This window comes from Rhinatrema bivittatum, chromosome 14, assembly GCF_901001135.1.
Source record: "Rhinatrema bivittatum chromosome 14, aRhiBiv1.1, whole genome shotgun sequence".
NCBI classification, from domain to species: Eukaryota; Metazoa; Chordata; class Amphibia; order Gymnophiona; family Rhinatrematidae; genus Rhinatrema; species Rhinatrema bivittatum.
The window spans coordinates 7424946-7541423 of NC_042628.1; the positions used below are offsets into that span (position 1 = coordinate 7424946).

General features: G+C 47.2%; 4 protein-coding genes across 6 annotated transcripts in view; 2 read left to right on the forward strand and 2 right to left on the reverse strand.

Moving 5' to 3' along the window:
- The window catches only part of RASD1 (ras related dexamethasone induced 1), a 1755-nt gene extending 1167 nt beyond the window's left edge, over positions 1-588 (forward strand). Inside the window, exon 2 of the mRNA XM_029577340.1 lies at positions 1-588. This exon is cut by the window's left edge and continues 379 nt beyond it. Within this exon, the coding sequence (XP_029433200.1) occupies positions 1-148 (148 nt within the window). The 3' untranslated portion in view covers positions 149-588.
- Positions 589-2465: 1877 nt separating this feature from the next.
- Positions 2466-11607, reverse strand: MED9 (mediator complex subunit 9). 2 transcript variants are annotated; one of them, XM_029577181.1, is made up of 3 exons: positions 11381-11496; positions 3627-3786; positions 2466-3131 (listed from the first exon to the last, which is right to left on the reverse strand). In XM_029577181.1, the coding sequence occupies exons 1-3, from the start codon at positions 11439-11441 to the stop codon at positions 2915-2917; spliced, it is 438 nt and encodes a 145-aa protein (XP_029433041.1). In that variant the 5' UTR covers positions 11442-11496; the 3' UTR covers positions 2466-2914. The 2 variants fall into 2 exon arrangements, with proteins under 2 accessions (XP_029433041.1, XP_029433042.1); XM_029577182.1 differs by lacking the exon at positions 3627-3786 and having other exon boundaries at positions 11381-11607.
- A 55666-nt stretch (positions 11608-67273) lies between these two features.
- On the reverse strand, positions 67274-81192 carry NT5M (5',3'-nucleotidase, mitochondrial). Its single transcript, XM_029576730.1, has 5 exons — positions 80320-81192; positions 74471-74571; positions 71889-71949; positions 71452-71566; positions 67274-70626 (listed from the first exon to the last, which is right to left on the reverse strand). The coding sequence occupies exons 1-5, from the start codon at positions 80596-80598 to the stop codon at positions 70457-70459; spliced, it is 726 nt and encodes a 241-aa protein (XP_029432590.1). The 5' UTR covers positions 80599-81192; the 3' UTR covers positions 67274-70456.
- Positions 81193-87064: 5872 nt separating this feature from the next.
- Positions 87065-115845, forward strand: COPS3 (COP9 signalosome subunit 3). 2 transcript variants are annotated; one of them, XM_029576735.1, is made up of 12 exons: positions 87065-87293; positions 90146-90275; positions 90732-90844; positions 90945-90994; positions 93096-93188; positions 96156-96335; positions 97060-97200; positions 98544-98717; positions 105065-105151; positions 110391-110504; positions 112550-112630; positions 115487-115845. In XM_029576735.1, the coding sequence occupies exons 1-12, from the start codon at positions 87239-87241 to the stop codon at positions 115538-115540; spliced, it is 1272 nt and encodes a 423-aa protein (XP_029432595.1). In that variant the 5' UTR covers positions 87065-87238; the 3' UTR covers positions 115541-115845. The 2 variants fall into 2 exon arrangements, with proteins under 2 accessions (XP_029432595.1, XP_029432596.1); XM_029576736.1 differs by having other exon boundaries at positions 87066-87293; positions 90151-90275.
- The last annotated feature ends 633 nt before the right edge of the window (positions 115846-116478 follow it).

Sequence of the window (116478 nt, forward strand, 5' to 3'; positions counted from 1 at the left end):
GCGCGGCAAGCGCCTCAAGGAGGACGCCTACGGCATCGTGGCCCCCTTCGCCCGCCGCCCCAGCGTGCACAGCGACCTCATGTACATCCGCGAGAAGGCGATCGGGGGCGGCCAGGCCAAGGACAAGGAGCGCTGCGTCATCAGCTAGGGGGGGGGGGGAGGGAAAGGGGGCCGCCGCAGCCTCCGCGCGCAGTCCGCAGGGGTGGGGCTGAGATCCGCGCCGGGCTCCCGTGGAGCCGGCTCGGGAGGAGCCGCAGGACCCGCTGCCGGGAGCTTCTTTACGCAGGAGACGGGACTTTCTGCGCCCTGCAGGGGAGCGAGGGGCGCCGCCAGCTGCTCCAGCTGTTTCCGCACACCTGGCAGGGACCAAACACTGGAGCTGCAGAATGAAAAAAAAAACAAAGACTTGTTTACAGTTCTTGTCAGTGCATAACTACAGCACCCACCACAAAGGCACTTTATAGTCATATTGTCATGAACTGAACAAATCCTTATCTCAGTGTTTTTATATATTGTGTTGCGCTAGCAATGTGATCATTTTTATGTTTTGTCTTTTTTTTACGCAATAAAATATTGAAATAACTCTTTCTTCGGATCTCCTTCCGTGCGGTGCCGGGCAGGGGGACTCTGCTTGGTATTTAAATACTCTCTAGGGTTAAAAATGAAAGGAAGCGAAAAGGCTTTCCCAGTCTGTGCCCGCGGAAATCGTAATTGCCTTATTAAAGAGAGAGAGAGAGCGAGCGCGTCTTTTTACTTAATAAAAGGACAGCGCCACAGCGCGATAGCATTAATGCATAAATAAATCCCTTCCCCCCCCCCTCCCTGAAGCTGCGTTATTTAATGAACATTCGCCCTAACCCTTAGCACCGAAGCTGCCCCGTTAGGCCCCAGGTCGGGGGCTTCTCACCTGCCTGTAACTGCCACTGCCCTCCATAGGAGGAAAGTGACAGCCCGGGCCCTGCTTCCCTTCCCCTGCACTTTAAGGGTGGATTTTGTTCTGCTGACTCCGTCTCCCCCTCCCAAAGTCCAAACTTCAGGGATGCGAAGCAGCGAGATAAAGACCAAATGGCAGGAAGGCAGGAGCCCTCGCTTACAGCGAGCAGCGTTATAGACAAAGCCGCTGTAGCGGGCAGGGAACAGCTGCTTCCCTCCCCAGCCCCTTTGCATTATAATTACCTTAGGGTGGGCACTTTACCTCCACACTGCTGCAGCCGGGGTGACCTCTGCCCACCCTGACCAGCAGCAGCCCCGTGTAAGAATGAAAGGTAGTGATCTCCTTCTATCGGGGCCCCTGCACCCGGAGCTGAGGGGGGAGGGGGAAGGCATGAGGGGGTAACCCGGGCGTGGAACAGTCACAGCGCCCCAAAAACCTGCGAGGTCTCGCTTCCCCCTGCCCGAGGCGAGCATCCCCGAGATAAGGTGAGCTGGGAAAACAACTCGGCCTGGTGCAAAGGCAGCCAGGACCCAGCGAAAGCAAGCAAGCGACCTAACACAACAGACCCTCCCCCAAATAGAGGGCAGGACCCGCAGCAGCAGAGCATCCGCACCAGCTCCAGCCTAGGCCTCCTGCAGGGGGCAGCTTGGGCATTCAAACCACCACCGCCCCCATGAATGCTTAGAACTCGCTTCCAGGAACAGGTCCCAGCCTGCGCTTTCTTCAGAAACCCCGGGCTCTGGCTTTTGGCTACAGCCCAGCTCCAAGTAGCGCACAAACTGCTAAGCCCCTAGCACTGCAATAGCCACCGCCACCCGAGTACAAAGGCGCACTCTGTGAAAGCCAGCGCATCCCAATCACTGCATTCACCTCTCCGGCATGATGGGATTGCAAAACACACAACACACAGAGGCTGCGCTGCAATACCCGAGCCTGGGACACTTTGGCACACAGAACACTCGCCTGCTCCAGGCTCTGCCCTGTGTGCCAGAAGGATCTGTTCAGAGGAAGAAAAGGGAGACCCACCGCGGGGTTTCATGCCTTTCTAGCTTGGAGCAGCTCACTAATAAACCTCGAGTTTAATAGAGCTGGGACTACTTCACGCAGCTTGGAAGTGTCACCGAGTCACGCCAGAGCCGGGTTCCGCCTAATCTACCTGACTCAGGCATGGATCCGGCTACAGGGAAACACCGGCAGCTCCGCAGGGCCTCTTCCCTTCCACCAATGGTTGAGGGCACAGACCCCATACGCCCAGTGCTGCCTCCTCCTCCTTGCCCCATATCCCTAGCATTTTCCATACCGTGCTTCTCCTCCCTTTTACTACATCCTCGAGAGCTGCGTTGTGCTGTTCTACCTGTGATACCTAAGCCCCGCTTCCGCACCTGCCATCGGCAAGTTCTCACTGCATCTGCAGTGATTTCTCACCAGTTCCAACACCCGTCTCGCCCATCGCTGCTGATTTCTCACCACTTCCAATACCCGTCTCGCCCATCGCTGCTCATGAAAACAAGTTTTTCAGTAACACTCATTTGTGGCAATTTTCTGTTTAGTTTATTACAGATATGAACATCTTTTAAGAGAAAAAAAACTGCATTTAAAAAAAAGATATAAATATAAAGCAACACGAGTAATTACAAATTGCACGCCAGTGGATTGTTTGTCAGTAAATAATGATTCCCAGGCATAAATGAAACTGAAAGATGGCAAAGAACATGTCCATGTCCATAGCTGCTGCTGCCGCCACTGCCCTCCCACCCTGGCTTGGGCCACGCGGCTCTCCGTCCGATCCCAGGGAGAAAATACGCCAGCCATGGAGGGCAAGTCTTGCAGGCATCCCCCCAGATGGCCGGGGTATGCAGAAAGTGAGGCTGACAGGTGGCTCTACTACAAAACATATGAAATTAGTTTAGTATCGCCAGTGCCTTGTGACACCATAGACGAGTAACGGGGAAAAGGTGGGGACTGGTTTCAGCCTGCCTTCTACTCCTTTGGGATCTCAAGCATGCACAGGCTCTTGTACTTCTGCAGTAGTTGGTTCTTGGTTCGGACTTGCTCCCGCAGGCTCTGAAGCTGCTGCTGCTGCTGCTCGGGGCTCCTGTCGATGCCGGGCATGGAGCTGATCAGCTTCCTCATCTCCTGGAACTTGTTCTTCAGTTCGCTTAGCTCCTGGTGGACATCCTGGCTGTCCTTGTCCATGCTGCACGGGGAGGAAAGCCAGGCATGACTGTCTGCACCATTTGCAACAATATGCTGCAACCTATTACCACTGGCAGCAAAAGCAAAGCAGATAAACAGTGATCCCAGCTGCCAATAACACAGAGTGGAGTTTACCAAACAGCTCCTCTGCACACTTAATATTATTTTGATGTTCCAGGTGCACTGATGTCACGTCCCATGTTGCCACTATAGTGTGGCATGTGCAATACGCCCGTCTGCTACTAACCACAGCAGTTAGGTAATGGCATGTGACGTCACCGAGGTCATGACCTGGGGGAATATGCTGTTCACTGCTACCTCTCCATTTGCTTACCTTCATTTTCTCTTAATAAAATGAAGCACTGCTGAAACGTGCCCATGACAAACAGCAATACGGAAAACATTCTGAAGATATTACTTCGTAATAACTCCTCCACTTTCCACCCCACCCACAAAGCTTTCAGAAGGATCCACAACCACAGGACTGCCAATTTACCTCAGGCTGACTGGGTTTAACTGGGCCATACTGGCAACGCCGATGTCACAAAGATCACACGCTGCATGACCCAACCAGATCCCAACCCGGGCGAGCTCATCAGAGGCCATGACTGAAACATGGCTCTTACCAGGGGCACAGAACCATCGCAGCAGCCCAGCTGGAAGAGATGACAAAGCCAGCTTATTAGGAACATAAAACATAACCATTCTGAGTCAGATCCTCGATTGATTGCTATGGAAAGTGATGTGTGGATTTTTACTTTCATTGCTCACCGCCTTACGCATCCATGGAAAGGAGGTGAAAAATAAATATCCTGCAGCACTGCAGCCTTAGCTCAGAACAGGAAGGGGGGCTGCTTACCCTCTTGCAAAACAAGGAATATTCTCTATTTGTAGTCACTCCCCAGGCTGTGCACCGCTCCCAGAAGAATCTTAATACAGAAATGGTATTTGTTTGATATTGGGGCTTTTTTTTTAACTTCATGTTTATCGATTTCAGTGCATTCAGGGTCAGATCTCCACTCCTGCTTCCCGGGCAGCCCTCACTGACCAGACACGGGGGCGCTGCAGCCTGTGGCCATTGACTAAAGGACTGTCACTGGGATATTGGGTCTAGACTAGAGGAGAGGTCATGGCTCTGGGGACCTATGACAGGGCCAGCTCTGATTGTGCTGGAAATCCAAAGGCACCGAAAGAAAATTCTTGGGCTTGCACTGTCCCCCTGTAACCTAACTCCTGAATATGATAGTAAGTATCTCAGGAAATATTTCCCTCACATCTTAGCACTTCTAAAACTATAGTCCCTTTGGGCTCAGTTAAGACCAGAGCAGTAGTTTCCAATATGGCCAAGCCCGAGTAAAACATTATTATATGAGTCAATGAGAACGAGCACCTGGGTAATTCTCCAGAACGCGGTATTAAAAGTCTGAACCCATCAGTTTTCATTTGTAATTAAATGACACTAATACCTTAGGGCTTTAAAGGTTATTTTGCAGCTTTGAAAACTCAGTGCTAACTCTTCCTTTAATTTCTTGCAAGAAATCTGGTTAAGGCACAATTTCATCCCTGCCCAGGCTCAGGGGGCTTGTGGAGCTTTGCTGGTAAGGAGACCACCACCCCCCCACCCCCCCCCCGCTCCCAGGAAACCTTTACCAGAGGATCTAGGTGCTCTTGACCACCAGGTCTTGCGAAGGCAGGAAGAGGTCAGAAGCATCCCCCCTCTCGCCATGACCTCCTATCCACATATGACCTGTCCTCATGCCGCCACCCTCTGGCACAGGAACTGAGTTTTCATCAGCAGGCAGGCGGGATTTTCTGCAGAAAAGCTCATGACTGCATGGAATATGAACATCTGACCCAGGCCGGCTCAGATTCCTCGCCAGGAATATATGACTCCCAAGTCTACGCAAGGTTGAACTTTGAATAACCATCACCAGGATTTCTTCATACACCTCATTCCGATCACCTGCAGCAACCTAGCTGTCCACGTGCCTGCCTGCCTGTGTGATGGAGGGGGGACTGGCCACACCGGGTCAGCCTGGGCAAGGGGTACTCCAGGAAGCAACGGCACACCCTGCTGGTCAGCCTTGGAAGTTACAGCCAACCTTATTTATAAGTAGAGCCCTTCGTAAAGAATATATGAAACGGCAATAAATAAATCTGGTTCCTAAACTAAATTCTGCTACGACACACCACCTTGCTGACAGATCTGCTGGCCATAAAGATGCACCTCTGTCATTGGCACCAGAAGGGATCATTGCTTTAGAGAAGGCAAAACAAACACACTCTCTCCTCATGCCCAGCCCTCTTAGACTTACAAAAACTTCTCTAATCTGGTTATGCGTAACTTGATTTTAGAACATTCACAAGTATGTGCCAGCCAGGAATGCCATCACTCCTCAGATACTGTGGCTTGTTCTTTGTCACCCTGCCAAACGTCAAAACAAGGTTTACTTCTGGCTTTTCCATCCTGGCAGAAGAAAGAGATGAAAAACACCACAAATCCAGATTCATCTAGCCACCTCTTGTTGGAGCTGGTTAGGCTGAAGTGCTTTTTGAATTCTGCATAACACTACACCCACCAGCTGTTTTGCTTTGTGTTACTACCACGTGTGTCAGATTTTTCTTCCATGCTCATATGTTTACATCTTGCCTGCATGATGTACCTTTAACAAAAAATTATTCATTATAAATAAAGATAACCTGTCTGGCAGAAAAAAAAATATGATTTTCACGTTAGCTGAAATGTTTTTCTATCACAAAGCAGCGAGTATAACTCTTGCCTTCTCATTAAGAGATCTGAATCTTTTATTTTCCTCTCAATTACTCTGATCACACACAACAAAGAGGAAAAGGGCATAAAATAAACCACGGAAACAGATTAAAGAGCCTGAAATTCAAGCCATGAGTCACCAAAATAGAAGGCGAGAAGCAGCTTCAGGCTTCTTGGAAATCAAGGTCCCCTGGTGGCATCCCCCTCATTCCAAGGAGCATGAGAAGAAGAGATATTGTTACAGTTTCTGCTAAATCCACCTTCTTGTCAGGACTTCTCCCTTACACAAGGAGAAAAAGGCCCACGTCCTGAAGCAGAATTCAACATAACAAGTATTTTAAGCTGTGCTAAACTTTGTTGCCACGGCTACTTAATACAACCTACATTTGTGAGGGAGAAAATCATTTATATTAAGCCAAATAGGATATCGGGGCCATGTCGCTCTCCTTTCCCAGACTTTGTTTTGCCTCTCTCATCACAGATTGCTAGAAAGGGGTGCATAACGGTTCCCCCCATGCAAAGGAAAGCAGATAACTGGAGGATAAGCAGAGCGGTCAGCATCAAAATGGGAGTCCTCACCCCAGGTTGCAGTATGCTGCTAGCAATTGTTATAGTCCTGTATTTGCCAACGCAGCACGGAGTCGCAGTCAGCCTCCCTTCACCGCGGCAGGGAGCCGCAGTCTACCTCCCTTCACCGCGGCAGGGAGCCGCAGTCAGCCTCCCTTCACCGCGGCAGGGAGCCGCAGTCAGCCTCCCTTCACCGCGGCAGGGAGCCGCAGTCAGCCTCCCTTCACCGCGGCAGGGAGCCGCAGTCAGCCTCCCTTCACCGCGGCAGGGAGCCGCAGTCAGCCTCCCTTCACCGCGGCAGGGAGCCGCAGTCAGCCTCCCTTCACCGCGGCAGGGAGCCGCAGTCAGCCTCCCTTCACCGCGGCAGGGAGCCGCAGTCAGCCTCCCTTCACCGCGGCAGGGAGCCGCAGTCAGCCTCCCTTCACCGCGGCAGGGAGCCGCAGTCAGCCTCCCTTCACCGCGGCAGGGAGCCGCAGTCAGCCTCCCTTCACCGCGGCAGGGAGCCGCAGACTTTGGTGCTTCCTGGAGTGGCACGAAGCCACTCTCATCGGGACCCTCTCGCAGCAGGGAGTGCCGCTGATGTCCTCGTATCCCAGAGGCCGCAGTCCCCAGCATCGCCTGCGGCAGGAAGCCGCATTCAGCTGCTTGTTCCATGGCCAGGACACCGCTGTCTCAGCTTCTGTGGCCTGGGCGCGGCCTGCTCGGCTTCCCTGCACTGCTCAGCGGCAGCATGGCCGCTGACCATGGTTCTGACTTCCTGTTTCCTGTCTCCTAAGGTGCAGGCTGTGCCTCCTCCTGTGATTTAAAGGGCCCGCGGCCAGATATGCCCCGAGCCCCACCTGGACTCCTCCCAGGGCGTTTCCTGAACTTCAGCCCTATTTAAGGGCCCAGCTTCTAGTCCTTAGTTGCCTTTGTAAGGAATTAGTTCCTCCCAAGGACTTCTTGTCTTTGCTCCTGCTGGTATTTCCTGTTCTTCATGGGATCCCTCATCGTTCTTCATGTTCCTGGTCTCTTCTGGATATCCCTCATCTTCTCCTGATGTTCCGTGGTCTTCCTGATGTTTTGTGGTCCTTCCTGGTGTTCCTTCCTGATGCCTCATCTCTGCTTCTGCTTCCTGGACCAGTGGTTCCTCATTGCTACCTCTTCTGGCGTGCTATGTCGTGTCTCGTCACCTCGTGGCATGAGCCTGTCTTCTTGTCTGCAGCGCAAGCCTCCGGAGGGTCTTCCTTGCCTGACGCCAAGTCTCGTCTTGGTCCTCTATCTCATGCCTGAAGCCAAGTCTCGTCTTGGTCCCTTACCCTGAATCTCATCTCGGCCCTCGGATGTTCTTGTGGCTGCTCCGTCCATGCCTAAGCCTCTGACCGAACCTGCTCCATTCCAGCGTGGTCCGTGACCAGCCATGGGCGGCTGTATAAGGTGCGTCTCGGTGAAGGCTTCTACTGAATCTTCGCCATGTTCTGGCTTCATCTTCTACGTATTCGTCTGGAGTCTGCTTCGCACTCAAGCGTGGTCCGCGACCAGTCCCGTGGGTCCACCCTGTGGTGGACTGTGTAGGGCGCGCTGCAATCGCAGCCTCAACTCAGTACTAGACTTTGCTCCTGAACCTTGATCCTGAGTCTTCGTGCTCAAGCCTCTCGTCTGAGTCTTCACGTCTCCTAGTTCCTCGTCTTGAGTCTTCATGTTCCAGAGCCTTTGTCTGCCCTCATCTCCTGTCCGGACTGCTGCCTTTGCCGTTCCCAGCGGCAGGTCCGAAAGGACTTGGAGTAGTCGGAGGACCACTCAGAGACCAACTGGTTGGTCTCACTGAGGCTGTGCAGGTCGGCAGGGGCCTGGCTTCCTGGTCTCAGCCCAGGCCCGGACATGTCTCACCAGCCTCGGTACCACCTTGGAACCCTCTGGGGTTGTGCCGTGGCCTAAGGGCACACAATCTCCTCAGAAATGGGACCGCTCTCCTAGCGCTCCCAAACAGATTGCGAAGGCCTCTGAGCTTTCCCATGCTCAAGGTCTACATCTTCCCTAACAGCAATAGCCCCTCTGGGCGATGAAAAAGGAAATCTGGTCACCTGGAACAGATATTCTAGAATCCAGAAGAGTACCCAAAATTCTAGGGAAAAAACTCAGCTACTGGATCAGAACCCGACAAAACAGTAACACTGAAACACAGAAATATGATGGCAGAAAAAAAATCCATATGGCCTATTGTGTCTGCGCCTCCACAAAAACCAATCAGCTGTACAATCCCTACCACTCCCTCAGAGATCCCCTATGCTTGTCCCTATGCCTTTTTAAACTTCATATACTGTCCTTGTCTGCAGCACCTTCACTGGGAAGCTGTTCCATATATCCATCACCCTCCCTGTAAAGAAGTATTTTCTTAGATTACCCCTTTCACCCTTGTCCCCTCACTACAGAGCCTCCTTTGAATTGATGCACCGAAGGTATTTAACTAATACATACACAGTACCCCAGCCTGGTTCAAATTTGATTGCAACCAATCACCTGTTGAACCAACTGCCAAGCCAGCAGGGAGCCAGGGGCTCAACCTTCCCCCCGTGCTTGTTTCTCCAGGTTATCAAAGGGAGGAAGTGCACATACACAAAAACATGAGGCAGAGATGCAGACTCTCCAAACCCAGACAGAGCCAGTGAGGCAGACAGACAAACACAGATACACCACACCAAGACAGAAAAACAAATGGTAAGGGGTGGAACATTTTTAAAAAAATAGGTGCCAGCCTACCCGCTTTTTATGCTTTTTTACCATTTTCACTTATTTTTCTATTTTTTCTTAGTCTGCTCATCTTTTTTATTTCGTCATGTTTTGTTTGGCTTATTTCTTTACTACACTTTTTCTTTTTTATTCCTCGTCCTTCTCTATGCCCATTCCGCTCCCCTCTCTTTCCACTTCTTTTCCCCAGGACGGACAGCTGCTGTGATGTCTCTCCCAGGATAAGGAGCCCTCCCAGGCAAGAGGCTGGTGGTGGCAGCTCTTCCTGGGTTGTGGAACACAGCAGTGGCTCCTCCCATGTGTAGACCTGTCACAGAGGAAGCAGTTCTCCAGGCCCCACTGAAAAAGATGCGTGGCTAAGCCATGGCATGCTTATGATTAAATCATTATACTCCCTCCCTCCTGAGCTTGCTGTGCCTCCGCTGTACCAAGATTGGACAGCACATCCATTTTTTAATTCCTTGATCAGCCAGGCGGCAAGTCCCATCTGTGCACCTCTGACTTAAGCATACATAACTGTACATTTGTACAGCCTGCAGGGAAATTTCACAGTGAGTGTGGGCTTGGGTTTACATCATTTTGCTTGATGTTTTTATGGATTAATAAGTATGCATGAATTTAAGATCCACTGTATTGACCTTTGTTGTGCAGATACCATGACAGGAATGAACCTCACTCTGTGTGATGCTGCATGTGTGTAGATGGTTTGCAGTGTGTGTGTGATGCTTTGTGGATGGTTTCTGTGGGCGACGTTCTACGTGCAATACCCCATGGGTGATGCTCCATGGGCGTTATCCTCTGAGCAATGCCTCCATAGCTACTGGTTAGGGTTGCCAACTGTCCAGTTTTGGACCGAATAGCTGGGTTTTCACGCATGCTGTGCAGAATCTCGTCAGAAATACTGACTGGATGCTAAAAGTCTGGTTTTGCAGGCAGCTACTCCTCTACCCCACAGAAGAGAGAGGCTGGGTCGGAGCCTCTCAGAGGAGAGTTTTATTGTATTCCTGCCTCCACCTCTTTTCTTATGCTGTGATTGGCCAGCATAGGAAGAGGAGGTGGGGCACAGCAAAGCCCTCAGCAACCTGTAGCTCCACAGATGTCTGTAGCAATGATCCTCTTGGTCCCACCCCTCCCACAGCATACTGGGCCAGGACCTGAGAGGGGCTGCAATGAGCCAGCCAAGACAGATACAGGCATGAAGGTGGAGAAACAGACCGACAGATGGAGGTATGGAGTGAGAAGAGGGGACAGAGACAAAAGGGGAGATAGACACATGGGGAGTATGGAAGGGTTCAGAACCAGAAAGTGGCATAGAGGGAAGGAATGGAGCACAGGGTCTCTTGCTCAGTCCAACCAACAGCTGCAGCTGTCTGGGAAATTGCTCTATAGACTTCCTCCCTCAGGTCTCACTCTGCCTTGTCCCTTAGCAACTTGGAATTTACCTGATGTTAAACAGAAATATATAGTATACTGCAGTGACCCCCTTCCCCTCTCTGCTCATGTCTGTACCCCTTTCCTGGCCCTTTCTCTGCCCAGCACCCCCCCCAAAAATTATCTCACTGCTCCCTTCAGGCTTATTGCAGGGCTGCCCAGTGTCCTGGGCAGTGCAGGTAGTATGGTGGGGGAGACAGTGCCTCCTTGGATGACATGACTGGCCAGCTGAGACAGCAGCCACACAGGTGCTAAGGAATGCTTGTTCCACTATATTGGTGGCCAGCCCCCTGATGAGGTGAGTTAGTGCCCCCTGGGCCTGCACAGTTGCTTGCCTCTTCTGACAGCCCTGGTTCTCCTCTTTCCCCACCCAGCATGGTTCTGACAATCATGTGTGAAAGAGAGAGGGCGCATGTATGAGTGAATGTTTGTGTGTGACAAAATGAATGTGTATGTATATGAGAGAGGGACGCGGAATAAAAGTCTGTGCTATGCACCATCACCCCCTAATAATCCACGAGATAATAGGAAACAGCTGAGTGGCGGGGAGGCCCCTTCATTGCCCCGAGAAGCTGGAAGAGAATTATTGCCTGTCAATTCATTATTGCTCTTTAATGCATACACAGATACAGTACTTAGATCTAAAATGTATGCAAATGAGGGACGCCAGTCCCGGTCTGCGGAAATGTTGGCAACACTACTTGACACCCCGTGACTCAGGACCCTCACCGCCCTGTGGCCCCCGATACCCTTACCACTTAATAATGTCGTGCACCAGCGGCAGGAAAGAATAGTCCTCCTCTTCTTCTTCCTCATCCTCCTGCCCCTCCGCCGGCCTCCCTCCCGTCGCCATGTTCCCGGCTCCCTTTCCTGTCTGTCCAACCCTTACGTCATCAAACGCCGCCGAGCGGCGCTGCGGAAACTGATGGGGCGGTTTCACGATGACGCTGCTCTGCACATACGTCATCGAGAAGCGACGGTCCGTTTGGCGTTATCTGGGGAAGGGCTCGGGCTCTTCCTAGCTCATGTCCTGCGCAATCAGGAAAGCTGAAACAATGCAACTTATAATGACAAACACTGGACACAAGTGACCCGGGCGGAGAGGGAGATCCCTGCCCTAAAACTTTATTTTACGTTCGTCAGATGCTAACTCCTGCTTCGCTTTTTCTTTTGAAAGGTGTTGGCGACATTAATTGCAAGGTGTCCCGTGCAGCCTGGGCTGTTTTATCCCGCTCATACTTTCACTAGTGAAATGGGCCCTGGCAGGCACAGAGCAGGCTGGAGGGTTTCATAATAACAAACATGATCAGGTTTTGCTCATCCCGGGGATGCATCTTCTCGGGCAATGATTATCGGCGGGGAAGGAACAGCTTGTCAATTTTAGCAGCTACACTACGATCTGTGATAATGGAGTGGGAGGAAATATTTAATCTAGATACCCATCTTTATTCTCCAGCGATTTAAGCTTATTAGACAAAGAGATCCTGTCAACTGTGGCAATACGGGGATTGAAGATACAGGGCAGCCCTTGAATTTTTAAACTGCATCCAAACTGAACAGGCTCTCTTGTTTAGTAATTTTATACCATTCTCCTGAAAACACATATTTGTTCCATTAAAATATATTTCTTTAATGCTAATGTTTTGACACCTTCAGCACCAATACTAGTCCTGTCTATTGATCAGGTGCAAGTAAAAGTCTTGCTTATGAGCCTGATGCTGGCAATCAGAGAACAGAACAGTCAGTGATATTAAGCAAGACACACACAATGCAAACAGTGTAATTACCAATAATGAATGGAAAGAATGAAGACAGACCAGAGGACACATTTCGTAGATTTAATGACTTCTATGCCAGTGTTACATCATCTTTGCTTGCTATAGAAAAAATTGTGCTAGATTTATCACATGAGTCATAAATACTCTTGGTAATTGTCATTCCACAAAGCTATTCTGTATAGTACCACAGAAGATTAATTGCATGCTGAATTCCCCCCACCCCTAAAAAGCTCATTTTCATTTAGTGCAGATATAAGAATGATATTAACGGGGCTTATGATAGTGCCCAACTAGGCTTCTCCAGATGATAGAGTCTAAACAGGAGCTGAAATAGAGCAATTCATCCAGCTAAGAATATTCAGTGCCTGTGCAATATGATACATTAAGGAAGATTTAAAGTGAAAAGAAAGGAAAATTAACTTATGATGGCAACAGTCATGTGAGCTTGGGGTCTCAGATCTGAGTACTGGTTCAGTGCCAATACAGGCACATTCTGAAATTAGTTTAGGGCAGGCTCTTGCTTGCCTGTAAAGCACTTTGGACAGAAGCTTTATAGGCATACATTTATTATAAGTATTATACTCCTTATGTTTAAAAGCAAGCTATATTTTCTGTGCCCAGGCATTATTTCAGAAGTAGTAACATCCACCTGCAACAATTACAGGCTTTACTGCTGAGTTACATCATAGAAGTGGAGGAGTACCCTAGTGGTTAGAGTAGTGGGCTGCAAACCAGGGAAACCAACATTCAAATCCCACTGCTGCTCCTTGTGACCTTGAGCAAGTCATTTCACCCCCCACTGCCTTAGATACAAACTTATATTGTGAGCCCTTTGGGCACAGAGAAACACAGTACATGTAAGATATTCCTTATCCAGGATAGTTTTTATCATCTACCTCTTCTCGGGTAGTTGAGCACATAAGATCCCCTCTTTAGTTCACATCCAGTCCAACTTTTTTTCCCATATGCAGCCATAAAGCTGTTAGTTTTAAAATTCTTTAAGTTGCTCCCTTGAACCTACGAGAGTCACACATTATCCGCTGGATTCAGTTGACCCATACAAATGATAACAGATCACAACATGCATTCTGCATGATCCAATCAGATTCCATTCCATTTGAGGTAATTTGTGTGTCCTAGGGAGTTTGGGTCTGCCTATATTTGGACGAAGGCAAGAAATCATGCACAGAGAGATTTTATGTATTTATTTAATAATTCATGTGCTGCCTAATATACATGGCCCTAAGCAGCTTACATGATACAACATATACTCAAAACAATAATAAAACAACAGAATTAAAACATACATGACAAACACTGCTGACATCAGACCAGCCTAACCCAACAATGAAGGATTGGATTCAGTGATCAACTTTCCTGTGCCATTATAAACAGATGTTAGCAAAAGCCTGCTGAACAAAAAAGTTTTCAACACGAAAGTCTTCAAATCAGAAACCAAATAAAGATCATGAGGTAAAGAGCTCCAGGCAGTAGTGGCAGTAACTGACAAGGATCTCTGGTCTCAGCTAGACAAGCCATCCACACCAAGGGCATTTGAAGGAGTCCTTGCTGTGAATGTGATGGGATCTCGAGAGTTTCATGTAGTTGAGCTTTCCTTGACTCCTACTCTTAAATTCTTGTCTCCCCTACTCACCCCTTCTAGAGTTGGCATTTCTTTTTCTCCTTCAACGAGAATCTGGTTAAAGAAAGAGGGAGATGCACACATTAAAAACATGAGTTATGGAATTTTTAGGAGGGCACAGTGCAAAAAGCCGAATTGTCCTTTCCAACAACACTCTCATGTAAATTTTCACACTATCACCGAGTGGAGAGGAGGACCATCATTTAGAACATAAGATACATCATATCGAGTCAGACCAAGGGACCATCAAGCCAGGTATCCTATTTCCAACAGTGGCCAATCCAAGTCACAAGTACATTCTAAAGATGCAGCTTATAGGAGGGAGACATAGTGAGAGTGGTAAAGGCAGTTAGCAGAGTTGGGCTTAAAAAAGGTTTGGACAAGTCCGTAAACTGCTCAGGTTGACTTAGGGGTTGATTTGAAGAAAAAAAAAGCGCAAGCATCCACGTGCGCAGCTATTTTATAACACGCATGGTGCACAGGTGTTATAAAATACGATACCCGTGTGCATGCTCGGACGGATGTCTGTTGCGCGCCATGGGAGGGGGCGGCAGCACAGGTAGGCCTTTCCAAGTTCCCTAACCCTATCCTTCCTCCCTCTTCCTCTCTCCTCCCCGACCCCAAAACTACCTAACCCCCCTTTTTTACTTCTGCTCTGGAGGAGCAGTATCTTCCGCACGCCAGGCACTTCGGCACGTAATGGAGGGTTACATGTGTGGCCGGGCCCTTCTGAAAATGCGCACGGCGCACACAAGGCCCAGCCACATGCGTAATCCCTGTTACTTACGCGCGTGGGCCTTTTAAAATCGGGCCGTTAGGAAATGGCCGTTGCTTCTTACCGGCATTAATAGCACAGGATTTACCCTCTGTCGCTTGATGTACAAACAGACTGTAGGCCCTCTGGGGATAGAGAAAAGCCTACAATACCTGAAGTGCTGAAAAGCAGAATATAAATTAAATAAATAACTATTTACTGTTTGGGTACTTGCCAAGTACTTGTATCCTGGATTGGCCACTGTTGAACACAGGATACTGAGCTTGATGGACCTTCGGTCTGACCCAGTATGGCAACTCCTTATTTTGCGGGGGACAAAATCAGAGGGAGTCTCCCTCAAAAAGAGAGAGCATTGCCAAGTACATTTGGTGAGAGAACGGAGGTTGACCAATGAGTGAACCCCAACTTCTGGTATTATGATAGAGGAAGGGCATGATGCCAAAAAGCCTGATTTGTATTTGAAAGAATTTTAGGGACCTTTTTATATTTCCACATGACACTTAGGTGTGTTAAGTCCCCCCCAAAAGCTACAGGATTCCAAGTGTCTTAAACGCACTCACACAACATCCCCAAGCTCCCACCAGGATGTTTCATTATTATTCAATTCCCTTTGTAGCCACATCTGTATCAGCCATTCTTCAGTTACATTTACATTTTTTAAACTAAAATCTCCAATGTATCCAGAAGTAATAATATTTATATTCCTGATGAAAACAATCGCAATTTTCAAAGAAACAAATAAATATTAGAAAACCAAGCATATGTAGACTCCCCATTTGAATCTCCGCTAGAATCTGGCCCTAGTTTAGGACCTGTAAGAGAAGTAGCAGTTGGAGGGCCCCCATGTGAAGCTGCTGCATTACTGACTCCTCTCCTGTTCAAGAGCAGGTGATGCTTGGGATCAGCCTGGGATTTTTGTTTGGAGTTTGAAGAGAGAGGATCTGTTTTCTCCGTTCCCCTGTTCCTGTGTTGGCTGCATAAGATAGGAAGTGACAAACACCTTGCTGGTCCATACTCTGCATTTTTAAGAACTTTTAGCCTGCTTTTTTCCCCCTTCTTCCCCTAGTGTTGCTCAGGGAGGGAAACATCCTCTGTTCTAGGAAAGACTAGGAAGAAAAAAACCCTCATTTTTTTCAATTCACATCCAGGGGTTGGAGTGTGGTACCTCTGCCTTTTGTGAAACATTCAGAGATTTTTGGGTAATTTTCTTCTGGGAGGACGTCTTTCTGCCTATCCTTCCTGCCCCTGTGTTTGAGTTTTGGGACTTTCATTCTGAAAGATCCAGCGTGCCATTGGAGAGAACTGGGTCATGAGAGGATTTCATCTGGAGAGACTGTAGATGCCCTCACAGGAGAATAAAGACTGAGAGGAGTGGAATTGGTGAAGACAAGTTGTAGAGATCAGGTGTTTTTGGAAAGGGAGAACCATTTAAGCTAGGAGATCCTTTTCTATCTCCTCGGGAGATACCTTTGGATCAGATACCATATACACAGATTAAGCTGAATTGAATTTCTCTATTGAACATGGACATTACAGAAATGTGTTTGGTGCCAACTATTTATTATTGAGCAAGTTTTACAGTAAAATACTTTACTTTTTTTCTCTGGAACACCCTACTCAAGTGTCTCATCTGATTTGTTGGCATATAAACTCACCAGAATTGCATACTGAGCTTGCATCCCTACAGACTTGTACAGCACCATGGGCCCTGGAGATATATCCTTACTCAACCCAATGTGGATTCTCTGAATGGCGGTAAGACCTTTGTCAGGACTCAGCCCTGGGACTGAGTGTGACCTCTACCTTCATAGCACACCCTAGAAAAGGAGTACATATAGTTTTATAAGTTGGATAAAGGCACTCAGGATTCCAGACAACTGCAGGCAGGACCTGCTCCCTCGTCATTCTCATCTCTGATGACTTCCCATGGCTTCCTCTCTTAAATTAAGGTATTATGGTATTTCCTCCATTGCATGTCTCCTTGTGTAAACCTTTCTTTAAAAATACTTTTTATTAAAACTGTTTTTTATAAGAGCTGTGTGTTGCTCTTGCTAAAGGTTAATGTCTTCAGCTTGTACATTACTCATTTGACTGAGCTGTGTAGCTTCCATTTCCAGATCAACACTATATTTAGTTATCTTTATTAAATTCTAGGCTGCATTGTGTCTTCCTTGCCTCTGCTCATTTTTCCTCTTCATATATTCCTATTTTTAACCTCATTCCATCATCTGCCCATTACACACATCTGTCTCTTACGCACATGTACCATCCCCTCACCATGCACCAATTCACTGGGGACACATATGCTTTTACTGTTTCTCCTCAGTGATTTGGTGGATTACATATCCGCCTACAGAATTTTGCTGAACTAAAGAATCATCTTCCTCCATTTTTGGAGATGTTGACCTGTTACTGTCAGGTTAGAGGGGGGGGGGGGGGGGAGGAGGTGTTGTCATGGTTAATGTCAAGAATTGGTGAGGGGAAAGGGCTGCCATAATAAGAAACTCTTATATCCCATTCCCTGCCGTGCTACAAAGGATCCTTAGTTGCAAAGGGGGAGATTGAGATCAGCTGGGAACCCAATGCAATATAAAGGGAGTGGACTGGGCAAAGAGTACTTGGGTCAGGTTCTATTACAACATAAGATTTGCCATAATGGGTCAGAGCAAAGGTCAGTCAAGCCCAGCATCCTGTTTCCAGCAGTGGCCAATCCAGGTCACAGATACCTGGCAGGATCCCAAGGGGTAGACAGATTATTTACCAATCACTGGATGTGAGCTGGAAACAAATCTCTTAATTTTCTAAGACTCCTCAACCAGGGCTTTAGATCTGTACCTTAAGGAAACTGAAAGGAATACCACCTATTCTCTCAAAATCCAAACTAAAAATCTACACAGACACTTGGAATCACTTTCTTCTATGCAAGCAAGAATAATCCATTGGTGTAACCTCTAGTACATTCTTCTCTGTGCCTGACATAGCTACTAGGTCATACACCTTACTAGGAATCCCAATGAGACCCTACATAGGTAACCCCCTGGTCCTCAAAAGAATTATTTGAGTACCAGGGGGAGGGGGAGAAGCTCCTACTCAAAAAATTTACTTATATAGGCTTGAGTTCATGGGTGGCCACATTTGAAATTAACAGTTGGCATACAGATGATCGTTGTTCCAAAGAAGTCTTTTTTTATTAGAACATAAAAGACAAATTCAATTGGGATAATCTTAGAAGTACGCTTTGCACATGCGGCATCCATGCTTCCCAGTTTCTCCTAATACACAGTCCAATTCCTTATTTAAATGGACACAGGCAGTGCCACTATGGATCTTCACTTCTCTGTCCTTACTGCCAGCCCTGAGCAGCTGGATATATTCACTCTGTGCCTGTGGGAAAGCTCCTAGCCCTCTGTATGATCCTGCAGTTCTCTCTGGGGCTTTATCTTTGCTTGCTGGCCTCACCCTGAAATGATCCCAATGAGTGGAGATCTTCACATCTAACCTGCAGACCTGCACACACCTGGCAACTTTAGAGTTGTGGTCACCCCGAGATTTCTGTTAATGAAGGGGAGAGGAGGAGGATGCATGCACATCAGCTTTCTTTCTTCCCCCACTCCCCAGGAATGACTCTTTCCTCCCTCCCCACTCCTTCCCTGCCATAAGTCACAGCTCCCTGATTTGTGCATAGGGAGGATATATGCGTGTATATGGGCGCACAGTAATTTACTACTGTATTTTATAACCTGCGCACAAATGATACGCACCAGTTATAAATTATGACCACATAGGCGCACATATACTCGTGTATGTAAAAACCATGAGCCATGCAAGTTCGAATTTATCTGGAAAAGTAGCATCGCTTAGCTGGATAAGTCTGAAGAGTGCTACTTGTCCATTTAAGTACCACTTTTCAGACTTATCAGGTATTGTATGTAAGATAGCTGGTAAAGTTAAAAAAAAAAAGGTGCTATTTATCCAGATAACTTCAAATTTCTCTGTCTAAGTAGTAGAAAAGGTTCTACTTAGCCAAATAAGTTTGAATTTAGCCAGATAAATGTGTGCAAACAATATACCCGTGTATTTGTACTTTAATTTTAAAGGGATAAACAAATAGATTTTACTTGCCTTATTAAGATGCACTTAACCTCCCATCCCCCGTAAGTCTGCTTTACATGCGTAAGTCAGGGGATTTTATAACATGCGCGTGGCAATGACATAACCAGTTTTACCAATTAGTCTACCAATTGAACAAGTCCATTGGCAGCTCATGAAGACCCTTCTGGCTTTTGAGCCTGAAGTACCCCCCATCACCCTGAGCCCCCACCCAGTCATGTTTTCACTTCTGAGATGTTTATGGTCGTTTTCACCAGATACCCTAGCAGGAGTAAACATGCGCAGGTAACAGATGTATTCGCTTCACTTTGGCACATTATAAAATAGCAACTTATGCGAGTAAATGTTTGCCCCTCCCTGGAACGCTCTGGCCCACCCATTTTTTAGGTGAGCAGATTTACCTGCGATCCCCGACGTATGCGCATATATTGCAGTTTTTAGAATACCATACACTCACGTATATGCCATTGTACGCATGGAAAAGCAATTTTTTATGTACTCATCTTGAAAATTGGCCACAAAGTGTATAAAGACGATGAATTTTGTTTGACACTTATGAACCTCTGCCTTAATTTGAAAGCAAAGAAGCACCTTGGGAACCTCAAGACTGTGCAAGGACTGTTTTGGTTTTGGTTTTTTTTTTGCGAGGCAGAGATTGGAACGGAGATTTTCCTCCTACACTAAAGAACTCTCAAGTCCATCTCAGGCCCCTGACAGCTACTGGGAGGTTAATGTCCTGCTGCCTGACCCCAGTGGGGACACCATCACCGAAGTAAAACATATTAAATCTCCTGCTTAGAAAAAAAGTTTAAGTTTAATCTCACCCAAAGCACACATCTGTCAGTTTACTCTTGCTGTGAGGGCGAGACCATTTCCTCCCCTCGAGAGACTTCAGAATAACTCCGTTATAACCTCTGGCCGTTGCATGACGTCAGTCATTAGTGAGTCTGCAGCTGGACGGACATTTGACAGAAGCATTCTTATTGTCCCCCACAAATTCCCCTCTATATGATGCTCACTGGGATGGTAACTTTTTAAACAGCCGCGCGGGCGCATGTGTACACGTATGCCGGCTCTTGCCAAATGACGCAGCCATATAATAACATACCCACATATACACGTGTACAAGTGTGCACTATTTTATACGGATGCGTGCAGCTGCATGCAAATGCCGCCTCTACGGCGTAAGTGGGGGTTTTAGTAGACACGCGTGCCCACGCAATAACCAGTTTTCACAATTAGTTCCCAGTTTGCCCGGGTAAAGTCCAGGACTTCCTAACTCTCCTAGTTACTTAGCCTACCTTTTACCCTGTTAGCTCCAATCCTTAAAACCCCACTAACCTTTTTAGTTTTTTTTGTTTCAGGACTTACAATTCATCCATAGCAGAAGTAAAGTTACACCGTAGGGACCCCGGCACACGCTTGTGCGCATAAATACTTTCACGTAGATTTCATTGAGAAATCTAGGAACACAGATGCTCCACCCAGACCACACACTGCCCCTTCTCTGCAAAATAATTTTTGTGTGCGTACGAGGAGATTCACACATACTCGCACGCTTTTTAAAATCCACGTGGTGCATGCCAGCCTGACTTCTGCGTGTATCTCCCAGCTTTGGCACGCATAGGGCTTTTAAAATTCACCTTTAAGGTGCATCTTCTGTGTTTTCCAGCTCTTTTCCCTGCACAGAAGGTACAGGACAGTCACTGCAACAAGCTCAAGCAGCTGCAAGTCAGGCACATTTCTCTCGCTAGCTACCTCTAAGGCTCTTTTCATTCTGAAGATTAGTTGAAAAGATTTGGTCTTGAATGTACTTATTCATTCACTTATTTATCTTTCGCCTATATCAAAATAGTGCGCGTGAAATACAGTAAATACAACAAATTAAATCAATTAAAACTTAACATTCAATTAAAATGAAAACATGCATGAGATGGAGGGAGGTAGAAACATTTAAAACAAATCAGAGAAAATTCTTTTTCACTCAACGCATAATTAAGCTCTGGAATTCATTGCCAGAGGATGTGGTTACGGCAGTTTGTGTAACCTGGTAAAGGTTTGGATAAGTTCCTAGAAGAGAAGTCCATAAAATGCTATTAATCAATAAGGAAAAGTAGCTTGGGATCTATTTAGTGTTTGGGTACTTGCCAGGTACTTATGGCCTGGATTGGCCACTGTTGGACACAGGATCCTGGATTTGATGGACCCTTGGTCTGTCCCAGTATGGCAATTTCTTATGTAAGAGTTGCTGGTCATTGACGAATTAGCTGATCTATTACTGGAGGTCCTGAAAGATAGCAAGAGGAACACAGAGAACCTGTTGGGGTGATGACATTAAAAATGGTCGAATCTGGAAACATGGGCCAATCAAAGAGTAAAGGTGAGCACGGAGAGCGCTGGCAAAGCCGTAGCTGTCGAAGACAACACTTGAAGCTGAGGAATACTGTCAGGCTGCTGGAAGACCGGTGTGAGCTCAGCGCACCTCCCGCCTAGCAAAGCCCTCTGTGCTGCTTTGTGGGCATCCCTCAGACTAGCCTGGGGAGTGTATGGCGCAGATCCCATCCGGAACAGAGGTCACCCAGCCACAAGATTCAGGAGTGCATTCAGACTACCAAATGTTCACCAGCCTTGGAAGGCATATTTCCTCTCTAATCCCCACTGCTGCTTTCCCTACTGATCCGAAGGGTGGCAGGCAATTGGCTTCCCTGGGTTAGGAATGAGGGAGGACTAAAAGAGTACGTTTAAGACCCAAATCACAATTCTCCTGGGGAACTCAGTACCAGCAGTAGCAGATACGACTGAATGATGACCTCAGGCAGAATCTGCGAGGGGGTGGTGATTCTTGGCTGTATTTTATTTCATGTTCTGTTTCAGGTAGGAAATGTCCCAGCATCTCTTGATAGCCCCGGCGTAAGCCTTGCATGCAGACCTAGTGAAGCAGTCCTTGTTTGTATCTTGGCTGACCTTGGCAATTACTGACCAAAGAGAACACAACTGTTAACAGCCATAGCCTCGGGTCACACCCAGTGGAGCTGGGGAGAGTCGTGAAAAACAAGAAACTGCCTGCTTTCAGCTCCCTTTCTCTACAGGACTTCATCAGACTGCCCCCTTCCAAGATCCCAAACACCGCACTAACGGGCCGATACAGTACAGTGCGCTCACTGTTACCCCGCGTTTGGACGCGCGTTTTCGATGCACTAGCTCTACCCCTTATTCAGAAAGGGGTAATAACGCGTCAAAACCGCGCGTCCAAACCCCCCCCCCCCAAACTAATAGCGCCCGCAACATGCAAATGCATGTTGCGGGCGCTATTAGTTATTCCCGTGCGATACAGAAAGTAAAATGTGCAGCCAAGCCGCACATTTTACTTTCAGAAATTAGCACCTACCCAAAGGTAGGCATTAATTTCTGCCAGCGCCGGGGAAGTGCATAAAAAAGCAGTAAAAACTGATTTTCTGTGCACCCTCCGACTTATTATCATGGCGATATTAAGTCGGAGGTCCTAAAAGTTTAAAATAATTTAAAAAAAAAAATTAAAATCGGCCCGCAGCTCGCGGGTTGAAAACCGGACGCTCAATTTTGCCAGCGTCCTGTTTCCGAATCCGTGGCTGTCAGCGGGTTTGAGAACCGACGCCGGCAAAATTGAGCGTCGGCTGTCAAACCCGCTGACAGCCACCGCTCCTGTCCAAAATGAGGCGCTAGGGGCGCGCTAGTGTCCCTAGCGCCTCTTTTTACCGCGGGCCCTCATTTGCATAGGCCACCCTCCTGAATCGCGCGCCCAGGAGAGTGGCCTGCGCGCACGCCGGGAGAGTGGGCGTTTTTCTGAATCAGCATGTAATTAATGATGTCCAACAGCAAAAAGAATCGATTGATCCGGGGGACACAGGAGCAGAATATTAGCACAGAATATTTTTTTTTTAAATCAAATTGCTCTGGAAGGAGCCTTGGCCAGGGGACTACTCCATGATGCCAAACTCTACCCTATATTGGAGAGGCAGATACTTTAACAGGGGTGAAATGTATATCAGCTGTGCCTGGAAGCTCAAAGCACCTCAGGCTGCATTCTCCCTATCCACCTATGGTAGCAGCATAAAGGCACCTATCGGGAGGTGATGGGGAGATAAAAGAACAGCAGAGTCCTGGAAATGGATGCGTTTATTCCTGCCATGTAGGACTGTGCCTGCACATACATTGTGTTTGCTCGCAGCAGGGGGATTCCACACAAGGACTGGGCATTATTTTCAGAGATATGCATTGGCACTGTTTTGCAATTTGTTCTAAGAGCTCCAAATCTGAGGTTACTTGTGAAAAGCACCCAGGCTGCAGAGTGCCAGCTGGGACAGCCTGTTCCTCCGTTGCCCGGCACCGAGAGCAACCTGGCACTGGCAGTGGAGGCCATGTACTGGCACCAAATGCTGTGACAAGAGTACTCGGCCAAAGGACCCTGCTCCGGACCTGACAGAACAGTTGGTTAAGCAGCTGTCGCACGTCCTCATGCTGGCACGGAAGATGGCGTGCGCAATCCCCATCCCTTCACGTCTGTTCTGCTGCATGCACCCAAAACTCAGCCAAACTGGCAGCAAAGCTGTCATGGGTTTTATTCATGATGGTTTGTTCTGCAAATAGGACAGCCTTGAGTTAAAGCTTTAGCCTAAATATACCACGCAACTTGTTATCTAACAACGCCTGGAGGACTTTTATTGCCGGTTCTCAAGGTTCAATCTGAGGGAAGCGAATATACTCCTATCAGGCTGTCTGTCACTGTTAGTAGACCTTCTGGTGTGGATTTAGGGAGATGATGGGGTCATTGTATTGTGTACGTATGTGTGGAAGAGGAGGTGTGAGTGTGTGTATGTGGCTGTGATTTTGGAGGGGAAACTATATGTGTGCATGGAAGTGTGGATGATTCTTTGAATGAATGTATATGTGTATGTATATATATATATATATATATATATATATATACACACATGGTCACCCCTTCACAAACACACTTAAGCCCATACACACATATATATATATCTAGGTGCACTTGTGCATGTTTGTGAAGGGGGTCACCATGTATTATGGGTGAGTAGCTGCATTTGTATGTGGGGAGGGGGGAAGGGAGCTGTGGGTGTGTATGTATGGGGGGGGGGGGGGGAGGGGGAGAGTCTGTCAGCAGACAAATTGCACAGAAGGCTATGACTGGCGGAAAGAAATGTCCCACACAGATGGTAGCTACAATTAACGTTCATAGAAAGCACGAAAACTGGTGCTCATCTGCAATCATGCATTCCTGGAGATTTGGCGTGGTTTTTAAAGATAACAGAAGCCAGTGAAAAGTAGTGGGTGGCAAGGGATATTTACATTGTTGATACTATAAGAAGACGCTGGCTAAGTTTGGATTCCTTAGGCCAGCCAGGACGTTTGAGTTGTGGATGCGCACGAGCTGTACAAAGGGTTGGTGCAAGGCTGTTAGGTGCCCTAGTCGAAACGTACAGCCTGGCACTCCTCGCCTCTCCCCCTGCCACCGGTCACATCCTCCCCACACATACAATTTAAAAATTTGGCATTTATAATAACAGATTTTACAAGAAAAAGGGCAAAGTACAGGAGGTAAAAATATCACGTACAGCAACATGTATGTTTATATTTACATACACTGCTGTGCGTCCAACAAAAAAACCCTGCAAGGAAGAGACATGTAACCCATATGATATTAGACCTATTGTAATGCTTGCTGGGTGAGTAAATGGAATTACAATTACAATTTAGTAAACCTCCCATACCAGAACAGCACTAACTGTCAGCATTCAAACAGTAACAATCCTACCTATGAAAAAGCAACACTGCAGATATTACATCAGGCCTTCAAATTACCTCCTATATTAGGAAAACAGAAAATCCAGGCTGCTAGAGAGCCCCACAGAGAAACAACACACTAGCAGAACACAGACAAACCCTTGACAAATATGAAACAAAGAGAACATTAAGTATATATATAAAAAAAACTGAACTGGAAACAGCAAGAAGTCAGACTCTGTAGGTAGTGTAACAGTGGAAAAACAGAAACATCTCCAGTCCTCGTAAAGCATCAAACAATAACATCAAGAAACATAAATCATTAATCATAATAGCAAAATCATATTAATAAAAAGAATAATTTTTTTGTGTTTTTCCGTTTTGCATGCAAAATAATCACTCAAAATGTCCACTCAAATTGGAATTGCCATAGTACAAATTGTTAGCAAAACTGAGGCAGAGCCTCTGTTTGCATGTCCTATTTAGTTCATGGTGACTTCTTATGAGAAGATGATAATCTGATTGGTTGAACTGCCCCAAGAGGGAGGAGTTGTGGCATTTACCCAGTCAATGCTGGGGTAATTGAAATCACTCATTATTCCCATGTTCTACTTTCTGTTAGCATTTCATCATTTGTCTGTTTAATCGGGCGAGCAGTATTATACTCCACTGCTAGACTCTTCCCCTTGTCATCACGTTGGAGTCCCGTGATGGCAAATGTGGGATAGACCATAGAGATAAAATTGGCTGAGGTGTGGCATGTGGATCCTTAAATATTTAATTCTGTCCACAGCATTTTATAAATGTTTATTATTAATACATGGAGTAAAGATAAAAAGAAGCAGATGGTATTCTTGCAACAGTACTGATTCAATGTACTCTACAGAGTGGATCTATTTTTATACAATGTCAAGGCTGCATGCAAACGTCCGACCCTTGCAAGCGCTCCTTACTTCTTCATTTTACTGTAATCTCCTTTTCTTTAACCAAAATTAAATGCTACTGCGGTAGTTTTACCTGATGTGCTACTTGTGATTACTATTGCCAGGCAGTCCTACCCCTTTCTGTCATTTGATTTGCTGCCTTTCAGTTTCCCCTTGTAAACTGCATTCCACTGAGAGCCAGATCTAAGCTGCCCTAGTTCCCCTTCTTGTTGACTGCAGGACCAGCTGCTCCCTGAAGCAGTCATTAACGAAGCTTTACCTCTCTTGCATGTCCTGATGAAACATTTACCCAGTCAGTACTGGGGTATTTACATCTCCCTTTATTATTGGGTTGCCAATTGTATTAGACATCTGCTAGCATTTCTCTTCAACTTGGCCAAGTAGGTGGTAGGGCATCTCCTACTCTTCTCCATCACACATGGAATTTAAGCCCATAAAAATTCCAGAGTGCAATTCATTTTCTGCAGAGCTTTTATCCCGCTTGGCTCTGTGCCATCATTAACTGTAGTGTCACCTTTCTACTAATTTGGGCTGCTTTATCACTTGCGTACAGTATGTACCCTGGATTTACAGTGTTTACCAGATCTCTGAGATAACTATGATGTCTATAATCTTCAGGATCATGCCCGCCACAATTAGAGTTGCTAGCACTGGCAATGCTTTCTGAAGAGGAAGTTACACCTTGACATCCCTGAGAAAATGCCTATTGGGATACACCCTGACAAGAAGGCTGCAGAATGCTGATCCTGAGGTTTACAAACAATCGGGCAGATACAGAAAACTTTGCGGGAGAGCGGGCAAGTGCCTGCTCTCCTGGGCATGCGATCCAGTAAATAAATTTATGTAAATTAGGGTCCGCGGTAAAAGGAGGCGCTAGGGATACTAGCGCGTCCCTAGCGCCTCCTTTTTGACAGAAGCGGCGGCTGTCAGCGGGTTTGACAGCCGATGCTCAATTTTACTGGCATTGGTTTTCGAACCTGCTGACAGCCACGGGTTCGGAAAATGGACGCCGGCTAAATTGAGCATCCGTCTTCCAACCCGCAGGCCATGGGCAGATTTCAATTTTTTTTACTTTTGGGGCCTTCGACTTAATATCGCCATGATATTAAGTCGGAGGGTGCACAGAAAAGCAGTTTTTTCTGCTTCTCTGTGCACTTCCCCAGCACCGGCAGAAATTAACGCCTACCTTTGGGCAGGCGTTAATTTCTGAAAGTAAAATGTGCGACTTCGCTGCACATTTTACTTTCTGTATCACGTGGGAATAACTAATAGGCTCATCAACGTGCATTTGCATGTTGCGGGCGCTATTAGTTTCGGGGGGGCCGTTAGGTGGCCTTGTGTTTTCGACGTGCTGTTACCCCTTACTGAATAAGGGGTAAAAATAGTGCATAGAAAACAGCCGGACAAACGCGGGCTAACATTGCGCTCCGCCAGAGCGCACTGTACTGTATCAGCCCGAATGTAACAAATACAGCCAGAATAAAAACAAAAAGCCCTTGCTATTTGCAACGTCTACTAAAATAAAAGGTAGGATATGTAACATCTATTCAGATGGCCTTCACTTTTCAAAATGTCCCTTATCCACACTTTCATCTATTAACTGTGTGGACTGGCATTCAGCTCTTCAATAACCTATATCAAACAGTATGCAAATGTGTGCTTGCATTTACCTACTGAAAAAAGTGCGAAAAGCGGAATATAAATCATTATCTAAATAAATAAATACATATAGACTGTTTGATCTGGGTTACTGAGGTTGTCTGTAGGAAACAGTAGGGGTGGTCTAGGGCGTTGTTTGATTCGGCTCTGCAAACCAGGGACTGAGATACATCTGGAGGAAAATGCTTCTGGGACTTTTCCTTTTTTTTTTTCTCTTTGCAGGCACAGTTCGGTTTTTTTTTTTTGCATAAAGCGGATCGAGGCAAGTTAGGAAGGAAACAAAAGTGCATGGGCCGTTTCGGAGCTGGGCTCCCCGCTGGCCGGCGATGGGAAGGGGTGTTCCGTCACTGCAGGCACAGCCCGAGTGGCTTCCATTGCCTGAGCTCTCTGCCTGCCCTAATTACACAAAAGAAATAATAAAATGCGAGCTAATTCCATGCGCTGCGCTGAGTGACTGAATTAGAGGATTTTTACAGTCAAGTCCCAGGGCATGTGACAAAGCAGAGATTTGTACCGAAGCAGGGGAGATCAGAAGCGTCTGGAACGGAAGGCGGTGTCGCCAGGATCCCAAACAGGGCCTACGTTCCAGGGTATCCATAATGAATATTTATCAGGTTATTTAAATACAGCAATTCTAATTCAAATAGAAAGGAAGTTAATTGGCATGGATCCTGCCAATCGAATAAAATAAAACATATAGGGCCGGATTTTAAAAAGGTTACGCGCTCCGGGACTATTTTCAAAAGGCCCAGCGACGCGCATAAAGCCCGGGACACGTGTAAGTCCCGGGACTTTACTAAAAGGGTGGGGGTCAGAGGATCCTGTCATTTGCCGCTGTGCCAGGGATCGCGTGCCAGCAGTTGGCCAGCGCACGCAACTTCAGTCCCTCGGCTGAAGTAAGTTTGGAAACAAAAACAAGAAATCGAAAAAGGTAGGGGGGAAAGGGCGAGGGAGGTTGGGGAAGGGAAGTGAAGGTGGGGTGGGGGGAGAAGGGAACGGGGGAAGGCAGTGCAGTTCGGCGCGCGCAAGGGGGTGCACAATTGTGCACCCCCTTGCGCGCGCCGACCCCAGATTTTATAACATGCGCACGCCTGCGCACACGTTAGAAAATCGGGCGTACATGTATGCGCGCCGGGTAGCGTGCGCACATGTACACCCGCGCCCAACCTTTTAAAATCTACCCCATATTGCAAAGCTTTAAAATTAATTCCTATGGAACTATTTTATTCTCTTAAAAAGCACTTGTGGGATGCTTCAGTTTATCTGTCTATCCAGAGGCTCGAAAACCTCCAGAGAAATTCCCTCATGGGGTGCAGTGGGGAGGGGGAGCAGGTGGCACCTGGGGGCTGGCACATGCTCTGTCAGAAGCGACCGTGATTGGCGATGCCGCGCTTTCATCTTGCTGCTCTGTGTGCTTGGCGTAGACTTCCTGAGTGGGTGGATGACGCTGCCTCTCTGGCCTCATTCAGTCCAGCCTGAAAAAAACACTGCTTTTAAATTTATTTATTTATTTATTTATTTTAAATCTTAACCCCAGGTTCTGCCGATCACAACCTGTTTGGTTTCAGCCATTTTTTTAAATAAATTAAATTTCAAAGTCTCTTGTATATTTGTCTTAACTAGACTGTAAGCTCTATTGAGAAGGGACTGTCTCGCGTGTATTTGTGCAGCCTAAGGATTACCAGTAAGGGTGAGGTCGTTTTCCAAAGCAAGGCTGAAAAGAACTAGAGCGGCCCGGCAGAGGCATCACTTCCACTTCCTGTGCTGTATCCTATGTCACCAGGGTGGCGGGGGTGCGAGCCCTTTCTGCTGCGGCGTAATTGTCGCAGCCTCGAGGGTGAATCCTATGCTGGCCCTTGGCTGGAGCTTCACCTTTGCCAGCCAGCCCCGTTGCTGAGCGAGGAACTGCTGCGGGACCTTAGCTTACATAGGCCAGGAAGCTGACGTCATCTGGGGGCGTCACTCCAGGTTTCCCCACCATGGCACATATATTATGGGCGCCTATGGGGAGGCAGTGGCCTAGCTGGGAGGGCGGCGTCAGCGATGGTCGGCGGCATTCGGCAACAGCAGGCAGGGGTGAGTGCGGCGGCTTGTGGGACCGTCCCGGGGGCCGCAAAATGTAATAATTGGTTTTCTTTGGGAAACCTCTGTCTTATTCCCTGGACACCGCCATTGTGTAAGGAAATATTTAGTTAGAATTCCAGCTGACTTGAGATTTTGCTCTCTACTGTTTGATAAGAGATGTGGTAGTTTTTCCCTATTCCATGTGTACTGCGCTGAGAAGGTGGCGAGTACCTGGATCAGACTTCCAGAGGAAGTGGCAGAATTCAAGCCTGCATGAGACAGACACGAGAAACCTTAGTGTCAGGAGGAGGGGGAGATCACAGATCAAACAAGACCTGTAGGGAGGCGCGTATGGGCAGTCTGTGCTGACACTGTCTGTGGTTCCCTGAGTAGGTGCAGAGTATGAGTGGCTTCTATTGACATCAGAAGAGTCTCATAAGTTTCTGTACTGCATCATCTGTTTGTTTGTTTTTTACCGGTCCTTTGAAAAGTATCGCAGCCTACAAAGACTCCCATGTATCTATCTCTGAGACACTATACCAGAATGAAGGACAAGCTTCCCGGATGCAGGGCAGTCTCGCGTAATGATCAGCCAAGGTCTCAGCTGTGAGCTACTGTGGGAGGACAGGTTTGCATGGATAAGATGCCATTGCACGAAAGATCCAGACAAACGGTGATAATCTACAAAATGCAAACCTAAATTAGGTGCCTAGTTCTGAAAATCAGTGCTGAGCTCCTGACTTTGTTTCCCCGCCCTAACTCCGCCCCGAAGCAACCCACCATTTAGGTCCCTAAATTTGAGCTCATAACGAAACTGGGAGCCGAAATTTCAGCACTCAGCCCTAGCAAATTTTCAAAAGGGCCAATTTAGGAGCCTAAACTCTGAAAATTGGTCCCTCAGTGATTACCAGAATTGTGGAAGTGACCCTTGAACACGGATGATAAGTTCCTGTCTCTTACATTTATGTTCACTGCTAGGGGCCAGATGGACTAAGATTCACTGCCTGAAGCAAGAATCTTAAATGTCCAATTCACTCTCCTCCCATCCCATGTAGTACAGCGCTTGCACTGAACGCTGGGAGCAGCTGTGCTGGTGCTGCCGCCAATAGGTAAGTTGGGAGAGAGAGCGCATGGTCAAAGGTCACCTCGGGCATCAAATACTCTTGCACCAGTCCTCTTTATCCTGCCTCACTCATGGGCTTGTACTTCTGCTGTTTTTCGAGATAGTGGACATACAAGTTTATGGATGCGACGGGGTGACACCATGACAGAATCTGCAGGTCCAGACAAAATGGGGCCAGTTGGTAATCCTTCTGGCAAGGGTCCCGTGCTGGAGTGACACCTTCCCCATTGGCCAAAATTGTTGCCTTTTTTCCCACTACCTCCATCATGAAATCTTCCTTCTAGTGGGCTTTAGTGGAGGTCAAGGTAAGAGCAGTGCACAGTGCTCCCTCAGCCAGAGATAAAGAAGATCCGGGAAGAAGCTTGCTCTTTTGCTGGGTATTTGCTTGCTGGGCCAGTGATGGAGGATTCTGGCTAGGAATGGGGATATGATGCAGATTATCTTTCACAGAGATTGCATCCACCATGCGGGGCTGCAGTGTAAATACCTTAACCCTCCCTCTTCAGCTTTGGAAAGTTTATATACTTACAAAACAGGGGGGGGGGCAGGGAGGGCTTTTCTTATTCTGAGGACTAGTCCAGCGCTTCCCCACCCAGCCAGCAGAGAAAAGCGAGTGATGGATCAGGGAGTATTTTGTAAAGATGTCATCCGACTATAGGCTGGTTACCGGCCAGTGCTGAATTAATAGCAATTTCCACCGAGCTGAAGGCTATGGGGCCTGCATCCTGCGCTGGATGGCAATCAGCAGGAGCGCTGGAAGGGCTGCAGCTTTTTGGCATTGCAAGTGCATACAAAGCATCCATCACCTGCAAGCATCCTTCCTCCTTCTCCCAACAAGAGGAAGAGAAAGCAGGGAAAGAAAGATCTAACAAGAGAGCTGGAGGGAAGAGCAATTATGGATGAAAGGGAGAAGAGCTGGAGGGAGGAGAAGTACAATGAGAGAAGCCAGGAAAGAAGGCAGAGAAATGACTGAAACCTCCTGCCCCTCTCTCCTGTGCAGGAGGAGGACTGCGTGGCTGATGTAACTTTTAGGGGGGACCGTGTGTGTTCCCAGGTTACATGCACAGGGCTGTCAGCCTGCCGCGGGCACCCCCTTCCCTCACCCCTCTGCAGTGCAGACAGCACCCTAACCCAAGCTCACACGCAGTGACATGCACCAGGTCTGAATATCCTCTGCAAACGTTTATTGTGAAAAGAGCCTGCTTCCCACCCTGACAGTGAGGGTCCTGCTGCTGCTGCTGGGGGCAGCCATGCGGTGATATCCTCTTATCCCAGCCCCTCCTAAGGTGAGCTGCTGCGGCTGCAATGGCTGTTCCCAGTCACGGTGATGTCAGATCACATCAATAGACTGTAAAGCGCTGTGCCATGGAAAGGTCAGCCCTGCCTGATGCTCAGATCCAGGCCAGCACCTGGAGTCTGCTCTCAGCACCTCACAGCCTTTCTGAGAACCTGTGTAATGGTGCCTGCCTCTTCCTAGCCGCAGCACCAGTGTGATAATTAATGGGCAGCACCCACAGCACCTCCTCCTCTTCCCATCCATTCCTTGTCCCCAGGCTGAGCGAGACGGGGATGGGGTGTGCCTGCTGGGAGCAGCGACCGAGCTGGCTGCCCCCATCACATGAACTGAAAGGAGATCCCCTCTATACAGAGGGAGCTGGCTCATCATGTTGGGTCCGTTCTTGCCTCTGCTCCTCCTCTCCCGCCCCTTTAACACGTGGAAGAGAAGCTGGCCGGGCTTTCAGTGCCTGTGAGACCTCTCCGTGTCTGCATTACCTGCCCCATGGAGACTGGTGTTAATGTAGGTGCACCTGGAGCTTGGGAAGCGCTGCTGTAAATCCTTCAGGGCAGGGTCCTACTCCCGTCTGGGCTTGCTTGCTCTTTCAGCATTGGGTTCTGGGGTACTTCACAGTTCACTTAGATGGTTCCAGGGCTCTGATGCTGTTCCCATCAGGCATCGCACTTCTCTGATCCTGGCTTCGGAGTTATGGCAATGACTGATCAGTGCTTCTGGCTCCTGGAGAGGCCCAGCGGACCTGGCCTGCTGCTGCTGCCGAAGAGGATTAAGTGAGCCCAGTCTGCGCTGGCTTCTCGCCGGCCCAATCCAGTTGCTCTGCAGTTTGGTGAGAGGTTAATTGATTGCTTGGCTCTTTGCAAGCGCTTTGCTTGTTTCTCAGGAGCTGAGAAAGATCTTTACCTAAGGGGATTGATTGTTCAGGTGCTGGAGCTGTGGGGCAAGTGCCGGTCATGCTGCTTTGGATTAGCAAAACTGAAAATAAGACTTTAATAATGTCAAAGTAAAAAAAAAAAAAGTGTGTGTACACCCGCTGGCTTTCTGCAGCTGAGTCCTTGGCGGGCCCTAGACGGTGGGCTCTCTTGCATCCTGATAAAGCAGAGTCAGTCTCCTATTTGAGCTGCCTGGGGGGGGGGGTCCTCTGGGCCCTCTGGCTGCCATCTCCACGTTGTGGATCATATTTTCTGTCTATGTGTGATATTGTAAAGCGCTGTGCAGTCCCACAGCACTACCCGGTAATAGGGCCAGGAAAGCCAGAGGCCCACAGCATATTTATTAACAATTCACCGCACTGTTTCTTCCACAATGTCACTAGCCCAGTCAAGAATTGGGCTCACTGTAGACGCAGCGCAGCAAATAAGGCTCAGCCAGGCCCAAAACCTTTAGCAGCCGTTCAGGATCGCTTATCCATGGTAACATTTGTAAAATTTGTGGATTGGTGGAATACAAATAATTTTAAATAAATAAACACAGAGGACAATTTTAAGCAGGAGTTGACTGGCTAGAATCCCCCTGGGGTGAAAATTATGCCCTGCAAAAGGGGCTAAATCTAACCGCTCAATTAAACTTGACTGCTCCAAACGTGAGTGGCAGCAGAGGCATTGCCGGAGTAAGGGGAGAACATAGCTGAGATTTCAGTGCTAGACGGTTGTACTAGCTAGCTAGGTGACGGAGCCAATTTCAGCTGCAACGTAGCCAGCCAGACAGCCAAAATTGCCCGTCTCTTCTATGTTAGCGGGTAAGGAGCATTTGGCTCATCCAGTCTTTCCCCATAACCCTGACCGCACCGTGTTAGTGCTGGTCAGTGCCGGTATTCTCTGAGCTAAAGGTCAGCTCCTGGTTCTCCACTGTCCAAGATCAATGCCCTGCAGAGTTTGTAAGCCTTCACGTGCAAGGGCCTACCCTCGCCTGAGCTGGCCGTTAGAAAGGTGAGCAATTAAATCATAACCCACATACTCCTTATTCTTTTTCACTTTTAGCTGGGGAGCGTGGCTGTGCCACCTTTTTGCCCCTTTTGAGGCTGCCAACCTAAACCCAATGAGGAAGGGCTGAGCTACTCATTTCTTAGAACTGAAATCCTTCCATGCTTGCATCGCTCACTCTGCCCTGCCTTATGTGGCTGCTCTCTTTTTTGTTTTGTTTTGTTAGCAGCATGCTTTTCCTCTAATCAAATGGAGATATTCCAGAATGGAAAGCTTTGAGATAACGTAGCAGGAGCTTGAATGTGAAGAGATCTGGCATGGCTGGTCACTGAACACATCATGCCCTACAGGATACATCTAACGGAAGGCCACGGGTGGCTCTGAGGATGTAAGCGACCCTTGTGTGTGGTGTGTGGTATGTAGTGTGTGTGTGTGTGTGTGAGAGAGAGAATATGAATGTGCACAGAGACAGTAAGGCCAAAAGAGAACATTTTGTAGAGGAGGCCGGTGCTTCCATTAGGCAAACTAGGCTACTGCCTAGAGTGACAACATTTGAGGAGGTGGTAAAAACCTGCCGGTGCAAGGCCCAGAGGTCAAGATGGGTGCTGTGCCAGAGTGAATACTGCCAAAGAAGAGCGCTTCTTTGCTGGAGCCTCTACCACCAGTAGGAGGGAGTGCTGTGTCGGAGCTGCCACCAGCAGCGGTGGATTCCCGAGGACGACCGGCCCGGGTATTCGCCACCCAGGCCATCCCAGGACACATCACGTGGTCTGCCGAGCGCGGCTCTGTCACGGCCGCGCAAAGCAGACCACGTGACTGGAGCGACCGGCCCACCGGGGGATGCCCAATCCCCCGATAGGCCAATCCGCCCCTGGCCATCAGTAAGTAGGTTGGGGCATATGGGTGCATGGCTAAAGGTTGACCTAAGGGCGCCAAATGATCTTGCGCCAGTCCTGATTGCAGCTGTGCAGCAGCGATTATCCAGATGTGGCATTCTTACAGCCTGGGAGGGCTCTCTGCTCCTTGCTGGGAGGCTGTAGATTCTTCTTGAATGCAATGGTGCGACTGACAGATGCATCCATCTAAACTCAGGAAAAAAGACCAACAAACGAGCCACAGGTGAGCCCTTTTTATTGGCCTAAATACATTTGCAATAGGGCAATGATGGCAGAGAAAGACCAAATGGCCCATCCAGTCTGCACAGCAAGCTGCTCATGGTAGTAACTGCCGCTCCCCATGAGACTGAGCTGAGGAAGCGAGTATCACCCTCCAAAGCTTGATGCCGGCCTAGCAGGAAGGGAAATCTCTCTCTCCCCTGCATTCAGGGACATCGGATCGGCTCTGGGGTGCTGAATGGCGGGTGCAGGCAGGAGCAGTGCTGGAGACCCCCAGGCAGCAGGGGACAGAATCCAGAAGGGTGGGGAGGGCACAGCTCCGGTTTTAAAAGGGCACCTCTCTCCCTCCCAACCAGCACCTGCATGGTGAAGCCTCTTAAGCTTTCTAAAGGTAAAGCCTCGGAAATCATTGTTGGCAGTGCAAGGCAGGAGGGTATGCAGACCCCGTCTTCCGTGCATCGTGTGTCTGGCACGCTTCGCTCGTGCAGGTGGCCGACGTAAGGAATTTCTTGCTGCGGTGAAATTATTTGTATCCTGGAAATGAGCCCCAGGCTGGAGAGTTGCAGGGCTTTGCAGCGCAGCAGGGGAAGACTGCAATGCTAAAGCCATTAACTGTTATCTGCGCTGCAGGCCCATTCAGCCTGTCCCTGCAAAGGACGGACAAAACGCAGACGCTTCAGCATCAGCAGTGCACAATCAGGGTAATAAAAAGATAAAGCCCGGCTGCCCAACCTTTTTGTTTTGGTTAAGGAATCCTGCAATATATTGCAAAATTCTGAGGGACCTCAACCTCTCCCTTACTTCCCCCCAGCCCAGCCATGTGTACTCTTTCTCCCTGCCCTCAATTCGCCCCTCCTCCTCTGTCTTACCTCCACCTCTCTTGCCCTCTCCATACACTGTCTCTCCAGTCTCCCCAATCTCTCCCTTCTGCCCACCAGTCTCGACCTCCTTCCTGACAGTCAGCCTTCCTGACAGTCAGCCTTCCTGACAGTCAGCCTCCAACTCCCTAATCAACGGTCAGTTGGCTGCCCTCCCCCTCAAAGCGCACAGTCTGAGGTGCCACCTCTCCACCCACCACCAGCCTCCAGCAGCCCCAGCCCCCACCAGTTGGTCTCCAGTGCTATTGCCTGCTGGTACCAGGCAGCTGTCAGTAAGTTTGAACCCCACCAGTTCCTGAATTCCCCCCACTGTTCTGAGGAGACCATGAGGCTGCAAGAGCAGCACAGGAGTCCGGACTGCTTCTTCAGTCTGACGCTCCTTCTCAGGCCCTTCCACCTCAGGTGAGCCCAAACCCCCCACTGTGCCTGCTCCTGGCTTCCTAGCACAAGCGGTTTTGGGTACCACTTGAGAGTCACTTGCCACGGGTGGCTATGGCGAAAGTGTACGAGTTGCTGGGAAATGTATGGTTTGCACTGTGACGGGGGAGCCTGAGCTGGTCCACAGAGCCGCAACCCGTGCAGGTGGCCTTAAGGCGTGCGTTATCAGAAAAGGTTGATTTGCTTCTGAGAATGAGTAGGGTGCAAAATTCACCTATTAAAAGTGTCTGAGTGCTTAACGTTTATTTGCGGTTTGTGGGTGGAGGTGGGGAGTTAGGGGCAGAATAACGCAATGCATATTTGAAATTCTTAAGTACAAATGCCACTTTCCTCCTCTCACCATCACCACACAGAGCTACTGTGCCAGGAGGGAGACTTTTTGGCCGGTCCTGGTTTTGAACTTGCATCCCAGTGCAGTGTGGGATTTGTAGTCCCTGATTCTAACCCCTTTGACATCAGTGCTGCAGGTCCCATAATGAAGCAAGATGGGATTTTCAGAAATCCAGGACTGGCATAAAAATCTCCCTCCTGGAACTGGGTAACGTTGCAGCTCTGTAGCGCAGCAGCACTAAATGCTCTCCGCCAGCAGATGTATTATCGGAAAAGAGGAAGGCACCCGGGGCTGCCACTAAACTGGGCTGGAGCGGGGTGGGAGAGCACTTTTATGGAGGGACAAGGGGGGGAGAGATGCAGGAGTGTGAAATAAAGGCAAGGATAACACTGCTTACAAGTTCTGGAAACAGTTCCTGCGCCTGCTGCCTCTTGGCAGGAGGAAAAGGATGCGCGCTAGCTGCAGGGTGAAGGAGGGGAGAAGCAGTGCTGGACGGAGAGAGCGCAGATCTCATGCAGGGAGATCGTGGCTCAGATGCACCTGGAAAATGTGGGCCGGCTCTGATCCCGTCATCTCCCCTAATGGCGGTGCCTGGGAATGTGCCGGAGCTTAGGGCAGTGGCGTAAGAAGTAACCGAGCTGACGGCAGCAGAGGGAAAGGCTCTGCTCCTGACTCAGCGGGTTCCTTCCTGCACACAACAGCGCCCTCTCGCTAACTGAACATCAGGTTAAGCTGCCTTCCTCTGATGACTGCGTTTTCTAGTTAACCCGGTTTATTCTTTTTTGGTGGGGGCAGGGAGGGCCCTGGTGGTCTTCTCCTGTTCCCTTTGGGCTTCCAGCTGAATGGGAAGCAGCCTCTACGGAGCCCGTGGAGCCTCCATTCGCAACTACCCGGGGGTGGGGGAGGGGAGGAGTTTCCCCTGTTTTAAACTCCCTCATGAACCAGGCCAAGCCACGGCGGTGATAGCCCTCAGCCTGGAACCTGGCCCGCATGCACCCTGGGTTTGGCCACCAGGGGGCCTTTACCATTCTGCAATGGGCCGAGACTCCTTCCACCCACAGCATTCCCGGCCTCGGCCGGCCCAAAAGAGCGGGACCTGAGATCAGGAGCTGAACCCAGATATCCCACCCGGCAGCAGGCGGCACTGCCAGCGAAGCCTAGTGCTGCTCCATCGTGTGCTGCAGAGCCGCCCGAGTGATGGATGATGTCACCAGTACGGGTACGGGTACTGCTGCCGGATATCCCACCCGGCAGCAGGCGGCACTGCCAGCGAAGCCTAGTGCTGCTCCATCGTGTGCTGCAGAGCCGCCCGAGTGATGGATGATGTCACCAGTACGGGTACGGGTACTGCTGCCAGATATCCCACCCGGCAGCAGGTGGCACTGCCACCGAAGCCTAGTGCTGCTCCATCGTGTGCTGCAGAGCCGCCCGAGTGATGGATGATGTCACCAGTACGGGTACGGGTACTGCTGCCGGATATCCCACCCGGCAGCAGACGGCACTGCCAGCGAAGCCTAGTGCTGCTCCATCGTGTGCTGCAGAGCCGCCCGAGTGATGGATGATGTCACCAGTACGGGTACGGGTACTGCTGCCAGATATCCCACCCGGCAGCAGGCGGCACTGCCACCGAAGCCTAGTGCTGCTCCATCGTGTGCTGCAGAGCCGCCCGAGTGATGGATGATGTCACCAGTACGGGTACTGCCGCCGGATATCCCAGCAGGCGGCACTGCCACCGAAGCCTAGTGCTGCTCCATCGTGTGCTGCAGAGCCGCCCGAGTGATGGATGATGTCGCCAGTACGGGTACGGGTACTGCCGCCAGATATCCCACCCGGCAGCAGGCGGCACTGCCACCGAAGCCTAGTGCTGCTCCATCGTGTGCTGCAGAGCCGCCCGAGTGATGGATGATGTCACCAGTACGGGTACGGGTACTGCCGCCAGATATCCCACCCGGCAGCAGGCGGCACTGCCACCGAAGCCTAGTGCTGCTCCATCGTGTGCTGCAGAGCCGCCCGAGTGATGGATGATGTCACCAGTACGGGTACGGGTACTGCCGCCAGATATCCCACCCGGCAGCAGGCGGCACTGCCACCGAAGCCTAGTGCTGCTCCATCGTGTGCTGCAGAGCCGCCCGAGTGATGGATGATGTCGCCAGTTTTATTAGGATTTACCTCCTGGTACGGGTAACGTTCTGTTAGGGGCAAAGTTCTTGACCTTTCAGCCTGTCCTGGATGGGCGGGCTCTGCTCCCCGTGGCTGATGAGCATCCAGAGGACTCCCAGGAGCTCACTCTGTTGTAACAAGGGGCCTTGCCCTGTGCTCCATGAGCCGGGGGGGGGGGGGGGGGAAGAGCTGTTTGGGGAGCAGGGGTTGGAGGAAAAGGCTTTTTCGAGAAACGTCTCCATCGAGGCTGCACGCGCAGCTCACAATCATGACCAAGCTCACTTTCCTTCCCCCCAAACCCCAGCTATGCCTAATGACATTTTAATACAATATAAGTGGGGAGATACCCAGACAGTGCCCAGCAGAAGCAAGGACCCCGATCATTTACTGCTCAGACATGTGAAGGCTGCAGAAGTCCAGCCATTTCCAGCTTGGTGCTGACTCTTTGATGTACAGCGCGCTTTCAATGTCAATGGGAAGATAGAACCTGTGATAGCTCTGGCTGGGTAGACAGAATTATCACTGCCTTCACACTGAGCCTTGATACCTTGGCCTTGTCTTTTTAACAAGGCTTTGCAGGGCAGGAGTGCAAATAAATACATAAATCTCTGGGGAGCTGGTTTTACTGTTGTTACCTTGATGCCTTCCGAATCTCCTGGTGCCCCAGGCATCTCTTCCAGGGAATAAGTTTCCATGAAAACATTCAGGGCCCTAGTGGGGTCACCTTGGAAAGACTGACCTAGTCCTAGATTCCTTTAAAGTCTTTTCCAGTTCATTATATGAGACTTTTCCTAGTTGGGAAGCAGGATTACAGGTTTCAGAAAGGGGGGGTCTCAGAAAGTCAGGGCTGGACCAGCTTGTATAGACTGATCTGGCACATGGCCCAGAGAAGTCATGAGAATCAGTAACAAAACAATAGCTGTTAATACTTAGCATTTTTATAGCACTGGATATATGCAGCACCGGACAATGGCGATAGGTCCCTATACCAAAGAGCTTACAGTCTAAGTAGGTCATGAGGCGATACAAGTGACTTGCACAAGGTTTCAAGGAGCTTCGGTGGAAAAGCAGGGTTTGAACCCTGGTTCTCAACCCGGTTCTGGGCTGTGTACGTGCATCTTTGGAGAGAGAGATTTCCAGGGATCTACTAGGGCCATGATGACTCTCTCTGTCCAACCCTCTCCCCCCCCCCCCCCAAAAAAAAATCCCCTCCTCCTTACTTCGGACCTGTGACAGGGCCTTCTAAATACAATACAGCCCGCAGCCCCCAGCACTTGTTTTGTTCAGGGAGTGATGTTTAAGGTGTTATATCGTGCTACTATGAACAAAATCAAACCGAGAAACTCGGAAATGTTTAATCTTTCATAGACAAGGAAACTCCACCCAGAGCCACCAGTGCCTCCACCCGCACCACATAGCACTCCCTCAGAGCTGGGATTAAATGGCCTCCTTGTGAGGGAGCATGTAAGGAACTCCCTTAGACCACCTTAAAGGGCTGGGGGCAGCTATCTGTACCGGTCCTCCTTAAGTCTGAAGCCAGCGAGGGAGCCTGCCATAGGTTGCAGCGCTGCAAGCCGGGGATAAGGCCAGAGGGATGAAGGAGGCCCCAGGGAGAGAGACCCAAGCCTGGAGAACAGGAACCCTAAGTTACAATTGTTTTGTTGAGGCGCTCAGACCAGCTATAACTGTTTCCTTTGTTATTGCTTGACAATGTATAAAGATTTGCACCAGAGTCCAGCCTGGAGCCTGTCCTCTGGCCAGTCCTGACTGCTCGGCACCTCGCTCCTCAAGCAGTAGGGAAGCAGGAAGAGAGGAAAACTCTTTGCGTGGTGCTGACCATGGGGAAATCCTGCCCCGTTCCACCCTGGCCGAGGCCCAGCAGGAAGCAGCATCCCTGGGAACAGGGCAGAGCCGAGGAAGGGAGGTCAGCGAGGGAGGCGTTTTGTAAACTGCTTCCTCTGAAAATGTTAATGGATGATTCTCCCCAATGCCGCCGGAGCTAGGGTTTGACAGGACCCCCCGAGGCCATTGGTCTGGGATTCTGGAAACCAGGGCTGGCACCACATCCCGATGCCAGAGAGACTGCTGAGGTGTCCAGATGCCTGGAATCTGGGAGTGTTTCGCAGGGAGGGGTTGACCATGGGTCGGGTGTTTATGTCTCTGGTGATGTCCAGGAGCCAGATGGACCCCCTCCCTGAGGCCAGAAAGGAGGCAACTAGTGACGCCGATGAGCCCCCGTGGGTCTTTCATGTGCCAGTGTTCAGAGGGAGAGATCTGCAGCCTTGAGCCCCCAGACAAACCCCGGTAACGTTAGTCCCCTCTCCAGCCCAACACAACAGAGCTGAAGGCACCTGCGTCCCCCGGTGCTAAAGACTTTTTTTTGTTCCCAGAAGCAGAGAATGTGAGATTCACTTCTGCAGATCCCTGCCACATGTGCTCTGGAATGTGGAGACTGAATAATGCCGGCTGCACTTCACTTCACCCCCATCCCAACTGCTTGTCTACACCCCTTTCACCCTCTCCCCTTCCGTTCTTTCAGCAGCAGGAACCCTTGGGAAATGCTCACACCACAGGCCATCTGGAAAGAGTTCATGGAAGTAATGGTGGGAGGAGCGATCCAGGCTCCGGGCTTGCGTCAGCGCTGCTGGCTGCCCTGGGTCTGCGAGACGATGATGCACGCGCTGGGAGGCTTCACCTTGGGTTGGCCACATGCCCTCTCCATTTCTCCCACAGAGCTGCAATAAGAAAATAAAACCCTTTTATCACATCTGACCCAGTATCTCTTCCCTGCAAGGTGGAGCCCTCATAGCTCTCATTTTAACCATCTGGCTCCAGATTTTCAGGACAGGCTGATTGATTTCCAGCATTACCCCCAGTCTTCCTGTTCGTAGGGAAATCAGAACTACAAGTCCCAGCATGCAATGAGGTAAAGCGAGGGCTGGAGCAATCCGTCTTAAAAATCCGGAGCCAGTCAGTGTCTCAATTTCTTTTCCAACGCTGGTCACAGTGGGAGAAACCCTCATGTAGGGTTAGCAGATGGCACCTGGTCCTCAGGGACCGACCAACCTGTCCTGGCTTTCACTTTGCTTCTCTTATACAAAGAGGCTCAGCCAGTCCCTGGCGACCCGGCGTCATCTCTTAGCGTTGCTGCCATAGAACAACTCCATTCTCCCATCCTACCCAAGAGGGCCTCACCTCTGGCAACACCAGCCTCGTCCTTTTAACACAGCAGAATGCCACAAAAAAATGAAATCGTCTTCAAAAAGGGCTCGGTAAGTTGATAGGCCGCTCTGAGGGGCTTTGCCTACTCTGTAAGTCCCTGTGCCCACCTGACTTCTGGAAGCCTCTGTGCCAGGACCTGAACTCGTGTCTCCTGGTTCCCAGCCACTGGCTCTAGCTGGACGAGCACTCTCTCATCAGAGCAGACAAGCCCCCGGTTTTGCTTCTCATCCTTCCCAGCTCTGCTCTCCTTATCTACCGATTCATTTTTTTAATCAGCTTCTAATGTATTTATCTATTATTTTTAGGTTGAGCCTTATCTTGTAACCTGCCCTGGGCTTTGGTGACTGAGCAAAAATCAAACAGCGGGAAGTGACTTAAATAAATAAATAAACACATGCTGGCTCCAGTTCTTTTGTTTCTGCCTTTCCAGCTTTAGGATAGGAAGATTCAAAAAAACTAATGGAGCATGGAGAGCTTCCTAGAGGGTAAATAAGGAAGGCAGACAGTCTTTGTATCCGTTTCTATTTCTGGAACTAGAGAGTTTATTTTTAATTGCTTTTATTTTGAGTTGTTTTTTTATTTTCTGTTTTGCTTTTTTTTCTTTCTTTTTTTTACACAGAGGCCCTCCAGGCCTAGAAGAGTAAAGATAAGAATGCAGTACAGTGAAAGAGAATCTAATATTATCCACGCAGATGCATTGCGAAAACCCATGACGGTGTCCAGGAGAAATGAGACAAAATACTGCAATGAATTTCAGAGGAAGGAAGATGGGAAAATGAAATCCCAGGGTTGATTTGGTTGAAATCCTTGCTCCTCCTCACCAGGTTACTGTAAACCAAATGTGCACCTATTCAAGTAAAGAAACGACTTGTTCACGCAATCAAATGTCCGAAACTGGCCTCCCTCCACTTGGATCGCTGCTATTAGGAATTCCCAAAATCTCTTCTTGCTTGGGTCCCACTGCAGGGCTGTAACGGTGGGCCGATACCTCCCACAAGCCACCGATGTCCCACTCATAAAGCTGAGTGACTGAACAGGTGCTTCTATCCCAGAACGTCTGTGTGACCTTTGACTTGGTGAAATCAGAACTGCAGCTCCCTACATGCTATGGGATGAAAGCAGGACTGCTTGTGATTACTTGTAGTTATACTGGTGGGTTCTAACCAAGAGTGTGGGGTCCATAGACCTGCACAGACAGGGACGTTCTGGCAACCAGAAAAGTGCCTCTACTGTAATTTAAGGCTGAAGGTTATAAGGATGCAGAATAGGAAGCCACATCGCTGTCAAAATGCTAATTTGCACTAATCGTCGTATCTGCTGCCTATTTGCTTGAAATAGTGCTAGGATCGGCCCTCGAGGCTGCCTGCTGCGGGGTAGTTTCATGGTTCTTTTGAACAGAACACAGTGCATTGTTCATGACATTGGAAAGCCGTAATAATGGCCCACACAGGATCTCATGATGCAACAAGTTAATTATTCATGGAACATACTGGAAAAACTCCAAAGCATGCACCACCTGTCTCTCGTAATGAGTACTTGGGGCCTTCATGAATCAGAAAGTATTCGACAAATGGGGCTGAAATAACTGTTCAGGCAACCTCACTCGCTTCATATAATTCCTTTAAAAGGTGTGGGGGACTCGCCTTGGCTGAACGGGTGCATTGCATGCAAAGGACTTGACTTGGAAAGTTGGCAGTGGAGATGTCAGAGCATTGTGTTTTAAAATAGACCGAGTACACGACGCACGCAGTAGACGTTCTTGGGTGAGCAGTGGGAAAGAATGACAAAAAAAAAAAGGTGACATTTTTCAGCATGGCAGGTTCGTCTCTCACACTGTTCTGTACAGCAGGTGGTTGTGTTTCACAGATCCATGGGCCCTATCTATAAATACAGCATCTGTGAGTGTACAGAATGAAAGGAGAGCGCACTGGCTTTTGAAATAGCTAGTAACGCTGTGATTAGCACACTGAGCCTAACGGGAACATGCCGCTTACCTAAGGAAGGAGGTTTCTGGCACTGTGTATCATCACATTGGGTCCAGGGCAGCCTTTCCCTTAGGACCAGGAAGGGTTGTTGTCGGCCATGTATTTCCCTCTAAACAGTACAGATCGCTGCCTAGTGGTGCCAGGCTGAAAAGGCCGCCTCTTCCTCTCTCTGATCAGTGAGGTCCCGTTAAACTCACCCTCCAAGGGACAGGAGTTTGCAGGCTAGTAGTAAAATAGACTCACTGTGAAGCAACCTCCATGACTTTAAGGTGGCGGCTGGTCCGAAGAGACAGCACTGCTGGGAAAAGTGCCGCCAGGGTGGAGCAGGAGCTTCCACTTTCATCTCCGCACATCTTTAGAGGGAGACTGCTGCACCTGGGGACACAGAAGAGGTCAATCCAGGCCCAGATATTGTGCTGGGAACTAAGCAATCAATTTGCTGGACTTTTAGGTATATTCTGAGGAAATGTATCCCTAGGGATTATCCAAAAATGCTCATGGGCTGAAAGTATTTGAAGAAGGGACCTGTGAGGTCTTCAAAATTCATGTACCTCGGACAATTGGATGAATAAAAGCTTTCACCATCTGTAACGAATCCATTTTTTCTCCAGGACCAGCATGGCTGGTAAAACTCAGCCATACAGTACTACAGACAGGAATAAGGAGCTCTTTGACGGACAGAGCCTAGATTAACTTTTTCACTGCTGCTCTGACCTCCAGTCAGTAGAGGGAGCTCATCACACTGACTGAAGGGCAGAGAGACAGTACAGTAGCTGGAGTAATGAGCTGTATGTCAGGGGAGATCATGAACTTCATCAAATCCTGTGTGTCCATAAGTTCCAATATGTGACCTTGGAAAGGTCATTTCTTCTCCCCGTGCCTCAGGTTAACCACCTCTCATTTTAGGAGACTGCCTTTCAGATGAGATTCCAGAAATGGTAGCCATGCTTTCCATCCAGACCCATGCCGGAGATGACTGTATGAATGTTTCTGAAGTACCCTAGCTTTGCTAAAGTATGTTGGGATCTTGATTGGGTAAACAACTCTGAACAAATTCAAACTCGATTTATTTAAGAGCTTTTATATACCGATAACTGTTTGCACATCGTATCGGTTTACAAGAAACAGTAACGTTTACATGGAACAATTGTTATGATATATAGTTAACAGGAGTGTGATTAAATACAACAGTCAGTGAGTAAATATAAACTGTTAAGAGAATAGCATTAACATATGTGTGTTGGACTATGTACAGATGGTAGCATATATACCGTATATATATTTAGCAGGGAAAAGAATAAATAAGTCGTTCAGAAAATAGCATAACTATGTATAATAGGTAATATATAAACAGATTTGCCATATGCTCATTCTATTACTGATGCCAGTAGACTCCCTCTACCAGTGGTGGCTTACTAGCCTCACAGTTGGTGGGGCCCTAGGCAAGTGAGTCATTTGGGGCCCCTTAGAGACTTAATTTTTATGACTGTGATAATATAGTGAAATTGGTATTGGTCTCTGCGCAGAAAACAGACTTTAAGTATAAGTCAGGGACAGTCTGAAGAAGGAGGTTAAGATGGCTACTCTATCAGAACTATATCTCCCATGTTCCCCAGCACCTAGTTTGAGAAAGGTGGTGCAGGAAAGGGCTGAGTCAGAGGGTGTCACCAGCAGCCCACCAATAGGCTGCTAGTTCCCTTAAAAGGATCCAGCAGAGATGGAGGAGAGAGTCGGCAGGCGGGTACCAGGATGAGAAAAGCTGGGGTTCAGATGGGATCAGCCTCCATCAGAGAGTCGGCAGGGGGTACCAGGATGAGAAAAGCTGGGGTTCAGATGGGCTCAGCCTCCATCAGAGAGTCGGCAGGGGGGTACCAGGATGAGAAAAGCTGGGGTTCAGATGGGATCAGCCTCCATCAGAGAGTCGGCAGGTGGGTACCAGAATGAGAAAAGCCGGGGTTCAGATGGGATCAGCCTCCATCAGAGAGTCGGCAGGGGGTACCAGGATGAGAAAAGCTGGGGTTCAGATGGGATCAGCCTCCATCAGAGAGTTGGCAGGTGGGTACCAGAATGAGAAAAGCTGGGGTTCAGATGGGCTCAGCCTCCATCAGAGAGTCGGCAGGGGGTACCAGGATGAGAAAAGCTGGGGTTCAGATGGGCTCAGCCTCCATCAGAGAGTCGGCAGGGGGTACCAGGATGAGAAAAGCTGGGGTTCAGATGGGATCAGCCTCCATCAGAGAGTCGGCAGGGGGTACCAGGATGAGAAAAGCTGGGGTTCAGATGGGATCAGCCTCCATCAGAGAGTCGGCAGGGGGTACCAGGATGAGAAAAGCTGGGGTTCAGATGGGCTCAGCCTCCATCAGAGAGTTGGCAGGTGGGTACCAGAATGAGAAAAGCTGGGGTTCAGATGGGATCAGCCTCCATCAGAGAGTTGGCAGGTGGGTACCAGAATGAGAAAAGCTGGGGTTCAGATGGGCTCAGCCTCCATCAGAGAGTCGGCAGGGGGTACCAGGATGAGAAAAGCTGGGGTTCAGATGGGATCAGCCTCCATCAGAGAGTCGGCAGGGGGTACCAGGATGAGAAAAGCTGGGGTTCAGATGGGATCAGCCTCCATCAGAGAGTCGGCAGGGGGTACCAGGATGAGAAAAGCTGGGGTTCAGATGGGATCAGCCTCCATCAGAGAGTCGGCAGGGGGTACCAGGATGAGAAAAGCTGGGGTTCAGATGGGATCAGCCTCCATCAGAGAGTCGGCAGGTGGGTACCAGGATGAGAAAAGCTGGGGTTCAGATGGGATCAGCCTCCATCAGAGAGTCGGCAGGTGGGTACCAGAATGAGAAAAGCTGGGGTTCAGATGGGATCAGCCTCCATCAGAGAGTCGGCAGGTGGGTACCAGGATGAGAAGAGCTGGGGTTCAGATGGGATCAGCCTCCATCAGAGAGTCGGCAGGTGGGTACCAGGATGAGAAGAGCTGGGGTTCAGATGGGATCAGCCTCCATCAGAGAGTCGGCAGGGGGTACCAGAATGAGAAAAGCTGGGGTTCAGATGGGCTCAGCCTCCATCAGAGAGTCGGCAGGGGGTACCAGAATGAGAAAAGCTGGGGTTCAGATGGGATCAGCCTCCATCAGAGAGTTGGCAGGTGGGTACCAGGATGAGAAAAGCTGGGGTTCAGATGGGATCAGCCTCCATCAGAGAGTCGGCAGGGGGTACCAGGATGAGAAAAGCTGGGGTTCAGATGGGATCAGCCTCCATCAGAGAGTCGGCAGGTGGGTACCAGAATGAGAAAAGCTGGGGTTCAGATGGGCTCAGCCTCCATCAGAGAGTCGGCAGGGGGTACCAGGATGAGAAAAGCTGGGGTTCAGATGGGATCAGCCTCCATCAGAGAGTCGGCAGGGGGTACCAGGATGAGAAAAGCTGGGGTTCAGATGGGCTCAGCCTCCATCAGAGAGTCGGCAGGTGGGTACCAGGAAGGCAGATTTCTATCTACACCACACGTACCTCTGAGATGGTAGGCAATAGTCATTTCTATAATATTTCTGTAACCCCTGGTCCAGTTCTTCTCCTGGCTTAGGGGTACACAGATGAGAGCTGAGCGGCCATCAAACCCCTCATGGGGGCCCTGGGAGAAGGGCAAGCTTTAGTGGCCCTTAGGTTATGCAAGTCTTATTCTCTGCTTCCCAGTCCAAATCACAGAGCCACACAAGTGAGCCTTGTCCAACAAGTAATAGTGGGGTACTTGGTAAATTGGGATGGCTTGGCAGATGGTGTGCTCTGTCCAAACACATAATCTGCAGACTCAGGAGGATTCCCGGCCCGGCCCCACACTCTGTAACCTGCGTAAAGGTTGCAGACTTTTCTCTCCAGGCAGGGACTCCTCACTTCTCCTGCTGACAAGCGACGTCTCCCCCGCTCTGACTGAGGATTCTTGAATTGCACAATGCACATATAACGATTGCTGCCACTCCTTGGGATAAATCCTCCCAGCTGGCAACTTTCCTCTGCTCCGGGCTGCAAAGATAGAGAAGGTAATCACTCCTAGATGGAAGGAGTCTAAGATGTGCTCCCTTTCACTCAGGATTGCCTCTTAAATCTCCTTCTCCCCAAGGCCTGGGCAGCTGGACCCTAGAGTTCCCTGGAGGTGAGCTGTTGGGTCCGGTTCTGGTCCCACCTTTCTCACTTGCCCCAACAAGCTTCTGGCCTTTCAAGGGAGCTTTGCACCCCCCCCCCCATCCCCCCCCCCCTTGTCATGCCGCTGGGCTGTACCAGCACTGCACCACCACATGACTTCTGCTCAAAACAAAAGCACCTGCCACAGACCGGCGAAGCCACGTGAGCCAGGGCTGCTGAGCACCGTGAAGCGTGTAATGCCTGCACATACAACACGGAGACTGCATGTAGGCTGGGCCCGACTGGAAGAGAATATTCTGTTTGTTTTCAGGGATTTTGCAGTCACTGGGAGGTGAGGCTGCACCTGCATGCACAAGGAAATCTGAGCCCAGGGCAGGGTGGATTGTTTTCTCTGGATGCTTTCGGGCAGCCTTGTGCTGCTGTACTGTTAAATGTCACACGTGCCTGGGTGCCCTCTCCTAGCCGGGGAGATTCTCCTCAGCCACAGTCCATTTCAGGTTACAGCCGTGGGTGAGGAAGGCCAGAAGCAGGCTGGCTGGGTGCGGGCTGTATCAGTGGCTTGCATGTTTGGCTAATTGGGATTTTGGATGCCAGAAGGACCTGCAGCCCCCCCGGGGAAGGCGTAGGCCGATGGCACCGTCGTTGCATCCAGTGTGGAAAGCAAGAGAAATCCTAGGCAAAGAAACAGGATTAGGGCAATGGTTGTGCCGAGCTGCCCTGGCTAACACCCGGGACGGGCACTCATGTCCCAGTGAAATGAAAACCTACTTTTGTTTCATTTCGTTAGAAAAAGAAGTAAGAAAGGGACTGCTGGGTCTTTCTTTTCCTTTAAATCCCCAGTGCTGCTGATGTTTAGGTTCCCCCCTGTCCGATACTTCAAAACAGGTTAATATTCAGGTCCTGGAGGAATTTCCCTGTCCCCAGAGGGCTCACAGTCCAAGTCTGTACCTGAATCAATGGAGGGTGAGGTGACGTTCCCAAGGAGCAGTGGTTGAACCCTGGCTTCCCTGGCTCACAGCCCCCTGCTTTAACCCCTAGCCAACTCCCTACCCCACCTGTACTGGTCCCCAATGCTTCTTGCCCATCAGTGGAGTCTCCAGTCGCTCCTTCCCCAGAGTTTGGCCCTGAGGCTGCACACAGCTTCAGGGCTGGCTGGCACCACTTTGAAAATGGCGCCTGGCAGGGCAGAAGTGACTGGGGATCAACTTTGGAGATCCCACAGAAGGGGTCAGAGGCATCCGGAGAGGGTGAGGTGTTAGGGAAAGACCCCGGGTGAGAGTGGTTCCAATTTTAAAACTTTGGCAATGCTGGGGGGGTTTTCCTAGCTGAGAAGGGCCCTTTCTTTCCTTTGGTTTTTTTCCCCTTTTCGCTTTGGTGTTTATTTAGTTTATACTAAATGCAATGAACTGAAACAAACATGAAACGAAATGAAGAAACGAAATGAAGCAAAGCCTTTTTCCATGCACACCCCTAGCTAACAGTTTCTCTGTACACAATGCACCATTGTGCAAGGTTGTGGCACAAGGCTCAACTCACCTGCACTGAGCTGGTCCCCATCCAAGATACTGCGGCCCAGGCCCCAGGCAATGACGGTGGCGGTCACGGTAGCTCATCTCCTCCCCTTCTCTGACAGCAGCATTGTGGTGCGCTGGTATCCAGGGTGGCTGCCCACCTCTTCTGCTCCTTCCGACTGTCCCGGGTCTGTGGCACTGCACCGGGAAGTCAATTGGACAGAGACCAGGTGGGCCTCGGGAGTTTATCTGCACCAGATTCTGCACTTCTGTGAACTGACCGGAATCGATACCACTGTCCAGTTGAAAGGTCATGCAAGTGGTAACCGTTCTGTTCTGAAGCCACAGTGCAACCTGACTTCAAAAGTCAGTGATAATAAATCTCCTGCCTACAGCAAAGTGATTACCGCTGTTCATATATGATGTCATTTCTTTAAATACTGCCCCTTTTTTTTATTCTTAGAAAAAGTACCATTTATTTATTTTATTTAGCATTTTTCTATACCGACTTTCCAATAACAGAATTATTGATCAATTCGGTTTACATTCTCAACAATAACAATGACAAGTAAATGTCTTACAATGAACAGGTCGAATTAACTTGGATTAAGATATATGGGGTTAATAACATAATTAAAAGGTACGGTGCCTAATGTAGTCTAGCTAAACAGGTGGTATTATAATGTTATTAGATAATTAGACTGCCAAAGAATATGTGATTTCTAGAGAAGGTCTATATAGTTCTCTAGCGTTCTCTACCATATCAAGCTTTATGTTATATTCAAATATATAATTAGGACTTCTAAATTAAATTTATTGTTTGATTTCCAGCTAACTAGAGATTCTTTGAGAACACAAAAAAATCAATGTTAAGCTCTTGTGGATTACCGCACCCCACGTGCAGGACTCTGCACTTCTCAGCACTGAATCCCAGCTGCCATATCTTCACCCACCCTTCAAGTTTCCTTAAATCACCTCTCGTTCTCTCTGCTTTTTTAAGCATGGCCACGTTGTTCTTTTTGCTTTATTTTTTCAGCCACCTCCTTTGAGAACCAGATCAGTCTCGTTTTCCTCTTACTCTTGTTTCTTTTCCTTACATAGAGATTTGTTCCCCTTGTAATAACTCCTTTACATTTGATCTACTTTTGTTTCCCTTTACCCATCATCTCCCAGGTATCTAGGTCTTCTCATTTTATCCCCATTTTATCAAAATCTGTATTTCTGAAATTCAAAACTTGGATCTTCTGCGACTTCTCTCTATCGATTCATACCATCGGATGATCACGGAGCTCAAGTGAGCACCTGCTCGGACACCGTATCCCATTTGTGAGCTCTGGGTCGCGTATCACTCCCTCCCTCGTGGGCTCCATTACCGTTTGAGCAGAGCTCCTTGAAGGGCATCCACTGTCTCTCTACTTCTGGTAGATTGTGCAGAAGGGATATTAAAATCTCCAACGAGCAACAATTCTCCCATCTTTCCCACCTTCTGGATATCTTTGATCAGATCTCGGTCCAGTTCTTCTGTTTGAGTCGGAGGCCTGTAGACCCACACCAGTGTCAATGGGAGCTCCTTTATTTTTAGGACAGCCCATAATGCTTCCTCCCTATCCCTTGTCCCTTGCATTTCGGTTGCTTAGATATTGTTTCTGACATAAAGAGCTACTCTTGCTCCTTTTCTGTCCTTCCTTAACAAGTGCGACAGAGAGACATCGTAGAGCGGACCCCAAGAGCAGCACAGGAAATGCTAGAAGTATCTGACGATGAAAGAAAAACTCCAGAGCAAAGCACAGTAAGAGTCAGGAGGACTGCAAAACCCAATATGGTCCGGGATTGGGTGTCAGAAGGGCGTTCTGGGGGGGGTGAGACCTTAGGGAGATGGGCGAGCCAAGACCCCTCCCACCTTAGTGCAGGTGGAGCAGATAAAGACAGGAAGGAAGTGTGGTTCGGCCCTTTAGAGCGAGCACAAAGAGGCAGAAGGAGGAAAGGAGCTCAGAAGCAGAGGAGCCGGATCGACCGGCCTAAGCGGAGCTGCAAAGGAGGACTCGGGAATCAGGACGCTGCAGCGGGGAACCACCAGCTGAGCGCAAGCTGTGTTCTGAAGCAGAACTCATACCCTGGAACGACCGTATCCCAAATCACGAGACTCAGTGAATTAATGTCCCACTCCATCTCCACCACTGGGGCCTGGGAATCTGGGGTCTTATTGCCCAGACTGTGAGCATTTGTGGTCACAGCTTTCCAGCCTCTCTCCCTCGGCTTTGCTGCTCTGCCTGGTCCCCTTTTCTGCTCCTCTGCTTAAGCGAGGGATATTGAGCTGATTGATTTTGCTATTTTCTCCTCTCGCTTTCTGTTTTGCTTGGGGATGATGTCTCAGTTTCATTGGCCACCTTCGGCCACCCCCCATGCTCTAGTTTAAATGCCTGATGATGTACGACCGGAATTTCTCACTGAGGATCTTCTTTCCTGCCACTGTCAAATGCAGACTATCCTCACCGTGTGGGCTTTTACTGCTCCATGCACAGCCCCGAACACCAATGTATCTTTACAGCATGCTACCAGGTACCTAGGACATCGTTATCTGCACTCGTTAATTCATTAGGTCCCTGTATTTCAAAGAGGATTGTGTCCCTGGATTTCAGGATTATAAAGATTTCCTGAAATGTTTATTTTCACATTTCTAGAAAATTATCACTTTTCCTTAATCTTTCTCGCACTACATTGAGCAGATTTCAACTAGCACGCTAATCCATGCTAAACATATGCTATGCCATTCTATACACATGCTAAACACAAGCTATGCCACACTACACACCTGTTAAGCCATTCTAAACACTATTCTATTTTATACACGATATACACACACTAATCCATACTATACACATGCTACCCCATATCATGCACATGCTTATCTATGCTAAACACGTTATTCTTAGATATTAATGCATTGTCTACTACCCATTGAATGCTTGTTCTACTCTGTGCCAACCTAGAACTCAGTGCTGAAGAGATGGGGGAAGGATTTGCCTAGAATCTAGTGCTGAAATGGCAGGAGGCTCGCTGATCTAGAACTCCCTGCTGAAGAGATGGGGGAAGGACTTGCCTAGAATCTAGTGTTCAAATGGTAAGAGGCTTGCTGATCTAGAACTCCCTGCTGAAGAAGCAGGGGAAGTGCTGCTGATCAACAATCTTATCCTGAAGGACAGAAGTGCTGAAGAGGCAGGGGAAAAGCTGACCTAGAATCTGGCACTGAAGAGATGGGGAAGTGCTGACCTAGAACCTTGTGGTGAAGAGGCAGGAGAAGTGTTGACCTACTTCTAGGTGCAGAAGGGGAGGTGCTGACCTAGAACTGGTGCTGAAAAGGCACAGGAGATGCAGACCCAGTGCATCACAGACCTGTACTGATGAACACACAAAGGATATTAGAGGCAGATTTATTTTATGGTGAAAGCATTCCAGATCTTAGCATAGCCTAGCACAATGGTTCTCAACTCAGTCCTCGGGGCACACCTAGCCAGTCAGATTTTCAGGATACCCACAATAAATATGCATGAGATCAGGCCTGGATTCAATAGGTGCGCTAGGTCTGTGCCTAAGACAGCAGAAATATGGGGGAGCCACAAGCTGGCTGAGGATTTGCTGCCTTCCAATAAAAATAATATAAATTATCTAACAAATATATTGTAAAACTACTTTAGTTTCACAATGTAATATACAAGATGGAAATGTTTGCCAATTTGCTTCAGAATTTTTAAATTTTTGCCACAGGATCTACCCCTGAGCTGCCACAGGAAGCTGTGCCTTAGACCTTCTACCCCCTGTTGTCCAACCTTGGGGGGGGGGGGGGGGGGAGGATGATAGGGGACGATAGAACCAACAGTGCCTAGGGGTGCCAAAACCCTAAATCCGTCACTGCATGAGATAGGTCTGCTGCACTGCCTCCGTCGTCTGCAAATCTATCTAATTCCTGTTTATGGTGGATTTCCTGAAAGCCGGACTGGCTAGGACGGGGTTGAGAACCCCCGGTCTGGCAAACCAGAGTGCGAAAACCCCCTGCAGAAGCTCCTGCATACCAAACACCTTCAGAGCCCATCAAGCTTCCCACACCTGACTTTCTGAAGGGCACGAGGTCAAAATCCCATGGTATGGTTACCACCAGGTGCTTAAGGCTGCAGGGATCTTCAGGTGGGGAGCAGATCTGCATAAATTTACAAAACTCTAGTGCTCTGAGGTGAAAGCACTGGAGTTAGAAGTTATAATTACAAATGAAGCAGGCTCTCAGCGACTGCTCGTTGTCTTCCAAAGCAGGAGTAAATATGGTCTGATGTGTCTGGGAATTCGCCGCTGGACTATACAGAGCTGTCCGAGAGGGCGTGAGCGGGATGAAGTGCATGCACTGGGGGACGCTTGCAGTATCTGTTGGATAAATGATCAGCCTGTGACAGGACCTGCCATATCACAGCCTGCTGAAGATACTGTTTATCAAGTCACCCAGCAGCAATATTTGTTCCCAAGACAGAAGCTGCTTTATCTCCTAAAGAAGATAAATGTCTCCCTCTCCCATATGCTGTTTTTTTATTACACTATTTGCACACAGGGAACTCGATTGCTTTCAACTCTCCCCCACTTCAAACAGTGCCCCTGTAGACTTCTTGTAGCCGGACAGGGCTCCGTCGTCGGTGAGGAAGCCATCTGGTGTTTTGGGTTTCTGCGGCTTTCATCGGGGGTTGTTTACATTTGTGGTGCAGAGGAGGCAGAGAATGGGGAGCCCAGCTCAGGACTACTGCATGGAACAAAGGAGCCATGAGAGAGGCCATGCGTCCTCCCTACAGCTCTATCCAGGCTTTCTGCCGCAGTCTTCTTCTCTTATTTTGTGCGTGGAACAGATCAGATGGTGACAGGGCGGTCAGGAAAGAGATGGACGAGGGGAGCAGGGACCACCTACGGTTCCTCCTTCCCTTCTCTTTTCTAATCCCAGAGAGGAGAAAAGGGAGCAGCAGATCTCATTCCTTTTCCAGTCCAGTCCCTATGTTTGATGGACCGAAATCCACGCTGCTGGCCTGCACTGTCTGCGCACTCCTCTCCTGTACATGCGCCGTGCTGCGCTTGGTTTCCCTGCATGCACTGAAGACGCCCTGGGTGGAACCAGTGATAATATTCCAGTACATTAGTGGGGCAGAGGCGGGTAGAAGCTTCCCCCGTTGTCCGCTGCCATCTTCCATTAGCAGTAATGGGCGTTCAGGAATCTCTTCCATGTGTTGCTTAGGCCATACCCATACAGCTAACCGATAACATGATCTCATGTTCTACCTGCCAGGGACTACATGGGGGGGCAGGCCATCATTTGCTCTTAAAGAAGCAAGGAAAAACCCTGTCTGCTCCTCTGCAAAATATCTCAGCAAGGCTGGGCAGAGCCTTATCACATGATCTCAGATCTCTTCTAGGAATACTATCAGCCAGAGGAAGATAACCCCGGAGCAATCTCCCAGCAACAAGGAAACCTAACAGAAAAGGCCCCTTTCAAAGAATGTCAAGGTTCAGCCACAGGGAGGAGCCGGGGATTCTCGCGGACAGATGGGTCAGGGGCTGCTTAGGGCAGGTCCTGTCTGCTTTGAGTGCACGGCCTTAGGGAAGGGACCTTGAGCAGATGCTTCCATCTTCTCTACGCCTCTCCCCTCCTCCACATCCTCTGGCTGCCCCCTGGCTCATCATGACATTCACAAGAGAGAGAGAGTGGCCAGGAGGGGCACAGGGCATGCATTTCAGCTTCTGATTTGGACACAGAAAGAGGAATGCGCCGGAGTAAGGCACAATTTACGTCACAGACAATAGTGCAGTGTTGGAGTAACTGTGCCAGTCCCGGAGGAAAACAGAACCTGTGATATCGTTTCATGGACGTTGCATGGCTCCATTATTGGTTAGGCTGAAAAAATATTAGAAGGCCCTCTTCCTGTACACGAGGCCTTAGTAAAAGAAGTCATCTCCCTGAAAGAGACTTCCCTATCTGTCTGAAATTCTAACAAGAACTTATTATCTGGTGAGACACAGTCTCAAGGGCAGGTATCCTTCTGCTTTTTATTTATCCACATCTGACTGCAGGGGACTCTTAAAGTTTCAGCAAGACCCCCGCCTCTAGGAAGCAGTGGACTTTAAGTAGATATTTGGTCTGGAATGCCCTTCTGGAGGAAGTGGTGAAGACCAGAACTGTGAAGGACTTCAAAGGGGCGTGGGATAAACACTGTGGATCCATAAAGTCTAGAGGATGTGAATGAAGAGTGGGTGGCTCGCGGGAATGACGGCTACTACCTGGTGATAATACCCTTACTCAATAAACATCCACATGGTTACTGTGACTCCAACATTCCTCTATGCTTCAACGGCAAGAGGAAATGTGGAAAAAAGGATTTGCATTCACAAAAAAGCGGGGAGTAGCTGGCTTGTTATGGTGGTTACTACCCCAAACTAAATAAGCCTGATACTTCACTTTCAATGCATATCCAGCATAGCTCTCTGCTTCAATGGCAGGGGGAATGAAGAAAAGGGGATCTATATACAGACAACAACCAAGGACTGAATTACATAGTCTGGGTAAACAAATAAGTGTGGGAGTAGCTTGCTTATTGCAGCGGTTACTACCCCTAACTAATTAAGCTAGATATTTCACTTAGATGCAGTTCCAACACTGCTCTCTACATTAATGGTGGGGGTGGAAGGGAAATAGAAGCAAAAGGTTATTAAGGGCCAAGAGTAACAGAAGTATGAGAAAAAAAAAAGTGCGAAAACTTGCTTGGCAGACTGGATGGGCCGTTTGGTCTTCTTCTGCCGTCATTTCTATGGTATTTTATGAACGCATCCTCCCATGCAGCATATTCTGCAGAGTGAATAAGAGGCCACAGCATTAAACTACTGAAAAAAAAGAAAACACAGCAGAATACAAAAGCAAGGGTCTGGATTTCCATTCTGGCTTATTTCCTTCTGTACCAAGAGCTAAGAAATCCTGTTTGGAGGAACATACGGCAGCTAAGAAGTAAATGGAATAACAGATGGCTGGTGATGGTCACCCCTAGACGAGCCACATCTGCAGTTGGTTTCCTCTGGAACGTGGAGGCATTTTTCCTTCTTTCCGAGATATAATTTATGGGTATACGGCAATGTGCTTTACAATCTGGGGATTCTAATCAGCATTGTTTGTTTTGTGTTGTTCTATTGTATTGAATAATGTATTGACTGTTCAGCCCCTTGATGAGAGAGGGGAGCTGACCAGGTATTTTGGTTGTGAGGGGTTTTATATGTGGTTTTTATGCTTTGCATGTTTTAAATATTGTTTTTTAAAATATTTGATTATTGGATTATATATATTTAGGATGAATTATATTTAAGGACATTTATATTCTACCTTTCAGCCACTTCAAAGCTGATTACATTCAGGTACTCTATGTGCTTATGTATTTGGCTTTGATATATCTGATTATGTATAACATATTTCATTATGAACTTATTTTGTATGTTTTGTTTGTTGCAAATTGCATTGGGTGGTCCTTTTATGGTCAGGAAAGTTGGTATATAGATTAGATTTGGTATCACGGGAGCTCAGGGAAGAACTATAGAGAGATAAAACATTGTATCTGTTCCTTGTCTTAACATTTTCAAAGAGATTCAGATTTCTGCTCTAGCAGGGAGAGTTTAAACCATTGCCAAAGCATGGAAAAAGGATGAGCTGAGTGAGGCAAACTTGCATTAGGAATGTGAATTTCTTTTACATGAATGTTTACTCTGAATCAAAACAGCCCATTTTTGGTTTTGATTTGGATTACCTGAAACGAATAAACGCCCCCAACGAAAACCCTGAGAGAGAAAAATGCCACCACTATCCAAGGCCAGGTCCTAACCAGCTGGGCTGAGAAGAGCTCAGGAGGGGCATCCCATGGCCCCTCCTATTCCCCTCCTGCCCCCTCCTGGGCCCCCACTTACCCCTTCCTCGGGGGTCTATGGCCAAGAATGGGGAGGAGCAGTGCCCCATTCGTTCTTGCCCACCAGAATCCTTTTAAAAATGGTGCTGTCTGACATCAAAATGGCACTGGTTTCAGTGAGTGGGCATCAGGCCTGTCCTTTTCTTGGCCGTAGATCCCCAAGGAAAGAGTAAGTGGGGACCAGGGAGGTCCCAGGCCGCAGCAGATATCTTATGGGGTGGGAGGGGCCATGGGAGGTCCCCAGCCCGGCAGATTTCATGGGGATGGGAGGGAGGTCGGAGAGGCTTCGGGAGGCCCCAGCTGGTCTTGGCTCAGCCTAGCTGGGTAGGCCTGGGCCCAGAGATCTGGGCAGAGGTTGGGGTGACCGAGGATGCCTTGGCTGGGCATGACCCAGGCTGAAAGATACGTGGGAAGTGGCAGTGGTGACCTGGGGAGTTCCCATTTTAGTTTCTTTTTTTTTTGTTTGGGGGGCATTTATGTTTATTTGGGGTTGGAAAACTAACGAAACCAAAATCAACATGAAATGAAATGAAAATAAAGAAAAATAAACCCCCCAAAATGCCTGCCTATTCGTTCCATGGCTTTAGCTAAAGAAAAGCCCAGGACTTCAGCCACAAGTGTTCTGTCAGCTTGTTGCGTCCGTCGGTGCTAGACGGCTTCACCTCATTTGCCTCACCTTATTCACGGCTCCTCCCGCTTATCTAGGAAAGATGGCTACCGCCGCGTCTACAAGCCGACCTCTCCGGCGTCCCCGGAACGGCTATGGTGCTGCCTCCCGCCATGCTCCTTCCAGGTACCTACTAGGGTACGCGCGCGCCACCCACGTCTTCATGCAACCCTTGGAGCGAACCTCGGGGGCGTTCCCCCTTACTGACGTCACGCCATCCGGGTATATAACACCTACTATTTCGCTAGCTCATTGAGTTAGCAAGGACTTGATTCCGGATACGTTCCGTTCCTGTCTATGCTACTCTGCGGCTGGAAGCTCTCTCTCTGCCCTTCGGTGTAACTGCTAACCTGGGTACCCGCTCCTCGGGGGCCCTCTGCTTTATTTCAGGTGCCTTACAGGGAACAGGTACTCGCTCCTCGAGGGCCTGCTCTCCCTGCCTCGGTGCCTGCACTTACTTCTACAACCTGGTGGAATCGCATACCTACAGCGAACATCTAGTGAGTACTCAGTCTATCTCATCCACAGTACTTCCTTGCTGGGAAACCTGCTTCAGAACCTCCCAGTACCAACGGAGTGAGAAGGGCTCCCTCTGCCGACGTCCCTGAGACTGCAACTTCAGACTGCCTCACTACTGCCACCTCTGGTGGTTCTCTTCAAAGCTGTTTAATAAAGAAATGTGTTGTGCGTTCTGAGTCTAGCCCAGTACTGTGGCTCCTCACGGGGCTCCTCCCTGTGGGCGTGGTCATCTGCAACAGCACCCAAGGAGCCACCCATTCATAACACAGCTCAGGAGTGGCGTTATCAGAACCGATCCAGTCCTCGTTATCCCAGTGTACAGGAGGCTTATTCTAACCCCAGTGATGTGGAGCCATCCAGGAAGTGCTAAATCAAGACAGAGGTGGGGAAAAAAAAAAAGGCAGGACCCAGTCCAGGTATTTGCTGAGGATGGAACTGGTTTTGTCTCACCATCGGACATTATGTGATGCCAAGAAAAGCCAGGGCCAAAGCCGTGAAAGTTACCCAACATAGGTCCTGGTTATTTTGTGCCAAAACTGTGTTTTCTTTCCCTCAGGCACACAAAAGCAGCTTCTTGCTGGTCTTACAACTAGCAAGCGGAGATTAATCACACACCTACAGAGAGGGCTGAGCTCGTGTATCGCAGCCACAGACCTTCCGAGCATCGGACTTGGGAAATTCTGGGCAGGCGTGAAGGGCACGTGCCTCGGTAGGGAAGGAGGCGAGAGAGGAGGAGGCAGGAGTTTGTGCTGACACGGGGGCCTCCCGTGTGACTAATGCTTTTACTGAAATTTAATCCAAATCACCGGTTCCATTCAATGCGCAAACATAAAGCAAGGCGGACAGAAGAGGGAGCAAGGCTGGACAAAAAACCCCAGCCTGGTCACTTCGCTCAGGTGATGCGCAGGCAGCCTCAGGCTGCAAGGCAGGAGATCGATGTCCCTGGGCGCAGGTCACTCGCACGCTGAGGCACATGGCGCTGCGTCTGCGGCAGCAGAAGGGGTATGCGAGAGGCACCAGGGAGCCTGTGGCCAAAGGCCTATGACAATCAGACATGTGCAGGAGGAGGCAGCGGGGACCCTGAGGGCCTGTGCAAGGGAGAGAATATACAGAAGGAGTCACGAGGGAGCCTGAGGGTCTGCGAAAGGGAAGGGACGTGCAGGGCATTTAAGAAAGGAGCTGTCCAGTGGAAGAGGGGCTGACTAAGTAACTTTGTTATATGCAGGAACTGCCAACCGTGGCCCTCGCACATCATGGTTTTCAGTAGACTCACAATGAATATGCACGAGAGATATCTTGGTAACCCAAGCTGTTTGTGGTGCTTGTGGGCCAAGACAGGAATGGAGGCAACAAATCTCTATCATTTTGCCCCTCTGGGCATAGACCTTTTGTGTTTGCTGATAAATCCAGGCTTGCAGGTGAGCACAGTTTCTCCTCTGTCAGTCCTCGGGGTGCTCTCCTGCCGAATTCTGTGGGGCCGATGCAATATCGGGCGCTGAGCTCAGCGCACCGGTAAATGCACAGCTGAATGCACCAGACATACGCCCCATGCGATATCGGGATCAGCGTGTGCAAAACGTGCATTCAAGGCGGCACGTGGCTAGTAGTGCTCGTCACATTCAAATGCCATGTTGATGAGGCAATTAGCTAGTTCAAAAATGAATGCCAGCCCAGAGCTTGTGTTAGGGCACCCAAGCCATGCTCAGAAGAACAAAAACTACCGTTTTTATGTGGTTCCTCCTACATAATATTGTTGCTGTACAAAGCAGGAGGAACCAAAGAAAGCTGCAACATGAAAAAAAAACAAAAAGAAAACCATGACGGCGGTCAGGTTAGGAAAATGGATGCTCCGAAAATTGAGCGTCTGTTTTCCTTCTCTGTGAACAGCCACCTCTGGGTGCTCGATGGCATGGGTGCCCAAGAGAGGGGAAGGAATGTGTGTCCGGGCTGGACGTGCGGTATTTTTTGCGCGCCTGATATTGCATCGGTCCCTGTGTGTGTGCAGCCCTCACAGGGGTGGGTTATGCATAGAGTAAGCTCTGCAGGGCAGGCATCTCTGGATGCAGCCTGCCACCCACCTTCTCCCCCTCGGACTCAGCCCGAGCTCTCTCTCATTCCCCTCCTTTGCAGAGGCCGTTGGTGCTGCTCCCTGCCCCCCCTCCCCCCCCCCCCTTCATCGGCATGGAGCTCCAGGTCTCCAGAGGGAGCTTGGAAAGGTCCGGGTGCAGGCATCTGCCCCTGTGAGCCAGAAGGAGAGGGGGGGGGGGGGGGGGGGAGAGGGTCAGCAGCCCACGCAGGCAGAATGAGAAGGTGGAGGGCCTGGAAGCAGGATGGAGAGAGTGCTGGCTTAGGGGAAAAGAGAGCGAGTCTGGGGAGGAGAGAGAGTTTGTGCACTGCTACCCCTCCCCTAGGTAATCCACACAAGTCAGAGGTTGGGGGAGGGGGGGGATGTTTCTGTAATGTCCCCTCCCTCTAACTGATGACAATCTGAAGGGGGGGGGGGGAAAGAAATTTTACATAAAAATCACCCCCCCCCCCCGCCAGCTGATCGAAACTATGAGCAGCCTGAAAAGGCCCGGAAGGCAAAGAGGTTAGAAGGAAGGAAGCTTTCCTTCCCAGCTCCCTGGAGATCTTTCCCCGGTGGTCCTGAGCCTCTAGCTGCGGGGTCCCTAGCCCCAGTCTACAGGGGATTGAACCAGGACTTTCCTGCCCAGCCTTTGCCTCCGGGGGGGGGGGGGGGGTGGCGCTCGGCCAGCCCCCCCCCCCCCTCTGGTGTATTCTGAGTGGAGTGAGATGGATTAGTTGGGGGAGGGGCAGGGGGTGCAGGGCCAATGTGCAAAGTTTCTCCGCTTACCACCGACTCACATGTTGTTCTTATTTTATTTATTTAAAATCATTTCTGTACGACTGTACTACCTCTCTAGACCAAAAGGAGAGCCCAGAGCTGCGTCCAGCAGCAAAACAACTTTGTGACACCAGAACCTCAGATCTGATCATGAAGGAGCTAGAAAAGAAAATAGTTCCCATCAGGCTCAAAAAAAAAAAACACCATGGAAACACTAACACTAACTATTTCAGGGCCAATATTAAACCATGTCGGGCTATGTAAGTTAGCTGGATAGGACTCAACTGGATAACTTCCATAGGATATTCAGCACCAGCCACTGCCACAGAATATACCCGGATAAGTATTAAAGTTAGCCGGATATACTTGTCTGGCTAACTTTAGACCTGCTATGGGCCACTTCTAACTTATCTGGTTAACTTATCCAGATAGGGCTCAATATCGCTATATATCCAGCTAAGTTAACCAGATAGGTAGCGCCATCCACTGATTATACAGCTATTTAGCAGGAGAAGTCCCTTATAAGTCGTATATAAGTGGTATATAAGTGGTATATAAGTCGTATAGCCGGATATTCAGCAGCAGCCACTTAGTTGGAGAAGTCCAACTTCTCCAACTAAGTAGCAGTTCAATATCTACCCCTTCCTGTTTCATTATGGACCATTTTCCATCTGAAACAACACACAAAATGTTGTTCTGTGTTATGTCATGTTAGCATGCACTATTTGCAAAATGTACAAAGAAAAACAAAATAGCATGCACTAAAACCACCATGAATGGAAGAAAATGATGCAGAATGGAAAACGAAACGTTATTCACGACACAAATATGAAAACAGCATAACACAAAACTACATTTCTTTTTATTATGTGCACCCCTAGGATATCTGGAAAGGGAACTGGAAGCAGCTCTGCCATGCAGGCTTCCATTCCTTTGTGCTTTCTGTCTCACAGACTCACTGATTCATTGTGAACTCACTGGAATTGGCCACCTGGCAAGAGATTTCCCTGCAGGACTCACTGTCCCGCCTCCTGCACACTCAGCGCACACCTCACAGGTGACACCGGCTGTCAGGACGGCTCAGACCGGAATGCACTGTGTGTTTGCGTTTCTCTTTCCACCCATTGTAGTTTGCTGACTCCAGCAGGGAGCTTAGAAGTCCAGCATGTACTGACCTGCAGTGGCACAGGAAGAACCAGCTGCAGTTCTGGGGAGTCGGACTTACTAAGCTAGTGGCTATGTGCTAGGAGGCAGCAAAAATAACTGAACAGTGATTGTATACTTGTATATAATTAACTTCTTCTATCTCTCTTTAATTCCTCCACCCCAGTTCAATAGCCCTTGTTAATTGTAACTGCATCTCTTCATCACGTTTATTTATGTTCGTTGTTGTATTCATTGCACCCCTGTTTTTTATGTAAACCGACATGATGTGAACGCTTCATGAATGCCGGTATAAAAAAACCATAAATAAATAAATTTATTTATATATATATATATATATATATATGATGGGGAAAAAAAATTAAAAAATTCATGAGTTGCAACCCTGATGGCTGCCTAGGGCGATGGAGTGCAGGGGGTGGCAAAAAACGCCCCTCTTCCCTCCCTCCCCTATCTCTCTGTGGACCATAATTAACCCTCCCATTCCCTTACCATGATCTTGCCTACTCCCTCCAAACCCCCCCCCCCCCCCCCCCACCGTGCCGATTTTCAGACGGATCGCTGACCCTGAACCTTTCTGAGCTGTTGCAAAGGGCACCTTCCCAAGCCTGCCTCTGAAATGTGGCAAATTCGCTTTTCACGATTGCAAGCCCTCTGGGGCCAGAGAAAAGCCTACAGTGCCCGAACGCAATCCGCTCTGAAGTGCCTGAAAAAGCGAAATATAACTTTCCCTGCACGGTCATTAGCCAGCGGCGAGGACCCTGAGCCTGTTTATTTCCTCAGAAAATCACCCCTGCCCCCCCCCCCCCCCCCCCCCGCTTTCAAAGCACTGGGGCTGCCCTGGGCTCTGCTCACTGCATGGGGCCGGCAGCAGCAGTAACCCTCAGCTGCGAGCCCACGGCGACACCTAGTGGCCACTCAAAGTCCATGCCCCTGCCTGAGGGCCACTGCTGTCATGGCTGAGCCAAGATGGGAGGCGGAGGAGGTTAATGATGGTGCATCCAGAGCTGCAAGCTCAGTCAAATTCTTTTAACCAAAGTATACAACAAAGACCACAGTTTCCTGGCCTTTACTTCAAAGCTTCCTGGACACCCAGTGTATTATATAAAATGATGGCGGGGCTGCCGTATTAGTGCACTTGAAGGCACAAAAAAAAAAAAAAATACATAAGGCGATACCTTTTTTACTGTAGCAACTTATTTATTTATTTATTTAAATTCTTTTAATATACCGATGCTCAAGACCAGGTCTTATCGTACCGGTTTACAATGAACTAGGGGGAAAAAACCAGTTAACAATGGAAGCAAGAAATTACATTATAACAGGGAATGTGGAACTTGGTAGTTAGAGGAAAGGATAGGTTAAACAATTTCTAACAGGAGAACAAAGCAAATAAGCAGAAACGTAAGTGCTTACATGGTAAGCATTATATACCAAAATTACATCGTGTGTAATATTAGGCAAGTTATATTAAAGTGCGGTTGGCCGAGAAACAGTTCCTTTTTTGAGTTGCTGAAGGAGGACGCAACCGCGGGGTATGTAACTGTGGGGGTGATCCTGCGGTTTCTTCAGGGGTATGCTTGGGCGAACAGCCAAGTTTTTAATTTTTTTCTGAAAACTTAACCCATTCCTTTACTAATATTTCTTTCCTCTGGTCAGAATAGAAAGCAAAAGATGGCGTTAGCAGAAAATATAAGCCTTATGATTCTCTTTTATGCTGGTAAAACGCTGTCTGATCTGATGAAGGCAGGGTCAGTTCTGGAAAGTATGTCAAGAAAAGGATTTAGGCATCCCAACAAAAAGGCACCACCTTATTTTATATATTTGCTGAAGCTTTATTTCCTATCTGCGATATCGGCGGGATGATCTGTCAGAAACCACACAGCCACGGTCAGCTGCAGTCCTCTGGCGCCCTCTGCTGGCGGACACGACTGCTGTCTCAGGCTTCAGCTTTACGGCCTCATAGCTGGGGATCCCTCCCCGCTTATCCCAGGCTTTCCACAGTCCTTCCTGTATGGACTCCCATCACCTCCACTGGGAGCCCACTGCATGCATCCATCCACCTTTCCAGGAAAACATATTTCCTTACATTGTGCCTTGATCTACCTCTTTGAAGCCTGCTGTTGTGACTTTTTCTAGGATTTGCTACTGCAAAATGTTTAGTGTTTTTGCATTATTTATGCATTTAAGGTTATTTGAATGTCTCTATCATCCCCCCACACACCCCCCTCCCCCGTAAGGTGTGCAGATTTAGGGGTTGCTGTCTCTTTTCATAAGGCTTATGGGCCAGCCCCGTCCTGAACTGCCTCCGTCTCCTTTCGGAGGTGCAGCCTCTGGAGCAGACGCAATATTCAAGGAGTGCAGTAGTGTAGATTAGAGCAGGGGGCTGAGAGTTGGCGAAGCTGGCACTGAAATCCTGTTTTTGCCACTGAGGCACTTTCTCTCCCCTCCACTGCCTCCAGTACAAACTCAGAGGCCTATTTATAAAAGGCTGCCTCCCATTTTGTGCCTATAGGGAAAATGCTTAATAAATAAAGCGTGTAGACTGTAAGCTCTCTGGGGACGGGACCTACTTACTGTATTTGGACTGTAACTCATCTCGAGCTTGGGTTTGGAGAGGTAAGAAATTCAAATCAAAATCCAAACCCTATTTAAGAGGAGATCTCAGCAGCAACCTGCACAGAAGCATTCTCACTTTCTTTCTTTGCTGGTTATACCTCTCCGCTGTCTCTGGCTCTGGTCATTACCCTCTCCCACTGTTCTATTCGCTGGAGTTCATCCCCTGAGCTCTCCTGTTTGGTGCACATCCGTACCTTACCCGTTGCTGGGTGCTGCTGCCGTGCATTTCTGCAAACTCCATCCATGGCTCTGTTCTTTTTAGCCGTCAAACTCGTGAGCACTCCTCAAGCCTTCCCAGCTCACTTCTCATCTGCAGCTTGGTGCAGATTTTAGTAGCATTTGTGAACAGACAAAGCTCCCCTACTGGCCCCGCTGCTGGAGCTGCCTCCAATAGGTGAGGAGGAGAAGGAGGGCTGCATGGCCAAAGGTTTGCTCAGGGTGGCAAATCCTCCTTCACCTGGCCGTGCGCCCATTCTGAAAGTCTCCGCACCCTAGAAAAGCCTCACAGGGTTCAATTTTGAAGAAGCCTCCAAATTGCACTTTTTTTTTTTTTTTACTTGACATGGGTTAGTGCTAAAAAGCATGGAGCATAGCCCACAAAAATCCGAAATGCAGGTTAATGATATAGTTAGGCTGAAAGAAGTCCAGCGGTGCACAGAGTCCAGGGCTGGATTTAGGCACAAGATACCTCAAGTTGCATCTTCTAAATACAAAATAAATACTATATTTCAAGTTTTACCTTTTTTTTTTTTTTATAATGGTGTTGGGCCTTTTAAACTTGACATAGTTTAGGGCATGGATAGGCAACTGTGGTCCTTGAATGGTGCGAAAAGCTCTGGTTTTTCAGGCTTTCCACAAGGAATATGCATGAGGTATAGCTGAATGCATTGCCTCCTTGTACGCAAATCTATCTCATGCGCACTCCTTGTGGATGTCCTGAAATTCTGACCTGGTTGGGGCCGTCCAGGACCAGCGCTGCCTATTCCTGATTTAGGGACTCGGCGTGTCTTCATCCGGTCCTGACAAAATCTGCTCTCCTTCTGCTCAGCCAGGGGTTGTTTCTACGTCGCAAGCCAAGGGAAGATGAAAAATAAAATGCCGCACGGCTGCAGCGGATTCAGCACCAGTGAAAAATATTTCTTCCCCCAACCCCACGCTCGTGACGAGGTCAGCATTTTTCTCTAACCTTGAAACGGATGACATCGTGACAGCCTCCACTGCAGTCTCGGTCAATTGACTCTTGAACGTGTCCGGTTGTGGCTCTTGTCTGTCTCAGTCGGCACCATGCTCTGTGACTTTCTCCCCCGCTCCCATGAACAAAGAATCCCTCCCCTCCCATCGATTACTCTTTAACCGTAAAAGGTGCCCCCAGCTCAGATCCCTGCAGACTGCACTGGTTGCAGAGGAAACGCCTAGGAGAGCGTAGAAGCTCATCCCCAGCACCCTCTCTCACTAAATGTTCTGCTGGACCCCATAAATGGTCTTGCAGCCTGCGGGGGGATCCACTTTTCCCCACGACCAACTATCGTCTTCTAAAGCAAATGGAATAAACGCACAAAAGCCACGCACAAAGGGGCCTGGCGCACCCCCAGCTGCCGCCCTTCGCCTCAGAACCTGACCGTGATGAATGGGGGGGGTGTTAGTTTTATTTTGGGATAGCATGCGATGCGGTTTGATCGATTTTCTATTGTGGGATTTCTGTTTGTCGTTTATTATGGTAGTATTTATGTCATTTTTGTAATTGTGTGTGTGTGACCAGGGAAGAGGCACATAGTTACGGTTAAATAAAATGAAGACGTAAACGCGTCCGACTTGGAGAGAAAGAACAGGTGACAACTGTTTATTGAACGGGTACTGATGTGCTGAAATGCTAAGAAATCCCCCCCCCCCCCCCCCCAGCTGAAACACACACATTCTCTATTTCTCAACGCGGGAAGGGTTTCCACAAATGAGTGATAAAACCTCTCTAACAAAGGCAAACCTTGCTTTGTAAGGTGCAAACATGCTCGTAAGTACAGAGATACATTCAGTTTTATATAAAGCAGCAGCTTTTACATTTCCAATTAACGCTAACTGTGGGCTTTACATTTATAAAATTCATAAATCACTTTCCAGGTTTTACAGTAAAATCTTGCAAAACAATGTACAACAGAGTTTAAAACAAAACACAAAATAAAAACAATAAAATAAGAATGCATAGAACACCTTTGTCCTCCTGAGGAAAGGGCGGCAAGACCACGGCTGGCATGTAGTCAGACACTAGAGCCTGGGGCTACAGCAGAGGAAGGCCATGCCCTTCCCGTGGTCACGGGCCTAAGCCTGTAGCTAGAACCCAAGGGCTTGGTGCTAATACAGCAGTGTGCAAACAGATTAATGCAAAAACGTGACTGTCCTCGAAGTACCCTCATCTTTCTGGAGCCTAAACCTGGCTATTAGATGGACTGTCCATCCTTGGACCTCACCCTCATCACTACTTGGCCAGCCTCCTTCACAGCAGCCAGCTCAGGCCAGAGGAAAAGGAGCAGGTGGGCCTTGTGAGCAGCCAAACAAATTCCCGAGTACCAAAACTCTCATCGTGCACAGTGCCATTGCTGTTGTGGCTACTCAATGACCTTAAAATGAAAGCAACTCAACAAATGCAAAGTGCGAGGACTCTTAATCCAGACTCAAGCCCTATGCAGCACCACCCGGTCTCCACAGGGAGCCCTGCAGACAGCAATGCCACTGCAGACTTGGGATGCTCAGAAGCAAGCAAACCCTACCTCTGCACACTGCATAATCCTCCTGCTCTGGCCATTAACCCCCAGAATGTACACTTTCTCAGTCTGTCCTCAGCACAGGGCTCAATCGTAGCCAGAAAAGGCAAGAAGAAGCAGACAGGAAGCCTAGAGAGGTTCTTAAAAAAAATCAAATATAACAGACAGCTAAAGGCTTCCATTTCACACCATTTGCAGCTCACGGGTCATGCTAAAGTTTAACAAGCGGTGATCTTTGTTACCAAGAACGTGTGCCAACCTTTCCTCGACTAGGAGGGCACAGCACAAGCTGTGAAAATGTTTGCCCATGTTTTGGGCAGAAGAAAAGCACATTCATTCCCCGCATGATATGCCAGTCTGGCTATCAGGAAGCGTCAGGTGCGAGAGAGAACACTGTCTCGGTGGGGCAGAGAGCACTTTGGCATTACCATCAACTTTCCTCTGCTCCAGCAGGACATGGCCTGTCCACATCAGCTGATGGCAGATGCCCGGGAACAAGACGGTCCCTAGACAGCACACGTGAGATGCTCTGGTCCTTCCTGCAGGGTGTGTGGCCTCAGGACAGCTGCTGCAATCCCAGTCCTGAGCTCTGCTCTGCTTGGATTTCTCACGTGCTGGGAGCAGGAATATCCGACAGGGTGTAAGCCTAAGCTACCCTGCACGCAGGCCGAATCTCCCCGCAACAACTTTTACTGCAGCCTCCAACGCTTCAAGCGAGGAGCCACACAATGCTACTGCACTGGAGGAAGGGCATAGCCGGGGGGGGGGGGGGGGGGGGAAGAGTAACACATCCTAATCCCCCTCTCCCACTTTCACCCTGTAGCAAGAGTGTGTCCAGAGGGGGCATTCATCAAGAAACTGAATGGGTACAAGCACGGCCCGGAAACACATGGGAGCCTGAAGCTCTAACTTCTGGCTGTGGCTTGCGCTAGCTCCTGACTCTGTGCAAAGTATCTGCGACTCGTCTCACCGCTGAACTCTTGGCCCCCTACTGATTTTAACTGGCATAGTGTAAGAAGCTTTTCTCGGTGTAGTGGTGGACGGCCAGGGGTAGGGAAGGTGAGGGAAGCACCCGCCTCTCACCTGACGGAGGAAGAGTGGTATCCATGAGATTCAGGTGCAAGCTGTGGGACAGGATCAGCTAGGGATGAGCTGCAGTAGGATTAGGGATCAGTCAAGGCCCTGTACAACTCACGGTGCTGCCAACAGAATCGCACACAGGCGGCACCTCAAAAACAGACCAGAGCCATTTACAAAAGTCCAAACCTAAGGTAAAATAAAAACACAAGCACCTAGAAATGTAAACAGGAAGTTCTTCCAAACACTAACGGCAGGAGCTGGGCACTAGTAGGATCATCTGGCATCACTGGTGCAATGAGAACTACAGCCCTCAGCTCTTATTTCAGCACCTGGTTGAGCCGTCTGAGTGACTCGAGACTCCCATGTAAAGGATTTCCATCAAGCACCAGAGCTCTTGGAGGTCTCAGCAGAGTGGTTTCAGTTTCATCGTATCTGAAATAACAGTGTGGAGTGGAGTGGGGAAGGGAAAAAACCCTGGGGAGCCGGCAATGTCCCATTACAGAGGATGGAGGTCAGTATGGGGTAGAGTGGGATATAGCAGCCGAGGGATGTCCCTGGGGGTGCAGGCTCTGTCCTTTTACGGAGGTTGGAGGACAGCATGGGGGGAATGGGATATAGCAGCCGAGGGACGTCCCTGGGAGTGCGGGCTCTGTCCCTTTACGGAGGTTGGAGGACAGCGGGGTTGGAGAGAGTAGCTGGGAGAGGTCCCTGGAGGTGCGGGCTCTGTCCCTTTATGGAGGTTGGAGGGCAGGGTGGGGTAGAGTGGGATGTAGAAGGTGAGGGACATCCCTGGGTGTGCTGGCTCTGTCCCTTTACGGAGGATAGAGGACAGCATGGGATGGGGCGGGGGGGGGGAGTGGGATGTAGAAGCTGAGGGACGTCCCTGGGGGTGCTGGCTCTGTCCCTTTACGGAGGTTGGAGGACAGGGTGGGGGTAGAGTGGGATATAGCAGCTGAGGGATGTCCCTGGGGTGCTGGCTCTGTCCCTTTATGGAGGATTGAGGACAATGTGGAATGGGGCGGGGGGGGGATGTAGAAGCTGAGGGACGTCCCTGGGGGTACTGGCTCTGTCCCTTTATGGAGGATTGAGGACAGCGTGGGATGGGGCGGGGGGGGATGTAGAAGCTGAGGGACGTCCCTAGGGGTGCTGGCTCTGTCCCTTTATGGAGGATTGAGGACAACGTGGAATGGGGCGGGGGGGGGATGTAGAAGCTGAGGGACGTCCCTGGGGGGGGGGGGGGGGGGGGGATGTAGAAGCTGAGGGACGTCCCTGGGGGTGCTGGCTCTGTCCCTTTATGGAGGATAGAGGACATCTCCCAGAGTAGCTGGGAGATGTCCTGGGAGGAGCTGGCTATGTTACTTTACAGAGGCTGAAGAACAGCATGGCAGTACTGGAGCCGCTTGCTGTCCAAGATGGACTTCCAGTCGTCAGTCCATGAGGATAGTCTCTGGCCAGGGGGCTGGAGCTGAAGGTGCTTGTTGTGGCAGGCTGTGAAGAGGATATGCTCCCAGCTGGGGTTTGGCTCTGCCCCTGCAAGGAAGAGAAAATCAAAGTATCTGCTTTCCATAGAAAAATCCCACGAGTTCCTTCTTCAGTCACAGTCCCTCTACCCTCTCAAGCCACTGAGTGGACCTCTGTGCTGGTCACTGGTGCATGGTCATCCTACAGTCTGGACTGCAACGAAATGCTTTTGATTTGCGTTTGCTGCCTGGCTTGGAATTTGGGCCATTTCACACGGCCTGGGGAGCTTAGGGTCCCAAGAGAATAAATGTGTTTCCTGTAGGCTTGGTAGAATAGTCGCTGGTCTCCTAGCTCCTCACATTCGTTCAGCAAGGGGCTGTGCACTGCAGGCACCGCTTACTGCCCCGGGAGGGAGAACGTCCCAGCCATCACGAGGCCCATGTCTCAGGGCTGCTGCTTCCAGGACAGAGACAGACGGAAGTGTGGAGAGGTTTAAAATGTGGGAGAACACCTGGGTGGGGGTAGGGTGGGGAGGACGAAGGCTCCTGCTGCCACATCCCAGCCCTGGTTCCGACTGAGCTGAAAGTCCAAAGGAACAGCAGGAAGCTGCCAGACCCTCCCCAGCCTGACACCCCCCCTCCCCTCCCCATTTCTGGAGTTGTTAAGTACAGAAAGTTATTACATCCCAGGTGCAACTGCTTCCCCTCGTCTCTGCCCAAACCATGCCCCATGCCCTCCCATCACCAGAGGCAGATGATCTTTCCAGATCCCCTCTCTGCCCTCATCCGCCAAGGTGACTTTCGCTTCCGTCAGCTTTCGGCAGGGCCTCGTGTGCCAAAATGCAGCAAAACGTCGTGCACACCAGCTCCTGCTCCCACCTCCGGTCACCCTTACCTGTTATGTCCAGCCGGTCATCGATCAGCAGGTCGGCCGACACTACCGTTTTGTCTCTTGTCAAGATAATGTACTCCAGAAACTCCTGGCCAAAATGTTTCTCCACCCATGCGTACTAGAATGGAAGGAGAGAGAAAGAGAGAGAACACAAGAGAGAGACAGCAGAGTCTGTACAGCCTGCCCTGGGGGGAGGGGCTTCCCCTGGGCACGAGCTGCCACTGCCAGTCTGTGCCACGCAGCTGTGCACGAGCGCCCTCCAGGAAACGAGCTTCAATGCATGCCGATCCGAATCCCCTCGATGTCCCCTATGGATACAGTAAGGCCAGCTGGAGGGACGAGGACCTCGCAAAACAAGACCGGCGGGGGTGGGGTGGGAAGAAGGAATAAGAGCAAAGGGTAACCTGGAAGCACGGCGACATTAAACAGAGCTCACATACCTTCTCATAGGGACAGAACCGGTACTTCTTTATCGGACTTGTGCAAATGAAAACGTCTGTCCTACGGAGGGGACAGGAAAAGAAACTCAGAGAATGTATTTTTACGTTTTCTCCAAAAACTCTTTATCAACAGAACCTGCCTGTGACACAATCACTGTACATGGCACTCTCGACAGATGTACACCGCACCGTCCTGGGCGTGGGGCATGGAATCGGGGTGACTTCCATATGCACTTCCATGGTAGCTCTGCCCCCGACATCACTTCTTCACCTGGAGCACACATGGAGCAGGCCAGGGATGGCAGCCACTCTCATGGCGAAGACCAGAGCCCTTCAGCCTCTCTGGCGGACGCCCCCAGCACCAATGCCTCAGTACTCCTCCCCCCAGGGTCAGCCCTGATTACACACAGCACTCAGTACACACTGTGCGGCACAGCAAGGTCTGCACCAGTACATAGTATGCACACGTGCAGCACAGCACTCACACAAGTGTACACAGGACTCATACACGTGGTCATAGCACTCACACAGGTGTAGCACAGCACTTTCTGTACACATTCACACACATGTACATAGTATTCACACCTATAGCATAGCATTCTGCATGGTACACAGCATTCATACACGTGTACCACTGCACTCATACATCTATAGCACTGCACTCTGCACCGGTGCACAGTACCCACACATATAGCATAGCACTCACACTTGTAGCATTGCACTGTCTGCATGGTACACAGCACTCACTCATGGAGCATAGCACTCTCTGCACTGGTATACAGGATTGACACATGTAGCAAGCACTCTCTGCACCAGTACACAGCACTCACATGTGTACACAGTGCTCACACACGTACATAGCATTCACATATGTGTAGCAAGCACTCTCTGCACCAGTACACAGCACTCACATGTGTACACAGTGCTCACACACGTACATAGCATTCACATATGTGTAGCACAGCACTCTCTGCATGGTACCCAGCACCCACATACATGTACACAGTACTCACATGTGTAGCACAGCACTTGTGTAGCACAGCATTCTCTGCACAAGTACACAACATTGACATGTATAAATAGCATTCACACACGTGTAGCATAACACCCTTACACGTTGATGCAGTACACAGCACTTTCAGCACTCACACACTGATGCAGTAAGCTAAAAGTATGCTAATGCATTGGGAGTTAAATATGGTGCAGACATACACAATGTGTGCACTAATATGAGTAAAATTGTGAATTCAGCCTTTTGCATAGGCAAAGCGCATATTGAGTCTCTAGAATAAGCACTTATTGCATCAGGCCCCCAGTGAGGCCCGTTGAGGGAACAGTGACCATAAACCTGACCCAGCAATCATGTGCTGCCCTCTGAGGGCAGACACAAGACACAGACGTGACATGCCAGGACCACAGCTCCCTTCAGCTCCTGTGCTGGCTCTGCTGGACGTCCGCTCACTAAGGAAAGTGACTTGTCCCGGGAAGCAGGAACCAGAGGCAGGGGTCCCTCCTGGCAGAGGAGAGCCCTTAGCAGCCGGGGATCAATTTGTAAACAGCCCCTGAGCAGCTAATTTTAACCCATTATCTTTATCCAGATTTTCAGCCGAACCTAACCGGCTAGGTGCATTTCTCAGAATCAGCGCGGAGTGCTTTCCTCTTAGGTTATTATGCTTTAAATTTCTATGCATGGTTAACACATGGTTTGGTATTTAGAGGACAGCTGGTTTAAGGTTGGAATTTACTGGGGGTTTTTTTTGTTTTACTGCTGGCTTCGAGGGTCCTGCTAATTGGTAAGCTGGCCCTGTGTCTTAGGTGCCGAGAGATGGCCCCTATTATGCAAATTAAGCACCCGGCTGCATCCCACCCATCACCCGACCACCCCACCCATTGCTTTCGTTAGAGGCCTCCCTCCCGCCCTGCAGCCTTCCTCAATTAACCCACCTGCTTTCGTTCTTCCCGATTCATGGCCTCGGCCGTTCTTTTTATTTGTCTGTCTTGGACTAGATTCTCCGTTACAAGGAGCAGGGACCGTCTCTTAAGTGTCTCTGGTACAGCAGTACAAACGATTAATAACAATGATATGATATAAATTCTCCTGAATCTATCCAGGCAGCTGTTTGTGTGGCTGGGGCGGCCCACTTAAACTTAACCCGGTGAGCCCTGAGGAGCGGGGCTCGAGCCCAGCCCTGGGATTGCCTCTGGAGCTGCCTTTCTGCCCAGGCACATTTGCTCACCTTGTTTACGGGCAGTGTTTACGCGTTAACCGAGGCAGCAGGAAGGTCGAAGGCCAGAGCTGACAAGGGAAGGCCCTCGCTAAACTTAAAAGCAACGTGGCTTTGTGTTTCGGGCGTGTTTCCTCCAGCCCGGGGAAAGCAGGCTGCAGTGCCGGGCTCACAGGTCACTCGATGCCAGCGGGTTTATCACGTAAAACGATAAGCTTTACACTTCATGGAGTCTCACCGCACTGCCCGCAGACGTACACTGCACTGTACAGACAGAGCCTGCTTTATGGAGCTCACAACCTAGTCAAGACAAATCATAGATTTCAGCGTATTGGTGCCACTAGGATTAAGACTCACTTCTCTAGCTTTGCCATCTGCTTTACAGCACTCACGGCTCCCGGGAGCGGGTCCAGGTCAATGAAGAAATTCTTGGATTCCCAGATGCTGATTGCTTTTTCCTGAAAGGAGAAACACGGTAACTGGCTTCCCGGTGCCCACCCTAAATTACAGGACGGCCCTTGGCTTCTTGTGATTCTGCTGCAGACTCTGCTGTCTACTGCCAAACCGCAAGGAACCAAGGCATCTGTAACAGCCTCCAGCCCGGCAACCCTGGCTGCTGCTGCCGCCGACATTCCCCCGTCACCCTCAGGTGCCGCTGCCCTGACTTCTCCCTCTTGCCCACCCTACAATCTTCCCCCTTGCGCTGCCAACTCGTGCCACTGCAATCTGCCTTCTTCTCAATCTTCCAACCTCTGCCAAGTTCTTCCTTATTTATTTTATTTATTTATTTTAAAAGATTTGTTGACCACACCCTCCAAGGTTCGGGTTGGTTTACAATAAAACATTCTAATGTACATTTGATGTACATTAGAATTGATGTACATTTTAATTAGATGTACATTCTAATGTACATTAGAATTGATGTACATTAGAATTGATGTACATTTGATGTACATTTAGAATTGATGTACATTAGAATTGATGTACATTTCAGCCTATTGATACATTCTAATGTATCAATAGGCTGAAATGTAAATATTGTGCTGTTCAATTTCTCCCCTTCCATCCCAAGTTTATTTTCCTTGTTTTTTGTAACTTTCCCTCTCCCTTTTTCTGATTCACTGTATTTAAAGTTCAAGGTTCTTATTGAAAATATTGTTTTTTACGTTACGTTATGCTTTACACTCCTTGTTATTTGTAAACCGGGTTGATGTGATGCCTATCATGAAACTCGGTATAACAAAAACAATAAATAAAATAAATAAATAAATAAAACGAGCAGAATAAATTAGTTTTACAGAATATTATATACATATAAAATAAAGCTACATTAACCTAAAATCAAATTGAGTAGACATCAACAGGGTAGAAGGGAAATACAGACAAATTCAGGTGGAAAGTCATACCAGTGGACATAGTCAGACAGGTAAGATCACAGGTGGTCTTTGAAAGCCTGTTTAAATAGGTGATATTTTAGGGCTCTCTCAAAACCTTGCTTGTTAGTTAGAATTCTTATAGAGTTGGGTATGGCGTTCCATAAAATGGGGCCATCAATGGAAAAGGCCCGCTCTCTTCTTATGTTGAGTCTCGTTGCTTTGGGGGATGGGATCTGAAGGAGGGATTGGTTTTGGGATCGAAGGGGTCGTGAAGAGGTGAAGAACTGCGGAGAGCCGGGGGGCTATTGTTGTGGTGGTTGAGATTGTGTAGGATGATTAGAATTTTGAACTTGATCCTCCAGGAAATCGGTAACCAGTGTAGTTTTAGCAGGACGGGGGAAATATGATCTTGAAGTTTGGTGTTGAGTCAGGAGATGTGCCGCTGAGTTTTTAGAAAGCTTAAGGTAAGTGGAAGGCCGAGATACGGGGAACCACAGTACTCAAGACCCTCCTCCTGCTACCATCGAGTGCAACTACTCCTGTTGGGACCACGGAGGTTGCAGCAAACAGAGCCCAGAACCAGCTGGCAGGGGGAAGCAGGGTGAGCGGGAAATATGTGGTGAGGGATGGGGGAGGGAGATGGGAAGGAAAGGAAAGGCGGAACGAGGAGAGGAGTTAGGATGATGGAATGGGAAGAGGTGGCACGGAGGGATAAGAGTGGGAGAGCTGGTGGCAGGAAGGGGAAGGGATGATGGAATAGGTGGGGAGAGATGGTGGTCTGTGATAGGGGCTAAAGACAAGGGAAGAAAGAGTAAAAAAAACCAGAGGCACCTGAGAAAGAGGGAGAGAGAGGAAAGGAAGTGGAAGATAAAAGACGAGGAATGAAAAGTAAAATTCAGAAAACGGAATTGGAAATGGAGAAAAAGCAACGATTTAGATGCGCCCAATAGGTTGGAGAGCCTAAACATTTTCAGTATAAATATATATTTTTTGTGCTAACCTGCCATCTAATTGCCGGAGAATCTCACAAATGTGGCTTCAGAAACCTGGTGAGCGGCCGCAGGACACACGGAGTCATTCGCCACCGAAAGCCAGGGGCCAACGATCAGCAAAGGTCTACGGGCTGCTCACAAAACAGGTCAGAGGGGTTATCACGCCGTCGTCTCCAGGCGCCAGGTCTGAAGGCCCAGAACCCGACTCAAAAATCCTGCCTGCTCTGTCAGGGCGCTCAGAAACAAGAGTCCCAAGCCCCGCTCTGCCACCGACGGCAGCAAGGCTTCTCGTTTCCCTTGTCAGCTGGGCAAGAATAACCTTGCCCTTTCTTCCTTCGCCCCACCAACCATGCAAGCCTGGCATCAAAGGGTCAAGGCTGTTCTGAGGTCTTCTGCACAGAGGGACATTTGCCCTCTGGTCACGACAATTAGCTGTCATGGTCAAAGCCACCCTCTGCCAGTGCTCAACCGATACTTTGATCTATGGGCCTGATGTTTCCTAGCACTTCATCATGTCCATCTGCAAGAGTGCCGTACAGACTCATGCAGGAGAAAGATTTTGCTCTGACTCTTGCATGGGTTGCATTTCTCCCTTCCTGGCCTCTTGCTGCTGTTGGTTTGCTTCCCTTGGCCACACGATAGCCAAACGCAGACTAGAGAAGCCAAATATTTTGCCGCAAAGGTGAGTAGGCCAGCTAGCAAGGTATTTTTATAGGTCTAGAGCTAGGTAGGTGGGTCAGGAGGGTGTAGACCAAACATTATTGGCAGGGAAAAGTGATTTTTGCACGATATTTTATATCATTACCCAAATAGCTCCTGAGTTGTTATTTTTCCAGAAATTCTGCAATATTTCAGTGCACAATATTACACTGCGAGAAGCGGAAACCCTCTCTCATCTGCATAGTTTGCATGTTTTCACACTCTGCATAAAAATTAGTGAAAAAGGTTTTTTTTTTAAAGTGCAGTGCAATATTTTACCATGCGATGCAAACATTTTTCTTGCAAAAATAGGCATTTAATGCATGATAAGGAAGTTTATCATGCGGTAAAGCGTCAGCACGGTGTAGTGAATGCGCCCCTCAGATTGTGAGCCCTCTAAGGATAGGGAAATGCCTATACTACCTGCATGTAATCCCCTTTTAAGTACCCGAAAGGCAGATTAAAATTCAAATCAATACATAAAAATCCAGCTGCTGGGAGGCTTCTGGTAAGCTCAGTGAGTGCAGCTGGCAGAGTCTGAAAAGCAATCTCAAAGGTTTCAACAAGTTCCTGGAGGAAAAAAAAAAACAACTCTATAAACGGTTATCAACTAGGCAGACTTGTGGAAAGCCCAGATCGTACAGAGAAAACGAAGATCCTGAAGGACCAAGAGATGCGATTAGAGACCAAGAAAATGTGGCAGAAAGATACAGAAGTAGCCTCAATTATATTGGGTGCCACTGGCCTGATTAAAAGCAATTTCCAAGCGCACCTCATTACGTTGCCTACACAGATTACACCCTATGAACTCCAGAAGGAAGATTTGGCGCCATGCAATTATTAAGAAAGGCATTAAAAGTAATTACGAGAGACCGGGATCACGCCCAACATACTTTATCTAACAAATCAGGTTCATTCTTGTCAAGGTATGCGCAAAACAAACCCATTTGGAGACACTGCAAGGAAGCTTTCTACTACTTGGGACCCTGCCAGGTTCTTGTGACCTGGGTTGGCCCCTGCTGGAAGCAGGATACTAGGCTTAATGGCCCTTTGGTCTGAACTAGTATGGCAGTTCTTGTAGCCACATCCTGCAGCCTGCACCTTGGCACTCATGGATGGGGAACCTCTGGGGACTGCATGGCGGTTTTCAGGAGATCCTTAGTTATTATGTATGAGATAAATGTGCACGCAGTAGAAGCAGTGTGCATGCAAATCTCCCATATACATATTCATTAGGGATAGACTGAACATCCCTGGGCAGCCCTTGACGATCGGGAGTTCCCCCATCTCGTAGCAGAGCAGGTCTTCCCCCCACTCTATTACGGGTGTCCCTACTCGCTCTCCCTCCCTGTCGCCATCTGCAACTGTCCCAGGCATGGCAACTCTTTTTAAAATGATAGCAATTAGTACACAGGCCTATCCAGTACCGAGCGGTAGGAAGAGCTGCGTTAGTGCCTACGGCACCCGCGGTTACCGCCCGCACAGTGCAGCTCACCTACCGCTCGATCCTGAAGCCTAATTACATGCAAATGTAAGCCGCGTCCGAAAAGCCTTAGGCCCGCGCAACCCAGGATACTGGATAGAGCGCCTATCCAGGATCCTGGGTGCGCGGGCCTAAGGCTTCACGCCACGCTGGTATCTGTCATTTCAAATGGAAATGACAGGTACCAGAAGTCGGGACTGCCAGTCCCCCTCCCCTCCTCCCGAAGCAGGGCGCGAAAAGCAGCCTTGCTCCGGGAGGAGGGGAGAAGAGACAGCGGCGAAGCTTTCCCCCAGCCCGAACCCGACCCCCAACCGGACCGCTGTCAGTCTGTTCTCCCTCCTCACGGAGCAAGGCTGCTTTTCGCGCCCTGCTCCGGGAGAGGGGAGAAGAGATGACAGCGGCGAAACTGAGCGGCGAAGCCCGAACCCGACAAGCGACGAAACTAAAAAAAAAAAAAGAAAAGCAATTTTTTTTTTTTTTCAAAATTGACAATTTTGGTTTTTTTCCAAAAGCGACTTACTTTTGGGATCTGTCAAGATCCCAAAAGTAAGTCGCTTTTGGACGCAAGCAAAACTTACTTTTTACAGCAGGAACACGACCTGGCTCCGTAGCTCCTCCCGAAGACAAAGATGGCCGCCTGCACGGGGAAAGCGTGCAATTGGCCGCTCAAGACGTGACATCGTGACGTCACGTCTTCAGCGGCCAATTGTACGCTTTCCCGTGTCTTCGGGAGGAGCTACGGAGCCAGGTCGTGTTCCTGCTGTAAAAAGTAAGTTTTGCTTGCGTCCAAAAGCGACTTACTTTTGGGATCTTGACAGATCCCAAAAGTAAGTCGCTTTTGGAAAAAAACCAAAATTGTCAATTTTGAAAAAAAAAAAAAAAATTGCTTTTCTTTTTTTTTTAGTTTCGCCGCTCAGTTTCGTCGCTTGTCGGGTCCGGGTTTGGGGTTGGGGGGCCGGGTCGGGTTCGGGCTTTGCCGCTCAGTTTCGCCGCTGTAAAAAGTAAGTTTTTAAATTTTTTGCAGGTGTCCGGGCTGGGGGAAAGCTTCGCGGCTGTCAGTGTCCCCCCTCCTCCCGGAGCAGGGCGGCTTTTCCGCCCTGCTCCGGGAGGAGGGGGGACACTGAAAAGTCGCTTTGCCGTTGCAGTCTCCGTGGCAGCCCCAGTCCGGACATCGGAGGGGGGCTGCAACTTTTTTTTCGCTTTTTTTTTTTTTTGGCTTCGGGAGCAGGGGAGAGGACTGGGGCTGCCACGGGGACCGGCACCCACGATCGCGGCCGGGGCAGGTGAGCAGGGGCTGGGGGAAAGCTTGCCACCTACCCTTACCCATGCCTCTACCGCCTGGGTCAGGGTAGGCGGTAAGTTTGCGAGAAAACGGCAGGGAAAGGTAGCGTTAGTCACAGCGCGGGTTACGGGATGCTAGGGGAATAGCTAATTGGCTCGTTTGCATGCAATATCGAGCTAATTCGCTCGTTTGCATGCAGTATGCATGCCGCGGGCGGAAGGGGTTACCCGGGGAATTTAGGACGCGGTAGAACTAGGTTAAAGGGGATTCGGGATCGCAGGAAGGGCTAACGCAGCCGGAACGTGAGTTAGAAGCGGCTTAGGAGCAGGGTAAACACGGCCGCACTTTACAGGATAGGCCTGACAGTGACTTACGCAGAGCTCCGGTCTCAGCTGGCCATACTGCTCGGAAACCCAGAAGCCTCTTCGATCCTCCAGTGGGATGTAGGGGTCATCGGGATACCTGGATCTGTAGTTCCTAAGGAAGCCTCCTTCGAAGTCCGCCAGTACCCCGTCCATATCTACCAGAACACGCAGATGTCTGGGTTCTGAAAGGCATGAGCTGGGTCTCCAGTGGTGCAAGCACCCCAGGCTCACCGCCCTAAAAGTGCTGTCTCTGCAGTGCATGTGCAACATTCTGCTTAATAAAAGCATGATCCCGATTCTGGGAAGGTCTACGCAGCCCTGTATATTACTTACAGAACAAAAGTCAAATCATGTTAGGGGCCCTGGTGGACAACCCTCCTTCGGTTTCCAGGCCATCCTTGTTTGGAAGGTGGTTTTCATCACAACGAAAAACGCCAGTCTTAAAAAAGCCGTGTATGCCGAGTAAAGTGCCTGATCTCCCTGGGAAGCAGCCCTGCGCCATCAAGAAAACAAACCTACGGACTAGAACTAGGAGAACCCCTCTGGACTTCCCGGCGGGCGCGGTGCCGCGCACATCTGGACGCACCAGTGGAACAGCTGGCGCACTGCGAGCCTGCGAGAATTTCCTCTCAGCCGAGCAAAATCTCTTCCGAAGGAAAACAGAGGACGCTCTGCATCCCCCCCTCCGACAGAGCTCGATTTTGTGTGTGGGGGGGGGGGGGGGGGCAGGAGGCCGATCCGGAGGCTAAGGGCGGGCTGGATCCCCCACCCCTCCCGGTGCGGACCCAAGCCCGGGCTGCGGCAGCGCTTGCGCCGGCCGGGCCTCTTCCTGCCTTAAAGCGGCAGGCGCCAGGCGTGACAGCTGTCCCCGCCCCCTAGGAAGCGGGGCTGACTCCGAAAGTGAATGACCAATCACAGGGGCGCACCGAATACGTTTCCTTCCCCGAACAGCAAATAGTCTAAGGCGGAGCACGGCTGTCTCCGAGCAGGGATTAGCCCTGGGGGGGGGGGGGCTCTCGTTCACGGGCTGCACTGCGTCTGGCGAGCGCTGGGGGGAGCTCTGGCAGCCCTGCGCCTTTGCCTCCAGCATTCAGCCTTTTAGGTTCACGTTGCTGAGATTCCGGCGCTGAATACCTTCCGGATAGCGGTTTTTTGAGTAAGGGCTGTGTAATTGCTAAGAGGTGGCCTTTACTTACGCGCTTAGCGATAGAGACACCGAAATGAAAGTCTGTGTGGAGAGCAGAGTTGATGCTAAGGGCAGAGAATAATAAAACTGTGTTTATCAAAACAAACCCTTCTTGTGGGAAATTGTATAAGATTTGGGGGTCTTTTATACATTCCCTACCATAATAGGGAATGCCCCCTAGAAGAACTAGGGGGCATTCCTTGAAGTTAGCAAGTAGCACATTTAAGACTAATCGGAGAAAATTCTTTTTCACTCAACGCACAATAAAGCTCTGGAATTTGTTGCCAGAGGATGTGGTTAGTGCAGTTAGTGTAGCTGGGTTCAAAAAAGGTTTGGATAAGTTCTTGGAGGAGAAGTCCATTAATGGCTATTAATCAGTTTTACTTAGGGAATAGCCACTGCTATTAATTGCATCAGTAGCATGGGATCTTCTTAGTGTTTGGGTAATTGCCAGGTTCTTGTGGCCTGGTTTTTGGCCTCTGTTGGAAACAGGATGCTGGGCTTGATGGACCCTTGGTCTGACCCAGCATGACAATTTCTTATGTTCTTACCAGATGATATGCAACCGGAATGTAGGCGTGCATTTTCGTGAGTGTGTATATGTTGAAACTTTTAGATGGCTCGCTATTGCTGTCTATCTAACGGGTCCTTTGCTTGAAGTCTGTCTGAATACTATGGCTTGTAGTTCTTTGGGATTGTTGTTGTTAAATGTTATATTTGGATATGATGCGTTGTTACGTCATTAATATTGATATTCTAATAAAAAAAAACTTTATGGAAATAAAAATAATTACCAAAACCCACTGGCACTTGGGATTATTCTTCCAAGCTCTGTTTTTATTACACATTAGTGCACACACAGTACTTCATTTCCTAGAAATAGTCAACAAATGTAGAAAAAGTCCAGAAGGGCATAAGAACAAAAAAATGCCATGCTGAGTCAGATCATAGGTCCCCAACAGTGGCCAGTCTGGGTCACAAATACCTGGTATAGAAACATAGAAATGACGGCAGAAGAAGACCAATAAGCCCATCCAGTTATCACATTTATTTTCTCATACTTATCTGTTACTCCCACCGCTGAGTTCAGGGCCCTTATTGGTAACTTTTTTATTCTAATTTCCTTCCACTCCCGCCATTGATGCAGAGAGCAGTGTTGGAGTTGCATCAAAGTGAAGTATAAGGCTTAATGTTTTAGGGCAGTAACCGTCGTATCGAGCAAGTTACCCCCTATGTTTGTATACTCATATTGCTCAGATCAATGCCTTGTTAGATGTTATCTGGATATAAATCCTATTTCTTTATTCCCCCTGCTGTTGAAGCAGTGAGCTGCGCTGGATATGCATTCAAAGTGAAGTATCAGGCTTAATTTGTTAAGGGTAGTAACCGCCGCAATAAGCAAGCTACTCCCACGCTTTTTTGTTTATCCAGACTGTGCAATTCTGTCCTTGCTGGTTGTTGCCTGAATGTAAATCCAGCCCAAAGAATAGGGCCGATCCTTCTTGCTCATAATCAAGGATAAATAATGGCTTTCCCAAGTCTATATGGCTAATAGTGCTTTCTGGACTTTTTTCCCAGGAACTTGTCTAAAAAGTTTTTTAACCTAGCTTTGCTAACTGCTTTCACCACATCCTCTGTCAACAAATTCCACAGTTGCACAATTGTGCACTGAGTGCTAAAAATACTTTCTCCGATTTGTTTTAAATGTGCTACCTATTAGGTTCATGGAGTGTCCCCTAGTCCTAGTACAATTAGAAAGGAAAATATAATCATTCTCTATTTATCTGTTCCAGCCCATTCATCATTTAAAGATCTACATATCTTCCCTCAGCCAGACTAAAGAATGCTAATCTGTTTATTCTTTCCTCATAGGGGAGCCATTCCATCCCCTTTATCATTCTGGATACTCTTCTCCATACCTTTTCTAGCTCCTGTATATCTTTTTTGAGGTTTGGGCTATCAGAGCTGCACACAGTACTTAAGGTGTGGTTGCTTCCATTTTATTTTACATTCCTTTCGTACCTAGCATTCTATTTGCTTTTTAACTGAGCTGAGAATTTCAAACTATTATTCACAAGGATTCCAAGACCTGTTTCCTGGTTGGTAATGCTTTACAGGGAAGCCAGCAGTGGGCACCTATAATTTGGACTATTCTTCTCTATAATGCATCACTCTGCACTCCCCTACATCCAATTAAGGATTTGAAGTTATATACACTGGATTTCCAGTGCTAGTCCACTGTAAATTTGAACACCACTGTAATTTATTGCAATGTTCTGCTTTTAAATTGATTGTAATTCACCTTGAGGCCATTTGTGGTAAAAGTCAGGGTATCAAATATCTATAAATAAATAATTAAATGCATTTCTCTGCCATTTAGATACACAGTCTCACAGGATCCTCTTGCAAGTCCTCACTACTGGTTTGCTCCAGAGGGAGCAAGTACAGATCCCTGGGGCACGCCACTGTTCATCTTTCTCCATTGGAAGACATGATCATTCAGTCCTACTTTGTTTCTTTTCTTTTAGACAGTTACCAATCCACAATAGGACATTGCTTCCTATCCCATGATACTTTAATTTCCCAATGACTCTCTTAAGAGGGACTTTGTCAAATGCCTTTTGAAAATCAAGTTACACTATATCCATTGACTCACCCTTGTCCTCATGTTTAGTAATCCCTTCAAAAAATTCTAACAGATTTGTAAGACAAGACTTCCCTTTGCTAAATCCATATTGGTTCTACCCTATTAATCTATCCAGATTACCTGTAATTGGGTTTTTCAGAATAGCTTCTACCATTTTGCCTGGCACCAACATCAAGCTCACTGTCTATAGTTTTCCAGGTGACCCCTGCAACCCTTTTTTAAAAATGAGCATGACATTGACCACCCTTCAGGTACTGTAACTGATCTGAATAAGAAGTTAGAGATTACAGTAACAAGTCTGCAATTTCATGTTTGAGTTCTTTCAGAACTCTGGAGTGTATACCATCTGGTCCTGGTGATTTTACTCTTTAGTTTGTCAATTTGCTTTGTACATCTACCCAGTTCACTATGTTTTGCTGCAGTTCTTCTGAATCATCACCCTCAAAGAATGTTTCTGCATAGATATCTCTTCGATACCCTCCTCAGTAAAAACTGAAGAAAAGAATTAATTTAGTTTCTCTCTGTTATAGTCGTCTTCCCTGAGCACCCCTTTTATTTCTCAATCATCTAGAAATCTAGTCGACTCTCTCACAGGCTTCTTGCTTCAGATATTTTTGAAAAAGATTTTAGTTGGGGTTTTTGTCTCTTTGGCATGCTTTCTTTTCAAAATTTGTGTTTGGCCTGTCTTCTTAATGCTTTACATCTAACTTGGCAGTACTTTTACTCTTTCCTTTTATTTTCATTTGGATCCACTTTCCAGTTTTGAAAAACATCCTTCTGGCTTCATTAGCCTCTTTCACCTCACTAACCATCCTGGCAATCATTTGATCTTCTTTCTACCTTTTCTGATGTGTGTCTATGTCCCATGCAAACTTTTAACCTTTTTTTAAACTAATTTCTTTATTTTATCATAGTCTCATTATTTAAAGTTAAATGCTTCTGCAGTAGTTTTCCTTAATCTCCTCTCTTCAGTGATTATGTTTAATTTGATTAAGTTATGCTCACTACTGCCATGTGGCCCCATCATTGTTACCTCTTGTACAAGATCCTACATTTCAGTGAGAATTTGATCTAGACTATTGCTCCCTCTCATTGGTTCCAGGACCAGCTGCTCCATAAAGCAGTCATTTATAGCATCTAGTATTGGGTAAATCTAGACATTGGGTAAATGTCTCATCAGGACATGGTAGGGAGGTAAAGTTACCTCCCTACCATGTCCTGATATTTCGCCTTTCATGATTGATCAGTCACTTCAAAGTGGAATCCATTCAAGTACATTAGGCATTTGTGACTTGGATTGGCCACTGTTGGAGATAGAATGCTGAGCTTGGATGGGCGTTTGGTCTGACCCAGTATGGAACTTCTTAAGTTCTTATAATTGTTCTTTGCCTTGAGCCCTTTTAGGAAAGGCAGGATATAAATGGAAATATAAATAAATAAATCTTATGTTACAGAAACAATTTCCTAACAAGAAATCATAACTATGCTATCATTTATCAAACCTAATGTAACGTCTGCTATGCCTTCTGACTCCAAGCTCAGCCTTCCTTAAGCCAGTTGAAGTAAACACCAAAGAATCACTTTTATCATAAATAAAATTATCACATCATTAAATATTCAATTAGAAACTTGGGCTCTGAGTTTTACATGTTATAAATGTTTATATATCTTTATTAAGCTCATCTTGCGCTGACGAGGAGTGTTTCCTCTGAAGTGCTTTTTGTCTGGAAGCTCTGACCACTGAATTAATAAGCTTGAGATGTTATTAAATATTTGCTAAAGTCATTTTGATTCATACTAAGGTGAGATTTGCTCCTTATTTGCCATGTTAGAAGAAAATCCAAGTACAGTTCTGGAAAGTCTTGAAAAACGTCTGTAATGCTAAATATGATGATGTAATGATTTTTGCAAAGATTATATGTAGGATTATGAGTGTACAAAATTTGTAAATCGCTTAGAGCTTAGGCAGTAAGCGATCAAGAAATACATATAAATACATTATTTCCCGTTTGAGCTGGTTTTTTATTAAAATGTTCATCATAATCAAGCATTTCATTATATTAGGAGTACCACTGTTAGCAGGCATCATTTCTATTGGTCAGTTTTATACTGTCCTGATTATTTTCCCATTGCATGCATGGACCTGTAGTTCTGAATGCCCTAAGAAAAGCAGGGGCTACAAGTGCATATATGTGATGGAATTAAACTTGGGCTGGTTCAACCTCACCATCAGGCATAAAGCCAGCGGGGAAGCCTAGTTAGGCAAGAGGGGGGTTTCTCCACTAACATGGATCAGGAACGGACGAAAGAAGACTAGGGAGTGATGACTGTGTACACTTCAGTGCTAGTAGTTCTACCTGTTTCAAGGCATTATTCCCAAAAATCCGTAAGGGAGGCTGCGCATACCCAGATTCATATAAATCCATTGCGGCCACTGCATCTCACAGGTGGCCGCACTAAAAATGCCTCAAACTATTGCCACTGATTTTGTTGTGGCTCAAAATCCCGATAAGGAGGGGTTATTGTGAGGAGGGGGGTAGCCTTTTTTTCCCCCTGGACTCAGAAAAAAGGGAAAAGCAGAGGGCAGGGTTGCTTCATTGCTGTCAGGCCCGTTCCTGAGATGCCTTGCTGTATTGGCACCAGGGGATTGGGGTTGACCGTCTTCATGGGCCAGGAAAAAGGTTAGGGGCCATTACCCTGGCAGAGGTGTTAGAAGTTCGCCTCACAAAATGGTAGCAGGACTACAAGTACCACAATGCGATGTCAGTAGAAACCCAAGCAACAGAGTCTCCATCCATACTTCAGGGCTTGCTTCTGGAGCTTTGGCTTTAGGAGAGGCGGGGCCCAGCGGGACGCGACTTTCCGCTCTTTCTCGCGAGATCAGCTCCAGCAACTCCGTCAGCCAGCCAAGGCGCAGACACGCCAGGTCTCGCGAGGCTGTGCGTGGTGACGTCAGTCGGGCCGTCTGTAAGTGTGAGAGAGCGCGAGAGAGGTACTGCGGCGCTGGAGCTTTCCCGCCCGGCCTCGAGGAGCCGCCGCTGCTGCGTCCGGCCTCCCGTCTCCTGGCACCGCCTGACTGACATTGCCGGCCGAAGATGGCGTCCGCCCTGGAGCAATTCGTGAACAGTGTCCGGCAGCTGTCTTCTCAAGGTGAGCGGCGACCGGGAACCGGGCGCTGTCGGCGGGATTCCGCGACCAGTAGAGCGGCCTCGGGAGGGGGTTGCCATTCCTTGGGCCCCGCTGGCGCCCTGCTTCCCTTCCATCAATCCCGCCAGAAAACCGCTCTGTATTTTGTTCCCCAAACCCGCTTCATAGATTTAATTTTGCATCACGTGAGAAAAATCCCCGAATGTTGCTTTTTTTACATTGAGTTTTCGAGTCTCATTGACAGTTTGTAGGGAGATAGGAAGGAGGGACATCCGGTGCGGTGCGGCGCTGTTATTGGCTGGTTGCCTAGGTCTCCGTTTGCTGGTTGGTGACTTTGGTGCCTGTCGACTTGCTGCTTCCTGTGGCGGCCCAACAGTTCCCTGTCTGGTTGGCCCGTGGTTGTCCCCCTTCACCATGGCAGGGTTCAGTTCCCCCGCAAAAACAGTTTTTTAGTAGCAGGTTGAAGTATGTGTATAGTAACTACTCAATAGAGCTTCAAAGCACATTAATGAACCTAACGCAATATTAGGCATGTGTTTTAATACCTTGGCGAGGTGTTATCGGGCACATTTCAAACGTGTGCAGATTCAACCATTTTTTTCCTATCTGACCATTTTCTGTTTGTTTAAAATTACTTTTAAACATAGAAATGACGGCAGAAGAAGAGCAAACGGCCTATCCAGTCTGCCCAGCAAACTTTCACACTTATTTTTCTCATACTTATCTGTTACTCTGTCCGCTGAGGTCAGGGCCCTTATTGGTAACTTTTTGGTTCTAATTTCCTTCCACCCCTGCCATTGATGTAGAGACCAGTGCTGGAGCTGCATCAAAGTGAAGTATCAAGCCTAATTGGTTAGGGGTAGTAACAGCCGCAATATGCAAGCTTCTCCCATGCTTATTTGTTTACCCAGCCTGTGCAATTTAGTCCTTGTTGGTTGTTGTCTGAATATAAATCCTATTTTCTTCACCCCCTGCTCTTGAAGCAGTGAACTGTGCTGTATGTATTCAAAGTGAGGTATCAGGCTTAATTGGTTGGGGTAGTAACCATGGCAACAAACAAGTGACTCACGCTTATTTATTTACCCAGACTATGCAATTCAGCCTTTGTTGGTAGTTGTCTGACTATAAATTCTCTTATCTTTATTCCCCCCGCTCGCCAATCACAACACTAGTCATTCTAGATGATCATAAAAAAACAAAAAACAGGTACACTGTATGAACCCAGCAGACACTTCTTGTAATCTTGATATAACCAGTGCAGAAGAAGGCAAAACCATTCTTAAAATTAACTCTCACGTCTACCTGATGATATGATATAATATAAATGAACACAGCATCAGATGCCAAAAAATTCAGTAAACTGTCTCTTGTCACGCAATGCGCTGCAAATAGTCTTAAAACATAGCACCATAAATATTATTCATCTGCTAATTCACTGCTATATGTAATCACTATACACTTCTCCTCACAATCTCTGATTTTACTTAGCTTATGTTTTTTTTATGAAAAATTCCAAAATGTGGTTTCCGAAAATACTCTGATGCTGAGGTCTATAGTCCTCATTCAGCAACATCACTACAGACCATGACGCAATATAGGCTCATGTTTCGGTGACTCACCCGCCTGCCTCAGGGGTGGTCATATCTTGAAATCCATAATGTATCATTCATTGATCTGATGCTGTGTTCATTTATGTTATTATCAGGTAGGAGATGTGAGAGTTAATTTTAAGAATAGTTTTGCCGCCTTCTGCGCTGTTTATATCAAGATACATAAAACCTAACTTAAAATGCTCAAAATAAACAAATGTAATATGTTGTGTAATTTGCTTACCGTTCAGTATGCTGATACTGTTTTCATACGCATCTTTATCTAGCAGTGAATATTCCTTATTTAATCCTGGAGTAGTTTTACAGTGTGACTAGATCGGAGATAGAAGGCTTGGTAATCAGTATTACATAATATATAATTTAATTTTTACACAGGGGTGAAAATGGGGTGGGCCACAGGGACTTTAACCTGACCAAAATCTGACTGTTCTGTAGAATTGCAGGGTGACATCTGGGGCTGTGGGCCCAACTGCTGCTTTGAACTGTATTGCTCAAAGCAGCAATTGTGCCAAGTGTGAGGGGAGAATGCAGCCTGAGGTACTGTTGCTCTCATCCTGCCGTTGATCATCATGTGTCTGGGTATGAGGTCTCTGTTTCCATTTGTCTTTGTCTGGGCATGGGGTGTTTGCCTTTCTGTGTTCGTGTTTGAGAGTGCACACGTGATTGCTCTCTTCAGTAACTTTGAGCCACTCTGGTTCTCTGATGACTTGGCAACGGGTTCAAGAGCTGATTGGTCAGCAAGACAATTTGACACCAGGGCAGGAATCCAGGATAACTTTGTGAGTGTGTATATGTAGGAAAAGATGTGACTAGATCAGATATAGAAGGCTTGGTAATCAGTATTACATAATAAAAAATATAAACATTTCTTCTCTTGTGTTTTTCCTGTGTTGTAATGCAGAAAGTTATGACTTTTAAGGATCAGATAAATTCACTCTTAATTCCCTAATGAATAAATAGGAAGAAAAAGTCAGAAATAATTGAACTTTAGACTGAAATTGTACAGTATTTTTAGTGTTCCAGTAAATCTTTTTAATAACTGTCTGCATGGTAGTTTGATATTTTTATTTATTGATATTGCAGTTTTATACAGCTGATTTTTTTTTTTTTTTTTTTTGCTTGGCTCTTAGTATATTGGGTCTAATATTTGCCACTTGCACTAGTACTATCCAGCACACTTTGGGGAAAATATATCCCAACATTTACATTTTATTGAGAACTTTTTGTGTAATTAACACTTTCTAGGACAGATGACTCAATTATGTGAATTAATCAACAAGAGTGGTGAGCTTCTAGCAAAAAATCTCTCTCATCTGGACACAGTACTAGGGGCTTTGGATGTACAAGAACACTCCTTAGGAGTCCTTGCTGTTTTGTAAGTGACTTATTTTTTTAGCTATTTAGATGTTTTCAAGATCTGTTTGAAATTGAACACCATAACAATGTTTTAAAAATGTTTTATTTACAGTTTCATTATTATATGTGCAGCACAGTCGTGCTTTTTTTCTATATTGCATTTCACTGCTTTTATTTTTAAAAAAAAGGGCAAAAACAGAACCAAAATGTTGGTATTATGGCCTAAGTACACTAAGATGTGTTACTATTGTGCTGAATCTTATTGATTTGCTAAAATGTAGCTATCTCCTTTCTTTTAAATGCATGCTTACATAAGATTTTGTGGTTAAGATTATAATATGACATATCCATAAGTAGGTATTTGTTTTTGTTTTGAAATAAAATTATTTAATAGACGCCTTTTGTGTTAGGTTTTCTGCACACAGAATAAAATTGAGAAGTAAATACATGACATTTTTTTGTTTGCTTCTTGTAGATTTGTGAAGTTTTCTATGCCCAGTATCCCTGACTTTGAGACCTTATTCTCACAGGCTCAGCTATTTATCAGCACTTGTAATGGCGAGCACATTAGATATGCAACAGACACTTGTAAGTTACCTTTCAAGGAGATCTTGTACAGTATTTGTGTTTATCAGAATTTGGAATGTTTGATAATTTGCATGTTTACTCTCTTTATTATTGTATCTAGTTGCTGGCCTTTGCCATCAGTTAACAAATGCTCTTGTGGAAAGAAAACAGGTAAGAAAAAGAAGCTGTTAATTTTAGTCATAAATAGCATACTGCATATGGAGCTCTGCATGTATATTGTTTAGAAGCATTTCAGTGCACATAAATCAGTTTGATCTATAAAAGGTAATTCAGGTTAGTAGATGTGTTGGACTAACAAATAGTATTGATGCTTTAATGCTGCCTGCAGTTAGAATTAGCAAAACAATCCTCATGCCCCATTTTTTGTTTCTTGTCTTATATTTTGTTTTGGGGGTAAAATATGTGCATGAAGGAGTGTGTTTTGCTTTGTCTTCCATCTAAGCAACCATCCACCTCCCTTTGTTAATTTGGAATATCAGTATGGTGTGTATTTTCTGCTCAGAGCATTCCAGTATAGCTGAAAAAAAAAAAAAGAAAAACATAGTTAAACAGCTGGAAGGAAGTAGGGATGTGAATTTGAAACAAAATACATTTTAACAATTTTCCTTTTCATTTTTAAAACAAAATATATAGCATAAAAACGATTTCATTTTTCATTTGTTTTATTAAAAAAAACAAAACGTTCCCACCAATCCCTCTTATCATATTTTCCTTTCTTCACCAGGTAGGAGTGAGCCTAGTCACTCTTGCCTGCTGGTAGTATGCTTAGATTAGCAGACAGATTGGCTCTATTTTGTATAGAATACATTTTAAAAAATGTTATGGTAGGAGGTTTCAGTGGGGAAGAGATGGGCTTTGGAGGGGCGTGTTTTGTTTTGTTTTTTTCCTCTTGGAATGGGCCCCAACAATTTTTTTTTGTCTTTCTGTTAATTTTAAATGAAACAAAAATCTGAATGAAAAACATGTCTGCACACCACTAGAAGGAAGTATCTGCAAGAAGACAGACAAGATTTCTTTGAATATTTTTGTGCACCCTGAAAGGTTAATTGGAAGTACCCTGCAGAAGAAAATAGATGTTAGGAATATATTAATTGAAAAAAATTATCCAGTAAACTTCATCTCCACCCCCATAACTAGACTGCATCTTTGTAGTCATGCTAAAAGTTACTGTATTGCTGTTTTCAGCACCATCTTTTAAAGGATGGTGAAAAATGGCCAGTTTGGAGTCTCTCTTCTTTAAAAGAGCACATTCTGAATTGTGAATCTTTTCTATCAGAATCTGGAATCCACTGACCACTTGTCTAGCCTACCCCAGGCTAATCGAAACAGGTTACCTGGATTCTGATAGAAGAAAAACAATAGGATAGACCTGATACCTTTAGTAGCCTAAGATGTGCTTTATAATGGAAGCTTTTGGGAATGCTAAGGACCCCTCGCACCCAGACTGATATAATCTAGTGAAGGGACTCTCATTCTAAAAACTTGAATCATTAGTCAGTAAAAATCATTCCTATCATATTATTTTGGCTTTCTTGTCACTTTTTTTTTTTTTGGATGAGTTTACCTGAATTTCAGGATGGTGTATGGTCATATTTGGACATTAGTACACACTTGTAGGGCAAAATGTTTGTTTTGAAAAGGAGGTGTATATATTTAATGAAATGAACAGTAAAACTGTTTTTCAAACTTGAGGACTCTGATATTTACTGAATTTATAGATTAGGCAGAGAATTGAAGATGCGAGAAGCAGCTGGATCCTTGAAGTAAAATGGGATGGTTGATACAGTAAAACTTCAAAGAAATGTGATATAGAGAAGGAGAAACAAAGATTAAGGGTGAAATTTAAATTTTGAGATCTCTATTGTCTGGTTCCAGGATCAATTCCAGGTCTAAAGGAACACTATCTCCTGTTATATTATCACTGGATCTGTCTGGGATAGTTCAGGAATTGTTTTGTAAATTAAAGTAAGTCTTCTGTAAAATGTAAACTCTCAATTCCTTTCAAATTCATGCTTTGTACATCTAATTTTTGTTCCTTAGCAGAATCATATGACTAAAATATCAAAAAAAAAAAGGCGACGATTGAAAGTTTTGCCGTGTACAGATGAGTTTAGAGGAAGTGTTAGAAACCTGGAATTGTTACTGAAAGGAACCTGGCAATCGGTGTTATTTTTTGTTTGTAAGTGTCAACATAAGATCCAATGTGCTGCCATCTGTCAGACCTTATCTGAAAGAGCTGTGATTTCTGTAGCCCCTGCGAGGAATCAGCATTCTCCGGCAAGCCATAGACAAAATGCAGATGAATACGAACCAGCTGACTTCCATACACGCTGATCTTTGCCAGGCAAGTCCTACTCCTTCATAAATGGTGCTTGGGGAATGCTCAGAGAAGGGGAGTATTAGTGAAATGAAAGATTTATTGTCTTAATCTATGGTCCTGATTCACAAAGAGTTTTTCCCCATAGACACAAAATGGGAGAAAAGCCTTAACGAATCTGGTCCTGTGTTCTCTAGGAAAATGCTCTAATATATACTTTTAACAATTAGAATCTCTAATATTGAAATCTACATTTGTGTGAGATTTTTTTTGTTGGCTTTTTGCATCTTAACTCTATCATAAAAACGGAGAGTCTTCTCTGAATAAATAAGGATGCAGTGTATAGACAATTTAAGTTCTTCTCTTTCTGAAAGACTGCCACATCTGATGGAAGATCTGTTTGTAGTGCTCCAGAATCTTAAGGAATAGTTTTATATTTTGTAATATCCCTCTTTGGGCTTCAATGATTTCAGTCTGTCAGTAGTGAGCAACTTTTTGTATATGTGCTATCTGCACTCTGGGTACCTCCCCTGTTTATTGTGGATGAATTTGGTGACTGTGTGTATTCATGCAATTGAGGATTCAATAAGAGGGAATGATGAGTGAGGTGATAAAATTTGCAAATGACACAAATTTATTCAGTAGTCACAAACTGGAAGTGATAAATTGAAGGAGGACCTTGAGAGACTGGAAAATAGGATGTCCAATAGCCATTGAAATTTAACATGTCCAAGTGCAAGGTGATGCATATAGGGAAAAATAACCCATGCTGTAGTTATGTTAGGCTTCATATTAGGAGTTACCACCTAGGAAAAATCTAGGCATCATACATTGAAATCGTCGCATAGTGTGCTGCAGTGGTCAAAAAAGCAAAGAAAATATTAGGAAGAGAATAGAGAATGTTTGTTTGTCATAGTGCCTCTTTATTGCTCCTTGATGAGATCGCACCTTGAGTACTGTGTTCAATTTTGGTCTCCAAATCTAAAAAAGATATAGATTCACTGAAGAGCATAAGAAATTGCCATGCTGGGTCAGACCAAGGGCCATCAAGCCCAGCATCCTGTTTCCAACAGTGGCCAATCCAGGCCACAAGAACTTGGCAAGTTGACCAACATATGGTCACCCTTCTCCGTAACTTCTCTTGGTGTTTGGGTAAAAGGGGATGCAATGGCTCCCTTATGAGGAAAGGCTAAAGAGGTTAGGGCTATTCAGCTTGGAGAAGACTGCTGGGGGGGGGGTTGGGGGTTATGATGAAGGTCTACAAAATCATGAGGACTAGAATGTGCAAATGTGAATGTTTACTTGTTTAGATGACAAGACCAGCAAACACTATGAAGTTAGCAAATAGCACATTTTAAAACATCTGAAAACATTCCTTTTCACTCTCTGCACAATTAAGCCTTGGAATTTGTTGCCAGAAGATGTGGCTAAAGCAGTTAGTGTAGCTGGGTTTAAAAAAAGGTTTGGATATGTTCCTGGAGGAGAAGTCCTGAAATTGCTATTCATCAAGTTGACTTAAGGATGAATTTTAAAAGCCTGATGCACGCCAAAGCCAGGAGATAAGCACAGAAGTTGGGCAGGCCAGCGAGTGCACCACACTGATTTTAAAAAGGTACCTGTGTGCACGTTTATCTCCTGGTACGCGCACAAACATTCTTACGAAAAAGGGGCTGGATGTAGGTGGGGCATGGGCATTCCATGATTTATGAATGAAACGTAAATACTTTCACGCACAAGTCCCCTTCCACGTAACTTTACTTTTCCTAAAACAAAAACTAGGCTAGTCAACGGGGTTGTAATGGCAGGAGCTAGCAGGCTAAAAGGGAGGCTAACTAGGGAGTATAGGAAGTCCTATACTTTACCTGTGCGAACTGGGAACCAACTGGGGAAACTAGTAATTGCATTTCCCCCCTTATTTATTTATTTTAAAACTTTTATATACCGGCGTTAGTGGGGACATCACACCGGTTCACATATTAACAGCAGATCGGAAATTACATTATAATGCTGCCTCTACCCTTATGTGGTAGAGGCAGCATTTGCGTGCGCATGTGTACGCGCATACAGCCTTTTTTATACCATGAGCGCATATATGCAAGTATGTTATAAAATGGCCACATCCTTTGCGAGCCACCATATGTGTGCACCAGTATCAAAATTACCATTTATGGGACTAACCACTGCTTATTAGTAGCATGGGATTTATTTAATGCTTGGGTACTTGTATCCTGGATTGGCCACTGTTGGAAACAGGATGCTGGGCTTGACAGCCCTAGGTCTGACTTGGTATGGCAACTTCCTATGTTCTTTAAACTAAAAAATTATAGTTTTATCCCCAAACACATCCTTCTACCCGAGAAGAGAAAAAGCAAACATCAGATTTTCTTCTTCTCAATTACCTCTGTAACCTTAGAGTAACACGTTTCATTTAAACCCAAAGCCTAATTGAATACAACATATTAACCTATGAATGAGCTTGCAATATTCAGAAACCAGATTTGGACCATGGGATAAAAAACTCAAGTACTACATTTATACCTCCACCTTTTTCATTTTTAAATGGTCACTTGAAGAAAAATCTTTTCTCTTGCATATAAAAAGTTGTTTTCTTGGCCATCTCTGTGGTTATAAACTCCTTAGGCAAAGAGCAGTACACTGTCAGATTATTATTATTATTATTTTTTTGTCTTGTCTCTTGCCTTGCATGGATAGCTTTATCCAGATTTTTAGTAATTGCTAAATAATGCTTTTACTTACCTCGAGATCCTCCTCTCTCTGGGCTTAAGTGCAGTGGACAGTGACTTAGACCATAAATCACTCTAAAAGCCCATTCAGTGCCACATCACTACTGCGTTATACAGCTATTTTTTCTGCTGGTGCTTGTCAGGGTTTGCATTTAAACCAAGAAGCAAATAGATTATACATTTAGAACTGAAAACTTTGAAATTTAGGTTTATTAATAGTACCCTTCTTTTTTTTTTTTTTTCCCTGCAGCTTTGTTTATTAGCAAAATGTTTTAAGCCTGCCCTTACTTACCTAGATGTGGATATGATGGATATTTGTAAAGAAAATGGTGCCTATGATGCTAAGCACTTTTTGTGTTACTATTACTATGGCGGGATGATCTACACTGGTCTGAAGAACTTTGAAAGAGCGCTCTATTTCTATGAACAGGTACGAGCTCTAGATTTGACAGTTCTGGGTTAAGGGCTGATTGACACAGACTTCTATTGGGGGATGTAGGTAAGATATTCAGTTCCACTCTGTACATCTATAATTCAGGTTTGTAAATGTAGTATCTCACTTAAGAAGTAGAAGTGGCCATCAGGAATTGTATTTGGGTCACAACCCCTTTAACTTGACCTGTCTTTTCATGGGCATTGGTAATTGTAGAAAAAGGGTTTTAGTGCTTGATTTTAATGTCCTGCTTTTTTATTTTTTTGTATAAAAAAAAGTCTTCAGTCTTATAGTTTCTATAAGTTCTCTAGTTTTTTATTGGAAGAGTGGAGGAATAGCCTAGTGGTTAGAGCAGCAGGCTACGAACCAGGGTTGAAATCCCACTGCTGTTGCTTGGGACCTAGGCAGGTAAATTGTGCCCTCCATTGCCTCAGGTACAAACTTACAGGCTGATTCACTAAAGTGAGCTACCACATTGCCATGAAAACACCCCATTAGAAACAATGGGAGGGTCAGTAAATAACTCCCAATAAAGCAGTCCCACAACTTAGTGAATGAGCCTGTTAGATTCTGGAGGTAGGGAAACACCTACAGTACCTGAATGTAATCTGCTTTGAAGTGCTACAAAGCACATAAAATCATTATTTTTTTTAAACCCTTCACATACACTGTATTTTGTACTCTACTGGTAAGTGATTTATTTATTTTTTTTTTTATGCAGGCAATAACTACTCCAGCCATGGCAGTCAGTCACATTATGCTGGAAGCCTATAAAAAGTATATTTTAGTTTCTTTGATACTACTGGGAAAAGTTCAACAGTTACCCAAATACACGTCACAGATAGTAGGTAGATTCATTAAGGTAAGTATACTGTAGTCTGTGTTTTGTTTTGTTTTTTTGTGGGGAGGAGGGCTGGTACTTTCTACCTGCTCCTTTAGGCTTACAACTCGGCTTTCATTTGCAACTACCCAGGGATTTTATATCCTCTCCCAACTCGCTTAGCCCAGTCATCACAGCAATAGTTCTTGGCTGGGGACCATGCTATTATGGGCCCTAAATCTGGCCCCTACTTTCTGTTGCACAATGAATGGGACTCCTTCCTCCCAGGGCCTGTGCATGTTCACTGTACAGCATCCCCAGCCACAGCTGTCCTAGGAATCAAAGCCAAGTTGTTGTCATGGCAGTACACCACCACCGATCAACCAGGCCTGCTCCCCAGTTACATTTCTAAATAGATTGCACATCACATTTAATTAAGTGAGATTGGAGAACTGACTGGTGGTCTTCTATCTTCTTGCTCTTCTTTGTTTTGCTTCTGATGAACCCCTGGATGTTTTAGAAGTGGCAGCTAATTCATAAGGGGCATAAGGAGAAGACAGAGACTGAGGACTGGCTTGTCATGGTTTAAGTTTGCTCTCAGATGTAAATTATAGTTTAGTAAAAAGTGGGACTCGAGCAGAAGCCTTAGCTGCTGCTTTCTTCAATTACTTTTCAATGAGGATGATTCTTTAAAGTACAGGTGTGGGAAAATATACAGGCAAATCCTACAGACCCACTTTTTTTTTTTTTTTTTTTTTTTGTGACTGTTACTTATGGCCTACTCTGTTGTATTTTCACTATTTTGTAATATGGCTCTTCCCTCAATTCTTCAAAATTTAAAAGTTCTGCAGAGGAGTAAATCTTTTCAGGACAGAGCCGAATATCCTGTGAGCCAGCCTGAAAGTCTTTTGTTCACACTCCAAAATTTGGGAGAGGCCTCTGACTGCTGCAGATGTTACTCAGTGTGGAACTGTAAAAACATGTCAGAAGATTCTTCCCAAATGTATATTGGCTTTATATGCTCAGTTTAAAAAAATTGTATTTTAAAAGAGAGAGGGTATTACCAAAGTGTCTTAGTGCAAGTAACACATCTCTGTGTATATTATAGTGTTTTGTTTTTGTTGGTTTATTTGAAAGTATGAAAACCAGTTCATTAAAACAGTCTGATCTCATCATTATGATATCCAGGCAGAAACAGGTGTTGACAGGTGAACCTTAATATAGATATTGTTCATTCTGCCATATGATCTACAGTAGGTAAATAGGCACATTGCTTTGCCTGATTTCTAGAAATGTCCAATGTGCAGTTCTAGATTTGTTATAATGTCTCATCCTTTCATGCCATAAGTAGTGGTTTTGTTTTGTCTTGTTTTTTATAATTGCAGCCTCTTAGCAATGCATACCATGAGCTAGCACAAGTTTACTCAACAAATAATCCGTCTGAACTTAGGAATCTGGTGAACAAGCATAGCGAAACATTTGCCAGAGATAACAACATGGGGTTGGTTAAGCAGTGCCTGTCATCTCTCTATAAAAAGAACATTCAGAGGCTAACCAAGGTAAGAGACTTTTTCTTCCATTCTCTAACCACCCTAAATGACTGGAATTAGAAGGAATAAAATCTAGATGGAAACAATTTTTATTTCTAAGTAATGTTACATTCCCTGTACGTACCCAGATCAGTCCAGACTCCTGGGTTTTGCTCCTTCCAGCAGATGGAGACAGAAAAACTTCACAGGCACTGCCTCTTAACCCAGTATGCAGTTCTCTACCTAGGGGTGGGGGTTGGAAAGGAAGAAGAAATAGAAGAGGATAGATTAGGTGAAATTCCCTCCCAGGAGGTTGGTAGGTCCTGGTGGGACCATCCCTCCTGGTTTTTCAGAGGAGGATGAGCAGGGGTTGGGGAACCTTCATAGCTTAGCTGATCCATGCCAGGGGTGACAGCCGGTGGTCCAGTTCCCTCCCCTCAGGAGACTTGGGAGAAGCCTTTTTCACCTTCAGATAAGGCTATTAGTTGCTGTTTTCTGTCTGTTTTTTCTAGTTTATATAAAAAAAAAAGGGGGGGAATAGGAAATGGGGATCAAGCAAACATGTTCGTCCATCAGTGGCAGAAGGGCTCCGGGTGAGCAGTGTTTTCCTTTTGTGGCTCCCAGCATGTTTCCTTTTCAGTGTGTGCCGCATGGTCATTTTCAGGGTCGGGCCATGCTGCCACTGCACCAATTGCAGAGAGACTGCTGTGCGCTCTTCCAGAGCCGGTCGCTGCTACTGCTGCTGCCTCCCTGGTGGGGAGAGCACGTCGGTGAGGACTGTGCCAGCATTGACTTTGCAGCAGGGGTCCAGTGGGCCTAAAGCTGCAGTGCGGGAGGCTGTTGATCTGTTTCCTCTGAGCGTGGGAACGGTGGCCATTTTGGATTCCTTTAAGAACATAAGAACATGCCATACTGGGTCAGACCAAGGGTCCATCAAGCCCAGCATCCTGTTTCCAACAGTGGCCAATCCAGGCCATAAGAACCTGGCAAGTACCCAAAAACTAAGTCTCTTCCATGTTACCATTGCACAAGCTGTAGCAGGGGAAGGGGATTTCCCACCTGGGAAGCCCCGGGGGACCTCTCAGGGGAGGAGCTAGATCCTCTGGAGGAGGATGCAGCGGCTACAATTGTTGGGGACCATTGTTCCTGTTCCCAGGGATGAGAAGGGGGCGAGGTGGTGTTCGATTTATTTTGTGGTGCCCAAAAAGGAAGGAACCTTTTGACCAATTCTGGATTTAAAGAAGGTGAATCCAACTCTCAAAGTTTTCCGTTTATGGATGGGGACTCTGTGGTCCATCATTGCAGTGATGAGAAGCAGGGAGTTCTTGGATCTGAAGGAGGTGTACCTACATATAGGGATTCATCAGGGTCATCAGTACCTCAGGTTTATGTTCCTGGGGAGCATTTTCAATTCTGCGCTCTCCCATTTGGACTAGCAACGGCCCCGAGGACCTGCACCAAAGTGGTGTTAGTGACGATGACTCTCAGAAAGGAGGGTGTGTTGGTCCAAACGAATCTGGACGACTGGCTCTTCTGGACGAAGTCAGGAGTCCTTTGCCGAGGTGTGGTGGAAGAGGTGTTGCAATGCCTGAGACTGCTGGGATGGATAGTCAATCTGTCCAAGAGCCACCTTTCACCTTCACAGGTGCTGGAGTTCTTCTGCGCACTCTTTGTTACCCGTCTGGGGAAGGTGTTTCTCATGGAGGAGCGGATTGTCAAGCAGCAGGCTCAAGTTTGGAACCTGTTGGAGGCCTGAGTGCCCAGGGTCTGGGATTACTTGCAGGACCTCAATTCCGTGGCCGCGACCTTGAAGCTAGTCCCATGGGCATTTGCTCATATATGACCTCTTCAGAAAGAGTTGCTATCCCGGTGGGATCAGATATCAGAGCAGTTTCATCTCCCACTACCGCTTATAGAGTTCATCAGGTTCAGTCTTGTGTGGTGGCTTGGCTGGGGCCATTTGTGCTGTGGAGTGGATCTCTAGGTTCCTCAATGGATGGTGGTGACTACTGACGCCAGTCTCTCTGGAGAGCTGTGTGTCAGTCTCAGTCGGTGCAGGGCCATTGGACAACGGAGGAAGCGACCTGTCCATCAATTGCCTATAGAGGACAGTGGTGCAGTTTGCTCTGCAGGACTTTCTTCCCCTTTTATGCAGCCATCCAGTCAGCGTCCTGTCAGAGAATGTGACTGCAGTGGCCTGAATCAACCGCCAGAGAGGGTACCAAGAGTCGAGCAGTTGCTCAGGGGGTGGAAATGCTGATGTCCTGGGCTGAACAGCATCTGGCCTTGATAACGGCCTTACACATAGTGGGGTCCGACAATGTGCAGGTGGATTATTTCAGCCAAACAGTTGGATCCCGGAGAATGGGAGCTATCACAAGAAGCGATGACCCTCATTTCTCGCAGGTGGGGTGTACCTCACATGGATTTGATGGCAACCTGGAGGAATGCCAAGGCACCGCGTTTCTTCATTTGCAGAACAGAGCACGGAACAGAAGGGGGTCGATGCCCTGGTACTTCCTTGGCCACACAACGTTCTGATCTACGTGTATCCTCCATGGCCTCTGGTAGGCATGGTTGTAAGGAGAATAGAGGTCCACCCAGGAAAGGAGATTTTCATAGCTCTGGATTGACCACAAAGGCCTTGGTTAGCGGTCCTGGACAGTCTAGCAGTGGATGGCCCCCTGAGGCTGGGCCCCCTGAGGCTGGGCCATCTTCCAAATCTTCTGTGGCAGGGCCCTATATTTTCAGATCAAACGGATCACTCTTGTCTAGCGGCTTGACTTTTTTTTTTTTTTTGAAAGGAGGTAATTAAGAGAGGATTATTTGGTGTATGTTGTTTCTACTCTGTTGTGAGCTCACAAGACCTCTACTTCCTTGGTTTGGAGAATCTTCGAGTCTTGGTGTATGGAGCAAGGGGGCTGATCCTCGCTGAGCATCGGTTGCACACATTCTAGCCTTTTTTTCAGAGAGGCCTGATGAAAGGTTTGTCCTTTAGTTCCTTGAGGGTGCAAGTGTCGGCCTTGGGCTGCTTGCGGGGCAAGGCTCATGGAACAACTCTGGCGGCGCATCCAGATGTGGTATGTTTCCTCCGAGGAGTGAAACATTTGCGTCCACTGGTTCATTAATATGTCCTCCTTGGAGTCTTAACTTGGTCCTCAAGGATATGTTTGAAGCACTGTTTGAGCCTCTTAAGAGGGCCACCTTAAAATATCTGATTTTGAAGGTGGTTTTCTTGGTGGTGACTTGTTCAGCCAGAAGGGTTTCTGAACTTCAAGCCCTATCATGTAGGGAACCCTTTTTGAGGATTTCAGATTCAGGAGTTTCTGAGGATGGTGCCATCTTTTTTGCCGAAGGTCATTTCAGCGTTCCACTTACGTCAGATGGTGGAGCTTCCGGCCTTTTCAGATTTGGAGAGAGGTACGTCTCATGCAAAGGAATTTAAGATGTCTGGATGTCAGAAGGGCCTTGTTGTGGTATCTTGAGGTCACGAACAGTTTCAGGTTGTCGGATCACCTTTTTGTGCTATGCAAAAAGGTCAGAAAGGTCAAAGGCCACTATCATGTTGGTTGAAGGAGGCTTTTGGTTTCACATATATTTATTGTGTTCGACCCGTGATTTATTAGAAGTTTTGTTAAATATGTTAGGCTTGGCTACTAAGTATTTATTTAGGTTTTTTATATACTGTCATTCCTTGTGAGAATCGCTAGATCACAGCGGTGTATAAAGTTAAACGTAATATACAAAGGGAGAATTAAAAGGAAGGCATAAAACAGGAAGACATTCAATGGGCATATCATAGAATTAAGGATGAACTTCTAGTTACAGAGATAGTGAGAAGGCATTGTTGAAAAGCCAGGATTTCAGATCTTGTTTAAATTTCTTGGTGTCCGTAGATATTCGAAGGCTTTCTGGTAAGGAGTTCCAAAGTATAGGGCCTGCTATTGATATAGGGGTAGATTTTCAAATAGCGCGATTTGGCGTACTTTTGTTGGCGCATCAGGCGCAAACAAAAGTACGCTGGATTTTAGTAGATATGCGCGTAGCCGCTAAAATCCTGAATCGGCACGCGCAAGGCTACCGATTCTGTATAGCCGGCGCGTGCCAAGCCGCGCAGCCTACCTCCGTTCCCTCCGAGGCCGCTCCGAAATCGGAGCGGCCTCGGAGTGAATTCTCTAACGCCCTCCCCTCACCTTCCCCTCCCTTCCTCTACCTAACCCACCCGCCCGGCCCTGTCTAAACCCCCCCCCTTACCTTTGTCGGGGGATTTACGCCTCCCGGAGGGAGACGTAAATCCCCGCGCGCCAGCGGGCCGCTAGCGCGCCGGGACGCGACCTGGGGGCGGGTCCGGAGGGCGCGGCCACGCCCCCGGGCCCGCTCCCGACACGCCCCCCTCTGAAAACCCCGGGACTTACGCGAGTCCCGGGGCTCTGCGCGCGCTGGTAGGCCTATGTAAAATAGGCGCACCGGCGCGCAGGGCCCTGCTCGCCTAAATCCGCCTGGATTTAGGCGGATTTAGGCGAGCAGGGCTCTTAAAATCCGCCCCATAGCTCTGTCTCTCTTGTTTCAGGTGGTAGTTTTTTATAGTCAGGATTTCAAGCAAGCCTTTGTCATGAGATCTAAGAGAACATGTAGGAATACAAGGATTACATTTTATTCCTAGCAATTTATTGTTAGGATTCAAGTTATGGTGAATTATTGTTAGAACTTTGTGGATTATTTTGGATTGCACAAGGAGCTAATGTAGAGCAATCAGAGTCGGGGTAATGTGATCAAATTTTCTTTTACCAGTCAGGAGTCTGGCTGCTGCATTTTGAAGAAGTTGGAGAGGTTTAAAGTGATTGGCTGGAAGTCCTAGGAAAAGGGAGTTGCAATAGTCCAGGTTAGAGAACATAAGTTATTGTAAAACGGTTCTAAAATCTGATAATGTCAGTAGGGACTTTAGACGGCTTAGTATTTGTAGTTAGAAGAAACCGGAATTGATTAGTTTGCTTATGTCTTACCTCCATTAACCAGCTCCTCACCAACATGCACTTATCCCTCAACCCCCAAAAAACTGAACTCCTTTTCATCTCCTCCAAACATTCATCCATTCCTTTGCCCCCCACCCTCTCCCCCTCCACTTTCCCAACCACCTCACGAAACCTGGGTGTCCTTCTTGATGATCAACTCACTTTCAAACCCTATATCAAATCCATCCTTAGCAGCTGCTATTTCAAGCTGCAAACCCTCAAAAAAACTCAAACCCCTACTTTATTTCTCTGATTTCTGTACTGTACTCCAATCTATCATATTTTCGAAAATAGATTACTGCAACGCCCTGCTCCTTGGCCTCCCTGCTACCTACATCAAACCAGGGGCAAGTGACTTTTAAGGGTCCTTCGACTGGGCTAGATCTTGTCTGGCCTATTTAGCTTATCCATATTTCTCTGAGCACAACAGTATGGCATGCCCCTCACAAGGTCACAACATTCAGTGGAGCTCGGCACAGAAAGCTTAGTCAGTTTCTAGAATTTTGACACTGCTTCCATGGGCATCCATTATACAATGCATCCAAGTGGAGTCCCTTCAGTGCCAGTGGGGTGCCTCACACTCTTGTTTTCTGGGTCTTTTAGTAATTTTGTTTCCAGTTAACAAGATTGTTCGTTGTCTCATGGTCTTGTTCCTTGTAGTTTTCCCTAGGTAAGGTTTTTCTAAGTTCTTGTTTGGGCTTTTTTTTTTTCTTCTTCTTTTGCTGTCATTTTTTCTTCCATGGCGGTGTGCTGACTGCCCACGGGCCATCTGCCCAGTGCCATCATCAAATTCGATTTTGCAGCCGGACATGTCTGTCAGGTTCCAGCAATGTACCAGTACCCGCCTCCCCAGCAGGCAGTTGCCCAAAGCAGTATACAGTAAATGTTTTTATAATACTGACATACACTAGTAAAACTTAATAAAACATAAAATATAATAAAAATAAAAACCAGCAGTCAAGCCCCCAGAATTCCCACCTAGCCATCTCTATCAGTTTTTCATTTGTAGATACTTAGCCCAGTTATTGCAGAGGTCACAGGACCATGACTTCCTCTGAAATTTAGAGCATATGTACGCTAAATCCAGTCAGAAGGGTATTGCCGTTGATGAATGGCAGGGTAGTCTCTCTCAGCCACCACACCTCTTCCTAGAAGTTCTGAATGCTATATTTCCAGCATCCCCAGCCAGTCCTGGATCTTCTACACGAACAGGCCAGCCATTCCTTTGAACCCTTATGCCTCCTAATAGCTGACAAATAGCAATGAGACAACATTGCTGTCTTCGGTTATTTTACTGTTGGAAATATAATGCAAAGGACTTGCATTTTCTAATATAATGCACTTTGAATTTCTTCATAATTTCAGACTTTTTTAACACTGTCGTTACAAGATATGGCAAGTCGTGTGCAGTTATCAGGAGCCCAGGAAGCAGAAAAATATGTCCTCCACATGGTAAGAACTTCATTTTGTAAAGATTTTGTGTATAAAGGTCATTCTTGGAGATCCAAGATTGCTGAACCCTGAGCACATGTTCCTGCTATGATCCATTCAGCCTTTCTTCTAAGATGGCTAAAATGAATAAAAGGTTTTTTTTTTCTTTTTTTTTGCCAGCTGAGTATTTACCCTTCTCCATTTATAGGCAAGCATGTGGGTGATTACTTTGGATGTTGCTGACATGGACCTAGCTCTCGAGTTCAGTAAAACTTTATTGAGTATGTTTGGGAGAAACTTGATCCAGACGTGCAACCAAATATCTAGTATGTTCTGCATAAACAGGGAGGTATGGACTCCAATGCCTTTCTGCTGGGAGGCCCTCTGAATCTGATCATGCCTGTCTCAGGTAGCCTACCTTTTGGGAATCAGGAACACATTGGACTGCCTCAGCAAGTACCGGCCTGAATCAAAGGATCATAGATGACTTGTTCAGTCATTGGAGAAAGCTGGTGATTGATCTGTTAGCTTTAGAAGATAATAGAATCCGTCAAAATTCTGCTCCGTGCATCGAAGCAGCTACAGATGGAGCTCTGCATTCTATCTGGTGCCAAGATGTGTGATCATATGTCTCCTATTTTTATTAAACTGCATTTGCTTCCCATAAAATGGAGAATACTTTTCAAACTGGCGTTTGTTGTTTTTTTTTTTTTTTTCCATATGTCTTTTGTTTTTATAACTTTGCTTGATTTTGTATGTTAAGTACTTGAAACTCGTCGCAAACCTTTTGGCAAGGTGTATGGGCTATAAATTCTAATTCCTGTTCATACCTGAATCAGTCCAGACTTCTGGGAAATGGAGACGGAGAGAGTCTTACTGACACTGGCATATTTACATTTATTGGATTTATGAATTGCTCAACACAAAATTTGGCCTTAGCGATGAACATCGGAAATATACATAATCATAAAATTAACAAAATAAGACAAGGTTAAACATAAAAACAGACATAAAACCATAAAATTCTTCGGTCTCAAAATAAAATCAAAATATAAAAAACATCAAAGAAAAAATGTAGAAGATAAAAGAGAACTAAAATTTAACCAAAATTAAAAGTAAGCTAAATTAAATAGGTTTTTACCTGTGTCCTAAAATGTAATAGAATCAGACTGCCTCAAGTCAGTAGGGAGCGAGTTCCACAAGGTTGATCCAGTAACAGAAAAGGTGCACTCACGAGTTGTATGTAAACATGCTAATTTCAGGGACGGGATTTCATGTAGATCTCGTTGAATGGCACGCAGGGCTCTTGTAGGCTGGTAGACCTTTAACATTGAATTGGCCCAATGGCATGTCTGATCAGCATTAAAAAAAATCAGCATTGCAATTTTATATTTAAGACTGTTGGATATAGCATGCAATTGTTGGGCTCTGTGGCCTCAACGTTAGAGCTAGTCCCTTGGGCCTTTGCACACCTGAGGCCTCTGCAGAGTTCTCTCCTTTGTCGGAACATTTTCAACTTCCGCTGTCGCTCGAGGAGCCTGCCAGGTCCAGTATTTCATGGTGGCTTGGTCAGGTTCATCTGAGTCACGAGTGGACTTGGATGTCCCAGACTGGGTGGTAGCTACCAATGATGCTAGTCTTTCTAGCTGGGGGGGGGGGGGGCAGTGTGCCAGAATCAGTTGCCGGTCCAAGGAAGAGGTGTCCTGGTCTATCAATCGTTTGGAGATTAGGGTGGTATGGTTCACATTACTTGCCTTTCTGCCTCTGTTAAGCAGCTGCTCAGTGCGCAACGTATCCACGGTGGCTTAGATCAACCGACAAGGGAGGACCAGGAGTCGGGCGGTGGCCCAGGAAGCTCAAGAGCTGTTTCTCTGGGCGGAATGATATCTAGCTTTGCTAGCGGCATCTCACATAGCCAGAGTGGACAGCGTTCAAGCGGATTTTCTCTGTCATTAGAAACTAGACCCAGGGAGTGGGAGCTGTCGGAGGAGGCAATGATTTTTCTATGTCACAGTTGGGGTACTCTTACTTGGACTTGATGGTGTTGTAGAGGAACACCAAGGCACCCTGTTTCTTCAGTCGCAGAAAAGAGAGCATGGAGTAGAAGAGGTCAATGCCCTGGTCCTACCTTGGCACCAAGGGATCCTTCTTGTGTGTTCCCTCTGTGGAATCTGGTAGGAAAAGTGATATGGCGAATAGGTCATCCCGGAGAGGTAATCCTAGTAGCACCAGGGTGGCCTCAGTGCCCCTGGTTCGTGGACCTAGTCTACCTGGTGGTGGATGGTCCACTGTGGTTCACCCATTTGCCGAAGCTTCTTCATTAAGATCCAGTATTTTCGGATCAGGCGGGCGGCTTGGCTTTTGAGAGGAGGCGTTTGAGAGAGGATATCCGGAGGATGTCATTTCCACTTTTTTGCAGGCTAGAAAGACTTCCACTTCCTTGTCCTTTTTGAGGGTCTGGAAAGTCTTCAAGTCAGGGAGTAAGATCTACCCAGGCCTCGATAGCTCACATCTTAACCTTTTTGCAGAAAGGATTAGTGAGAGGCTTAGCCTTTAACTCTTAAGGTTCAGGTTGCAGCCTTGGGTTGTCTTTGGGGGAAGTTACATGGCATGTCTTTGGCTGCTCATCCGGATGTAGTTTGCTTCCTTGGAGGGGCAAAACATCTGTCGTCCTGTGCGGAAAATATGTCCCTCATGGAATCTTAATTTAGTCCTTAGAGGGATGTGTTTGGCACCTTTTGAGCCTTTAAAAAGGGCAACAGTAAAAAGGATCTCACTTTGAAGGTGTGTGGTTTTTTTGGGGTTTTTTGGGGTAGTAATTTGTTCAGCCAAAAATATTTTGGAGCTACAGGCGTAGTATAGAGATCCTTTTCTGAAGATCTCTGATTGCAGGATCTCCTTGTGGACGGTGCCCTCCTTTCTCCCGAAGGTTGTGTCTGCATTCCATCTGAATCAGATGATAGAACTCCTGCTTTTCCAGATTTTGACACAACTCTGCATGCTAGAGACTTGCAATGTTTGGATGTGCAGTGGGCTTTGAGTTACCTCAAGGTCACAAATAGCTTCAGGGTGTCTATCCTTTGAGCTATGGAGTGGGCCTAAGAGAGGGCAAAAGGCTTCAAAGTCTTTTCCGTCTACCCCAGCAAGACACGATTTGCACAGGATGCATTCCTCTTACCATGGATGGAGAGACTCCTTTTACGCTTACCTTCTGATCCCGCTAATCTCCAGGAAAGTGCAGAAGGGCATTGTGGATGTTGAGGACCTCATTCTGATAGGCCTGCCACGCTGGTGCTATCTAGTTCAGCTCTCCATCGCCCTGCCTAGGGTGGCAACATAGATATCCTGACGCAGGAGCATGGCCCCTTGCTTCACCCCATGCACTCCTTGCTACATCTCACTGTGTGGAGGTTGAAAGGACAGTATTAAGTCACTTGCACTTGCCGATGGAGATTCAAGAGGTCTTGGTTTCGTCCAGGAAGTCTTCTACTAGGAAACATTATCAAGGCAAGTGGCATAGAGATACTCAGCCTGGTGTGGAAGCAGAGACATAGACCCCCTTCTCTTGCTCCCTGGAGTTGCTACTTTAGTACCTTCATTCCCTTATCAAGCAGGGCTGGCGACAACTTCTGTGCAGATCCACGTGAGTGCCATCACAGCCCATCACCACCCATGCAATGGCCTTCCCATATCCAGCCACCTGCTGGTCTCCTACTTCATGAAGAGGGTATTGCACCCCGTAATGAAAACAAAATTGCTTTGTAGCACAACCATCCATTCTCCAGGGAAATAAATCCCTCCATTGTCACAGCTCAACAAAGATTTTGAAGAGCATAAACCATCCTGGTTCGCTGACGTGTCCCAGTTATTGAAATGCAAACCATCAACCATCAACTGTATTCCAACCATCAACTGTATTCCAACTTCGCAGATGTAAGACACCATTGAATCACCAGAGGACCTGATTGTAGTCCCAGGTTCGTAAGGCCCATCAGCACAGATCTGACAAAAGCCAGCAACCTTAAGGTAGAGAGTCTGTGAAGGCCTTCACATCACCAACTTCATTTTGCTGTGGTGGGAAATTGTAAAGAAAATTGCCCCCCATATGATACAGCTGGGAGCAGTAGGGTGTAAATTCCTGTCTGGCAGCTTGCACTTTAGCAGAGAAGATGGGAAAGAGCATATCTGATATCTTGTATTTTCTGAGAGTCTCTTATTTTCTCCTTGTTGGCATAATTAAGATATTTCACAATTATAGGTCTAGGCCGATTGTGATCCGGGATGTTAGCATCTAACGTATGCGCATACACTGCCAATATTGCCTGTTTGGCTACTGAAATATGCAGTGCCTTCGGGAGTCATTTTTCGCAAAAATTAAGAAGCTCCACGCCTTGAATGGACTATGGGACTCCCACAATATGGAGATTATTACGACGACTTCTGTTTTCCAGGTTGTCTAGTTTTTCCTCAAGTTGTTTAGTTTTTTCACTATGTGCCACTGATTCTGCTACAGACACCTCAATACTATCATCATATTCAGAAAGCTTGTGATTGCTTCCAAGCGCTGAAATTGTAAGCTTCCACTTTATCCTTTAACTTGCCAACTGATGCTTGAATTTTTTTTAAGATGAACCGTCAGTGCTGCCGAAACAGCTTTTGTAATTTCTTTGAGCGCGACATCAGAAGCCTTCTGCAGGCCCAGCATCCAGCACCGCTTCATCCACACCACCATTGCGTCCAAAATAGATGTATTTGGAGTGTCCATGAATTCCACAGTTAGCCAAGATCTGTATTGTTGAGAAATGCTGCAATAACTGGCAGATTGGAGGAGATGGTGTTGGTTCCTAGGGAGAAAGACCTGGGAATGTCCACTCAGTGCAGTGTCATTGCCACCCCCCCTCCCCCCAAGCCAGGAACGTTTAGGCCCTACATATCAAGACCATCTTGGTCTGAAGTAGACAACCCAGGCTTCTCAATCATTCATCCCCGTATATGTGAGTCTCTAAAGAAATTTAATTTAAAACTTTGTGTAACATAAAAATAATCCCAAAATTTTCACAGCTCAAACACATACGCAGAGAGGTTATTGTACTCTCACAAGTGCCAAAGGTGTCAAATTAAAACTTCTAACAGCGAAGTTTCGGCAATGTCCTGCCTCAGGGGAAAAGTTTAGCAAAAATACTTATTTTGCAAACATGCAGTTGTAATTATGAGCAGTTTTCCTGAAACTAGTATAAAGCTTCTGCTTATTTCTTTCCAGATAGAAGATGGTGAAATCTTTGCAAGTATTAACCAAAAGGATGGGATGGTGTGTTTTCACGATAATCCCGAGAAGTACAATAATCCAGCTATGCTTCATAACATTGATCAGGAGGTAAACAATACATTGTACTGAATGTTGTGCAAGTGTGATGCATCACCTCGCTTTACAGGCAAATTGAAGGCCAGCATTGTGATGCTTGGGCACACACGTGTCCCAAAGCCATAGAAGTAGGGAAATAGGACATTTTTCAGGGTACTGAAACCTCTGGTTTGGGGGACATTATCTCCAAGACTAATACTGCAGTGAACAGTCACTGTTGGGTTAGCTTGGTGCTCATGTTAATAGATGTGTAAACCGTGCTATCATAATTAAACCTAAACTAGAACCATGACAACACTAGCCACCAAGGCAAAACTGTAAAACAAAATGAAATAAGCCTGGTTACTGAACAGTTGAAAGTCTTACAGAGTTTTCTTAACGGCCATAAGTTAAGATGGTCTGGGTATACAAAGAAGGAAGAACTAGTCATGTGCTTTTCTGGGAGATATGATTTAGATGCCCACCCAGGGCTGATGTGATAAGCTGTGGTAAACCTTCCATGGTTTTTGTATGCATAATTGTACGAGTTTTCCCACTCTGATCTTATGCATGTATGTAATAACGCATTCAGCGCAGCAAAAATGCATGCACAAACCCATGCAAAAAAGTGGCAGGTTTTGTGTGAGTGCATGGAAGTGGTATATCAAGGTGGTAATTAACCATTCACAGGCTATGCAGGGAGCCATGCTAGCACGGAGAACGGTTAGTGCAGGCTTTAAGTGGAGTTTTTTTTAGCGCCTGGGTCAGGGCAGGAGTTAAGTGAAAGTGCCTGTTTGGAGGCGCTCGGGGCTTGTTGATCGAATCGCTTCTATTGCTTTGGCAGCTTTTGGTCCCGGCCCTGGTGATACTGTGGCTTCAGGCAGTGTTGGCATTTGTCTGTATCCCTCGGAGATTGCCAGTCTGTCCATCCTGGCTCCTGCTTTCTCCTGGCAGAGCTAATCCATGCGGAGCGGCCCTGAGCACCTGGCAAGGAAAAAGCTGCAGGGACGTACAACCACATTAATGCCAGCAATAGAATAAAAAGGCCAAAGCAGTAGGAGCTGAAACAATTTATTTTCGAATAGTACTAGCTTGAAATAGTTTGAATGAGTCTGCAACATTTTTCCATTAGCGCCTATTTTAGTGTCTGTTCTTCCCACAGCTTTCTGCATCAGGGCTTCTATGCGGTATTAGTGTATGTATTAGGTATGCCGCAGACATCTTAATTTGCATGCCATCCCCTCATTGCATCCCATGGAAGTGCCTGCTTTTACTGCGCGCGCAGAAATATAGCGCCGATTTCAGCACGGGTCTAATTACATCGACCCCACAGCATGGCTGTGCTGTTAGGCAGACTGTTCACAAGCCCTACTCTTTTTAATTTGTCTTTTTCTGTAAGCTCATCTCTAACTAGATAACGATTTTTGAGAAGGCTCTGTAGGGCTTTGAATGGCAGTGAACATAGTCATGGGGTTTTTCTTGTCTGATCCTGTGGCATGTTTTATAAAAGTAAAATGTTAATCTTGGTGTCATGGTTAAATCCAATCTCAGATTGAACAATTTATCCTATTAAATTTCTCTTAAAGCCTAACAAGTAACAAAAAATGGTCCCATTTTCTGATGTATTAGCTCTTTATTGACTAATTGTACAATGCACTGAATGACAGTGCAAGCAAATTACAATAACAATTGCACAGCACAAAAAATCTCTAGACCTCTACTTCAGGGTATAAGGAAGTTTGGTTCCCTTCAGTTTTGTTCTGCAAAGCCACTTATTTATCCCCCTTGTGGTTTTTCTCCTTTTTATGTAGGGTGTGTTTTAATTGCTCACCATGTAGGCTTATTTAGGTAATGCTATCGGTCACCCAGTGCTGAGATCATAAAGATTTTGCTGCTTAGTTACAGTGTCTAATTTACACTTGCATTTATAGTAGAACGACATGGCTAACATTTTAGGGAATTTATACCTGTGTTTTTGGAGCACTTCTTTTCTGGCATGTCTGGGTATTTGATGCAGAGTCATCTGTCCTGTAGTGCTATTAGACATTCTGTTACTAAAAGCAGGCCTCTCTTCTCAGATGCTGAGATGTATAGAGCTGGATGATCGGCTGAAAGCTATGGATCAGGAGATCACTGTGAATCCTCAGTTTGTGCAAAAGGTAATTCTTTGGCATTTGTTTTCAAGTGGAACAAAACACTTTTTTTTAAGACCCAAAAATAAATTTCATTTGAAACTGTTTTTGAGCATTGTTCACATTCTTGTTTGTGTACTGTAATTTTTAAGTTTAGAAACCTGTCCAGACTGGGGCCAGCCCTGTGGTTTGGTTGTACTGCTCTGTGCTGCGTCACCAGTTTGAAATCCTGTGCATCATGCTCAGACAGGTCATTCAGAGGAAATATGGCTGTCACTAGAGGTGTGAGCCCTGAGGGGCTATCTCAGAAACTTCCTCTTCAGCAAGTGAAGGAACCAGAGTTCCACTGGATCAACTGTCTGGGGAGGTAGGGGAATACAGACATTAAAAAAAAAAATCATTACCATTTTCCAGGAAAGGCAGTTGGTGCAAAAGATGCTTCTGGTCACCATCTGTAAATGAACTTCTGTATTACAAATATGCAATTGGATTGTAGGCCCGTAAACAAATCTTATCAAACTGGTCAGAAAAAAGTCTATAGAGGTTTCATTTCCCATAAAAAAGCATAAATACACTAAAAACAGGAGGCTTTCCATGCTCTCCTGAGGTTACTGGTAACTGTGACCAAATTGTTTTAAAACTGTGATTTCAGCAGCAGCTTTTCTGTTTACTTTTTTTGGAGCCAAACAGATAGGTTAAAAAGTGCCAGTTCCTGTTCATACCCCAGATCAGTCCAGACAAGTGGGTTTTGTATCCCTACCAGCGGATGGAAGCAGAGAATAAAAAACTTTTCAGGCACTGCTACTTAACCAAGAGCGCTGCCTGCAGACCCTCAGTATTTCTCTGCTACAACAGATGGTAGAGGTGCAAACCTGCAGTCTGAACTTAGCTTTTTTTTTTAATTAAACTAATTGTTAAATTTAGAATAGTTAGAAAAGAAGACAGATGAGGTGAAGATGGTGATCACTGATTGAGAGTGTGTGTGTGTGTGTGGGGGGGGTGTGTTTGGAAGCCTCCTGCCAGGCTCAACCCTTTATTTCCACTCTCGGATAATCACCCTCTAAGGGAGATGCCTCCTTGGAGTCGTCCTCCGGAGAGGGGTGTAGGAGTCAAAGGCATCTGCAGGACCAGCACCCTCGGCTTCGGGGGTGCCCACTCCCGGAAGAGAAGAGTTGTGCAGCTTTTTAACGTGCAAAGAGCCCTGGGCCTCTTGACTCCTCGGGACCTTGCTTGGGGGCCCCTCAGGTTGCCCCTGCACTGAAGCCCCCTGTTTGAGCCTGGGTGGCCAGAAAAGCTTTGTGCATTAAAAGCACAGTCCAACGAAAAAGCGTCAGGCCCTCCTCTCCCCCCCCCCCCCCCCCCCCCCCGGTCAGGGGATCATCATCTCCATCCAAGCCCTCCCTGGGCCGCTCCTGCCGATCCTCAGGGATGCTGGGGACAGGAGGGAGAGCCGCTCTTGCCTGTGCCTCGGCAAAAGAATTAAAAATGTCCACTGTTCCCGCACACAGCAGGAACAGATCGGCCCGGCTGCTAGAAATAGCCTGTCTCTTCCAAGAGTGAGGCAGCAACTCTGAGGTGCCCTCCCCACCGGGGAGGCGCCGAATACACAAGTGCGAGAGCCGCGCATCGGACTCCCTGCAGTCCGTTCAGCCAGATGGTCGTGGCATCGAAGGGCCGGGTAAGGGGGGGAGAAAGTAGAAAATGGCACCAGAGCCGCAGCAGCAGCCTATAGCAATGTGCGCCCTGCACTCCCGCAGGAAAGCACCTACTACCCCCGGAACAGACTGTCAGCAAAAAACACACGGCAGCCTGAAACCAAAAGGAAACCAAAAAGGTTCCTTTTTTTTTGCTTCGATGGGACGGGGGGGGGGGGGGGAACCGGACTACTGGTAATCCCCTCTCTGCCTTACAGTCAAAGGAGCCGCGTGGGATCACCAACCCCAGCTCCTAAATGCCTACAACCAAGGGGGATAGTCCCACTGAGACCCGCTGACCCAGGATGCTTCTCTGCTTGATCTGGTATTTATCTCTCTCTCTCTTTTTTTTTTTTCCCTTTCCTGGCACTTAACCTAATCACTACTCTTGCTAAACCTTGTCTTACTCAAAATTTTTTTTTTAAAAGGAGAACTGTCACCCCCAAAAGTGCAGACCACAGGTTTTGCACCACCTCCATCTGCTGGAGACAGAGAAATACTGAGGAGATGCAGGTAGCACACCAGGTTAAGAGGGGGTGCTTTACAAGTTTTTCTCTGTCTCCATCTGCTGAAAGGGAGGCAAAACCCAGCAGTCTGGATTAATCCGGGTACGTACAGGGAATGGAAATTTTTTCATTATTCTAAGTTGAGGGTTCAGTTTTGTGGGGGGTTCCAACTTCTTCCTCAGCTCACTCGAGAGGGAAAAATCCTTGCCATTTGGGAAGTAGTCATGGCTTGGGTACAGGTCAGTACTGAGCGCCTGCAGGTGGCAGTACCTGAAAAGTTTTTTTTATTCTTTGCCTCCATCTGCTGGTAGGGATGCAAAACCCACTTGTCTGGACTGATCTATGGTATTCCAGGAATGAAAATTAGCAGGTAAGAACCAATTTGCTTTTTGTGTTTAATACTAAAAATAACAATTTGGATACAAATTTTAATGAAAAGAGCTTAAAAACAACCCCCATCTCTTTGCATCTGGGAAGCAAGTGCCTGTAACAAACGAATTAAGCTGGTGTTAACAGGAAGAGCTATTTCTATAGACTGCAAATTTAGCAATAAACTGTACAAACACAAAAGTTAATTGTACCATACAAATTGGGAGCATTTGGACTATTTATGAATGGTGAAAGGATGATGGACAGATGCCACATTTTTTATTCTTATCTGTAATTTTTCTTTCTTCTCACAGAGTATGGGCTCCCAAGATGATGATTCAGGAAACAAACCATCCAGTTATTCTTGAACTTAAACTTTCAGAGTGTGTCCTGAGCTTTAAAATGGAAGCGTTTCAAAATGAAGCATCTTCAGCATTGAGAATCACAAGACTAAGGCCTCTGAGGGTAGCAGAGAGAACTGAGACTGTTTTGCCTGGACATTTACTTAAAAACAAAAAAACCCCAACTATTTATGAAGTCTTCTCAGCCCTGTATACATTCAAAAATACTCTGCAGAAAAAAGGAAAAACTCAAAGAAATAAAGTCTGTTGTGGATTTATTTATCTGCGCATAACATCATTAATGCATTAAACAACCCACTGTTTGTTTTAAATATGGCTTGTCCCATTGCTCTTTTTCTGTAGGAGCTCCCATTTTTTTGAACATATGCTTTGGATTCTTAATTGGAGGTAAGGCTGTAGACTTCAGGTGGAAATGAAATGTATTTGGATCACAAGCATGAATTACATACAGCAAATGGGTGATGTCAGCTGACAGCAGATCCATATGACATAGCCCCATCTCTCAGCTCCGGCAAGACTTTATTGGGCATATGTGGGAGTTCCCCTTTGCATATGCTACCTTGAGAGCCCCCTCAGTCTTTCTTTATCCAAACTGGGGCCCAGTCTCTTGCCTAGTTTAGTTTTTGGCCCTAGTACCCTTTTACTATCTCACTGCTGCATTGAAATGTGTTTTGCTGCTGCTTTGGTAGGCCCCTTAAAGAGAACTTGCTGAGCTATGTGCATTTTAAAGCCAGTTGGAGACACTGCTAGAAACTTATTGGGGGGGGGGGGGATTAGGATGGAAAGGCTCAATGCCAAGAAGTGTGCAGGTGGTGGCATCAAGGCCTGCGCCTGTGCATGCTGGATATTCATCACAGATGCTCGGGCTCAGACCATGCCTCCAACAGCTATAGCTGTGGCACAACCCCATGCCTGCAAGAGGGTGGCCCTAAGGAAGACAAAAT

What these genes read in the sequence shown, in the direction of transcription:
- MED9 (XM_029577181.1), bottom strand. Translation starts at nt 11,441, where the DNA reads ATGAGGAAGAAGAAGAGGAGGACTATTCTTTCCTGCCGCTGGTGCACG. An exon ending in GTGCACGACATTATTAAGTG is followed by an intron (nt 3,787 to 11,380) that starts GTAAGGGTATCG and finishes CATCTCTTCCAG; the next exon opens with CTGGGCTGCTGCGATGGTTC. An exon ending in TTAAACCCAGTCAGCCTGAG is followed by an intron (nt 3,132 to 3,626) that starts GTAAATTGGCAG and finishes CTCCCCGTGCAG; the next exon opens with CATGGACAAGGACAGCCAGG.
- NT5M (XM_029576730.1), bottom strand. Translation starts at nt 80,598, where the DNA reads ATGCTTTTATTAAGCAGAATGTTGCACATGCACTGCAGAGACAGCACT. An exon ending in AGCTGAGACCGGAGCTCTGC is followed by an intron (nt 74,572 to 80,319) that starts GTAAGTCACTGT and finishes TTCTCCTTTCAG; the next exon opens with GAAAAAGCAATCAGCATCTG. An exon ending in GGTTCTGTCCCTATGAGAAG is followed by an intron (nt 71,567 to 71,888) that starts GTATGTGAGCTC and finishes CTTCCATTCTAG; the next exon opens with TACGCATGGGTGGAGAAACA.
- COPS3 (XM_029576735.1), top strand. Translation starts at nt 87,239, where the DNA reads ATGGCGTCCGCCCTGGAGCAATTCGTGAACAGTGTCCGGCAGCTGTCT. An exon ending in CGCTCTATTTCTATGAACAG is followed by an intron (nt 96,336 to 97,059) that starts GTACGAGCTCTA and finishes TTTTTTATGCAG; the next exon opens with GCAATAACTACTCCAGCCAT. An exon ending in ATCCTCAGTTTGTGCAAAAG is followed by an intron (nt 112,631 to 115,486) that starts GTAATTCTTTGG and finishes TTCTTCTCACAG; the next exon opens with AGTATGGGCTCCCAAGATGA.